This window comes from Carcharhinus amblyrhynchos, chromosome 29 (assembly GCF_965287045.1).
Source record: "Carcharhinus amblyrhynchos chromosome 29, sCarAmb.v2.hapA, whole genome shotgun sequence".
Taxonomy (NCBI): domain Eukaryota; kingdom Metazoa; phylum Chordata; class Chondrichthyes; order Carcharhiniformes; family Carcharhinidae; genus Carcharhinus; species Carcharhinus amblyrhynchos.
The window spans coordinates 1,358,619-1,481,257 of record NC_137352.1 but is presented as its reverse complement, the minus strand read 5'-3'; the positions used below and the strand labels follow the sequence as shown (position 1 = coordinate 1,481,257).

Sequence of the window (122,639 nt, the reverse complement as noted above, 5' to 3'; positions counted from 1 at the left end):
CCACTTGTTTCTCCCCCCTCACCAGAACCATTTCGTTCTGGCAAGGCTTCCAGTAGCTCCCCGCAGGCCGACCCCGCTAGAGTGAAGCCGACAATCGAGGTCCCTCCAGTGGGTCAGAAGCTAGGGGGTCGCCCCCCTCAGAGTTGCCATCTTGAGAGTGCCAGCCTGTGCCCCCTGGCACTGCCCAAGCGGCAAAGTGGCACTCTCCCTTTGGGCTGAGTGACAGCAGGAGGGAAGCCAGCAAACTGGGGCTGGCGATCAGGGTGGACGCGGGGGGGGAGGGGGGGGGGGCGGAAATCAGGGCTGTGGGGGATGGGGAGGGGTTGAGGCCGGGGTCGCAGATCCGGCCAACAACCGGCAGTGCAGGGCTACTGCGCATGCTCAAATCTCGGTGCTGACAGGGCAGCGCATGCGCAGTGGCCCGCTGCAGGCCTCTCCAGCGGGAGTAGGCCTCACACTGCTTTTTACACTCAGGCTGTATACAGTGTAGGGAGTACGGGAGATTCACTCTGAAAATCCCACTGAAAAAGTAGTGGGATTTACTCCAGTTTTTACGCAAATTGAAACTTAGAATTTTTGGGGGGAGAATTCCCCCCCCCCGCACTTATTTTACAAGGAAAACAAGCAACACACTGCAGATGCTGGAATCTGAAATAAGGTGATGATGCAGAAAAAGCCTGGATGCTGGCTGTCCTGCTCAACTTTTCAGACATCCTGTTTGCCTTTACAAGGAGGCTTCAGAAACCAAGTCCAAGATCACTGACTGACAATTTGGAAAGCAGACCTTATTATTTAGGGAAGGAAATCTGCTGTCCTTACCTAGTCTGGCCTATATGTGACTCCAGAGCCACAGCAATGTGAACTCACAGCTACCCTCCAAGGGCAACTAGGGATGGGCTGTAAACGCTGGCCAGCCAGTGATGCCCATGTCCCATGAATGAATAAAGACCTCTGGTGGGTATTTATAAAGAAACAGGGAATGTTTTAATAATTATAATGACTGAAGCAATCTTTTATGTTTTAAAGCTTATTTATTAGTGTCACAAGTAGACTTACATTAACACTCTAGTGAAATTACTGTGTATCTTAGCAAGGATTGCCTTAAACTGGGTCTCCCAACCTCAGGGGATTCCAAGTCCAGGGAGTGGTTAAGAAACATGGTACTGATCTTTGAACAATGTGCTTTTAAGCAACTCCCAAACATCCACCCCATTGTCCAGTTGCTGATTGGTTCAGGACAGTCTGTATTGGCTGGTTTTATGATCCTGATATAAGCCAGTGGAACTGAAGATCCAAATTCAGAGTTGTCACCTTCATAGGGAACCCAGCCCAGACCAAAATCCGAAGTCGGGAAAGAGCTGCGATAACCACTACAGATATCACATGGCAGGATAACATGATAGTACATAAATCCCCAGACTAGAAGTGTATTCCAGGACATGGGAGGCTAAGGAGAGACTTGCGGGTCCCCTAGCAGAGACATTTGTATCATCAACAGTCACAGGGTGAAGTGCCTGAAGATTGGAAGGTAGCAAATATTGCGCCTTTAAGAAGGGAACCACAGGCCTGTGGGCCTAATGTCTGGAATGGGTAAGTTGTTAGAAGGCATTCTGAGAGACAGGATTTATAGGCATTTAGAGATGCAAGGACTGATTAGGGACAGTCAGCATAACTTTGTGAGTGGAAAATCATGTTTCATAATTTGATTCAGTTTTTTGAATGGGTAATCAAGAAGGTAGATGAGGGCAGTCGACATTGTCCACATGGATTTTAGCAAGGCCTTTGACAAGGTACCACATGGTAGGTTGTTGCATAAGGTTAAATCTCATGGGATCCAGGTTGAGATAGTCAATTGGATACAAAATTGGCTTGATGACAGAAGATGGTTGTAGAGGTTTGTTTACTAGACTGGAGGTCCGTGACCAGCAGTATGCTTTAGGGATTGGTGCTGGGTCCACTGTTATTTGTCATGAACATTAATGATTTGAATGAGAATTTAGGAGGCATGGTTAGTAAGTTTGCAGATGACACCAAGATTGGTGGCATAGTAGACAGTGAAGAAGTTTATCGAGGAATGCAATGGGATCTTGATCAATTCAGCCAGTGTGCTGATGAATGGCAGATGGAGCTTAATTTTGATAAATGTGAGGAGATGCATTTTGATAATGGAACTAGGGCAGGACTTACACAGTTAATGGTAGGGCATTGGAGAGAATTATAGATAGAAACATAGAATATAAGAGCAGGAGGAGGGCAATTTTGTCTTTTAAAAAGCATTTAGACAGTTACATGGGTAAGATGGGTATAGAGGGATATGGGCCAAATATGGACAACTGGGACTAGCTTAGTGGTTAAAAAAAAACTGAGCATCATGGACAAGAGATCTAGCGATACAGGTTCACAGCCCCTTGAAAGTGGAGTCACAGGTGGACAGGTGGTGAAGAAGGCATTCGGCATGCTTGGTTTCATAGGTCAGGATATTGAATACAGGAGTTAGGATGACTTGTTGAAGTTGTACAAGACATTAGTAAGGCCACACATGGAATACTGTGAACAGTTCTGGTCACCCTATAATAGAAAGGATATTATTAAACTAGAAAGAGTGCAGAAAATATTTGCTAGGATGCTACTGGGTCTTGAAGGTTTGAGTTAAAAGGAGAGGCTGGATAGACTGGGACTTTTTTCCCTGGTGCGTAGGAGGCTTAGGGGTGATCTTATAGAACTGTAAAATAATGAGGGGCATAGATGAGGTAGAAAATCAACATCTTTTTCCAGAGTTTGGGGAGTCTAAAACTAGAGGACAAAGGTTTAAGTGAGACAGGAGAGTTACAAAAGTGTCCAGAGGGACAATTTTTTCACACAGAGGCCGCTGAGTGTGTAGAACAAGCTGCCAGAGGTAGTAGTTGTCTTTTAAAAAGCATTTAGATAGTTACATGGGTAAGATGGTTGTAGAGGAATATGGGCCAAATGCAGGCAATTGGGATTAGCTTAGGGGTTTTGAAAAAAAGAGCAGCATGGACAAGTTGGGCCGAAGGGCCATGCTGTAAACCTCTATGACTATATGTGATTAAACCTCCAGAAATAACTCTATGAAGGTTAGCAATCAAATCTAAACTAAGGGAAAGGCAACAAACATTAGTTTAATATTCACAGTGCTTTTATTCTTTCAAAAGTAGTTTTAAAAAACAAGGTGCATGCGCACGCCCTTCAGTGAACCACAGGTGCTGCATTAAAACTCACCCGGCATCCCTGCAGCAATAACAAAGTGCAGATTCTTTTTCTTAATATTTTTCCAGACATTCCAGTTAATATGAAATAAAACAGTACAAGAAAGTAATACCAACGGTTAAGGAGTGTGGGCAGAGTGTGAGGAACCTCCTGATCCCAGCATTGTGTAACTAACTCATGCTCACAGCTGCCCAGCATCACTGCAGCTGCAAACTCCACTTCTGTGCTGCAAGGAACAGCTATTTTTCTTCCCCTTGTCCTTCTCCTCACTCTGCCATAGGCACAGGAACTTGTTGCTCTCTAATCAGACAGAGAGAGCATCAATGCTTACCCAATCACCTCCAAACAGGTTGTGGAATCTGCTGCACTATCTTGTCTCTGACTGTGCCAGGATTCTGAGCTAGTGTGAGGGGGAGAGCTAAGTGAAAGCTAAGAAATTGTCTGGGAGGAGAGGGGAGGTTTGACAGAGAACCTGAGCTGGTAAAAACATTTTCTTGAATAGAAACACAAGCTGTCACCTTTTTTTTTAACACAATCATTCCCACTTCCTATAAATGTTCCCTGGAGCTCCCTCCTTAACAGTGAGTGTATCTACAGTTCAGAGACTGCAGCAGTTCAAGAAGGCAGCTCACACCCACTTTCTTGAGGAAAATTAGGGATGGGCAATAAATGATAACCCAGCACTGACATCCTGTAAACAAAAATGCCCCTCCCGGTTTCTGTGATTGAATATTACCTCCTGTAATGTTCCAGCAGAATCAGGATTGCTCTGTCTGGTTTGTTCGCCAAACGGGGGTTAACCGGTCCTAAAAGCAAGTTGTTTGGATTCTCAAACCTGCACCATGATTGGAAGGCGACATTACCCACCTCCCCATCCTTTATCATTTCACACTTGAGAAAACAGCAGATAGGAGGACAGGCTGGGGAGTGGCTGCAATATCAGTACCGAAAAGGTCTGAAGCAAATATACAGTTTGCCCCCAAGACCGATCGACTTGGGAGAAGAAAGGGATCAGAGGGACATTTAAAAATAACATACAATGTAAAGAAAATCAAATTCACTGTACTATCCTCTCCCCTGGGAGCTTTGTGTTTAGAGTTTGAGCACAGCAGCCTAAGCCACAGCCTCCTCTACAATCAGACAGCAACATTCCTCACTTAAATTAAACAATAAACCAAACAGAATTTCATACTGTACTGAGATCAAAGAACATTGCTTAGTACCTGCTCACCAGGCTGTCATTCCAAGGCATAGGTTTATATATATTTATGCTGCACGTGTATACACACATCTGTTATTCTAAGTACTATAGATATATATTTAGTTAAAATTTCTTATGTACAATTCCTCAATGTACATAATATAAAATATATCTGGTGCTTGTTTACACAGTAAACAAGATACATCCATAAGCCCACGACATATCAAATTAGAACAGTCAGCATGTCTCCATACATTAGAATTTGAAATTAACACATTAAAACTAGTCTTTTGTTAATAAAATTACAAAGTACTGTTGGAAGATGAGTGTCAGGGGTGGTGATAGGAAGTAACAAATGGACTCAGTGTGATTATGCTACAGGTGCCAAGTTAGTGGCTCTTAAGTCCTCTAGCTACTGACTGCTTTTTGATTGTTGGGGAGGAGGTATCTGAACAAAGATTATGTCATCAATCAGAACTGGAGAATGCAGCATCACTGGTCAGGGAAATACAGAAAGATCAGAGGATTGGAGCAAGGCCAGATAAAAGAACACTTGTGCAAAGTCTTCACAACCTGCCAGGAAAGACAGTGCGCTGCCTCAGGTGGCCAGAGTTAGAGGGTTAATCAGATGTACAGAGAGACACAGCATTATGGAGTAGGGCAGTGAAGGGCTTTAGAGAAAAATAAAACAAGGAATGAGGTAAAAGGGATAAACTATCACCACTAACAGAAGATAGCATCTCCATTGTTCCTGTTATCTACATCAATAAAGGGGCAAAATTAAAGTCACTGGCTCTCACAGCACTATGAGCAGTATGTATGTTTCAGAACTTGCCCAGGGACAGCTCAGGCTGAGCTAGAGAGCTACAAATTAACCCAATCACAGGATGTGGGGACTGCTCCAGAATCTCATTCTCTGTAATCCTTTTGAGCTGAAACTAATCTCTCAGATTCTATGTGATTTCTCATCTTCCAGATCAGTCATATTTTCTGGCAGCAGAATTTACACAACACAAATACTAAAATCAAACATTGGAGTCCAGTAAAATACGACCTGATTGGTATTTTTTGCTGAGAAGTAGTTTAGTAATACAGGAATCATAGGCATACTCCACAGCCATGTAACTTTCACTGTTACAATTTGGAATGGCCGAGTGCTGAGTAGGAGTTGTGAGGTGAAACGACCGGCAACAACAGGTAACAGGATTTACTTTATGCAATCGATCTGTTTAGCTACAAAGATTTGGATGTTTTGAAGCTACAATTAACTCTTTATGTCTCTTTCTCTAAATTTCATTCCTTTCCCGTCCACATCCTTTTAAAAAAAGGGAAAGTGAGAAATGGTGTCTGGAAGATGAGCAAGTCCCTGGGAAACGAGGATAGAGGTAGAGGAGGAGGCAGGAAAAGACAGGAGGCAAACCAAACAAAGGAAAAATAAAGTTGGAAGGAATTGTGACAGGATGATTGAACACTGCTGGTCACTCCCTGGAATACCAGATACACGTTTGAGATAGACCGAGGAAACAGACTGCCTGACTCAATAGGTTCTGTGGATATTCTGGTCACGAGTGGTTCTCAGGGATGAAAAAACAAAACACAGGCTGTGGATTCAATGAAGTTACACTGATTACAGAAAGCAGACAGATTTCCCTTCTCCTTCTGTGACATGGAGAACAGTCTGTACCATCAAGAGGCTAAGCTGTCAGCTGCACGGTATTTTTAACCCTGTATAACAACAAAAGGTTCACAGAGACATCTCTCTTGGGACTTAGACATAAAGCTGATTAATTTGGGCAAGTAAATGTTACTCCTGTCAGTCTTCAAGAAGAGTGTACCAATCCTGGTCACTTTAACTTAAGTTCAGAGCTGGTTAGCTTCCTTCAATCTTAAACTGCAACTTACTAAATGTGAGTTTTGTTTTAATTTTAAATATAAGTTAACATTTTTAAATATTGCAGACTTTGCGGAGACAATGACCCTAGTTTAGGCGAGCAGTTAGGGGAGCTAGGAGCGTTTGCCTGTTGGATGGTGATGGTTCTAACCAGATGTGTCGCAGGAATTCAGGCAAGTCACTGCAACAAGACCAAAAAAAATAAATAAACATTTAAATAATCTGCTAAGCCCGATTCCCTTGTTTGTAATTCTGAGGATCTGAAACAGCAACAGACCGTTTCCATCCCTCTCTGTAACAATTTGTGGTTTTAATGTTTGAAAAGACTTGCAAGAAAAATTCTGCAACTGAAAATAAACATACTCCAAGACAGTGCCGAGAGAGAGGTGCTGGTGCAGAATCTGCAGCTCCTACAGCTCACTGCTGCAGACAGTATTTCAGTAGTAGGATGTTAATGTGAGCTGCATTCACTCTGCATCAGATGCTGGTGTACTTTGGAAACTGTCAATGGCTGCAGAGCTGGTGACCCTGGAGTTTCTGAAAGAGCCCTTTGTGTCTGCCCTCCCTCCTCTGCCCCTCTCGATCCTGCTGCAGTCAGTCAATCTGGCCATTGATTGGCTCAACTCTTAGTCAAGGAAGTTGTGTTGCATCACGAGGACACAAGAGATGTCACTTATGAAAGTTGCCATTGCTGTAAGACAGTTTTAGCTGCTTTGTTCTCGCACGTGCGGAGACAGTTATATCCGAGAGGGAGGGCAGGAGAGTTCATAAAATAAAACATAGGCATCACTTGTCCGTATCTGGCTCGATGACATTGGAGTCACTCTGCAAAAAAAGACAGCTTATCATTTCCAACTCTCGTTTTCCTCCCCCCTCCTCTCTGCAACAGTGCACCAGCTGAGCATGCTGGTTACATGTTGGAAGTCTTCATTAATGGCGTTCTCAGACATGCAGCTCTTTAACTGCAGAGGTTGCAGCAGGATTAAACTCTCATCCAATATGGATGGCTCATTCAATGAGAAATCCTGGCACATTTTTCCCAAACTCCAGATAGGCAGAGTTATTATGAACAAAAAAGCAAAATTGCTCCCTTTGTCTGCTCCCATTTTCAGCATCATAACAGGATAGCACGAGGGGGTAGGGCGTGGGCAGTGTGGCATGGGCAGTGTGAGGGGTGGCAAGGATGTAGGCAGCGTGGCGGGGCAGGATGCAGGCAGCGCGGCGCGGGCAGGACGTAGGCAGCACGGCAGGGTGTTGGGCGTGGGTAGTGCTGCATTGTTGGAACTTACCTGGAGTCATTATAGTTGTACCACTCTGCAGACTGGGGGTTCTTGCAGTATGCAGTGTAATGGCCCCCCATGGTGGTGCCCGAGTGATTCGACACAGCGTAGAGATTGTAAACTGCATGAACTGCCAAGAAAAAGAATGAAAAATATATTTTTCCTGTATTGCAATCAACTACTCCATAGCAGCTATAACAATGGAAGAAGCTTTACTTATTTCTAGGTTTTGTATCGGAATAACCCATGACGCAGCTCTGATAGACTCTCAGTACACTTAAATCCTTTCCAGAATATTCCATGACGCAGCATTGATGGACTCTCAGTTAAATCCTTTCCTTTGATGTTCAATTAAACTTTTATCCTTTTTTCCATCAACATACAGGATGGATTTGGAAACTTCTGGATTTAACCCCTCTCTCCATTCCTTTTGATATTTGCTCTCAATGTCTTTTTTGCCCTCCCACAAATAGAAGGAACACGTTTAAAAATCGACAATGTGAAGTTTTCTAACTCTGGCTGTTCAAGGACGGAGCTGATATACAGCTTGGAGCAGAGAGAGAGAATGTTAGCTTTACCCCAGGCACAGAACTCTCAATCCTTGATCCCATCAAAGTGCAGTCTCTGAATAACTGGGAACAACTCTAACCAAACAGAGAGACTTGGATTTATATTGCACTCTTCATTAACATTGGACATCTCAAAAGTGATTTACAGCTAGTGTAGTTATTTTTGTCATGTGGGAATTGGGCAGCCAATTTGCACACAGCAAGTTCCCACGAATAGCACAGATGAGAATGACCAGATAATTGAGTTATCTTTGTATTGTAGATTAAGATTTAAATATTGGCCAGGATACATGGGAAAACTCCCTTGAACTTCTTCAAAATAGTGCCATGGGGCATTTTAGATGGTGCCACAGTGTAACTTCTCATTGTAAAATGATGCCACTGACAGTGCAGTACTCCCTCAGTGCTGTACTGGAGTGCTAGCCTTGATTTTTTTGCTCTCAAGTCCTGAAGTAGGACTTGAGCACAGAATCCTGTGATTGATGAGAAAGTGCAAATCCAGAGACACACTGAAGGACTGACACAGTAACATGTCAGGATCATGAAGCAACAATGTCAATGTGCTATATAAGTTCTGTACATATAATCATCCCAAACACTCCTACATTTCTCACCATTGTTCTCAGATGAGAATTCTCGAAGGTCAAGATCCTTCAGTGGAAAATTTACAAAAGTAGAGAGTTTACTGGTGCGAATCCGAGCTTCGGAGAATCGCTTCAAATCTGAATAAAGTGCTGAGTCAAGGGTCATAGATTGTAAAAAGTCAGACAAGTTCCAGTTTCCTGCTGGGATATCAAAGAAAGGAGCAAAGACAAAGAATTAAAGGAGTCAGGGAACGGTTTTAAGTCACACTGACCAATCGCTGTTTGGAAACGTGGGCGGGCTCTCTCATGTAGCGGAATTTAACGCAGACAAATGTGAGGTATTGCACTTTGGAAGGACAAACCAAAGTAGAACATACAGGGTAAATGTAGGACTCTGAAGAGTGCAGTTGAACAGAGGGATCTGGGAATACAGGTACAGAATTCCCTAAAAGTGACATCACAGGTGGATAGGGTCATAAAGAGTGCTTTTGGTACAATGGCCTTTATAAATCGGAGTATCGAGTATAAAAGTTGGAGTGTTATGGTAAGGTTGTATAAGGCATTGGTGAGGCCGAATTTAGAGTATTGTGCACAGTTTTGGTCACCTAGTTACAGGAAGGATGTAAATAAGGTTGAAAGAATGCAGAGAAGGTTCATGAGGATGTTGCCGGGACTTGAGAAACTGAGTTACAGAGAGATATTGAATAGGTGAGGACTTTATTCCCTGGAGCGTAGAAGAATGAGGGGAGATTTGATAGAGGTGTATAAAATTATGATGGGTATAGATAGTGAATGCAAGCAGGCTTTTTCCACTGAGGCTAGGGGAGAAAAAAAAGAGGGCGTGGGTTAAGGGTGAAAGAAAAGTTTAAAGGGAATATTAGGGGGGGCTTCTTCACGCAGAGAATGGTGGGAGTGTGGAATGAGCTGCCAGATAAAGTGCTAAATTTGGGGGTCACTTTTAACATTTAAGAAAAACTTGGATGGGTTCATGGCTGAGAGGGGTGTGGAGGGATATGGTCCAAATGCAGGTCAGTGGGACTAGGCAAAAAATGGTTTGGCACAGGCAAGAAGGGCCAGAAGGCCTGTTTCTGAGTTGTAATTTTTTATAGTTCTATGGTAATTCTTCCCCAGGGATCAAAGCTCTCTGGGAGTCAGAGCATTGCTCTCAGCTATAGGGTTTCTAGGTTAGAGACTCAAAACCCAACAGAGACACTTTTCCCACTTCATCCCCAACCAAACAGGGACAATGTGGGAAATGACCAGGTTAGTGGGGTTGCGATTCATCCCAACACATTCAATAACTTGGCCAACATCACTCACGTTTGAAAATACCAGCCAGCTGGGTGAGAATTTTGATTTACCATTGCCTGTGTAATGGTACCCCAGAGAGGATCAGTGCCTATGGAACCCATTTCTGTGTGACAGTTAGTACCTGCTGCATAGGAGGTGAGAAACCAACAACAATATTAGAGGGCACATAGTTAACTGGAGATAGAAATAAACAGTGTGTGTGTGAGAAAATGTGCAAGAGATATAAAACTAAACAGAGATAAAATAAATGAAACAGATATTGTGCAGAAATGAGTTCTCTGCATTGCTGGCTAGCAATGATAGGGATTATACAACCTTCTTGAGTTGGATTATCAGCCATGATTGTAATGAATGGCAGAGCAGGCTCAAAGGGCCAAATAGCTTCCTCCTGCTCCTGTCTTCTATGTTTCTTCCACTTGGGCTGGCACCTGAATTCAGAGAAAGATCAGGCCTAATTCAGCTTAGATTGAAACCAAGAGATGAAACATGGATTGTCCCACCTCATTGTCACTCAGCTCCCATTTCTCTAAAATTCTAGCAGATATCAGTATCGCACCATGCTAAATAAACCAACTAAGCAATAGTGCAATAGTAAGGATCAGCTGGCAGAAAATATGCACAATCTTGCAGGAGCGATTTATCAGAAGGATACGAAGCACGAGAATCTTTGGGAATTTCTGGATTGTGAATTTCTTGGTACATTTCCTTCGGACTTTGCATCTGTAGCAGGTCTGAAAAACAGAGTGTGCAAAGTTAGAGGTAAGAAAATTAGGAGTTTGTACCCCATCCCCCACCAATCTCAATCATGATTTTGTTAAAGCAATGTAGGAGAGCTTGGACCCAATACCTGGTCTGTGCTGATTTATGAACAGCAGTTAAAGAACAAGGCCATTCAGCCCATTGAGCTGTTCTGTCATTGAATTAGATGATGGCTGATCTGTGCTTTCACCCCATTTGCCCTCAATGTACCCAACAAACATCTAATGATCGGAGTCTTGAAAGCCTCAACTGACCCATAGCACCACAATATTTTGGGGACAGATCAATCCAGAGTTCCGCTACTGAGTGAAGGCCTACTTCATGACATATCCCTGACTCTAATTTTAATCACCCTTGTTTCTCACACCAGAGGAAATGTTTCCCCTCAAACTGTGTTAACCTTTCTCTTCTGTACCCAATGAATACAAGCCTGGACTATAGAATATGTCTTTATGATTTAACCTTCAGTAAATTATGAGTTAACTAAATTGCAAGAGGAGGGGCCTTTGGGAAACTGGACAAGTCCGAGATAAATCAGTGAAAGTTAGTTGTTGCTCCATGACAGTGGAGGGCGGGGAAAGGCACTGGATGAGAAGAGGATTAAACTTGGCTGTGACATCCTAGGATAAATAGTAACACATTTCAAATCAGCAGGCAGTGAGACTTATTTTCAGCATAAGTCAATCTCCTAGTAAAAGGGAGTAAAGTAGCATCCATGGATACATTGAACACAAAACGTTCAGGAATAGAAAGTTTCTCAAGCAGGCAGTGCCGATGACTCATTCACAGACATTTTAAAAGTTTAAAACATTACTGGCTAGGCCAGCATTTTACTGGTCCCCCAAATTGCCCTTGGGAAGGTGATGGTGAGTGGTTGCAGTGGGTGTGGTTCAGTACACCCACCGTGCCGGCAGGGGAGGAATTCCAGGACTTTGATCCAAAAATTGCAGGTGAGATTGCTGGGTGACATCAATTATCTTTTGCTCAAACTGCTGGATTGTCCAGAGGGAATTTGAAAACTAATCAGTTAGTCAGCGACATGCCAAGTCCCTTAACAATCAAACAAAAGATTATTGGTTGCTCTTCAGTTAATTGTGTTAACCCCACCATTCATTTAATCTCTATTTTCAGTGCAGTTTGAGTAATTGAAACAAAATAGGTTTTAAATTTAATCCATTCAGTAATTGAAAGTTCTGGAGGGTTTCAGGATTGGCTGCACTAGCACACATTTTGGGCATTAAATCATCCTGATTGGAGACTAAGTCCACTCAGATAAGGAACAGGAGGAGGCCATTCAGCCTCTCGAGCCTGCCCTGCCATTCAATCAGATCATAGCTGATCAGATTGTAAACTCAATTCACAATCCTGCCTGCCCCCAGATAACCCTTCTCCCCTTGCTTCTCAAGAATCTATTTGCCTCTTCCTTAAAAAATACTCAAAAACTCAGGCTGGGATTCTCTGCCCTCACCCTGCAGCCGCAAGTGGAGTTTTCGCTGAGAGGCAAATTCTTGTTTCTCACTGACAGCAGCAGTTGGATGTGAATGGCCAGAGAATTCTGGCCTGGGAAATCATTTTCCTATTCTGTGTTACTCAAGTTTGTCTTTCAGGTTAATCTCCCGTTTCTAAATTTTTCCTCCTTTTTAGTCAGAGTTGAAATCGAGTTTGAGCTGGATCTGAATTGTTAATCCCTCAGGAATAATGGTCCCCCACTGCCCAAAAATATTAATCTAGACCGCTTAACCTTTACCTGTGAACTCTCACCCTATCAATACTACAGGAGCACCTCTGCATCACAGAATGCAATGGTTAAAGAAGGCCACCCACCACTCTTCTCAGGCAAACTTAGAACAGGCAACAAATGCCAGCCTTATCAAGGTGACTATATATCGAGAATTAATTTTTAGAACTGCTACTGTCTCAATCACTAATAATAAAACAAGGTTACACAGTGACAAAACAGAATGACCATCACAAGAGGAAAAGGTCAACTCACCGGCTTTTCATCTCCATCCAGAACATCCTCTTTGGTGAATAGTCTGATACAATCCATCAGTGAAGCTTCACTATAACCTTTCTGCAAAAGAAACAACAGCTTGGGTAAGTATGAAACTCAGAACATTTTCTGAAAACTGGTGATAACGATAAGACAGATCTTGTGTGATGAAACTGTCAACTGAGGGGGCCAGGTCAGCATGACCTTTGCACCTGGAGCTCTTCCCTAATTGACACACACGGAACTTGTTCAAAGTGCACTCGGATCTGGCAATGCAGCACCGCAAAATGCTATCAAAAAAAAAGTTGTGATAGTGATGGAAAAAAACTTAATTATTCACAATATTATCGCTCACTTTATTGCTAAAGATTTGGGATTTCTGCCACATTAAAAGGCAGAAGACTTTCCACTATGTGTCAGCTCCAAACAAGGCTATTAATCTGTCAACAAAAGCAAACTTGTGGATGCTGCAAATACTCAGCAGATCTGGCAGCACCTGTGAGCAGAAAGTTCCTTGATATGAAACATTTGGCCTGTTTCTCGCTAGAGATGTTGCCAGGCGTACTTCTGGTAATCTGTCACCCTGGTTCTCTATTGTCTGGCTGCTGCAAATGAGGAATAATTTGCTGGGATTCGGAAGCAAGGATTGCTCACATTTCTTCCAGCACCTGTCGACTGTGACATAAATCCAAGATAAATCTCCCAGTCATTGCCCTTTGTAGATATTCTTACCACATATCAAAGTTACAAAGCAAAGATTTTACCTAGGAGGGCCAATAAACGTCACACAATAAAGGGTCTGCTGGAATTGTGATTATATTATTGAAATACAAATCCAGAGGCAATAACTAATAATCCAGAGCAAACCAGTTCACACCCATCAGGCTAGCTTGAGAACTTCCAACTCAGTATTAAAAAATTAATCTGGGATGGGTAATAAATGAACAAGTTGGTCTCAAAATGAATCTGCAGGATTTTAGTGAAAACCTGCTATCCCTACCCAGTTTAGTCTGTACGTAACACTGAGAGGCCAATAGGCCATTATATCTAATGGGCAATAAATGTCACATTGTGAGAATAAATAGAAAAACAGAAGCTGAGGCTTCTATCCTCTTCTGTTCAGTTCAATAGTCATGGATACATACTGTTCGCATCATTAATCCCCAACATTTCACTTTTCTTCACAGAAGTGTGTGTCCAATGGCTGTGTCCTGGAGAATAGTTGTAGCTAAAGGAGGTTCTTATGATCAGACAGTATCTGAATATTAGCAGCTTCATGAACAGTGAACTTCTGAACTGCTTATCAAGGGAACCTCATATTTGGTCCCTACGCAGATGTGAACCTGATGTAACTGCATTCTATCAAAGCTTTTTAAAGTTTAAAGTTTTAGTTTAAAGTTTATTTATTATTAGTCACAACTAAGGCTTACATTAACACTGCAATGAAGTTACTGTGAAATTTATGGCAGCACATTGATTAGCACTGCTGCTTCACAGCGCCAGGGACCCGCGTTCAATTCCCGGCTCGGGTCACTGTCTGTGTGGAGTTTGCACATTCTCCCCATGTCTGCGTGGGTTTCCTCCAGTTTCCTCCCAAATTCTGAAATGGTTAGGTGCATTGACGCGACCAGGCGCTGGACTGTAGTGAGTAGGGGAATTTCACAGTAACTTCATTGCAGTGTTAATGTAAGTCTTATATGTGACTAATAATAAATAAACTAAACTTTAAAACTTTGATCTCTCACCTTGGAGATTGGTAGTGACAGGTCCCAAAAAGGGTCAAACACTGTGGAGCAGTAGCCACACTCACCGCAGGTGAGGGAACTTTTCAACTGGCCCACAAAAAGATCTGAAAAACAGAAAGCAGTCAAGTTGTTACTGATGTGAAAAAGAAATCAGGTATTTCCTCTCAGGCGAATGCTCCTGAAATCCACAATTCTGCACAGTTACTCTCAGATCTGTTATGATGCAGAAGGAGATCATGTCTGCACCAACTCTCCAAATGAGCATTATGGCTTAGTGCCATTTCCTGCCTTTTCCCTGTACCCTGCACATTGTTTCTATTCAAATAATTATCTAATGACTCTCAAATTCTTCGATTGAACCTGTCTCCATCACAGTCCCACCCAGTGCATTTCCAGATCCCAACCAAAAGTTTTGTGAAAAAGATTTTCTACATCATGTTTGCTTCTTTTGCAAATCACTTTAAATCTGTGCCCTCCCACTCTCAATCCTTTTACAATTGGGAACCGTTTCTTCCTATTTACTCTATTAAGCCCTCTCATGATTTTGAGCATCGCTATCAAATCTTCTCTTAGCATTCTTCTTTCCAAGGAGAACAGTCCAAACCTTTCCAATCTATCCTCATCACTGAAGTTTCTCATCCCTGGAACCATTCATGTAAACCTCTTCTGCACTCTCTCCAATACGTTCACATTCTTCCTATAGAGTGGCACCCAGAATTTACACAATATTCCAGCTCAGGTCTGTTTTGTACAAGTTCAGCATAACCTCCTTGTTCTTATACTCTGCGCCCCTATTAATAAACCCCAGGATACTATATGCTTTATTAACTGCTCCCTCCACCTGTCCTGCTAATTCTGCACTTATACACCCAGTTCCCTCTGCTCCTGCACCTATTATACTCCTTATTTAACATATTCTTCCGACCACACATACCTGGTTATGTTCATGTGGAAACCTGAATATGCTGCACTTACCGACAATCCGACTGTCCTCTCTCTCCAGGTATTTCTTCCACATTCTTCTCCCCTTTTCATCATCACTAGAGGTAAAGAGGAAAATTTAAAGTGCATGCCCACATCAGACACCAAATTCTTTCAAATTATACCACCTTCCTTACATTCTCCTAAAGTCTTTAATTAATTAGAAACACTGAATTTAATAACAGCTGTGTCACATTCACAAGAATCTGCCAAAGTGAGTTGGGAGCAGTGTCTGGCTGTGCGTTACATTAGGGCAATACTCCTGTTCCACATTTTTATAACACTCACACCGATAGACCTTAGCTACAATATCAGGGAAAGAAGGAACAGAGGACACTGAGAGGACATCTCAATCAGCAGTGCAATCACCCCAAAAGCTGACTCTGTTGCTGGGTAATGACTGGACCTGCAGAACTCGGGAGGTACATAAAACCAAAGGAGAGTTACTTGGAAGTTATATTTGCAAGAGAATAGAAATGACAATTTATCGGAGCTGACTAACACTAGGAACAGTGGAGGCAGATTCAGGGAGAAGTTAGATAATCTCTTGGAGGGAGGAAGAATGGGTAGTAGGATATGTTGTGCTGTTTAGATGAAAGAGGTTTGAGTGGCCGAATGATCTGTTTCTGTGCTGTAAATTATAAGAAATTCGAGCTTTTAGGGACCACAACAATCTATCCCCAAAATGATATTGAAATAGTAAAATTGTGAACTGGATTCTGCACTGAATAAAGCACTCAGCACAAAGCAAACCACTGGCAGTTATCTTCACGCAGGCAGCCCTGAGCAGCTAACTGACAGGTACAGGTCACACCGGTAGCTTGTGGACACTTACAGGAGGTGGTCCAGGTCCTCCACTGTAGCCTTGGAACGTACCAACACCCTGTTCACTTCATTGTGAAGCCCGTCAAGCAGAAAGCGGAGAAACTCCTGAGCATCCTGTTGACTGAGTAAACAAAAAGATTTCAAGCAAGGTGTGGCAAAAAAGAATAAACAAATCTGCATTTACGTGACAACCTTCATCACCACCCAGGTGTCAGAGCAGCTTCAACATGAGGGGAATGAGCCATGGCAACGAGTTTCAGCCCTGACTGCTATTTATATTTTGGATGTCACTTACTTGTATCCCACGAATCGCGGGGCATATTTCTGGATTTGTGTTTTGAACTCAGAAGGACTGATGGGGTCATTGGTGGAGGACGTCCACAGAGCCTGGAGAAGCTTTGCAAATTCTACAGGAGAGAACAAAAACTGATGAGCTTTGAGTGAAATTGGTCAGTGCAGGTTGAGGAATACTCACAAATTATTTTAAGTAAATTATTACAAAAACTCACAAATTATTTTTTAAACTTGGCACTGAAGGAGGTCATTCTGCATCTTATCAATTGCATTGCCTTTGTAATGAGGCCTAGGGGGATTGATTGGTGATAATGGGATTACAGACAATGCAAGCACGGCAATGTATTGGGAGAACCCAGAGGCCAGGCTCAGACTGCAAAATATTTTGCTCCATTTTGAAGCAATTGGGGTGGGGATGGTATTATCGGTTTAGGTGGAGGAGATTTACTGACCTCTCCATAGCCCTTGGCCAACACACAGAAACACATACCCTCCATGAGTGCAGTGTTGGTACGGCTCCGATTGTTGAGATCTCGCCGGTAGGTGTTCTGAATACAGTAATCCCGTAGTTCTCGGGTGTTGCTCAAACATTGCAGGATTGAGTTCATGAAACACTGCACCAAAAAAAAGGCACATAAAAAGGAACATTAGTAACTATCCCAACAAAACAGAGGCAGATGAAATTCATACAGAGACTATGAGTATGGAATGAGTGAGACCAATGCTTAGCATTCAGAATAGACTGTGCTCTCTGGGCAAGCTTTCATGGTTTTGGAAGAGACTGGCAATTGTGAAAACAATCTCAGTCTGGTTCCTTCAGGCAGCCTGTCTTCAGTTACTGAGTGCTGCAACTGCAGGAAAACCGACAGGGCCATAAGAATTCCAAGATATGGGAACTCAATTATCTCTCGCACTCTGTCCCACCAAATGTCCTCTAGGTGGCTTCCCAACACCCATTTTTGAGTTAGTTGGTGACTTGGGTAGAATTCTGATCTCGAGTCAGGAGGTTTGAACAGTGGATGGAAGTCCAGCTTAGAATTCCGGATTGATGTCCAACAGGTTTTTTTGCTCGAGTTACTCAAACCTGAAACAGGTTAGTTGCTACAGACTTGTTCCCAGAGACAGTGCTAACTGTCTTGTGACCTACTTCCTTCATCACCTCCAATATTTCCAACCTGCAACTCAACTGCCTCTGAGGATTTGCTTTTACCAGTCAAGTTGAAAAATAATTTGAGTTAACAGAGTTCACACCTCAGTTTATTTATAAAACAGATGTAAAGACAGGTGTCTCAAATACAAGTGTATGTTTGCAAATCCCAGGCCACCATTCTCACAACACAGCAGGTGTTTAACCAACATGCACTGTTTTGGGTTTGAGTATTGTCATTGCCTCCTCTTGTTGCACTGATATCACTGGTACGTAAATACTCAAACCCAGCCATCACCTCTGACACATCTGAGCTTTACTCTCCCCCATTTAACCAGATTCACAACCCGAAATGTACCAACTGATAAGTATGTTCCCTGGTGTTACTTTATTGTTCTCATGGGAGGGATCATTCAGCTCCTGTTTCTCATTCCGTTACTAATCCTGGCTGGAAAACAGCTGTTGATTTTGGTTCAGAAGAAGACTAGAATGTGATGCCCCCACAGTTGAATAGTCCTCCAACACATACGTCTGTTCTCGCATTGCAGGTAAAGGCAGTTAGTCATTAGTTTGCCTGACATTGCCTTACTCTGCCCTACCATCCAACTACATTGGACATCAAACCCCTTTAAATCAATCAAATCAACTGCAAAACACATCCTTAAATAAATGCCAAGTTCTGGAGATTATCCATAATGAAAGCACAGTAAAGTGCTTCTACTGAAAAATGAAACTCACTGTGTTGCCCAGATTCCGAAGCCCCACCAGGCCCTGGCTGCTTTTAGAATTCTGAAAAAAAAGGAACAAAGATTAAATTGGAGTTTTAAATTTTCAGATATAACAGTTTCCAGTCAGAGTGGGTTTAGGCTTTAAATCAAATAGAAATGTGGTACAAAGAATTTAAATCCTAGCCAGAGAAAACATAAGCAAAGCTACTAATCCCAGCACTCAACATTCTCAACTCCACTCATATAACAAAGGAAACTCCAATCAAACATGCCTGGACACGGAGTCTCATTAACCCCACAGTGCTGAATGTTTGAGCCCCCCCATCGAGTTTTACTTTCAATATAAATGTACCAGTGTATGGCTTCCCACAGGCTGTAGTAACCTCATCTATCCAAGCTTAGATTATGGATAATCTATACCGGATATCACTATCTGGTAATCCCACTATAAAAGAGAGAGTTGCATTATAACAACTAAGCACATTACTGAACAATAGCCCAAAGTGCATCATACAGGTTACATCTACATATTTTGTTTGTACACAATGAAAGCCATCTAATAAAAATTAGATAAATGTTCAGTTATCTGTGGCATTGTGGGAAGACTGATGAAGAACTCTCGCATTAGTTCAGTCTGCTGTGGGATCTTTGACTCCCACTTGAGAGAGAGTAAATAGAGGCTTAGTTTATTGTATCATCTGAGAAAATGTACCTCTGACAGTGCAGTGCTTCCTCAGTACTGCATGGAGTGTACCAGTTTAGATTGTGTGCTCGAGTCTCTGAGTGGGAATCAATCCCACAATCTAATGAATTGCAGGCAAGAGTGAGCTAGAGTGAGACTATTTTTCCTAACACCAAGGGAGGGGAGAAGGCGACATCACTGGTAACATCACTGGACTAGTAATGCAAAGTCCCAGGGTAATGCTCTGAGGACACAAGTTCAAATCCCACCATGGCAGCTGGTAGAATTTTAAATTCAATGAATGAAAATCTGGAATTAAAGCTAGTCCCAAAACTCAATAATGACATGAGTCATCAATTGTTGTAAAATAAACCAATATCCCATCAAATTATTTTAAAAATCCCAACAGAAACCTTCCACTGTAAGTGCCAACATTCACAACATAAATTGGGAAGTCCTGTATTCACTTGAATCAAACCAATAAGTGGGACTTCAAACCAAACCTCCCAGTTCATTACAGTTGAGTTATAATTTTTGAAAATGCAGAGGGAGGTACACCCGGTAATTTAGGGAATTAGGGTCAGTGACCAGGAACCAAAGACTGAGCAGCTACTGAAGTTCCTCGGGAAATTTTCCCAGTGAGTCGGCTGATTATTCCCTTCTCTGTTCCCGTTCATTCCATTTACAGTTTTCAGCACGTGTATTTTATTGAAGCGTCAGCTCCTTCAACACTCCCTTACTCTGCAGACACTAATCCTTCTCTACAACTAGCCAAGGAAAATTCCCCCACCCCACTCTCGGTAAAATCATTTCCAGATAATGCCAGATAATGTCTATGGGAGATATTTCCAGTCTGTAGCTCCGTGTTCTCCATCCCTACTTCTCTCTCAGGGGTACCCTGCATCCTGCTGGGGTTCCTGCACTTTAACCTCAGCCATTCTTCACATAGCAGTCTCTGACATGATGCAAACGAGAGAGTATCAGGGCCCAGTCTAACCCTCTTCTAAAGAGACATCCACACCCATCATGCAGTGGTTCCTGCTGCAGAGAGAAAGAGCAAAGATCCCGGCTATTATTTTCTCTTGCTACTCTTGTTAAGACTACCTGTAATTTTTACTTTATCATAGAGTCATACAATCCCTACAATGCAGAAGGAGACCATTCAGCCCATTGAGTCTGCACCGACAACAATCCTACTCAGGCCCCATCCCCATAATGCCAAACATTTACCCTAGCTAGCCCCCGACACTAAGGGGCAACTCAGCATGGCTGATCTACCTAACCTGCATATCTTTGGAGTATGGGAGGAAGCCCACACAGACACAGAGAGAATGCAATGCTATAGAGTTCACTGTTTCTGTGCAAACTGACTCAAGCGCAACATCAAACACTTCTTAAAACCACTGGGTTAATCCTCCAGCCTGGTATTTGAGGCTTCATGGAGAAATGCTAATGTTAACATATAATTCAAACCAGAACTCAAGAGATAACATTCTCACCTCTGACTCAGAGGATAATGAGAAATCACACAGAAGATAATCCCAATGCAGTCAACCAGTAAATAAGGAATAACAGCAGAGGCCCTATGGCAGCAGGAATGGAACCAGCATACTACCATTAAAAAAAACTTGCTCATCAACACCCCACAGCCTGCCCATCCGGCTTCTACCTGCCAACATTGGGTACCTGCTCCCCCCCCCGAACCGTTTCTGCACCAGCCAAGGCCTTCGTGCAGCAAATCAGTACAAGTGGTTGTAGCAATGTGGTTGACTCTTAACTGCCCTTGGACAAGTAGGGATGGGGCAGTAAATGCTGGCCTGCCAGAGATGCCCATGTCCCACAAATGAATAAAAAAAGTGGGACCTTGCCGGGAACCCAGGCTGCAACTGTGGTACCCCACAATCAATGACTCACAGCATTGAGAACTGCTCCTGACACAATTTGGCAAAGAGCGCGGAGAACTCCGTTTAGCTGCTGCGGAAGCTGTTGTCTGGATTGGTGATCACTGCACACTCTTAAAAAAAAATCAACCACTCAGTCAACTAATCGCACTGCAAATCTGTCTCAACAATTCCCAATCTCCTCCTTTGAAGATTCTGTCTTGGAATTTTCTCTAAGTTTCTCCCTGGGTTTCAGGGTACACGAAGCATAGAGTCAGCAATGGCTCCTGGGTTTCCTTCTGAGTTCCTAACCAAGCTCCTCAGAACATAAGAACATAAGAAATAGGAGCAGGAGTAGGCCATCCAGTCCTTCGAGCCTGCCCCGCCATTCAATAAGATCATGGCTGATCTGTCATGTCTCAGCTCCACATTCCCGCCCTCTCCCCATAACCCTTAATCCCCTCGCTTATCAAAAACCCATCAACCCGCGTCTTAAAAATATTTAGCGAGGCAGCCTCCACCGCCTCAACGGGCAGAGAATTCCAGAGATTCACCACCCTTTGAGTGAAGAAGTTCCTCCTCAACTCCGTTCTAAACCGCCCCCCCCCTTTATCTTGAGGCTGTGTCCCCTAGTCCTACTGTCCTTTCTGAGCGGGAAGAGTCTCTCCACCTCTATCCTATCCATCCCATTCATCATCTTATACGTCTCAATGAGATCTCCCCTCATTCTTCTAAACTCTAACGAGTACAAGCCTAGTTTATTCAGCCTCTCCTCATAGCTCAACCCCCTCAACTCCGGTATCAGCCTAGTGAACCTCCTCTGCACTCCCTCCAAGGCCAAAATATCCTTGCGTAAGAACTGATGGCAGCACTTTGGGGTCCTGTCTGAGATACTTTCAGACTGGTTGCTCCAAGCTGACCATCTCAAACTGACTGAGGAAAAGTTGTTCACTGATCCCTGAACTGATCAACAGACTCGGAGTGGGTCCCACTCTTGTTATGAGGCAGGATCCAATGTAACAGCATTTGGACATCTTGTAGCCTAACAGTTACAATGTCTGGTAACTGAATTTAGATTTGAACAATTTTAATAACAAGCTTCATATCGATATCTATCAGAAATCAAAACTCAAAGCACACAGTTAATTCAAGAAGCTTAATTTTTATTATTCCCAATGTAGAGATAAATGCACAATGGCCCAACCAATCCAGGCTGATGTTAATGCTCCAAACATGTCTCCTCCTGTTCTTCTCTCTCTCTCTCCATCAGTATACCCTTCAGTCCCTCATGATACTCGTTATAATAAATTCCACTTTCTAAAGGACAAGTTTATAGAAAAGATGTTCTGATAAACTTGTCAATCTGAAACTCTCCAAAGATGCTGCCTAACCTGCTGTGTAGTTGCAGAATTTTCTGTTTTTATTTCTGATTTTCAGCTTCTTTTACTTTAGTTTCATATTTAAGGGGCTGGGGAGGAGAAAGACAGCCCGTGGAACCAAGACAGTTTAGGAACAACCTGGGGCAAACGTGGGATCGGTGAGATAGATTCTGTCCAAGTCACGAGTCCCTCGGACTGATGAATGGTGTTTCCACACAGACATAGGGGATTAGCAAAGTGTCACGTGTGAACAGAAACATCACACTGCTTGTGCAGAAATCACAAGCTCACTTGTGACCTTGATAACTCACATCTTCTGGGCTGAGCTTAGGGTAGAGTCATTGTGAATGGGATGGTACGGTCAGATGCTCGAGGAACCACTACCGGCTGTTTTAACAACAGCTATTTCTCTCTGCAGCAAGGGACAGATCATTAACCAGGCCAAGGAGAACAGAAATAGTTGCTGAGATAATCTAACAAGTGCAGCCTGCTGAGAATAGCAACATAGCTTCGATCCTTTTGCTGAGATGATAGGCAGCTGCAATGACGTCTCTGAGCCACTGACGTTGTAGCATTTTCATTAACTGCCTGCTGATTCTGTCTCCAGTTGCAATCAGCTACAACTGGCATCATACCAGCCAGCGTCATACACATTTGTTTTTCACTGCAGATTCACCAAAACTGGCAATGTGAGGCGGGGGAGGCAGGATTTTAAAATAGAACACAGAGTGTAAACTGGCTAGGAGAGAGATTCAGCAACGTCATGTACAACACCCAACAGTTTACACTGCCCACACTTACAACGCCATCAATTTCTGGATGAAATATTAAAGAAAGGCTCTCTCTGCGCAAGATCCCACAAGACTGCTCAAAGAGCAAGCAACATCGTTAAAAAACCATTATCTGCTCATGATCCCATTGCTGTTTCTGGGTTCTTATTGTCTGAAATTGGCTGCTGCGTTACAGTAGATGAATACACCTTAAAACGTATTTCACCAGGACATCCAGAGGTCACGAAAGGTCCTTTGTAAATACAAGTCTTCCTTGCTTGTTTATTTGGGATGGAATGGAGCAGGTCGCCAGTGATCCTGCCTTCCCGTGATTCAGTTTGTGTAAGAGGATGGGATGAGGTTCAGCAGTGAGTCCAGGGTTCAAATATTTTCCTTCACTCTCTGGGACCACCTGTAAATGGCCAAAGGATTAGGACCCAGACACAAGATGTGTCCAGTTTGTCAACCTTTATCCCAGTGAGAGTCAGCACCTTCAGGAGAGGAGGGAGACCCTGTACCCCGGTGAGAGTCAGCATCTTCAGGAGAGGAGGGGGACCCTGTACCCCAGTGAGAGTCAGCACCTTCAGGAGAGGAGGGGGACCCTGTACCCCAGTGAGAGTCAGCACCTTCAGGAGAGGAGGGGGACCCTGTACCCCAGTGAAAGTCAGCACTGAGGAGAGGAGGGAGACCCTGTACCCCAGTGAGAGTCAGCACTGAGGAGAGGAGGGGGACCCTGTACCCCGGTGAGAGTCAGCACCTTCAGGAGAGGAGGGGGACCCTGTACCCCAGTGAGAGTCAGCACCTTCAGGAGAGGAGGGAGACCCTGTACCCCGGTGAGAGTCAGCACCTTCAGGAGAGGAGGGGGACCCTGTACCCCGGTGAGAGTCAGCACCTTCAGGAGAGGAGGGGGACCCTGTACCCCAGTGAGAGTCAGCACCTTCAGGAGAGGAGGGAGCAAACAGAACATTTCAGGATTAAGGTCTGTGCATCAGCTTGCGGAGAATGGGTAAAAAGGATGACTGCCCTGATCCACAAGCTGAAAACACCCACTTGCACTTTTTGCAGACAGTCTGCTGAAATCGTTAGCTCAAGTCACAGGGGTATTTCAGAAATGTGAATACCAACCTTGCCAAAGAATCCAACTGTGCGATTGTCCCGGAACTGACAGCTTCTGCTGATGAAGCGGCTCAGGTCATTGGGAGCATTTCAGTGAGAAAGGAGGACGGGGAATATCTGTCCCAAAATGGGTTAAAACCATCCCAGGTTGATACCAACCTCTGTGAAAGTACAGTTATTGTGTTAATTCTGTATTTTATGGCACAGTATCGAAGTGGAATCTCGGATCAGGAGCAGACACCTGGGATGAAGGTTCCTTGTTTAAACAGGAGGCTGGTATTAGAGAGACTGGGGCTTTGAAACTCCCACATTCCCAAAACAATACTGACACCCTTGAAATTCTGAACTTCACACAAAAAGATGCAGAGAGAGAGAAGACAAAGATCAGGGACTATACTGAGAACATGTGACAGAGAGGAGATGAAACTATTGTTTACAGAATAGGAGAGAAAGAGAGGAAAATAGGTGACCAAAGATGGAGCAGAGGATAAGGGAAAGGGGAGAGTAGTTAAAAAAAAGGCCACTTTAAATCTAGATAGAAATACCAATATAACAGTCTTCCTGCACTAGACTATTAATGGTGTAATCTTAGGTTAATCATTTATCTAAGTCACTACTAATTTGGTTTTCCAATAGCCATGGTTGTATCGGCAAAGTCCACTATTGGGCTGGTGTTAGCCTACAGATCTCCTGCTGGTAAGTACAGTCCAGCTCTGTCAAAGTGTCATCTAGACTCAAAACGTTGGTTCTATTTTCTCCCCACAGATGCTGTCAGACCTGCTGAGATTTTCCATCATTTTCTGTTTAGGTGCAGCCCAGATTCACTGAGACCAATGAGTGAGACAACCAAAACAAATAATACTGGAAAATCTCAGCAGTATTAGTGTTTTTACACAGATCTCCCTGTCCACAGAGTTCAATGATTCCCAGCAGATTTGACCAGTTGCTACTATCAGTGTGAACACATGATGGTAAAGGCAGTGGATCCATCCCAGTGAAGTCCACTGCTCTGGGACAACAAGCTTATGGGCAAATGGAACAATTTCACTCCCACCTCGCTGCACCTTTTAGGAACCGTTTCTCTCTCTCCTGTGGGTGGAGGAGTGATGTTGGAGAATTAGTTTCACGGGCACCAAATTTCCACAGCCTTTATGGATGAACTGACAGTGAGTGGGCAGCTTGGTTCCTTTTGGGAAATGAAGATGATTGCATGAAATTTAGATCAGGTCTCCTTTACCAGACTAGACTAGGGAGAGGGCACAAACAGGTAAGTAACCAATAAAGGAATCAGATAAATAATTAATTAAATAGAAATTTGTGGGGCTGTGTGAAAAGAGGAGGGATTTATGAATAGCTCTGTCAAAGAGCTTGCACAGGTACAGTAGGCTGAACGGCCTCCTGTGCTTTAGGATTAGATTAAATTCATCCCATTTGATCTACTGCCTCAAGATTGAGTTCAGGATGTGATTTTTAAAAAATCTGTATATTACTCAACATTTCAAATCCAAAAAAAAGCTTTGCAGAAAGCCCTCGCCTGCTCCCCCTCTCCCAGCCTCCACAGTGAGTGAGAGCTGGGTTATTCGGGACTAAAACACACAGACAGACAGACACACACACATATACATATACATCCCTCCTGAGTCTGCTGGATGTTCCAGCCGGGCTCAGCTACACTCACCATCCTTACCTTAGCCTGGTTAATGAGCAATCCCACGAAGGTGGAGACCAGCATGGAGCCAGAAACATTGGCACTCTTCCTGCGGAGCTCCTTGTTAAAGAGGCTGAGGACCGGCTCCTCGGTCACAGTCACTGTGTAAGACTGCCTCATACTGGGCATGGCCAAGCAGACAGAGTAAAAAGTCTGACAACACCAGGTTTAGCCAGAGGAGAAGCGAGAGCGGCTGTGAGAAGGCAGCTCTGTGGGGCAGCTTTATATAAACTCCGCAGGAACAGCCAGTGTGACAGGAGAGGTGGAGTTATAGCTTCTCTTTAACTCTCTCTGCTCCAGAACAAACTCACCCAGGACCTCAACCAAGCACTGGCCAGCACTGAACCAGCATTAACATTCAAACAATCAAATAGAAATTAAACTGCTTCTTCAGCAAATAAAACCGTGAGGCGTCAATAAAATAAATTGAAGTTTAAATACCAACTCCAACTACTAATTCTAACCTTAACCACCAACTTTAATCTTAACCATCAACTCTAACCTTAACCACCAACTGTAAACTTAACCAACCACTGATAAGTTGTAATCACTGGAACCATAGGAAAGTTACTGTGCAGAAAAAGGCCATTCAGCCCATTGTTTCTGCAATGGCCAAAAAAGCAGAAACTAGCCCCTCATTTTCATCCCATTTTCCAACACCTGCTCTGTAGTTTAGCAGATTCCAGCGCTTCAAATACAGATCCAGGAACCCTTCAAATGAATTGAGCATTTGACCCTCAACCATCCTTTCAGGCAGTGAATTCCAGACACCCACCACCCTCCGTGTGATAAGAACTTTTCTTCTTGTCTCCTCTAATCCTTCTATCAATCACTTTCAATCTATGTTCCCTGGAATTTGACCTCTCAGCTAGAGGAACCAAATCTTTCAGTCCACCCTGTTTACACCGTGATTAGGTCACCCCCTGGTCTCCTCTGTTCTAAGGAAAACAACCCCAGTCCTCATGGGTTTCCTCCCACAGTCAAAGATGTGCAGGTTAGATATATTGGCCATGCTAAATTGCCCCTTAGTGTCAGAGAGACAACTATGGTAAATGCTGCCAATGACTTGCCAATTTTTAAACTCAATGTCCTGGCCTATGAAGGCAAGCATGCCGTATGCCTTCTGAACTACCTTCTCCTCTGCATTACCACTTTCAGTGACCTGTGTACCTGTACATCCAGATCCCTATGCCTATTAATACTCTTAAGGGTTCTGCCATTTACTATATATTTGCTATCTGTATCAGACCTTCCAAAATGCATTACCTCACATTTGTCCAGATTAAACTCCATCTGCCATCTCTCTGCCCAAGTCTCCAACTGATCTATATCCTGCTGTATCCTCTGATGATCCTCATCGCTATCCGCAAATCCACCAACCTTTGTATAGTCCAGAAACTTACTAATCAAACCAGTTACATTTTCCTTCAAATCAGGATCTGATGAAATGTATCCCAGGATGTTATGGGAGGCTAAGGAAGAAATTGCGGGTCCATTAGCAGAGATATTTGAATCACAGACAGCCAAAGGTGAGGTGTCTGAAGATTGGAGGGTGGCAAACGTTGCGCCTTTGTTTAAAAAGGGCCGCAGGGAAAAGCCTGGGAACTACAGGCCAGTGAGCCTCACATCTGTGGTGGGTAAATTGTTTGAAGGTTTTGTGAAAGACAGGATCTAAAGGCATTTAGAGGCGCAAGGACTGATTAGGGACAGTCAGCATGGCTTTGTGGAAAATCATGTCACACAAATTTGATTGAGTTTTTTGAAGGGGTAAAAAAGGTAGATGAGGGCAGTGCAGTTGATGTTGTCTACATGGACTTTAGCAAGGCCTTTGACAAGGTACCGCATGGTAGGTTGTTGCATAAGGTTAAATCTCACAGGATCCAGGGTGAGGTAGCCAGTTCGATACAAAATTGGCTTGACGACAGAAGACAGAGGGTGGTTATAGAGGGTTGTTTTTTAAACTGGAGACCTGTGACCAGCGGTGTGTCTCAGGGATCAGTGCTGGGCCCACTATTATCTGTTGTTAACATTCATGATTTGGATGAGAATTTAGGAGGTATGGTTAGTAAGTCTGCAGATGACACCAAGATTGGTGGCATGGTGGACAGTGAAGGAGGATTGCAATGGGATCTTGATCAATTGGGCCACTGGGCTGATGAATAGCAGATGGAGTTTAATTTAGATAAATCTGAGGTGAAGTATTTTGGTAGATTGAATTGGGACAGGACTTACTCAGTTAATGGTAGGGCACTGGGGAGAGTTACAGAACAAAGAGATGTCGGAGTACAAGTTCATAGCTCCTTGAAAGTGAAGTCACAGGTGGACAGAATGGTGAAGGAGGCATTCAGCATGCTTGGTTTCATTGGTCAAAACATTGAATACAGGAGCTGGGACGTCTTGTTGAAGTTGTACAAGACATTAGTAAGCCGTTCATGGAATACTGTGAACAATTCCGGTAAGCCTATTATAGAAAGGATATTATTAAACTAGAAGCAGTGCAGAAAAGTTTTCTTATTAGAATGCTACCAGGACTTGATGCTTTGAGTTACAAGGAGAGGCTGGATGGACAGGGACTTTTTTCCTAGAGTGTAGGAGGCTTAGGGTTGATCTTATGGAGGTCTATAAAATAATGAGAGGCATAGATAGGATAGTCAAAATCTTTTCCAAAGGTAGGGGAGTCTAAAATTAGAGGGCATAGGATTAAGGAGAAGGGGGACAGATACAAAAGGATCCAGAGGGCCAATGTTTTCAATCAGAGAGGTGGTGAGTGTCTGGAACGAGCTGCCAGAGGCAGTAGTAGAAGCGAGTGCAATTCTGTCCTTTAAAAGACAATTAGACAATTACATGGGTAAGAAATTGGCCAAATATGGACAACTGGGACTAGCTTAGTGGCAAAAGCTGGGCGGCATGAACAAGTTGGGCCAAAGGGCCTGTTTTTATGCTGTAAATCTCTATGAAAAGTTCAGGCAGAGATCAAGAATGATCACCAGTAATCAGTTTTGACAAAGGATCATCTGGACTCAAAACATTAGCCCTTTTCTCTCCTTACAGATGCTGCCAGACCTGCTGAGATTTTCTCGCATTTTCTCTTTTGGTCACCAGGAACATCCTCTATTTTACCTGGCTGAGACTCAGGGTGGAGTCTGGAATGTCCTTTGCCCTTTGCTTGTGCTGTTTAGGTTAGTTGCCATGCGAACCCACATAAATGAACAAACATGTGATTTGCAATTTGAAGTACAGATTCTAAATTTGAGGATGAAACAAAATTGGGGGTTTAGAGGTAAATTGTGAAAAAATACAGGAAAACATGGATAAACTTGCAGAATGTATATTTACTTGGGAAATTAATTTCAATATAGATAAGTGTGAGGTCATACAGTATTCTTCGGGTATTAAAAGTCTAAATGATTAAGAGAAACAGAGGGATCAGGAGGGTAAAGATACCAAAATCAATAGCAGTGCAGGCTAATAAGGCCATAAATATGTTCTGGGTTCACTTCCAGATGGATAGAATTGAAAAGCTGAGAGTTTATGTTAAATTCTTGGTTAGGCTGCAATGTGCACAACGCTGGTATTCGCATCAGAGGCTCTTGAGAAGTACAATAAAGATTTGTTGGATAATATCAGTGTCATAACAACACAGAAGGAGGCCATTTACCCCAGAGTCTACACTAGCTCTCTGTGGAGGAATCTAGTCAGTCCCATTACTCCACAATGTCACAGTAGCTCTGTAAGTTTATTTCCTTCAAGTGTCTATTTGATTTCCTTGTGAAACCATTCATCATCTCCACATGTACCCTTGCAGACAAGTTCCGGAACATTACCACTCGCCTCATAATCCCCTCACATCCCCCTGCATATCTCGTCCAAAACAAAATCTATGTTCCCCTGGTCCTTGTAACATTAGCCAGTGGAAAAGACTTTTCCTTGTCCACCTGATCTAAACCTGTCACGGTGTACTGGCATCAAAATCCTCTTATCGCTTTAACTTTATCTTCAAGTTATATTTGGTTTTATGAACTCTCATAATTTAAAAAAAAATCAGGATGACACAATGGTGGGGGTGGTGAGGAATTATTTTCCAATGCTGAGCTGTTTTTAGGAAATTTTGATTATTTCCTTTCAAACTGCTAAGGGCCCTCAATATGGTGTTGATTTTTTAATATTTTGACGGTGACATTCTGAAAGAATCTAATGCTGAGTGCAGCAAGATAATGGAATCATTAATCACATAGTGTGATCCTTTAGACTGTTCTGTTTAGTACAAGCCAGTTGTTCTGATTCACAGATTCATACATACTCGTTATGGATTTCTACTTTACATCTTGTTTGAAAGGAATCAAATTCATTTACCTCTGCCCTGTCTACCAGCAATCCACAAAAGCTGTGGCCAAGATGGGTGGCACAGTGACACAGTGGTTAGCACTGCTGTCTCACAGCACCAGGGACCTGGGTTCGATTCCCGGCTTGGGTCACTATCTGAGTGAAGTCTGCACGTTCTCCCCGTGTCTGTGCGAGTTTCCACGGGGTTCTCCAGTTTCCTCCCACAGTCCAAAGATGCGCAGATTAGGTGGATTGACCATGCTAAGTTCTCCCTTAGTATTGGGGGACTAGCTAGGGTTATGGAGAGAGGGCCTGGGTGGGATTGTGGTTGATGCAGACTCGATGGGCCAAATGGCTTCCTTCTGCACTGTAGGGTTTCTATGATTCTATGAAGATTATTGACCTCTGCCAATAATGCTCTGAGCTGACTTCTTTGTAGCCCTTTAGACCTCACCCTATTGGGATGCACGTTGTTTTCTGGTCAGCCTGTACCCACATAGCAACGCATCGATGATGGCAGGGGGAGGGATGTGAACAGAAATCAAACTCCATCACCCAATTACCTCGATAAATCCACATTTCTAAAAGGGGGAGATTACCTTTTAATATCAAGCATTCAAATCTCAGCCATGTCAGAGCAGCAGAACTGAGCAGTTATACCCATCAGGAAAGACTCAACTGGCTCAAGAAAAGAGTGAGAAGCTCTGTTATGGATTTATACAAAAACACAGGCTTTTACTGTGTGCAAATTGGTCTTTCAAATGAATCAAGACTTTGATACATCAAGAGAATGTTTCCATTTGTGAGAGAGATGAAAACTCGTGATTATGCATATAAAAGTGTCACTGATAAATCCAAGAGGAAATTCAGGAAAAACTTCTTTCCCCAAAGAGTAGTGAGAATGTGGAACTTGCTATTTGGGGTGAATTGAACGGATGTGTTTAAAACTAAATAAGCACAAGAGGGAGAAAGGAATAGAATGATATACTGTAGGTCAGATGAAGGAAAGTGGGGAGAGGCTTATCGCAGAATAGTAACAGTGCAGAAGGAGGCCATTTGGCCCATCATGTCTGCACCAGCTGTCCAAATGAGCATCATGGCTTCATGCCATTCTCCTGTCTTTCCCCCTTTACTCCTGCACATTGTTTCAATTCATTTAATGCTCTCTTGAATGCTTTGATTGAATGCATTCCTAATGTGGAGTATGAATTTGGAGGCCAGTTGAGTCAAATGGCCTGTTTCTGTGCTGTAGATTGACGTATCTCGATTTGTTTCACGAAAATCCTCAGTGAGTTAACAAACTTGCTAACCAATTTCCCTTCTCCAAGCACCCAGGATGAGTACAGAAACAGAAAATGTTGGAAAATCTCAACAGGTCTAACAGCATCAATGGAAAGAGAACAGTGCCAATGTTTCAAGTCTGGGCGACTCTCCATCAGAACAAAATGATGATCTCTGCTCTGTAATCAAAGTCCTTTCTTTGTCTAACTGCCAAATAAGTGGTAAAGAAAGAACTTGTGTTTATATAGTGCCTTTCACAACCAGCAGTAACCTGCTGTATGGAAGAAAAGTGGCAGCCAATTAGTGCACAGCAAGATCCCGAATACAGCAATGAGATAGCAAGGTAATCTGTATTAATGATATTGTTTGAGGCACAAAAATTGGCTAGGACACTGGGGAGAATTGCTTAAAGAAGATCTAGTGTTCAAGGATCTGTTACGTTCACCTCAATGGCAAATCGGGCCTTAGTTTAATTTCGTATCTAAAAAATAGCACTTTGGACACTGTAGCACTCCCTCGGTATTGCACTGGGAGTATTTGCATGGATTATGGGCTCAAGTCTCTGGAGTCTCCTGACTCAGGGATTCCTGTGCTTTTGTGGCTATTGCACAAGTGAGGCAGGATTTAAATGTAAGGCTTTTTAGTTCGTTCAAAGGTCCTCTCCCACATTGCAACATAAACCACTGACACACTGATGATTACCAAACTGGCAAACTATTATCAAATAAATAAAAATTTTATAATTAAACCTATCAAGAAAGTGTTATAATTAAACCCATAAAGAAATAAAATGCCAAAGCAATTTGCTGAGAGAGATTTAGCCGCTGAACTCTGGAGGAGCCACTCCCCTGAAAAGTGATTGCCTCTAAGTTTACTGCCCTTCAACTAAAAGGTTAGGAACAAAGTTAAGCTTCCCATGCTGGCTCAGTTGGCATGTTCTTCAACCCCACCTCTGCCCTGTCCCACCGTTCCCCCTCCACTTTTCCACCCACCCCTCCCCTGAGCCTCCTTCCCCAGTAGCTGGGAGAAAGATGGTCCCAACTCCTTGGACGGAGTGTTTGTGGCAACCTTTCAGATCATTAATCAGTTGGCAAATGCTCCCGCTGCCGTACACTGCTCTCCCATGACAGAATTAGCAATGTCAAGTGAATCCTGATCGAAACAGTCACACAAACATCAACTGTAGGCTGGTTAGGATCAGACACATCTCTGGATGAAAAGCCTATTGCTCAGTGAGATTCAACAGAGAGAACAACCAGCTGCCATTTGGGATTGTAGAGGAGTGACTGACAAATACTCATGCCAGATATTGGGACCACACACTGCCTGACTGCCACACTGACCCTCCCCACCCTGCAATGCCTGCCACACTGACCACCACGCTGCCCATCACACTGTCCGCCACACTACCTGCTGCACTGAACCCCCACAGCATCACTCCCATATGTCCCTCACCTGTCCATTTTGGAATTCTAAACTCACAGGTTGCTGGTACCTCAATAGTTAACAAGAGCTCACCTCTAATCTCTTCAAGAAGTTAAGTGATGAAAGGTTTCTGATGCTGCATTGCAATGAGCTCCAGCTGATGTCAGCAAAGCCAATATCTGATTAGTGTGAGTTGGGTAACTGGCAGAATGCATTCTCCACATTGCGATAATATTCCTGCTGGAATGCTGCACTCAGAAAGCCACAAAGCACACGGCCAGTGAGGGATGGGAAGGTTAACGGCTGGGCTGGAGGGATAGGAATGTCAGGAGGTTAACAGACACAGTCAGTGTTAGAAACAGGTCTGACATCAGCAAATTTCCTCTAAGATCAACTACAAATAATGATTGGAGCTGGATTTGAAATGCTGGTTCTCGTCTGTGTCTAAAGTGATGAGCTGCGAGGAGAAATTGCGCCTTGTGACCTTGTTACCAAACAAAGCAGAATCTGCTTTCTCGATATTTACGGTTTGTGTCCTCTAAGAGCTTCAAGGACAGCCCTGGCACAATAAACCTGCACCCAGGGGACCCCTAAGTCCCTGAGTCCAAACGACAAGAGTTTGACACCATAAACCAGGCAGAGAGTCATCAGAGGGTCAGTGCTGAGGGAGTGCCGCACTGTCAGAGGGTCAGTGCTGAGGGAGTGCCGCACTGTCAGAGGGTCAGTGCTGAGGGAGTGCCGCACTGTCAGAGGGTCAGTACTGAGGGAGTGCAGCACTGTCAGAGGGTCAGTACTGAGGGAGTGCCGCACTGTCAGAGGGTCAGTAGTGAGGGAGTGCCACACTGTCAGAGGGTCAGTACTGAGGGAGTGCCGCACTGTCAGAGGGTCAGTAGTGAGGGAGTGCCGCACTGTCAGAGGGTCAGTGCTGAGGGAGGGTCGCACTGTCAGAGGGTCAGTAGTGAGGGAGTGCCACACTGTCAGAGGGTCAGTACTGAGGGAGTGCCGCACTGTCAGAGGGTCAGTAGTGAGGGAGTGCCGCACTGTCAGAGGGTCAGTGCTGAGGGAGTGCCGCACTGTCAGAGGGCCAGCACTGAGGGAATTTTGCACTGTCAGAGGGTCAGTACTGAGGGAGTGCCGCACTGTCAGAGCGTCAGTGCTGAGGGAGTGCCGCACTGTCAGAGGGTCAGTACTGAGGGAGTGCCGCACTGTCAGAGGGTCAGTACTGAGGAAGTGTTGCACTGTCAGAGGGACAGTGCCGAGGGAGTGCCGCACTGTCAGAGGGACAGTGCCGAGGGAGTGCCGCACTGTCAGAGGGACAGTGCCGAGGGAGTGCCGCACTGTCAGAGGGTCAGTGCCGAGGGAGTGCCGCACTGTCAGAGGGTCAGTGCCGAGGGAGTGCCGCACTGTCAGAGGGTCAGTGCCGAGGGAGTGCCGCACTGTCAGAGGGTCAGTGCCGAGGGAGTGCCGCACTGTCAGAGGGTCAGTGCCGAGGGAGTGCCGCACTGTCAGAGGGTCAGTGCCGAGGGAGTGCCGCACTGTCAGAGGGTCAGTGCCGAGGGAGTGCCGCACTGTCAGAGGGTCAGTGCCGAGGGAGTGCCGCACTGTCAGAGGGTCAGTGCCGAGGGAGTGCCGCACTGTCAGAGGGACAGTGCCGAGGGAGTGCCGCACTGTCAGAGGGTCAGTACCGCACTGTCAGAGGTGCCATCTTTTGGATGAGATATTTAATGGATGCTTGGGTGAATGTAAACGTTCTGATGACACTATTTCTAACCCGAGCAGGGGAATTATCATGTATGGCTTGGCCAATAATTATCCCGCAATCAATTTCACGAAATACAGATTATCTGCTCATTGACACTTTGCTATCTGTTAGACTTTGTTGAATGCAAATTAACCACAGAATTTCCTTTATTACAATAGTGAATACACTTGAAAAAAAGACTTCATTGGTTGTAAAGTGTGGCTTCCAGCAGTCATGAAAAGTGCTACCTAAACACAAGCTTTTCAAGTCTTTCTTCTTACGACAGAAAGAACACTTCAGAAGTACTTCATTGGCTGTAAAGCACTTTGGGAGTAGCTGGTGGTAAAACATGATAGGAAGATGAGCAGTTTCTCTCGTTGCTGCATTCTCTAACTTTTGGGCCAGTGCAGAGTCGGATGATGCACTTGTGGGCCTTTTATATTTTAAAAAATTTTTGCCATTTATATAATAAGAGAAAATGCTGGATAAACTCAGCATGTCTGGCAATATCTGTGAGAGAAACAGGCTTAACACTCTGAATCCACATGACTCTTCTACAGAACAGTGGGGATAGAAATGTGATGGATTTTATATCTGGAGAAGGAGGAGGAAGAGGTGAAGCAGAACAGGAGGTCAGGGATAGGTCAGGGAGAGGTTGACAGAGATGCCATGGACACAAGACAAAGGGAGTGTTGATGGTGGCATTAAGGACTAAAGAAGGTGCTGACAGCGGCAGAATGGGAAGAGAGCAGAATGTGTGAATAGGAGAAGAAAGGTCAGTGCTTAGTGAAAGCAAAACTAAAGACCAAGTAACAGGGGGCCAGTGGAGTGGGGTAGAGTGGGCTTTGTGCTGGGACAAGTTGGAGGAGAAAGCTTGCTATCTATAGCTGTTGAACTCACTGTTGGATCCAGAAGGCTAAAGTGTGCCCATTCGGAAGATGATGTATTGCTGCTCTTCAGTTTGCAATAGGTTTTACTGAAGCATTGCAGCAGGCCGAGGATGGACATGTGGGCAGCTCGGTGGCACAGTGAGTTAGCACTGCTGCCTCACAACGCCAGGCACCCAGGTTTGAATCCAGGCTTGGGTCAGTGTGGAGTCTGTACATTCTCTCCGTGTCTGCCTGGGGTTCCTCTGGGTGCTCCAGTTTCTTCCCACAGTTTGAAAGATGTGCAGGCTCTTAGTGTGAGGGGGATTAACAGGGTAGATACATGAGGTTATGGGGACAGGGCCTGGGTGGGATTGTTGTCAGTGCAGGCTCGATGGGCCAAATGACCTCCTTCTGCATTGTAGGCACTCTCTGATTCAGTAAGGCAGAGTTGGTATTTTAAGCTCTGACTTTGTTCCATTGCCAGATGAACAGTAAGACAAAGGAAATTAAAAAAAGCCTCTACATCCAGTCAGATCATTTTGAGAGAGAAAAATACTGACAATCTTTGCTCTCAATAACACAATCAGAAACACATTAATTCAGCTCAGAAGTGTTTGCAGCTGAAGCAGTAAACTAACTCTATAAATTCTGAACATTGGAAAGCTACACTCCTGCTCTCTAGTTGTTCCCAGAATCACAAGGGTCAACGTTGGCTTGCTTTTGACCGGATGGCGTGTTGAATAAATGGTTTACGTCACTAGCATGGAGCTGAGATAATGAGTGCAGGAACACAGGGGCAGGTGACTGATTACAGCAATGAATCACAGAAGCACAGGATCAAGTGCTTTGCATAAGGAACAAGCGCACAAGGGCAGCCTGCAGGGAACAAATCTGCTAAAGGAGGCATGTGGACAAGGGGGACAGAAAGGGAGTGAGGGCTAAACAGGAGCAGAGAGAGATAGGGGCAGAGGAAAGATACAGGAGGTGTGAGAGAGTGAAAGGAGAGAGGGATGAGGAGAGGGTGAGAGAGGTAGAAGCGGTGGGAGGGAGACAAGAGAAAGGTGAACAGAAAAAAAAAGAAAAAAAATGTGCATTTATATAGCACCTTCCATGATCTTGGGACTTCTTTGTACATAGTCACTAATGTAATGTAGGAAATACAGCAGGCAATAGGTACACAGCAAACTCCACAAACTAAAATGTGATAATGCCCAGATTTTTATAAAGTTTATTTATTAGATATCAGTAGGCTTACATTAACATAGCAATGAAGTTACTGTGAAAATCCCCTAGTCGCCATAGTCCGGTGCCTGTTCAGGTACAGAGAGAGAGAATTTAGCCAATGGACCTAACCTGCATGTCTTTTGGACTGTGGGAGGAAACTGGAGCACCTGGAGGAAACCCATGCAGACACTGGGAGAATGTGCAAACTCCAAGCAGACAGTGACCCAAGCCAAGAATTGGACCCAGGTCCCTGGCACTGTGAGGCAATACTGCTAAGCACCGTGCCACCAAATGTGATGCTGGTTGAGAGACAAGGATAATGTGAACCAGAGAGGGATGAAAGAGAAAAAGAGAAGAGCTAGTGACAGGTAGGAGTGGTGAGATACACAGAGGATGAAGAGAAAGGGGAACAAGAGAGACAAAGGGGAAAAAAAATAGGGAGAGAGGGAAAGTGAGAGTAATAGCACAAAATAAAGTTTCTACATTGCAGCTTCCTTGTCCTCAGACTTTGAAATGCACTCACCACCATCGGGTTACTTTACAAAGGTGGTCACTATTGGTTGTAGGCAAACAAAGGACAATACATACTGAGATTTTAAAATATTCATTCATGGGTTGTAGGCATTGGTCGCTAGGCCAGTATTTATTGGCCATCCCTAGCTGCCCTCAAGGAGGTGGTGGTGAGCTGCCTTCTTGAATTGCTGCAATCCCGTGTGGTGTAGGTACACCCACAGTGCTGTTAGGGACAGAGATCCCGGATTTTGACCCAGTGACAGTGAAGAAACAGTGATATATTTCCAAGTCAGGATGGTGAGTGACTTGGAAGGATGACATGGTGGTGACCCAGGTATTGTTGGGTTTGGAAGGTGCTGCCCAAAGGAGCCTTGGTGAGTTATTGCACACATGGCTGTCGCTGTGCACCAGCAGTGGAGGGAATGAATGAGGTGCATGTGGATGAGATGCCAATCAAGCAGCTTGCTCTGTTCTGATGGGTGTTGAGCTTCTGGAATGTTGTTGGAGCTGCGCTCATCCAGGCAAGTGGGGACTATTCCATCATACTCCTGACTTGTGCCTTATAGATAGTGGACAGGCTTTGGGAGTCAGGAGGTGACTTCAAAGAACAAAGAAAATTACATCACAGGAACAGGCCTTTCGGCCCTTGAAGCCTGCACCAACCATGCTGCTTGATTGAACTAAAGACCCCTACCCTTCTGGGGACCATATCCCTCTATTTCCATCCTATTCATGTATTTGTCAAGATGCCCCTTAAAAGTCACTATTGTATCTGCTTCCACTACCTCCCTGACAGTGAGTTCCAGGCACCCACCACCCTCTGTGTAAAAAACTTGCCTTCTACATCTCTTTTAAACATTGCCCCTTGCATCTTCTTAAACTTATGCCCTCCAGTAATTGACTCTTCCACCCTGTGAAAAAGCCTCTGATTATCCACTCTGTTCATGCTCTCATTCCCCAAAAGCTGTAAATCTCCATCCCACACACTCTCCCTCTGCTGTATCTAATATTCACCTTCTCAATTCCCTGAAGAGGCTGATTGACAGATCCATACTCACTGCTTCCTGGACAGAGAGAGCTGAAAATCTCCATGCAGGCTACCAGACAGATACACGTCTATACGACTGGACTAAAAATGTGTGGATTATACAGATTGGACTCACTTTCTTTCCCTTAAGTGGCTAAGGGTGACAAGTCACCAAGACCAAATGAACTCCACACAATGCTTTTAATAGAGGTAGTGGATACTTTGGTTGAAATTTTTCGTAACTCACTAAATTCCGGAAGGGTAGCAGAAGGTTGGAAAACTGCCAATGTCACTCCCTTGTTCAAATAGGGAGAAAGGCAGAAGGCAGGGAACTATCGGCCAGTTAATTTAACATTTATTATTGGCAAGATGCTGGAGTCAATAATTAAAGAAGAAATAGTTAATCATTTAGGAAAGCTGAATATAATCAAACCTTGTCAACATGGTTTTATGAAAGATAAATCACGTTTGACAAGTTTGCTCGAATTCTTTGAGGATGTAAGAAGGAGAGTAGAGCGAGAGCAATCTGTGGATGTAGTGTATTTAGATAGGGTGGCATGGTGACACAGTGGTTTGCACTACTGCCTCACAGTGTCAGGGACCTGGCTTCAATTCTGGCCTCGGGTGACAGTCTGAGTGGAATTTGCATGTTCTCCCCATGTCTGCGTAGGTTTTCTCCAGGTGCTCCACTTTCCTCCCACTGTCCAAAGATGTGCGGGTTAGGTCAAGTGGCCATGCTAAATTGCCCCTTTGTGTCCAAATAGCTGGAGATTAGGGGATTAGTGGGGTAACAATGTGGCCTTGTGGGGATAGGGCCTGGGAAAGATGAGTCGAGAGTCAGGGAAGGTGTAATGCACCAAATGGCCTCCTTCTCCACTGTAGGGATTCTATGATTCAATGACTTCCAAAAGGCATTTGACAATGTGTCACATAAGAGGCTGATGCATAAAGTAAAAGCCCATGGAATAAGTGCAAGCGTGTTAGCATGGATTGAAAACTGGCCATCACATAGAAAACAGAGAGTTTGAATAAACGGGTCCTCTTCAGAGTGGAAAGATGTAACTAGTGGAGCAGCACAGGGATCAGATCTTGGCCCGCAATTGTTGATTATTCAATTGATGACCTGGGGAATTCAACAGAATGTAAGGTTTCCAAATTATATGAAGATAGGTGGAAGAACATGTTGTGATGAGGATATTTTAATTCTGTAATGGGATATAATAGATTGGGAGATGAAAACCTGGCAAATGGAGTTCAATGTGGGGAAGTGTGCATCCAAGGGTTCTGAAGGAAATGGCGGAGGTGATAGTGGATGCCTTAGTGATTATTTTCCAAACTTCGCTGGATTCCAGGGAAGTGCCGGAAGATTGAAAAACGGCTAATGTTACGCCGCTGTTTAAAAAGGCTAGCAGGCAAAAGGCAGGGAATTATAGGCCGGTTAGTTTAACGTCTGTTGTAGGAAAAATGCTTGAATCCATCATCAAAGAAGAAATAGCGAGGCATCTTGAGAGGAATTGTTTGATAGAGCAGACGCAGCACGGTTTCGTTAAGGGGAAGTCGTGTCTGACGAATTTATTGGAATTCTATGAAGATGTGTCTAGTGCGGTGGTTAGAGGGGAATCGGTGGATGCGGTGTTTCTCGATTTTCAGAAGGCGTTTGATAAGGTGCTTCACAAAAGGTTGTTACAGAAGGTTAGGGGGCATGGAGTTGGGGGTAAGATGTTAGCGTGGATAGAGGATTGGCTGTCAAATAGGAGGCAGAGAGTGGGGGTCAATGGGTGCTATTTGGATTGGCGGATGGTGACTAGTGGAGTGCCGCAGGGATCGGTGCTGGGGCCTCAGCTATTTACCATTTATATAGATGATCTGGAGGAGGGAGCCGAGTGTATGGTGTCAAAATTTGCTGATGACACAAAGATAAGTGGAACAGCAAATTGTGCGGACGGTGTAGAAGGTCTGCAGAGGGATCTAGATAGGCTGAGCGAGGACCTGGCAGATGGAACACAATGTTGGCAAGTGTGAGGTTATCCACTTTGGTAGGAATAATAGTAGGAAGGACTACTACTTACAGGGCAAAAAGCTGCAGCATGCTACGGTGCAGAGGGACCTGGGGGGTCCTTGTGCATGAGTCGCAAAAACCCAGCCTGCAGGTGCAGCAGGTGGTCAGGAAGGCGAATGGGATGCTGGCCATCATAGTGAGGGGGATTGAATATAAAAGTAGGGAGGTCTTGCTGCAACTGTACAGGGCACTGGTGAGGCCGCAGCTGGAATACTGTGTGCAGTTTTGGTCTCCGCACTTGCGCAAGGATATTTTGGCCTTGGAGGGAGTGCAGAGGAGGTTCACTAGGCTGATACTGGAGTTGAGGGGTTGAGCTATGAAGAGAGGCTGAATAGACTGGGCTTGTACTCGTTAGAGTTTAGAAGGGTGAGAGGGGATCTTATTGAGACGTATAAGATGATGAAAGGGATGGATAGGATAGAGGTAGAGAGGTTCTTCCCGCTCAGAAAGGACAGCAGGACTAGAGGGCACAGCCTCAAGATAAGTGGGGGGCAGTTTAGAACAGAGTTGAGGAGGAACTTCTTCACTCAAAGGGTGGCGAATCTCTAGAATTCTCTGCCCGTTGAAGTGGTGGAGGCTACCTCGCTAAATATATTTAAGTCACGGGTAGATAGGTTTTTGGTAGGCAAGGGAATTAAGGGTTATTGGGAGAAAGCAGGAAAGTGGAACTGATCCATGTCAGATCAGCCGTGATCTTATTGAATGGCGGGGCAGGCTCGAAGGGCTAGATGGCCTACTCCTGCTCCTATTTCTTATGCTCTTATTTAAGTGTGAGTTCATATATTTCAGTAGGAGGAATTAAAACAGTGATTATCTACATGGAGAGGCGCTGCAGATGAGTGAAGTACAGAGGGATCTAGGTGTTCTTGTACGTGAATCACAAAAAGCTAGCAGGCAGGTCCCACAACAGGTAAAAAGGAAAATGGAATTTTGACCTTTATTGCAAACAGGTAGGTTTTGTGGCAACCGTTTAAAGTGCTGGTGAAGCCTCACCTGGAATACACAGGATTCCCAGACTCTGACCTGGTGTTATAGCCACAGTATTTATATGGTTAGTCCAGTTCTGTTTCTGATCAATGGTAACCCCCAAGATGGTAGTGGGGGATTCAGCAATGGTAAGGCCATCTTGTTGGAAATGGTTATTGCCTGGCAGTTGCGCAACATGAATGTTACTTGCCATTTGTCAGCCCAAGCCTGGATATTGCTGCATTTGGACATCTCAGTGCAGAAGAGGCTGTTTGGCCCTTTGAGTCTACACTAATACGTGGGAAACACCTAACTCACTTAGCTAATCCCACTTGCCAGCTCTTGGCCCATAGCCTTGAATGCTGTGGCATGCCAAATACTCATCCAGATAGTTATTAAAGGATGTGAGGCATCCCGCCTCCACCACCCTTCCAGGCAGAGCATTCCAGACTTTCAGCACACTTTGAGTAAAAAGGTTTTTCCTCACATCCTTCTAAACCTTCTATCTCTTACCTTGAACTTGTGTTCCCATGTCACTGAACCTTCAACCAATGGCTACAGCTGCTCCCTATCCAACCTGTCCATGCCCCTCATAATCTTGTACATGGGATGCTTCACTAGCTGAGGAGTTGCGAATGGTGCTGTGCATTGTGCAATCATCAATGAACATCCCCATTTCTGTCCTTATGTTGGAAGGAAGGTTATTGATGAAGTAGCTGAAGATTATTGGGCCTAGGACACGACACTGAGGGACTCCTGTAGTGATGTCCTGAAGCTGAGACAACTGACCTCCAACCATCTCAACCATCTTCCTTTGTGCCAGGTATGACTCCAACCAGCATCGAGTTTTCCCCTAAAACCCAAGATACCGCCGGATATACAGAAATACAAATAGAAAGATTGGAAAAATTGCACTGGGTAGGATTTTCCGCATCCCTGGGGGAGTACTTTGTGGTGGTGAAGGTGGCCCACCATTGGCAAGATCCTGCCTCTGTTAACGGGGTTTTGGTGTCGCCAGGACCAGAAGATTCTGCTGCGGGAACGGTGAGAAAATTCTGGCTGTTATAGCATATTCTGCTCTGTACAAATAAAAACAATGTAAAAGAAGTATTTCCAATGAGATGAGGGGGCTGGGAGGAGATTGTTTTCACTAGTTGAAGGATCTAGAACAGGACTTGTAGATTTGATTGAATAGAGTTTGAATAGGGGAGACATATCTTCATGGAGAGTGTTGTGATGCTGCGGATTCACTCCCAGAATTAGTGGCTGAGGCAGAAACTGTATCAACATCAGAGATGAGATTAGAGGGAAGGAGATGAATGGATGTGAGAACAGGGTGGGGAAAGCACAATTACAACTGCTAGCTTGTAAATGCCAACATGCATTGGATAATTGAATAGTCTCTTTCCATGTAACTTTGATGTATAACTGTACCCCAGCAAGAATCAGTTCCTTCAAAGAGGCGAGGAAAAGCTGAGAAGAATAAGTAAGCTCCAATCAGTGATCTATACTTTACTGGACTAGTAGTGGCAGCACTTCCTGTGGCAAGCAACTTGCTGGAGTCCTACATCAGTGCATTTACTATTCCGATTGGCAGAAAGCAGAATCCAGCAAGGCAGGGAACCATGAAATCACTCAGCACCAGAGAAAAACGTTCTTTTTTTCATTCATTCAAGGAATGTGGGTGGTGCTGGACAGGCCAGCATTTATTGCCCACCCCCAGTTGCCCTTGGGAAAGTAATTGTGAGCTGCCTACTTGAACCACTGCCAGGGTGGTGACCTTTCCAGGTATCTGCTGTCCTGTCCTTCTAGATGGTAGTGGTCATGGGGTTTGGTGAGTGACTGCAGTTCATCTTGTAGATGATGCACATGGCTGTCACTGTATGTCAGTGCTGGAAGGAGCGATGGTTTGTGAACAGGTTGTTGATCAGTAGGCTGCTTTGTCCTGGATGGTTTTGAGTTTCTTGAGTATTATTGGAGCTGCACCCATCCAGACCGGTAATGAGTATTTGACCAGTTAGGCCTGTACAAGCTCTGAAGCAGCTATCCAATATTTCCCACCCCGTCTGCCCTTCCCTTACAGTAAAACAAACTTTTCCTTTTCAAATAGTGATTCGATTTCCCTTTTGAAAGATATCATTGAATCTCTGTCACCGTCTTTCAGGCAGTGTTTATCAGATCACAACTGAGTAATAACAACTCTTTTCCAGCTTCTTCTGATTCCTTTGTTAATCACCTTAATTCTGTGTCCATTTGGTTCCTGACCCTCCTACGGCACAGTCTCTCTTTATTTACTCTGGTTAGTTTGAATGCCTCAATCAAATCCCATCCTAACCATCTGCATCAGCAGGAAACAATCCCATCTTATCCCATTCCTCTATGGCTGTGATAACTTTGAAATATGTTTACTTTAAGGAAACCTGCCAGAATTCTCGAACTTCTCCTTGCAATACGTTCAGGGAATTTGATCACAAGGAATGCGAGGGATTAGAAATGAACCCTTGGCAAAGCAGGGTTCATCATTTGTCCTCTCGCCCGCAGCTTAGATCGCAGTTTTTAGCACCTTTGCCCCCGGTCTCTTGCCAGTTCAGTTTAGTTTCATGTTTAATGAATGAGAATGACAATAGAATTAACGACAAAAATATATCTGAAACCAGAGATCACATAAATACAAATAATTAAAACGTGCCTGATTTGCTGCCACAGTTTGTACCTCACCCGAAGATTTAAACAGGAAGCCTGGATAGGCTATTGCACCATGTGAGGATCACAGTTGCACCTAGTTCTGACCTCAGCTGGAGGAAGGGTAATTAGATGGATTCTGAAGTGTAGTAATTGTAGGAATAACCTTTGGGAATACATGACCTTGGGATCTTGCACAAAATCTGAGATAAACACAGGCACCCAAGCAGAAGGGAGTTCTGCTCAATGGAACTTGTTCAGTACTTTGCAAAGAGATCATATGTTCAGTTCCTTCACAGCCCTGCCATTCCAGCAGCCCCACTGTATAGACATAAAGCATTGACCTGATTACAGGCCAAATTCTAAATTAACAATGTCACACAAAAATATAAACAGTGCCATGGGCTGCAGATTAGAGAATGTTGGCAGATTCTCCCAGAAAACAGAAATAAGGAGTTTCTCTCCTTTCTGATCTGAAACTTGGTCAAACCTCAGCATTTCATCCAGTATCCCACATGAGAGACGAGATGGAGTGTTGGCACGCCCACTCACAAAGCACCTCAGACACAAATCTCCAGAATGATGCAACCTATGCAGAGGGAATGCCGCACTGTCAGAGGGTCAGTGCTGAGGGAGTGCCGCACTGTCAGAGGGTCAGTGCTGAGGGAGTGCCGCACTGTCAGAGGGTCAGTGCTGAGGGAGTGCTGCACTGTCAGAGGGTCAGTGCTGAGGGAGCGCCGCACTGTCAGAGGGTCAGTGCTGAGGGAGCGCCGCACAGTCATAGGGTCAGTGCTGAGGGAGTGCCGCACTGTCAGAGGGTCAGTGCTGAGGGAGTGCCGCACTGTCAGAGCGTCAGTGCTGAGGGAGTGCCACACTGTCAGAGGGTCAGTGCTGAGGGAGCGCCGCACTGTCAGAGGGTCAGTGCTGAGGGAGCGCCGCACAGTCATAGGGTCAGTGCTGAGGGAGTGCCGCACTGTCAGAGGGTCAGTGCTGAGGGAGCGCCGCACAGTCATAGGGTCAGTGCTGAGGGAGTGCCGCACTGTCAGAGGGTCAGTGCTGAGGGAGTGCCGCACTGTCAGAGCGTCAGTGCTGAGGGAGTGCCGCACTGTCAGAGGGTCAGTGCTGAGGGAGCGCCACACTGTCAGAGGGTCAGTGCTGAGGGAGCGCCGCACAGTCATAGGGTCAGTGCTGAGGGAGCGCCGCACAGTCATAGGGTCAGTGCTGAGGGAGTGCCGCACTGTCAGAGGGTCAGTGCTGAGGGAGTGCCGCACTGTCAGAGGGTCAGTGCTGAGGGAGGGCCGCACTGTCAGAGGGTCAGTGCTGAGGGAGTGCCGCACTGTCAGAGGGTCAGTGCTGAGGGAGTGCCGCACTGTCAGAGGGTCAGTGCTGAGGGAGTGCCGCACTGTCAGAGGGTCAGTGCTGAGGGAGTGCCGCACTGTCAGAGGGTCAGTGCTGAGGGAGTGCCGCACTGTCAGAGCGTCAGTGCTGAGGGAGTGCCGCACTGTCAGAGGGTCAGTGCTGAGTGAGTGCCGCACTGTCAGAGGGTCAGTGCTGAGGGAGCGCCGCACTGTCAGAGGGTCAGCGCTGAGGGAGTGCCGCACTGTCAGAGGGTCAGTGCTGAGGGAGTGCCGCACTGTCAGAGGGTCAGTGCAGAGGGAGTGCCGCACTGTCAGAGGGTCAGTACTGAGGGAGTGCCGCACTGTCAGAGCGTCAGTGCTGAGGGAGTGCCGCACTGTCAGAGGGTCAGTGCTGAGGGAGTGCCGCACTGTCAGAGGGTCAGTGCTGAGGGAGTGCCGCACTGTCAGAGGGTCAGTGCTGAGGGAGTGCCGCACTGTCAGAGGGTCAGTGCCGAGGGAGTGCCGCACTGTCAGAGGGTCAGTGCTGAGGGAGTGCCGCACTGTCAGAGGGTCAGTACTGAGGGAGTGCCGCACTGTCAGAGGGTCAGCGCTGAGAGAGTGCCGCACTGTCAGAGCGCCAGCGCTGAGAGAGTGCCGCACTGTCAGAGAACATAAGAACATAAGAAATAGGAGCAGGAGTAGGCCATCTAGCCCCTCGAGCCTGCCCCGCCATTCAATAAGATCATGGCTGATCTGTCGTGGCTCAGTTCCACATTCCCGCCCTCTCCCCATAACCCTTAATCCCCTCGCTTATCAAAAACCCATCAACCTGCATCTTAAAAATATTTAGAGAGGCAGCCTCCACCACTTCAATGGGCAGAGAATTCCAGAGATTCACCACCCTTTGAGTGAAGAAGTTCCTCCTCAACTCCGTTCTAAACCGCCCCCCCTTTATCTTGAGGCTATGCCCCCTAGTCCTACTATCCTTTCTGAGCGGGAAGAGTCTCTCCACCTCTATCCTATCCATCCCATTCATCATCTTATACGTCTCAATGAGATCTCCCCTCATTCTTCTAAACTCTAACGAGTACAAGCCTAATCTATTCAGCCTCTCCTCATAGCTCAACCCCCTCAACTCCGGCATCAGCCTAGTAAACCTCCTCTGCACTCCCTCCAAGGCTAAAATATCCTTGCGTAAGTACGGCGCCCAAAACTGCACACAGTACTCCAGCTGCGACCTCACCAATGCCCTATACAGCCGCAGCAAGACCTCCCTACTTTTATATTCAATCCCCCTCGCTATGAAGGCCAGCGTCCCATTCGCCTTCCTGACCACATGCTGCACCTGCAAGCTGGGTTTTTGCGACTCATGCACAAGGACCCCGAGGTCCCTCTGCACCGTCGCCTGCTGCAGTTTTTCTCCATGTAAGTAATAATCCTTCCTACCATTATTCCTACCAAAGTGGACCACCTCGCACTTGCCAACATTAAATTCCATTTGTCATTTCCTGGCCCATTCGCCCAGCCTATCTAGATCCTTCTGTAGACTCTCCCCACCCTCCGCACAATTTGCCTTTCCACCAATTTTGGTGTCATCAGCAAATTTCGACACCCTACACTCGGTTCCCTCCTCCACATCATCTATATAAATAGTAAATAGCTGAGGCCCCAGCACCGACCCCTGGGGCACTCCACTAGTCACCATCCGCCAATCCGAATAGCACCCATTGACCCCCACTCTCTGCCTCCTATTTGACAACCAGTCCTCTATCCACGCTAACACCCTACCCCCAACTCCATGCCCCCTGACCTTCTGTAATAACCTCTTGTGAGGTACCTTGTCAAACGCCTTCTGAAAATCCAGAAAGACCACATCCACCGGCTGTCCTCTATCCACCGCCCTAGACACATCCTCATAGAACTCCAGTAAATTTGTCAGACACGACTTCCCTTTAAGGAAACCGTGCTGCGTCTGCTCTATCAAGCAGTTCCCCTCAAGATGCCTCGCTATTTCCTCCTTGATGACGGATTCTAACATTTTACCTACAACAGACGTTAAACTAACAGGCCTATAATTCCCCGCCTTTTGCCTGGCACCCTTCTTAAACAACGGCGTAACATTAGCCGTTTTCCAATCTTCCGGCACTTCCCCGGAATCCAGCGACGTCTGGAAAATAACCACCAAGGCATCCACTATCACCTCCGCCATTTCTTTCAGGACCCTCGGATGCATTCCATCCGGTCCTGGGGACTTGTCCACAATCAGCCCCTCCAGTCTGTCGAGCACCACCTTTCTAGTAACAGTAATGTCATCGAGACCCTCCAGTCCTACCACCTTTCCATCTCTAACATCCGGCAAATTATTCACGTCCTCCTCCGTGAAGACCGAAACAAAAAAGTTATTCAAGACCTCCGCCATATCCCCATCCCCTACCACTAAGTCCCCCTTCTCATCCTCTAAGGGACCAACGTTCACCCTAGCCAGCCTCTTCCTTTTTATATATTTATAAAAACTCTTGCTATCCTTTTTTATATTAAGCGCTAGCCCAGCTTCATAGTTTCTCCTACCCTTCTTTATCAACTTCTTTGTCAATCTTTGTTGACATTTAAACCTCTCCCAATCCTCTTCTCGCCCACTACTCTTAGCTACTCTAAACGCCTCCGCTTTTAATTTAACACTTTCCTTCACCTCCTTCGTTATCCACGGCTTATTACCTCTCCTCCTACGGTCCTTTTTGACCATCGGAATAAATTTCCGCTGAGCACCAAGAAAGATCTCCTTAAAGATCTTCCACTGCTCCTCAGCAGACCTACCTTCCAACGCACTCCCCCAGTCCACATTCGCCAATTCTTCTCTCATCCTACCGTACTCCCCTCTGTTCAAACAAAGGACGCGTGTCCGGGAACCCGCTTTGTCCTCCTCCATCTGCACCAGAAACTCCACCATACAATGATCACTCTCCCCAAGAGGATCCTTCACCGCAAGTTCCTTAATTCTACCCGCCTCATTACATAACACCAGATCCAAGATAGATTGCTCCCTCGTCGGCTCCAACACGCACTGTTCCAGGAAACTATCCCGGCAGCATTCCAAGAACTCCTCCTCGAGCCCACCGCGTCCAACATGGGTCGACCAATCAATATGCAGATTGAAATCCCCCATAACTACGGCCGTCCCATTCCTGCACGCCGCACTTATTTGCGCATTAACAGCCCACCCCACCTCCAGATCATTATTCGGGGGCCTATAGACGACACCCACCAGCGTCTTCCTCCCTTTGCTGTTCCTAATCTCTACCCACAACGATTCCACCTTCTGCTCCTTGGCTCCAATGTCATCCCTCGCTACCACCCTGATGCTATCCTTAATCAGCAGAGCTACGCCCCCCCTTTTCCCTCCTGCCTATCCTTCCTAAACACTTGATACCCCTGGACATTCAGCTCCCAGTCCCTGTCACCTTGCAGCCATGTCTCTGTAATGGCCACCAGATCGTATCCATTTGTGTCGATCTGCGCCACCAGCTCATCCACTTTATTCCTAATGCTTCGCGCATTCAGATAAAGCACCTTCATCCCAGCCTTCACCTGGACCTTATTTGCTGGAACGCCACCAACCATACTCACGCCCCCTACTCCCTCTATTATTGGGACATCCTCGGCCTCTATCCTTACCTGTACCGTCTCCTTAACTTTAGTCCCCGTAATGTCACCTACCCTCACACCCTCCCCCCCCCCCAATTAGTTTAAAGCCCTGTCTACAGTCCTCTTTACACGATTAGCCAGCACTTTGATCCCAGCACGGTTCAGACCCACCCCATCCCACCTGAACAGGTCCCACCTACCCCAATACTGGTGCCAATGCCCCATAAATTCAAACCCATTCCTCCCACACCAATCCCTGAGCCACCCATTCACTTCCTTAATCCTATCAACCCTACGCCCGTCTGCACTCGGTTCAGGCAGTAGCCCAGAGATGACCACCTTGTCAGTTCTACTTTTTAATTCCATTCCCAGCTTTTCATACTCCCTCCCCAGATCCTCAGTTTGCATTTTGCCTACGTCGCCGGCACCCACATGAACAACTACGACCGGATTCTCACCCTCCCACTCCAGGTCAGTGCTGAGGGAGTGCCGCACTGTCAGAGGGTCAGTGCTGAGGGAGTGCTGCACTGTCAGAGGGTCAGTGCTGAGGGAGTGCCGCACTGTCAGAGGGTCAGTACTGAGGGAGTGCCGCACTGTCAGAGGGTCAGTACTGAGGGAGTGCCGCACTGTCAGTGCGCCAGCGCTGAGGGAGTGATGAATTGGAAGAGGTGCTCTCTTTTGGATGAGGTGGAGAGAAGCAGAGAGACACATACCTTCCTCATATCTATGTTGTCTCACCATCCAACTCCACTTTGTATCCGAGTCTAATGCTCTGGGGGTACAGGTTCAAATCCCATCATGGCAGCTGGTGGAATTTAAATTCATATAAAGCTAGCCTCAGTAATGATGACTATCAAACCAGTCGATTGTTGTAAAAACCCACCTGCCTCAGTAATGTTCTTTAGGGGAGGAAATCTGCCATCCTTACCCGGTCTGGCCTACATGTAACTTCAGACCCGCAGCAACGTGGTTGACTCTCAGTGTTGTCTGAAATGACCGAGTGAGCCACTCAGTTCAAGGGCAGTGAAGGAAAGAAAATAAATGTCAGCCCAGCGATGCCCATATCTCATAAAAGAATAAAGAAAGAAAATGGTCAAGGAAGGACAAGTGCTTCAGTACCTGGGTGTTCCTGAGCTAAGATTTCAGTGAGATACTGAAGCCACACAGCAATTCCATTGCAGCACAGGGAACTGATCCAATTGTCAAGTGACAGTAACATTCCATTCCACATGGCGCTGATAAGAGAACGATTCCTGGAATCTCGTTGTTCTTTCAGGGCATTAATATGGGCTTCCTCCCCACACACTGCACCAATAATTCAGGCTTGTGTCAAGCACCTTCCCATAGTGGTTAGCACTGCTGCCTTACAACACCAGGGACCCGGGTTCAATTCCCAGCTTGGATCAGTGTGTGGAGTTTGCACGTTCTCCCCGTGTCTGCATGGGTTTTCTCCAGGTGCTTCAGTTTCCTCCCACAATCCAAAAAATGCACTGGTTAGGAGCATTGGCTGTACTAAATTCTCCCTCAGTGTACCTGAACAGGCGCCAGAGTGTGGCACCTAGGGGATTTTCACAGTAACTTCATTGCAGTGTTAATGTAAACCTGCTTGTGACACTAATAAATAAATAAACTAAAACTAAAAATCCTTGCTGAGGCTTTGGTAGATCAATAAACGTTCATTAGCAGATCTTGGGACACAGGGACCGGAGATGTTCAGTACGACAGCTGCCTGTGATACTGAGATTATTGATCTGATTGATGGACGGAGCAGGAATTTCAATGTCTCCACACCCACACCCATCTCCTTCAGGATTCATTTCCACTCTTGCTTTATGGGATTACCTCTCTTGGCTCCGAGTCAGGAGTTTGAAAGTTTAAATCTCACTGCAGACCTGAGTGCATCATTTCTGTTGACACTCCAAGTGTGGTTCGTAAGGAAGGGGGTGTCCAGTGTGTGGGGTCTGTCTGGCTCATTCAGTTTGCACCTGCTATCCTCTCCCCTTCCCATTCCCCCCACACAGAGTCTTACAGCACAGAAAAGACCCTTTGGCCCCTCATAATCACCAACGCTCCAAAACTTGTTGTAAAATTAAAATGAGCAGTGTACAAGGATTGATTTCCATCCAAGTATGAAGCTGGGATGGGGCCTGTGAGCAGCCACTGCGTTCAACTGCAGCTCTAACCTCATCAGCTGCTGTGTTTGAAAGTACTCTGTCTTATGTGTGGCAGGAGCAAGGCATTCTGTACCTTATACTGTACTCACAATCTGTGACTAATTGGCTACAAACTCCAGTGTATTTTGCCTGGGATGTTGAAATGTAGATAGGCAGCTGAGATCTTGCATAAGATGAGGCAGATACTAAGTGTTTGTGATGGTAAAGGAGGGGCTTGTCTCTGTTATACCTGGTGCAGTCTGTTATGTTGTTTCTTCCAGTACAGAACGGCATGTACCATTAGGCACCAAGTCTGAGCATTGACTCATTACACTGAGTGCAACCCATGTAACTAGGAGACCACTGCAATGCCTTCATTATCTCAAAGTGTGGGGAGGAAAATAACTCAGCCAATAAACAAGATGGAAATATACAGAGCAGCATATATTACAGCAGAAATACTTCACAATTACAAATAACAATGGAGCCTTTCAGAACAGCTTTAAGTGGATCAGCTCTCACGGAAATGAAACAGACCAAAGGCTTTTCAGATGGCAGACTTTTCCTTTCACAGTTTCTCCCTCTACCCCTGATGCTGCTCACTCTCACTGGGGTACGGCTCCCACACACACTGACTCTCACTGGGGTACGGCTCCCACACACACTGACTCTCACTGGGGTACGGCTCCCACACACACTGACTCTCACTGGGGTACGGCTCCCACACACACTGACTCTCACTGGGGTACGGCTCCCACACACACTGACTCTCACTGGGGTACGGCTCCCACACACACTGACTCTCACTGGGGTACGGCTCCCACACACACTGACTCTCACTGGGGTACGGCTCCCACACACACTGACTCTCACTGGGGTACGGGACCCACACACACTGACTCTCACTGGGGTTTGGTTCCCTGGGCGCTGCCTCTCACTGGACGTTGTTTTCACTGTTAATGCTTTAAATAATTATTCTTTCTAAGTGACAACACAGAGTGATTGTTCAAGACTAGGTGGAACCACAGGACTGTTCTGGTGCTGTCAAACCCAATCCTGCCATGGTGAGTGGGAGTAATCATAATACTCAGCTGATTAGCAAACTGGAGAGTAAGTTTACAACTCAGGACCTGCTGACACAGGGAATGCCTTCACCTCTTTCCAATTTTTCCACTAGAATCAAAGCCAGTCTCCAAGCCACTGCATATTTCCCTCTTCAATTCCATTAACCTCAGAGTCCCCAAGGTTCTATCTTTATCTCCTCTCCATCTTCTACATGCTTCCCAAAGACATGCATTCTGAAAATATGTAGCCATTCCTCTCCATTCCCTGCTGTCTACTCAATCCATTGCCTTCCTTTCTGTACTGACGGCCTGATGTCCAGCCTTGGATCGGCTGCATTTATTACAAGAATGAAGCCATCTTCTTTGGCATCCCCACCATGTTCATGCTCGTTCCCAATTCCATCTGTGTCATTGTGTCAGGTTCAACCTGAGAGTCATATTAAACCTTGAACTTATCACAACTGGCAACAAAGTCCTGCTGACCCTCTGACAGAGCAGCACTCCCTCAAATATTTTCTTTATTAATTCATGAGACATGGACATTGCGGCTGGCCAGCATTTATTGCCCATCCCTAGTTGCCCCTGGAGGGTAGTTGAGAGTCAACCACATTGCTGTGGCTCTGGAGTCATGTATAGGCCACACTGGGTGAGGGAGGCAGATGGCCTTTAGGGAAGGAAACTAGATGAGTTTTTCAGACAATTGGCAACGGTTTCATGGTCATCGGTAGATTCTTAATTCCATATTTTTAAATCGAATTCAAATTCCACCACCTACTGTGGTGGGATTCGAACCCTGGTTTCCAAAACATTAGCTGAGTTTCTAGATTAATAGTCTAACGATAATACCATTAGGCCATCACCTCCCTCTTTAGAATGCAGCGCTCTCTCAGTATTGCCGTTTGACAGTGCAGCATTTCTTCAGCAGTGCACTTAAATATCAACCTACAGTGCGTTTTGATCCCACCTCTCCCTGACTCAGATTTGACAGCATTGGAAACTGAGCCAAGGTGATATGTGAATTCATCAACCTTGATCTCAGTATTTTTCCCAAGATTAAACATTGTACATTAACCTCCAGAGCCCCACTCACACCTCCCCAGAATCAGACGTGGAGTGAAGCAAAGATGGAACCAGAGTTGGTCTTGGTTAGGTTTTAACCCCATTCAATTGAATAAAGTTACAGACACCCTCCAGGCAATGAGTCTCTAACCAGCTCTGTACTAGGATAAGAGTTAATAAATAACAAGGAACCTTGAACTCTGAACAGCCTTAGAGAAATTGAAGTACATCAAAGAACATCTCAACCATTAGAGCTCAGTACAATGGTACTTCAATAAACATTTACACTGCCACTGATATCCTGTCACTTTTCACTCACACATGCCAAACTCTGTGAATTGACACTGGCTTTGAACTGTGCTCTGCCAGGGTGTGAATGACTCCGATACAAGCTATTGAACCTGAACAGCAATCTCAGCTAACCTTGACATCATGGAGTCAATGCTCCCGGGATACACCAAAAACCAATTTGAGCCCTGGGAGGAATAAACACGTTGGAAGCTAAGTGCAGGTGAGATTTTGTTAAAAAGCAGAAAGTCAAACATTCTTATGTGCTGAAGAGCTGCTCTCTGAGACTGACTCACCGACAGACTTAGAAAATAGAAAAACTACAGCACAAACAGGCCCTTCGGCCCACAAGTTGTGCTGATCATATCCCTATCTACTAGGCTTACCTATAACCCTCAATCCTATTAAGTCCCATGTACTCATCCAGAAGTCTCTTAAAAGACCCCAACGAGTTTGCCTCCACCACCACTGATGGCAGCCGATTCCACTCACTCACCACCCTCTGAGTGAAAAACTTACCCCTGACATCTCCTCTGTACCTACTCCCCAGCACCTTAAATCTGTGTCCTCTTTTAGCGACCATTTCAGCCCTGGGAAAAAGCCTCTGAGAATCCACCCAATCTATACCTCTCAACATCTTATACACCTCTATCAGGTCACCTCTCATATTTCATCTTGGAGAAAAGACTGAGCTTCCTCAACCTATCCTCATAAGGCATGCCACCCAATCCAGGCCTTGTAAATCTCCTCTGCACCCTCTCAATAGCTTCCACATCTTTCCTGTAATGAGGCGACCAGAACTGAGCACAGTACTCCAAGTGGGGACTGACTAGGGCCTTAACTGGGAATTAGGCTGCAATCGCTTTCCCAGCTAGATCCAAATCTTGAGCAAACACAAAGACAAATTCAGTTCAACTTTCTATCCAGCTAGTTTGAAAGATAGGACCAACTTTCATTTCTATGATGCCTTTCATAATGTGGGTATGCTGGCGTTGGACTGGCGTAAACACAGTAAAAAGTCTGACAACACCAGGTTTTAGTCCAACCTATTTATTTGATAACATACTCACAAGCTTTGAGTATATTATCAAATATAATATCAAAGCTGTTGGACTAAAACCTGGTGTTGTCAGCCTTTCATAATCTCAGAGCAATATCTCACATAAATTAGTCTTTCTCTACACCCTAGCTATGATTGTAACACTACGTTCTGCGCCTTCTCCCTTTCCTCTCTATGAATGGCATGCTTCATCCATGTAGCGCGCAAGAAACAATACTTTTCACTGTACACTATTGTCATTATATTAATGATTTGGATGAGAATATAGGAGGCATGGTTAGTAAGTTTGCAGGTGACACCAGATTGGTGGCATAGTGGACAGTGAAGAAGATTATCTTGGATGGCAACAGGATCTTGATCAATTGGGCTGATGAATGGCAGATGGAGTTTAATTCAGATAAATGCAAGGTGATGCATTTTGGTAGATCCAACCAGGGCAGGACTTACTCAGTTAATGGTAGGTTGTTGGAGACAGTTACAGAACAAAGAAATCTCAGGGTACAGGTTCATAGCTCCTTGAAAGTGGAGTCACAGGTGGACAGAGTGGTGAAGAAGGCATTCAGCATGCTTGGTTTCATCGGTCAGAACATTGAATACAGGAGTTGGGATGTCTTGTTGAAGTTGTACAAGACATTGGTAAGGCCACACTTGGAATACTGTGTACAGTTCTGGTCACCCTATTATAGAAAGGATATTATTAATCCAGAAAGAGTGCAGAAGAGGTTTACTAGGATGCTACTGGGATTTGGTGGTTTGAGTAATAAGGAGAAGCTGGATAGACTGGGACATTTTGTCTGAAGTGTAGGATGTTGAAGGATGATCTTATAGAGGTCTACAAAATAATGAAGGGCATAGATGAGGTCAATAGTCAACATCTTTTCCCAAAGGTAGGGGAATCTAAAACTAGAGGGCATAGGTTTAAGATGAGAGGGGAGAGATACAAAAGGTCCAGAAGGGCAAATTTTTAATACTGAGGGTGGTGAGTGTCTGGAACAAGCTGCAGAGGTAGTAGTAGAGACAGGTACAATTTTGTCTTTTACAAAACATTTAGATAGTTACATGGGTAAGATGGGTATAGAGGGACATGGGCCAAATGCAGGCAATTGAGACTAGCTTAGTGGTTAAAAAAAAAGGGCAGCATGGACAAGTTGGGCCAAAGGGCCTGTTTCCATGCTGTAAACCTCTCTGACTCTGTGATTCTGTGACTTATACATAACTCAATAATTTATGTGACAATAATAAATCAAATCAAATCAGCATGTCCCAAAGAATTTTTTTTATAGCCAATGAAGTACTTTTGAAATATAATCACTGTTATAACGTAGGAAGGTGTACTGCCTTTTATGCACAGCAAGATCCCACTATAACTAACATAACATCTGGAGAACCTGCTTGAAAGATGCTGGTTGCAGAAGAACTATTGGGCAGGATGCCGAGAGAACTCACTGTTCTTCTTCAAAATCATGCATTGGATCTTTTATGTGCAACTGAAAGAACAGACAAGGCCTTAAATTAGCATCGCATTTGCAAGGCAACAAAGCACAGCACTGGAGTGTTAATCCCGATTTTGTGCTTAAGTCTTTGGAGTGGGGCTTGAACCCGTCACTACGAAGCCACTGTGGACATTATTGCCAGAGCCACTGGGGGGGAGCTGTGATACAGAGGCTCTAAATGCACATCATTCTACAGCATCCACAGGACAGTCATGCCAACAGTCAGAGTATCAAGCAGATCTCTAGATTCCAGCTCCTTTTAAAGCTTACATTAACCCTGCAATGAACGTACTGTGAAAATCCCCAAATGGCCACACTCCTGCACCTGTTCGAATACACTGAGGGAGAACTTAACACGGCCAATGCATCTAACCTGAATATCTTTGGACTCTGGAAGGAAACCGGAGCACCTGGAGGAAACCCACACAGACACAGGGAGAATGTGCATACTCCACACAGACAGCGACCCAAGGCAGGAATCGAATCTGGGTTCCTGGCACTGAGAGGCAGCAGAGGGAACTGAATGCATTATCTCCAAGTTTGCAGATGATGCAAAGTTGGGAGGGAGGGTGAGCTGTGAGGAAGATGTAGAAGTCCTTCAGTGTGATTTGGACAGGCTGTACATGTGGAAATCTGCATGACATACGCAGTATGCAGATGAATGTGAGGTTATCCACTTTGGTAGCAATAATGGAAAGGCAGATTATTATTTTAATGGGTGTAAATTGAGAGAGGCGGATACCCAGCAAGACCTTGGTGTCCTCGTGCAACAGTCACTGAAAGCAAGCACGCAGGAAAAGCAGGCAGTAAAGAAGGCAAACGGTATGTTGGCCTTCATAGTGAGAGGATTTGGGTACAGGGATAGAGATGTTTTGCTGCAATTGTTTAGGGTGTTGGTGAGGCCACATCTGGAATATTGTGTGGTTTTGGTGTCTTTATCTGAGGAAGGATGTCCTTGCAATAGAGGGAGTGCAGTGAAGGTTTACCAGGCTGATTCCTGGGATGGTCGGTCTGTCATATGAGGAGAGATCGGTTAGAAATATAATCATTGGAGTTTAAAAGAATGAAGAGGGGATCTCACAAAAACTTATAACATTCTAACAGGGTTAGATTCAGAAAGAATGCTCCCAATGGTGGGGGAGTCCAGAACTAGGGGTCATAGTTTGAGGATAAGAACTGAGGTGCGGAGAAATGTCTTCACCCAGAGAGTAGCGAATGTGTGGAATTCACTCCCACAGAATGTAATTGAGGCCAAAACATTGTGTGATTTCAAGAAGAAATTAGATATAGTTCTTGGGGCTAAAGGGATCAAGAGATATGTGGGGAAGGGGAGGATCAGGATATTAAATTTGTTGATCAGCCGTGATCAAAATGAATGGCAGAGCAGGCTCAAAGGGCAGAACAGCTTACTCCTGCTTCTAGTTTCTATGAATCAACCCACCCAAGCCAGGCATATCTGCTATGGACCCATAGGAGGACCTATGGCAAACACCAACAACAAGGCCCAGAATCAGCTCCTGGTTGTTGATTCCACATTAGAAATCCCAGGCATTAACCTCCTGCACAGTGAATGAATCAAACTGAACAGGCTTCACACTGGAGTCAGATTCATGTTGAATGTTGTCATGTTGAATGTTCATGTCAGATGAATGTTGGACCCTTAGAGGATGAGAGGGGGGATTTAATGGTGGGAGATGAGGAAATGGCTGAGGCCTTAAGTAAGTTTTTTGCCTTCGTCTTCACGGAGGAGGTCGCGAATAGTTTGCCAGATATTAAAGATAGAAGGATGGTAGGAGTTGAGGGCCTGAATGCGATTACTGTCACTAGAGAGGTAGTGCTTGATGGACTAGCGGGACTGATAGTGGACAAGTCCCCAGGACCAGATGGAATGTATCCCAGGGTTCTGAAGGAAATGGCAGAGGTGATAGTGGATGCCTTAGTGATTATTTACCAAACTTCGCTGGATTCAGGGGAAGTGCCGGAAGATTGGAAAACGGCTAATGTTACGCTGCTGTTTAAAAAAAGTAGCAGGCAAAAGGCAGGGAATTATAGGCCAGTTAGTTTTACATCTGTAGTTGGAAAAATGCTTGAATCCGTCATCAAAGAAGAAATAGCGAGGCACCTAGAAAAGAATGGTTTGATTGAGCAGACGCAGCACGGATTCGTTAAGGGGAAGTTGTGTTTGACGAATTTATTGGATTTCTATGAGGATGTGACTAGTGTGGTAGACAGAGGGGAACCGGTGGATGTGGTGTTTCTCGATCTTCAAAAGGCGTTTGATAAGGTGCCGCACAAAAGGTTGCTTCAGAAGGTTAGGGGGCATGGAGTTGGGGGTAAGGTGTTAGCGTGGATAGAGGATTGGTTGTCTAATAGGAGGCAGAGAGTTGGTATCAATGGGTGCTATTCGGATTGGCGGTTGGTGACTAGTGGAGTGCCGCAGGGATCGGTGCTGGGGCCTCAGCTATTTACCATTTATATAGATGATCTGGAGGAGGGGGCTGAGTGTAGGGTGACGAAATTTGCTGATGACACAAAGATGAGTGGAAAAGCAAATTGTGCGGAGGGTGTGGAAAGTCTGCAGAGGGATCTGGACAGGCTGAGCGAGTGGGTGAGGACCTGGCAGATGGAGTATAATGTTAGCAAGTGTGAGGTTATCCACTTTGGTAGAAATAATAGTAGGAGGGATTATTATTTAAAGGGCGAAAAGCTGGGGGTCCTTGTGCATGAGTCGCAAAAACCCAGTCTGCAGGTGCAGCAGGTGATCAAGAAGGCGAATGGGATGTTGGCCTTTATAGCGAGGGGGATAGAATATAAAAGCAGGGAGGTCTTGCTGCAACTGTACAGGGCACTGGTGAGGACGCAGCTGGAGTACTGTGTGCAGTTTTGATCGCCGCACTTGCGCAAGGATATTTTGGCCTTGGAGGGAGTGCAGAGGAGGTTCACTAGGCTGATACCGGAGATGAGGGGGTTAGACTATGAAGAGAGACTAAATAGACTGGGTCTGTACTCGTTAGAGTTTAGAAGGCTGAGGGGGGATCTTATAGAGACGTATAAGATAATGAAGGGGATGGATAGGGTAGAGGTAGAGAGATTCTTCCCGCTCAGAAAGGATAGCAGGACTAGAGGGCACAGCCTCAAGATAAGGGGGGTGCAGTTTAGATCAGAGTTGAGGAGGAACTTCTTCACTCAAAGGGTGGTGACTCTGGAATTCTCTGCCCATTGAAGTGGGGGAGGCTACCTCGCTAAATATATTTAAGACATGGGTAGATAGGTTTTTGGTAGGCAAGGGAATTAAGAGTTATGGGGAGAAAGCGGGAAAGTGGAACTGATCCACTTCAGATCAGCCATGATCTTATTGAATGGTGGGGCAGGCTTGAAGGGCTAGATGGCCTACTCCTGCTCTTATTTCTTATGTTCTTATGATTCTGATGCAACAACCTCTTCCTTTGGGGATAGTGTGATTCACCCCTGTGCAACTGTGGCGAAGTGCAAACCATGGTGCATATAATCAACAAGTGCCCTAGCCTGTGCTTCAGTGGTGGTCTCACTACCCTACACCAGCTTGATAAAGTGGCTGCCAGCTGGGTACAATAGTAGAACCAAATGCTCAATGTCAGCTACTAGCACAGGAGGGCACTGCAATTCCTGCAGCCAAGTTCCACAAAACATCAGCAGACAATCCCCAATAACAGGAAGCCTGGATATTCCCTGCAATCTTCATCTCTATGCCATATGGACCTGCCTTAAAACAAATTTCAAACTGATCCATTTTCCTCCCAGATAATTTACAGAGTGAATTCTGTTGATAAAATGATTACAGATACCTGGGAGAGAGTTACAGGCTGCAATCCAATCTGGGGTTGAGGTGTTTTATATATAGAATAACAGATACCTGGGAGTGAGTTACAGATTGAAATCTAATCGAGGAATTTTAAATGGATGTTATGAGTCACACTGTACTTGTGCATTCACAAAAGACAAGAATTCTCAGAAAACCTGTAAATATCGAACCAGTGAGAGTGAGGACACAAACGTGTGTGTGTGTGTGTGTGTGTGTGTGTGCGTGTGCGTGCGTGTGAGAGAGAGAGAGAGAGAGAGGGAGAATGTAAAAGTGAATACCTGCACTTGTGTGGGGAGGTTTCTGTGTGCTAGGAGTGGCTATGTGGGTGTGTGCAAAAAGTGGGAGAGATGGGGATGTGTGTGGGGGAAGAGTGTGTTTGTGAATGTTTGTCTGTGGGAAAGAGGCTCGGGGAACTGTCTCGCTTTTTTACTCTGTCTGTCATGTTCTAAAAGTGGGGAGGAAGCAGCTGGTAAAATTCCACTCAACCTATCACTGACTTAGGGAAAGTTCCCAGACGCACATTTCTCAACAGCTCAGAAGCAGAGAAAATTTCCACTGCTTTGTGTTTAGACCCTCCACCAGTCTAACATGGCCAAACATTTTCACAGAAAACACATTGGAAATTCTATTGTTTTGTGAAGATACTTGAAATGATTGCGTTGCTGACACAATGCATATCGGTGACCCAATGATGTATTCCTAAATTCCTCACTGAATGTTCAGTGTTTGTAATCAAACAAGCTTGCTGTTCTCTTTCTGAAGGTTCAAATGGCTCCTTAAAACAGGTCTTATCCTCCCCTTCAGGAATTATGTTGGATAAAAAGCATAAATATATCCTTGGCCATTAGTCAGCATGTCACAGCAAGAGGCCATTCAGCCAATCAAGTCTGTGCCAGCTCTCTGCTGATCAATCCAATCAGTTCCACTCACCCACCTTCACGCCATCGTCCTGCGAGTGTATTTCTCTCTCGAGTGCCTATCCAACTTCCTTCCGAAATTATTCATTGTCTCTGCTTCCAGCACCCTCTTGGACTGTAGATTCTTGGTCTTTACCACTTGCCGCTTAGGAACATTCTTTCACATATCTCCAAAACCTTCAACCTATCATAAGCTGGACCAAATCTCCCCTCAATCTGTCTGCTCCAAGAGAACAACTCCAGCTTCTCCAAAGCAGCTTTGTAACTAAAACCCCTCATCTCTGGATCCATTCTGGTAACAGTGACCAGAACTAAATGCAATACTACAGTCACAGAGGTTTACAGCATCGTAACAAGCCCTTCAGCTCAACTTGTCCACTTTTACCACTAACTAGTCCCATGTTTGGCCCATATTCCTGTATATCCACCTTACCCATGTAACTGTCTAAATGTTTTGTAAAAGACAAAATTGTACCCACCTCTACTACCACCTCTGGCAGCTCGTTCCAGACATTCACCACCTTCTGTGTGAAAAAATTGCACCTCCGGACTCTTTTGTATCTCTCCCCTCTCACCTTACACCTATGTCCTCTAGTTTTAGACTCCCCTACCTTTGGAAGAAGATGTTGACTATTGACCTCATCTATGCCCTTCATTATTTTATAGTTCTACAGGATCATCCCTAAGCCTTCTACACTCCAGGGGAAAAAGTGTTAGTCTACCCAGCTCTCCTTATAACTCAAACTATCAAGTTCCAGTAGCATCTTAGTAAATCTTTTCTGCACTCTGTCTAGTTTAATAATATCCTTTCTATAATAGGGTGACCAGAACTGTATGCAGTATTCCAATTGTGGCCTCACCAATGTCTTGCACAACTTCAACAAGACATCCCAACTCCTGTATTCAATGTTCTGACCAATGAAACCAAGCATGCTGAATGCCTTCTTCACCACTCTGTCCACCTGTGACTCCACTTTCAAGGAGCTATGAACCTGTACCCCTACATCTCTTTGTTCTATAACTCTGACCAACACCCTACCATTAACTGAGTAAGTCACGGGCGGCACAGTAGTTAGCACTGCTGCTTCACAGCTCCAGGGTCCTGGGTTCGATTCTCGGCTCGGGTCACTGTGTGTGGAGTTTTCACATTCTCCTTGTGTCTGCATGGGTTTCTTCTGGGTGCTTCGGTTTCCTCCCACAGTCCAAACATGTGCGGGTTAGGTTGATTGGCCATGCTAAGAAATTGTCCCTTAGTGTCCAGGGTAGTGGAGGTTAGAGGGATTAGTGGGTATAATATGTACGGATATGGGGATAGGGCCTGGGTGGGATTGTGTTCGGTGCAGACTTGATGGGCCGAAGGATCTCTTTCTGCACTGTAGGGTTCTGATTCTATGAAGTCCTGTCCTGGTTCAATCTACCAAAATGCATCAGCTCATATTTATCCAAATTAAACTCCAACTGCCATTCATCAGCCCACTGGCCCAATTGATCAAGATCCCATTGCAAAGCTAGATAACTTTCTTCACTGTTCACTATGCCACGAATCTTGGTGTCGTCTGCAAACTTACTAACCACGCCTCTTAAATTCTCATCAGAATCATTAATATAAATGATAAATAACAGTGGATCCAGCACCAATCCCTGAGGCACACAACTGGTCAGTCCTCCAGTTTGAAAAACAAGCCTCTACAACCACCCAGTCTTCTGTCATCAAGCCAATTTTGTATCCAATTGGCTATCTCATCCTGGATCCTGTGGGATTTAACCTTATGCAACAACCTACCATGACAAAAGGCCTTGCTAAATTTCATGTAGATAACATCAGCTGCAGTACCCTCATCGGCCTTCTTGGTTACCCCTTCAAAAAACTCAATCAAATTTGTGAGACATGATTTTCCTCTCACAAAGACATGCTGGTTGTCCCTAATCAGTCCTTGCATCTGTAGTTATGGTCTAACTAGAGTTTTGTACAGATTCAGTAGAATTATAGTCAGTGACAGGGCACTGGAGAAGAGAAAGTCTGAGTGGCAGCAAAACTAATATTTAATTTTTCTGACATTCCTAATCTCTGGTGCCCCCCTCCCCCCCATTCTCCCTCCTCCTCCCCCCACAGCTCAAGCGCAGTTTACAACTTCAACTGTTTTCTTCCAATTTAATTTTTCAACAATTTATCCAGGAAGATACAGCATAAGAGGACGTCTTTCATCCCCAGTGCTTACCAATACTTTGAAAGAGTCATTCACTCAATTATGTTCTCTGTGCTTTTCCCAAAGCCTGTAAGTATCTCTCCCTGCAAGTAGTTATTCCATTCTCTGAAGTTTCCACCACCCATTTTCAGGCAGTGCATTCCAGATCATAACTTGCTGTGTAAAAAGAATTCTCCTCATCTCTCCCTCTAGTTTTCTTTAATCAGAGAGTGATTGGGGTGTGGAATGCACAGCCTGTTGTGATAATGGAGTCGGACATTTTAGGAATTTTCATGCGATTATGCATAGGCACATGGAGCACTCCAGAATGATAGGGTGTGGGATAGCTTGATATTGGGTTCACACATAGCTCGGCACAACGGCGAGGACCGAAGAGCCTGTACTCTTCTATGTTCTAAGTTCCAGTTTTTTCTGCCCATTATGAGAAATCTGTGTCCTCTTGTTACTGCCCCTTCTGACACAATGAAAAATTTCTCCTTATTTACTAAATCATAATTTTTACCACCTTTATATTTAATCTTCTTTGCTTTGAGGATAACAATCCCCATTTTACTAACCTCTCTCTTATACCTGGTGGATCCCAGGGGTAAATCTCCACTGCACCCTCTCCATGGCCCTAAAATCCATTGCCCAAAATTGGAGAGAGGTTTTTTTTCACATTCCTCCACTAGCTGGCTGGTGAGGCCAATGTTCACTGCTCAAAGTGATGAGCCACCTCCCTGAATGCAACTGAAGCCATTTCAAGGGAAAGTTAAGAGCCAGCCACAATACCTTATGAAGTTAGGTTGAGGGAACTGGGTCTCTTTTCCCTGGAGAGACGAAGGTTGAGAGGCGACCTGATAGAGGTTTATAAAGTGTTGAGAGGAATAGATAGGGTGGATTCTCAGAGGCTATTTCCCCGGGTTGAAATGGTTGCTGCGAGAGGACACAGATTTAAGGTGCGGGGAGGAAAGTACAGAAGTGATGTTAGGGGTAAGTTTTTCACTCAGAGGGTGGTGAGTGAATGGAATCGGCTGCCGTCAGTGGTGGTGGAGGCGAACTCGCTGGGGTCTTTTAAAAGACTTCTGGATGAGTATATGGGGTTTTATGGGATTGGGGGTTATAGATAGGTGTTGATGTGATCGGCGCAACTTGTGGGCCGAAGGGCCTGTTTGTGCTGTAGTGTTCTATGTTCTATTACGGTGGCTCTGGAGTCACAAGTAGGCCAGACTGAGTAAGGATGGCAGATTTCCTTCCCTGAAGAGCATCGGTGAACCAGATGGTTTTTATAGCAGTCTGGAACTTCCAATGGTCCCCATTACAGTGATGTGGTTTAAATTTGGCATTTTTTAAATTCCCACTGAAAGTCAATGGACATTTTGCTGGCTCCCCAAAACTTTCCAGCTCACCTGTGACAGAGAACATCCTGGCCCAGATTTATTCAATAACTTGCATTTAAATTCACCAGTTGTTAAGAGAGAGGAAGAGAGGTTAATGTAGAGAGAGGGGCAGAGAGAGAGTTCAGAGTCAGCCTTTATTTGGATTCATGGCAGGAATGACAGTATTGTTCCCTTTCCTGCCTTTGTTCAGTGCGTTCTGTGGTAAACTGAGTTCTATGTCTGACAGTGAATGAAGAGAGAAGTGGAGTCTGCCCACTGGACAGTCTCCAGCTGAAAGCAGTCCAGACTGACAAGTCCTGGAAATCACAAGCTCACACAGCCAGGATCGACTGTGAAAACTGCAAAAGCAATACACCAAACCATCACTGGCAATATAAAGCAAATTTCAACTTTAGACCAGTCAGTTTCACTTTAGTGGTGGGGAAGCTTCTAGAAACAGTCATTCAGGATAGAATTAATAGTTAGCTCATATCAGCCAGCATGGATTTCTTGAGGAAAATTGTGTTTAGCTCGAGTTTAGCTGGAGTTTTGTGAAATAGTTACAGAGAAGGTCGATGAGGGTAATACTGTTGATGTGGTGTACCCAGACTTCCAAAAGGCACTTGATGCAGTGCCACATGGAATATTTGTGAGGAGAATTAAAGCTCATGGAGTAAAAGTGACAGTAGCAACATGGATACAAAATTGACTGAATCGTAGGAAGCAGAGTGGTGTTCCTCAGGAATCAGTGCTGGGACCTCTGCTGTTTGTAATATATATAAGTAATTTGGAGGAAAACGTAACTAGATTGATTAGTAAGTTTGTGGATGACACAAATGTTGGTGGAAATGTAGATAGCAATGACAACCGTCAGAGGATACAGCAGGATATAGATTGGTTGGAAATGATTGGTTTGACGGAGAGATAGCAAATGGAGTTTAATCTGGCCAAATGTGAGGTAATGCATTTTGGAAGATCTAATGTAGATAGGAAATATACAGTAAATGGCAGAACACTTAGAGTATTGACAGGCAGAGGGATCTAGGTGTACAGATACATAGAAAGTGGCAATACAGGTGGAGAAGGTACTTGAGAAGGCATACAGCATGCTTGCTTTCATTGGCTGGGGCAATGAGTTTAAAAACTGACAAGTCATTTTGCAGCTTTATAGAATCTTAGTTAGGCTGAACTTGGAATATAGTGTTCAATTCTGGTCGCCGCACTACCAGAAGGATGTGGAGGCTTTGGAGAGGGTACAGAAAAGATTTACCAGGATGTTGCCAGGTATGGAGGGCATTAGCTATGAAGAGAGGTTGGAGAAACTTGGAACGATGGAGGTTGAGGGGAGACCTGATAGAAGTCTACAAGATTATGAGGGACATGGACAGAGTGGATAGTCAGAAGCTTTTCCCCAGGGTGGAAGAGTCAATTACTGGGGGCACAGGTTTAAGGTGCAAGGGGCAAGATTTAAAGAAGATGTACGAGGCAAGTTTTTTTTTACTCAGAGAGGGGTGGGTGCCTGGAACCCGCTGCTGGTGGAAGCAGATATGATAGTGACTTTTAAGGGGCATCTTGACAAATACATGAATAGGATGGGAATGGAAGGATACGGTCCATGGAAGGTTTTAGTTCAGTTGGGCAGCATGGTCAGTGCAGGCTTGGAGGGCTGAAGGGCCTGTTCGTGTGCTGTAATTTGCTTTGTTCTTTGTTTACAGAGTAATGGTCAGTGGATATTTTGTAGACAGGAGGAAGGTTTGCAGTGAGGTCAATATTGGTACTCTTGCTTTTTCTGATATATCAGTGATCTAGACATTGGTGTGCAGGGGACTATTTCAAACTGTTGGGCCCTGCTATAACCTTGTAATGTCCCAGAAGTCAAACACACAACCCTTTCCACTCCCCTAATGAGAAACTGTGACTGCTTTAGATTGTTGGAGGCATGGCTGAGTGTTTAATTCATGCATGACTGTTACTGACAGGTGAGTGAGTGCCTGGAATGCAGAACAGTACAGACAGAAGCAAGTTAGATGAATGGCTGCTGGTCCCAGTGTCCAACGCAGCCAGACACTGTTTGTAAGTTTATTTATTTATTAGGCACAAATCAGGCTTACATTAACATTGCAATGAAGTTACTGTGAAATAACCCTGGTTACTCCTTACTTGGACTATCTGTGAATCGGTGTACAGTCTCTGTTTGTTAGTAGTAAGTCTTTATTACCTACTGTGACTATATTTTTTAAATTCATTTAATGGGATGTGGGTGTCGCTGACTAGGCCAGCATTTATTGCCCATCACTAATTACCTTCGAGAAGGTTGTGGTGAACTGCTTTCTTGAACCTCTGCAGTCCCTGAGATGTAGGGTGTTAGAGAGAGAGAGAGAGAGAGTTCTAGGATTTTGACTCAGTGACAGTGAAAGAATGGTGATTTATTTCCAAGTCAGGATGGTGAGTGACTTGGAGGGAAGCACTAGGTGGTGGTATTTCCAGGAATCTGCTGCTGTTGTCCTTTTAGAAGGTGGCCTTGGACTTGGAAGGCGCTGCCTAAGGAATCTTCTTCACAGCTGATTACCCCTGACCTGCCCTACTCCAATCGCTGAGGCACGGTGCTGTATAATTCTGACCTGCTGGGGCAATGGTACACTATCGTTAACTAATGGTGTGTCTGCTTCTCACACTGAATGGCTGCGGCAAGAAATTCTGAATCATTTGTTTGCTGGGCGTCCCAGCGAATAGCATCATGTTGTAGTCCAGGATGTTGCCACATCAAAAATGTGATTCTCGAGGTTGTTGTTGGTCTCAGAAAGATTTGTGGGTTAGGTTGATTGGCCATGCTAAATTGCCCCTTAGTGTCAGGGGGACTAGCTAGGATAAAAGCATGGGATTATGGGGATAGGGCCTGAGTGGGATTGTGGTCAGTACAGAGTCAATGGGCTGAATAGCCTCCTTCTACACTGTCGGATTCTATACCAAGCCTCAACAATCATCAATGATCTATCACTCAGTCAGAGAATCGTTAAGTACTGAGTTCACACGTCTGAAGCGGTTGTGTCTGATCGTGTAAGAGAGTGTTGAAACAGCAGGAGCCTGATTAGAAAGCACCAAACAGCAAACTTACCAATCACATATCCACAGCATACTCCTCTACAATGTTAACACTTGGACAGAAAATACCAAACAGTTTCCACCTTCATTGACTCAGACTTATCCTCAACATCTCTTGGCAGGACAAGGTCACCAACCCTGAGGTTCTGGAGCGTGCTAATTCCAGCGGCACGCACTCTCTACACAGCCAACAATGTCTGTTTTGGCTCAGCCACATTCGGCACGTGAGTGACGGCTGCATGGTGAACTGGCCACTGGGTCACAGCTTCCTGGACATTCATACACCTGAAAATCAGATGTGAAGATAGTGGACATTGACAGTGATAACTGGGACAGAGTCGCTGACAACTGTGAACCCGCGAATCGTGTAATTTGCCAGCCTACTGTCACCGTCAGCGTGGGGTGAGTCACACCAGATGATGCTTAACACAGAGTTACCATCATGGCAAAAACCAGTTTCACAGCAGATGGAAAACTATTGCTGTGAATGGCACCTTTGTAATTGACAATTGCATTCTGGAAATAGTTAGTGCAATTTACCTGAATGAGAGGTGGTTAGGAACAGTTAGGGACAGTTGGGGATGTTTAGGGGCAGTTAGGGATTATTAGGGGTGGTTAGGGGTGTTTAGGGATGGGTAGGGAAGTGAAGGGAAGGGTTGGGCGGTGAAAGATGGTTAGAGACGGTTAGGCCTTGCCAGCAACACTGGGGATGATTTCAGAAATAATAAGCAGCTGTGTTTTTTAAGTAGGCGGAACTGAAGCATCACAGCATTGGTCAGCAAGAAAACAGCACTGGGGTGAAGTTTATGGATGGGATCAGGAGATAGCTGTTTAGCCCAATAGAGATATGGTACAAAAAGGCTAATTTTTGAACTTGGATCTCCTTGTTAGTCAAATGGTCTGTTCCATCTTCCTTGTATTCCTCTGTGCTTAACTCCAACAAGATGCAAAGTGTCTCACTTGTCCCTCATATTTAGTAATCTGTCCAATTTTGTACCTCTTTGCATTTTATTTTTATAAAAATAAGCAGAGTTCCATAGATTGAACAAAGTTGTGATGAAGGTAGGAGGTTACAGCTTTGACCTGTTTCTGAGCTCTGTTTAAGTTTTTCGTTTATTTATTAGTGTAACAAGTAGGTTTGACAATGAAATTACTGTGAAAAATCCACTGCAGTCCTTTGATCAAATTGGTCGCCGCACCTGAGCAAAGATATTTTGGCCTTGGAGGGAGTGCAGAGGAGGTTTACTAGGCTGATACCGGAGTTGAGGGGGTTGAGCTATGAGGAGAGGCTGAATAAACTAGGCTTGTACTCGTTAGAGTTTAGAAGAATGAGGGGAGATCTCATTGAGACATATAAGATGATGAATGGGATGGATAGGATAGAGGTGGAGAGACTCTTCCCGCTCAGAAAGGACAGTAGGACTAGGGGGCACAGCCTCAAGATAAAGGGGGGGCGGTTTAGAACGGAGTTGAGGAGGAACTTCTTCACTCAAATGGTGGTGAATCTCTGGAATTCTCTGCCCGTTGAAGTGGTGGAGGCTGCCTCGCTAAATATTTTTAAGAAGCGGGTTGATGGGTTTTTGATAAGAGAGGGGATTAAGGGTTATGGGGAGAGGGCGGGAATGTGGAACTGAGCCACGACAGATCAGCCATGATCTTATTGAATGGCGGGGCAGGCTCGAAGGGCTAGATGGCCTACTCCTGCTCCTATTTCTTATGTTCTTATGATACAGAGTGTGTAAACAAAACTATATTGTACATATTGCACATTAAACATTTAACTCCATTCAGATCCACATTATCCAGTGGCATAGTGGTATTATCACTGGATTAGTAATTGGTCAAGTTGGGCTGAAGGGCCTGTTTCCATGCTGTAGACCTCCATTATTCAGAGACCCTTTGCAAACTGTAGGGAGCTGGTTACCAATCCCACCAAGGTGAAATCTGAATTTCATTAAAATTAGGAATTAAATGATGATCATAAAATCCAGATCCACTGCATGGATAGGTTGATAGTCAGAATCTTTCTATCAGGGCTGAAATGTTTAATGCTAGGGGGCACAAACTTAAGGCAAGAGGGGAAAGTTTAAAGGAGATGCAAGGGGCAAGTGTTTTTTTACAGAGTATTAGGTGTCTGGAACGCGCTGCCGGGGGTGGTGGTGGAGGCAGATACCATAGGGGTGTTTAAGGGGCTCTTAGATAAGCGCATGAATATGCAAGGAATAGTGGGATATGGACCAAGGGCAGGCAGAAGGAATTAGTTTAATTTGGCGTCATGTTCAGCACAACATTTTGGGCCGAAGGGCCTGTTCCTGTGCTCGACTGTTCTATGTTCCATGTGGTTGACTCCTAATTGCCCTCTGGAAAGGAAGGCAGTTCGAGACAATAAATTAATAATCTTTCCAATCCAATATTCATCAGATAGTGACATCAGGAATGGTTGAAAGCTCTAAAATATTTTAAGCATCAAACAGCACTTAGTACAGAGCTGAGTGCATTTTCATGCAGGCACTCACCTCGGAGTCAGAAAATCGTGGATCACGTTTCAGCACAAAGTTACAGACTCACATTCCAAAGCAGTACAGAGGGAGTGCCGCACTGTCAGAGGGTCAGTGCTGAGGGAGCGCCGCACTGTCAGGGCGTCAGTGCTGAGGGAGTGCCGCACTGTCAGAGGGTCAGTGCTGAGGGAGTGCCGCACTGTCAGAGGGTCAGTGCTGAGGGAGTGCCGCACTGTCAGAGGGTCAGTGCTGAGGGAGTGCCGCACTGTCAGAGGGTCAGTGCTGAGGGAGTGCCGCACTGTCAGAGGGTCAGTGCTGAGGGAGTGCCGCACTGTCAGAGGGTCAGTGCTGAGGGAGTGCCGCACTGTCAGAGGGTCAGTGCTGAGGGAGTGCCGCACTGTCAGAGGGTCAGTGCTGAGGGAGTGCCGCACTGTCAGAGGGTCAGTGCTGAGGGAGTGCCGCACTGTCAGAGGGTCAGTGCTGAGGGAGTGCCGCACTGTCAGAGGGTCAGTGCTGAGGGAGTGCCGCACTGTCAGAGGGTCAGTGCTGAGGGAGTGCCGCACTGTCAGAGGGTCAGTGCTGAGGGAGTGCCGCACTGTCAGAGGGTCAGTGCTGAGGGAGTGCCGCACTGTCAGAGGGTCAGTGCTGAGGGAGTGCCGCACTGTCAGAGGGTCAGTGCTGAGGGAGTGCCGCACTGTCAGAGGGTCAGTGCTGAGTTGTGAATCTGTGGAATTCCCTGCCCAGAGAAGCAGCTGAGGCTGCCTCGTTGAATGTTTTTAGGGCAAAGATAGATTTTTGAACAGTAAAGGAATTAAAGGTTATGGTAAGTGAGTGGGTAAGTGGAGCTGAGTCCACAAAAAGATCAGCCATGATCTTATTGAATGGCACAGCAGTCGTGAGGAGCCAGATGGCCAACTCCTGCTGCGAATGTGTGTTTTTACGTGCAATAGCAAAGCTGTCACCAGGACTGGAATCTGTGATCCCAAAACTGTCCTGTCATATCAGGAAAGGGAATCCCACTTCACACTGAACTGTTTAACGGTACCCCGGCACATCCATAGTGTGCACGAGTCACACCCCTCATGTCACCAGTTTATCTCCTAATCCCTGCTCATTTGGCACAGTGATTTACAGAATTTTATCTCTTCCCCTCCTGACAATGCTAACACCTTTTATTGATTCCTTGTAGTTGCACAGTGTGTAGTGATCTGGAAGGTGGTGGAAATAGCTTCAATAATAACTTCCAAAAAAGGATTGGATAATGATGGGGGAAATCTTGCAGGAAATAGAGAAAGAGTTGGGCAGTGGGATAGCTCTTCCACACCTTGAGTATTGTGTGCAGTTTTGCTTTCCTAGACTAAAGAAGGACATTCTTGCTATTGAGGGATTCCAGCGAACATTCATCAGACTAATTCCCGGAATAACAGGATTGATACATAAAGATAGACTGGATGAACTGGGCTTGTACTCACTGGAATATAGAAGAATGAGAAGGAATCTCATTGAAACATATAAAATCCTGATGGGACTGCACAGGCTAGATGTGGGAAGAACGTTCCCAATGTTGGGGAAGTCCAGAGCTAGGGGTCACAGTTTGAGAACAAGGGGTAAGCCATTCAGGACTGAGATGAGGAAGAACTTCTTCACTCAGTTGTGAACCTGTGGAATTCTCTACCGCAGAAAGCTGTTGGGATCAGTTCATTACATATGTTCAAGAGGGAGCTGGATGTGGCCCTTGTGGCTAAAGGGTACGGAGAGGAAGCGGAGTGGGATGCTGAAGGTGCACGATCAGCCATGATCATACTGAATGATGCTGTAGGCTCAAAGGGCCAATGGTCTCCTCCTGCACCTATTCTCAATGTTTCCAAAGAACAAAGAAAAGTACAGCACAGGAACAGGCCCTTTGGCCCTCCAAGCCTATGCTGATCATCATGCCCTGACTAAAGAAAAAAGCCTTCTGTCCTTACTTGGTCTGTATCCCTCCAGGAGGTAGTATACGTAAGCTGGGCTGATTGGCCTCCTTCTGTGTTGGAAGGCTTTGGCTGGACACCTGTGTCACGGTACCCATGGAAGGATATACTCGATGTGGATAGTAAATAGTAAAAGTCCATTTGATTGATACAGGAAATGAGAGGAATGTTCTCTTGCTGAGAGATTGGGTTGAACATGCTGGAGCTTCAGAGTGTCATCAGTGAAAAGTAAAATAATTCCTACAGTTAGAGGCTGATTCCCCCGGCTGGACTGTCCAAATCTAGGAGGCATAGTCTCAGGATAAAGTTTGGATCATTTAGGACTGAGGTGAGGAGAAATTTATTCACCCAAAACCTTCTCTATCCCCATGAGTTATGGACATTCCATTGTTGTCTGTATTAAATTGGATACAGAAGGATTGAAAGGACATGAGGAATAGTGTCGCAAGGTAAAATTGAGGTGCCTGAAATCTTACAGAATGGAAAATGGACTTGAGGGGCTGAATGGCTTTCTTCTGCTTCTATTGCATATGTCTTACATAATGTTTCATGATCACTTCAATCAGAAGCTTATCCTCATTATGACCTTCTCACTGAGTCCACACTTACCACCATGTCTCGAACAGGTGATCCACAGCTTCCACTACTGCTGCTCCTCTCCCAGGCTGGACTGTAACGGTCGGTGTTTTTAAACGAAGCTGTTATGGTCTCCTGTGTCATGCTGCGTGGTACACTGTAAGCACCAGAACCCTTGGCGCAATAACCATCAATGTTGTCACTCCTGCTGCTGCTTCTATAGGAGCCAGACTGCGGGTCAGTATCATGTCGGCTCAGTGAGGGGCTTTTCACTGAGTTTAACTGATATGTGTCCACCATGTGGAGGCTGAGCATGTCTCGGTTCAAGTCGGTCTGACTGATGGACTTCCTGCGGGTCAGTGATGAGCCAGATGTGTATGCTGAGTGCCCGCTACCCGTGCTGTAACCGTAGGTACCACAGTATCCACCACTTAGTCCGCTGGGAAAAGCCTTTAATGGAACACGGCTCAAGCTCTCACTGCGTCTGCTCAGCACCTCAGGACGAGGGAGTTGCCGACCACGGTCAAGATCCAGAGTGTATTTGTTCACCGGCCGGCCAGAGCTGGCATGGGGGATGTAGCTGCTGGCGTATCCCGTCTTGTAAAGCAGTTTGTCCTTGTCTGTGTAAGTGGAACCCAGGCTGTGGGTGTAGCTGTGGTACGAGTGGCCATAGTGTGGACTGGAGAGGGTGCTCGAATAGTTCCCAATTCGCTTAGCGCTGGATGAGGAAACCCGGGACATGTCAACCTCAGCCTCACACAGTCGGCTGCGCCTGGCATTTACTGAGGACAAAAGAAATACACGTTAGATTTCTAGTTTACAGTTACGCCCCACTCCACCCCTTCCACTTCACTCGCTCCTTTCCCATGGGCAGTGACCCCCAGGCTTGGGTACCGTTCTCCAGACAAATCCCATCTGCCCAGATCCAGACTGGAATCAGCACTGGACCTTTCCTGCTGGGCAGGGGTTTAACATTTGCTAACTAGCTCTTTACCATTCAGCACACTGTCAGGATCATGTGAGTGGTGGAGGATTCTACACTCCCTGTGACGGTTCACTGGTCTCTATTTCTATGTTCACCATCTGATGCCACATTCGAAATGTTGCAACTGTTTGAGAACGAATGTGCACGCTCCAAACCAACCTCACTACTCTCCCATGACACGAAACCACAGAACACTAGTATCAGCTTCTGTCCAGCTATTTCACCTTCTTATCCAATTAATGTGACTGCAATTTATAAACAAAGCATTCAAAACCTGTGCAACGAGACTTATATCCCACCTATAGGCAAACACTTTGCAGGATAATATGTAAACTTGCCCAATTTACCATGTCTTACTCGGTCAGGCCAGTCAGTGAGCCGAGTGTGTGCTTCTGGTGAGAGGTCACATGGATAATATCAGCTCATTTCACTTTAGCTGTCGTGGAAAACCTCATTTTTGCTTTTAGAACATAGAACATAGAACACTACAGCGCAGAACAGGCCCTTCAGCCCACGATGTTGCGCCGACCAGTTAAAAAACAATGACCCACTAACCTAAACCAATCCCTTTTCGTCCATAAACCTATCCACGGATCTCTTAAACACCCCCAAACTAGGCGCATTTACAACTGCAGCAGGCAGGGCATTCCAGTCCCTCACCACCCTTTTGTTTAACCTCCAAGCAGCACTGCATTCCCATAGCACCTTTCCCAGGACTCGCAAAGAGATTTACAGCCAGTGAAGTGTTCTGATAAATGCCACTTCCCAAGTAGGAAACATGGCAGAAATCTGTGCACAGCAAGATCCCAAAAAGATAAATGAGACAATCGTCATACAATCTGATTCAACTGGGATATTAGCCAGAGGACAGGGAGAACATTCACACAATCCTGGGATCTTACACTCATCTGAAAGACAAGTGCAAGCATGATTACAGATTTGATCTGAAAAACAACATCACCAACACTGCAGCACTCCCTCAGCACTGACCCTCTGACGGTGCGGCGCTCCCTCAGCACTGACCCTCTGACGGTGCGGCGCTCCCTCAGCACTGACCCTCTGACAGTGCGGCACTCCCTCAGCACTGACCCTCTGACAGTGCGGCACTCCCTCAGCACTGACCCTCTGACAGTGCGGCACTCCCTCAGCACTGACCCTCTGACAGTGCGGCACTCCCTCAGCACTGACCCTCTGACAGTGCGGCACTCCCTCAGCACTGACCCTCTGACAGTGCGGCACTCCCTCAGCACTGACCCTCTGACAGTGCGGCACTCCCTCAGCACTGACCCTCTGACAGTGCGGCACTCCCTCAGCACTGACCCTCTGACAGTGCGGCACTCCCTCAGCACTGACCCTCTGACAGTGCGGCCCCACCCCCCCAGCACTGCAGTTAAATTAAGAGCTTGGATTATATGTTCTTGTTTCTGGAATGGAATCGGTTTTCAATGACTGACAGTCCTATTTTGAGAGGAAAGTCGGCAGAGAGGGAATAAAGGATTTCTGACTTGGGCAGTGTTTCTGCTTCACGGACGCACAATAGAATAGACAGGTCTGGGAATTGCGTTTCAAACTGAACGCACAGAATGGGTATGTGGAAAACCTGAGCTCGAGTTTCAATACTGACAGATTCCTTGGCACCAACTAGCGGCTGAATTTCAGACAGAAGGTGCCACCCTGTGTTAGATTATTGCACTGACTCTGTTTTCACAATCATCATGTTTCTGCTCCATGCCCTCATACTGGAACTTCCAAACCCTCTGCGCTACTATCAGCCCTATCTCAGTGACATTGGAGGAGAGAGGGCGAGAGAGCCGAGTGAGGTGATAATACTTGCTTTGGGACTTCAAGCAGGAAGGTTTGATGCAACACAATGGATTTGTCAATGTTATTTCCTCCAGCGAATCCCTGTGCACCAGCCCAATCCCACAGAGGAACATTTCTCCTGTGTTGCCAATAGACTAAAACATGAAAGGTAAACAGGCACAAATCCGCCCTCTTCAGCAGCAAATACTCTGGGGCACGATAGAAAATCATACTGGCACAGTGAGGTGATATGAATGCAAGTTATCACAGTGTCAAGGGAGACTTACTCTGTATCTAACCCCGTGCTGTACCTGTCCTGGAGGGTTTGATGGGAACAGTGTAGAGGGAGCTTTACTCTGTATTTCACCCTGTGCTGTACCTGTCCTGGGAGTGTTTGATGGGGGGACAGTGTAGACAGGGAGCTTTACTCTGTATCTCACCCTGTGCTGTACCTGTCCTGGGAGTGTTTAATGATGTGGAGATGCCAGTGTTGGACTGGGGTAAACACACTAAGAAGTCTTCCAACACCAGGTTAAAGTCCAACAGGTTTATTTGGTAGCAAACACCACTAGCTTTCGGGGCTCTGCCCCTTCGTCAGGTGTACCTCACTCCCCACTCACCTGACGAAAGGGCAGAGCCCTGAAAGCTAGTGGTGTTTGCTACCAAATAAACCTGTTGGACTTTAACCTGGTGTTGTGAGACTTCTTGGAGTGTTTGATGGGGGACAGCGCAGAGGGAGCTTTACTCTGTATCTAACCCCGTGCTGTACCTGTCCTGGGAGTGTTTGATGGGGGGACAGTGTAGAGGGAGCTTTACTCTGTATCTAACGCCGTGCTGTACCTGTCCTGGGGGTGTTTGATGGGGGACAGTGTAGAGGGAGCTTTACTCTGTATCTAACCCCGTGCTGTACCTGTCCTGGGGGTGTTTGATGGGGGACAGTGTAGAGGGAGCTTTACTCTGTATCTAACCCTGTGCTGTACCTGTCCTGGGAGTGTTTGATGGGGGGACAGTGTAGAGGGAGCTTTACTCTGTATCTAACCCCGTGCTGTACCTGTCCTGGGAGTGTTTGATGGGGGACAACGCAGAGGGAGCTTTACTCTGTAACTAACCCCGTGCTGTACCTGTCCTGGGGGTGTTTGATGGGGGACAGTGTAGAGGGAGCTTTACTCTGTATCTAACCCCGTGCTGTACCTGTCCTGGGAGTGTTTGATGGGGGGTACAGTGTAGAGGGAGCTTTACTCTGTATCTAACCCCGTGCTGTACCTGTCCTGGGAGTGTTTGATGGGGGACAGTGTAGAGGGAGCTTTACTCTGTATCTAACCCCGTGCTGTATCTGTCCTGGGAGTGTTTGATGGGGACAGTGTAGAGAGAGCTTTACTCTGTATCTAACCCCGTGCTGTACCTGTCCTGGGAGTGTTTGATGGGGGGTACAGTGTAGAGGGAGCTTTACTCTGTATCTAACCCCGTGCTGTACCTGTCCTGTGTGTGAATTTGTTCCATTCCCGAACACTGACATCTTAGTGATGAATACAAATATAGAACATAAATAGAATCATAGAAAAACTACAGTACAAACAGGCCCTTCGGCCCACAAGTTGCGCCGATCATATCCCTACCACTAGGCTTACCTATAACCCTCAATTCTATTAAGTCCCATGTTCTCATCCAGAAGTCTCTTAAAGGACCCTATCGAATTTGCCTCTACCACCAGCGACAGCAGCCGATTCCACGCACCCACTATCCTTTGAGTGAAAAACTTACCCCTGATATCTCCTCTGTACCTACTCCCCGCACCTTAAACCTGCGTCCTCTCATAGCAACCATTCCAGCCCTGGGAAAAAGCCTCTGAGAATCCACCTGATCTACACCTCTCAACATCTTATACACTCCTATCAGGTCACCTCTTATTCTTCGTCTCTCCAAGGAGAAAAGACCGAGCTCCCTCAACCTATCCTCATAAGGCATGCCACCCAATCCAGGCAACATCCTTGTAAATCTCCTCTGCACCCTTTCAATAGCTTCCACATCTCTCCTGCGATGAGGCGACCAGAACTGAGCACAGTACTCCAAGAGAGGTCTGACCAGGGTCTTATAAAGCTGCAATATTATCTGCTGACTCCTAACCTCAATTCCTCGATTAATGAAGGCCAGTACACCATATGCCTTCTTAACCACATCCTCCACCTGCAAGGCCGATTTAAGAGTCCTATGGACCTGGACCCCAAGGTCCTTCTGATCGTCTACACTGCTAAGAATCTTACCCTTGATATTATAGTCTTTCATCCTGTTGGTCCTGCCAAAATGGACCACTACACATTTATCCACATTGAAGTCCATCTGCCACTTCTCCGCCCAGTCTTGCATCCTATCAACGTCATGCTGCAACTTCTGACATCCTTCCAAACGATCCACAACACCTCCAACCTTTGTGTCATCGGCAAACTTACCGACCCATCCCTCCACTTCCTCATCTAGGTCATTTATGAAAATTATAAACAGCAAGGGTCCTAGAACAGATCCCTGGGGCACTCCACTGGTGACCGACCTCCATGCAGAAAAAGACCCATCCACAACCACTCTCTGCCTTCTGCGGGCAAGATGTGGATGTGCCGGCGTTGGACTGGGGTAAACACAGTAAAAAGTCTGACAACGCCAGGTTTACTATCAAATACATCGGTTGGACTAAAACCTGGTGTTGTCAGACTTTTTACTGTGTTCTGCAGGCAAGCCAGTCCTGGATCCACAAGGCAACAGCCCCTTGGGTCCCATGTCCTCTCATTTTGTCCAGAAGTCTTGCATGGGAGACCTTATCGAACGCCTTGCAGAAATCCATATAAGTCACATCTACCACTCTTCCTTCGTCAATGTATTTAGTCACATTTTCAAAGAACTCAACCAGGCTCGTAAGGCACGATCTGCCTTTGACAAAGCTGTGCTGACTACTATTGATCATACTAAACTTCTCTAAATGTTCATAAATCCTGTCCCTCAGAATCTTCTCCATCAACTTACCAACCACTGAGGTTAGACTCACCGGTTGGTAATTCCCTGGGCTATCCCTGTTCCCTTATAATAAATATCATTCACAATGTGGTGCAGGAAGCAGATTTTCTGACACTAACACCAAACTCTTGAAAAGTGGGACTGAGCAGTGAAACACAGAAAGGGAGCTGAGAGTAGAGGAAGGAAAACAATCCAAACAAAAGGCAAACAAAACCATAACCTACTTCCATTCCTCACTATTCTGGTCTTGATTTCAGGCAACTTGCTTGTTATTCCCCACATTACTGAGCAGTGTCCTCTCTTCACTATGGAAACTGCTTTGATTACTCTTTACCCAGACTACACTGCGAATCAACCCAACACGGAAATCAGACAGAGAGAGAGAGAGAGAAGTTCAGGCAGGTCCGGGCTTGTTCCCAACTGAACTTCCACACACACACACACACACACACGCAGAGAGAGACCACAGGGACACACACACACACACACACACACACACACAAAGACACACACGCAGAGAGAGACCACAGGGACACACACACACACACACACACACAAAGACACACACGCAGAGAGAGACCACAGGGAGACACACACACACACACACAAAGACACACACGCAGAGAGAGACCACAGGGACACACACACACACACACACACACACACAGAGACACACACGCAGAGAGAGACCACAGGGAGACACACACACACACACACACACACACACACAGAGACACACACGCAGAGAGAGACCACAGGGACACACACACACACACACACACACACACAAAGACACACACGCAGAGAGAGACCACAGGGACACACACACACACACTCACACACACACAAAGACACACACGCAGAGAGAGACCACAGGGACACACACACACACACACACACACACAGAGACACACACGCAGAGAGAGACCACAGGGAGACACACACACACACACACAAAGACACACACGCAGAGAGAGACCACAGGGACACACACACACACACACACACACACAGAGACCACAGGGACACACGCACACATGCACAAAACACAGACACACACACGGAGTGAGAGTATGAGTAAATCTGGAGGGGGTGTGAGCGGGAGCGAGCTGGCGGGGCGAGCAGGGGTGAGCGGGGGCGAGCGGAGTGGGGGCGAGCCGGCGGGGCGAGCAGGGGTGAGCGGGGGCGAGCGGAGTGGGGGCGAGCCGGCGGGGCGAGCTGAGCGGGGGCGAGCCAGCGGGGCGAGCGGAGTGGGGGGCGAGCCGGCGGGGCGAGCTGAGTGGGGGCGAGCCGGCGGGGCGAGCAGAGTGGGGGCGAGCCGGCGGGGCGAGCTGAGTGGGGGCGAGCCGGCGGGGCGAGCGGAGTGGGGGGCGAGCCGGCGGGGCGAGCGGAGTGGGGGCGAGCCGGCGGGGTGAGCTGAGTGGGGGGCGAGCCGGTGGGGTGAGCGGAGTGGGGGCGAGCTGAGCGGGGGCGAGCTGAGCTGGGGCGAGCTGGCGGGGGCGAGCCGAGTGGGGGCGAGCTGGCGGGGCGAGCTGAGCTGGGGCGAGCTGAGCTGGGGCGAGCCGGCGGGGCGAGCCGAGCTGGGGCGAGCCGAGCTGGGGCGAGCGGAGTGGGGGCGAGCCGAGCTGGGGCGAGCCGAGCGGGGGGCGAGCTGAATGGGGGCGAGCCGAGCGGGGGCGAGCTGAATGGGGGCGAGCCGAGCTGGGGCGAGCTGGCGGGGGGCGAGCCGAGCGGGGGCGAGCCGAGCGGGGGCGAGCTGGCGGGGGGCGAGCTGAGCGGGGGCGAGCTGAGCGGGGGCGAGCTGGCGGGGGGGGCGAGCTGAATGGGGGCGAACCGAGCGGGGGCGAGCCGAGCGGGGGCGAGCCGAGCGGGAGCTGGCGGGGTGAGTGGGGGCGAGCCGAGCGTCCAAAGATGTGTAGGTTAGGCGGATTGACTTTGCTAATTTGCCCCTTAATGTCTCGAAACGTGTAGATTAAATGAATTAGGCAGGGTAAAATATGCAGTGTTACAGGGGGAAGAGAGTCAGTGCAGATCCAATGGGCCGAATGGGCTTCTTCTGCCCTGTGGGGATTCCATGATGATATCTGAAATAAATAAGGGCCCAGCGAGCGAAAAGCCAAAGGTGGAACAATTAAAAATGATTGGTGTGAATGAGGCTGCAGCCTGAGGGTTCTGAAGTTTTTCCTGACTGTGGGAAAGACTGGGAAGAGTGAGGTCATGGAAAGGTTGGAAAGCAGAGTTTTTAAATTGATGGGAATTAACTTGTGTTTCAGGAGCTGTGCAGCAGCTTTAGCAATCCCATGACAACCTAAAGTAGGTCAGTAATGGCACGTGCCATCTCACTATCGCTAGCGAAACTCAATCCTCTCTCTGCTGCCCTGTATTCACCAGCAGCAAGAAAACAGCTGGCTGTAAGCAGAGCCCAGGCCAAGGGGAATGTTAAACTGCTGCTTACTCCTTTCAAAATAAACAAAAGATTTTTCCTCTTTATAAGCAACACTGCCCAACAGATTATTAAATCCAAATATGTTCTTTTTCTCCAACATCCCTCAATACTTTTCCCTGAGGCACTATGTACAGAACATCTCCTCCTCAGGAGAGGGGATGCTGCTCTGTTGGAGATAAAGCACTGAGGGAATCTAACACTAATCTGGAGCAATACTGGGAGATTTCTGCACTGCTCACAGTGCAGTACTGAGGGAGTGCTTTCAGGTTTGTTGTTGTGTCCTGGCTAATATTTTATATCTCAACACCTTGTAAACAGACGGTCAAATCACCAAAGTAACGGCCCACATTGCTGTTACTTTGTGCAAATTGTCTACCGCCTTTCCTACTGCAACAGGGCCTTCACTGACTGAAAACACCTCGAGATGTTCTGAGATGGTTAAAGGCAGTTATAAATACAAGTCTTTCTTTTTTATCCTTTGTATTTGACAGCAATAGTGCAAGAAATCACCACAGCAAATCAATAGTGAGAGAGAGAAAATATTCAAGTGAATGTGTGAAATGAGCTGAAGAATTAGGATTTATCAATCTGATTGCAAACCAGTCCAAGCTGGATGCATTTTAAGTATTGCTCTGCCTTTCCGGGGAATATTTTGGTGCTTTTCTTCCCAGCTGCACAAGAACCCCTAAGAGTCAGGAACAGGAGTGGGCCATTCAGCCCATCGAGTCTGCTACACCATGCTAATACGATCATGCCTGATCCGATTGTGGTCTCAATTCCATTTTCCTATCTGACCCCCATAACCCTTGGTCTAACTCAGCCTTAAATGTTCAATGATTCAATTCTCCGCTGCTCTCTGGTCTCAGGCAATTTCAAACACTAACCCATTCTCAGAGAAAAAAATCCTCTCACCTCAATCTTAAATAGGAGACCCTTATTTTTTAAAACTGTGATCCCTCTCAACAAGGGAAAACATCCTCTCAGCATCCGCCCCCCCCCCCACTCCATATCTCCTCAGGATCTGTGTTTCAATAAGACCTAATTCTTCTAAACGCCAGTGGGTACAGGTCCAGCCTATCCAACCTTTCCTCGTAGGATAGCAAATTCAATCATAGGAATCAGTAAACCTTCTTCTCTGAACTGCTTCAAATGCAATCATATCTTTTCTAAAGTAAGGAGATCAAAACTGTATTCTCTCAGGATTACCTGAGTGCTGGAGGTCAGGCACTCAAAGTTGCTTTGCCCAGACAGGCCAGCCTGTTGCCTGCCTATATTTCGGTTCCAAAGCACCAGTATGTGCAGCATAACTTTGTGCCCACTTACATTCAGCCTTTCCCTGTGGGGCCATACCTAAGACTGGGAATCATAGAATCCCTACAGTACAGAAGGGGGCCATTCGGCCCATCAAGTCTGTACCGACCACAATCCCACCCAGGCCCTATTCCCGTAACACCACACATTTACCCTGCTAATCCCCTGACACTAGAGTCAATTTTAGCATGGCCAATTAATCCACCTAACCTGCACATCTTTGCATTTGGGAGGAATCCAGAGCGCCTGAGGAAACTCTCGCAGATTCCACGCAGACACGGGGAGAACACACAGACTCCAGGCAGACATAGGAGAACACGCAGGCATAGAAGAGCACACAGACAGCACGCAGACACGGGGAGAGCACACAGACACGGGGAGAGCACGCAGACTCCACGCAGACACGGGGAGAGCACGCAGACACGGGGAGAGCACGCAGACTCCACGCAGACACGGGGAGAGCACGCAGACACGGGGAGAGCACGCAGACTCCACACAGACACGGGGAGAGCACGCAGACTCCACGCAGACACGGGGAGAGCACGCAGACTCCACGCAGACACGGGGAGAACACGCAGACTCCACGCAGACACGGGGAGAGCACGCAGACTCCACGCAGACACGGGGAGAGCACGCAGACTCCACACAGACACGGGGAGAGCACGCAGACTCCACACAGACACGGGGAGAGCACGCAGACTCCACACAGACACGGGGAGAGCACGCAGACTCCACACAGACACGGGGAGAGCACGCAGACACGGGGAGAACACGCAGACTCCACACAGACACGGGGAGAGCACGCAGACTCCACACAGACACGGGGAGAGCACGCAGACACGGGGAGAACACGCAGACTCCACACAGACACGGGGAGAACACGCAGACTCCACGCAGGCAGTGACCCGAGGCTGGGATCGAACCCGGGTCCCTGGCACAGAGAGACGGCAGAGCGAACCCCTGAGTCGCCCCAATGGTAATGGTGCCCCACAGTCTTGGCTTGCCCACGGCTAAAGCAGGCGGCTGTGTGCCCGCTCCATTTCTAACCTTGCCTTCCCGGTGTGTCGGTGCCTCCAGGAGACGGCCCTTTCCCAGCTTTAAGCTGCAGAGTTTTGCTTCCAGCCTGAGCAGGCCCTGTAACCGTGGAAACCAGGCTGCTGCAGGAGGCAGAAAGCTGGAATCCCGGCCAAAAACCTGCCGCTCTCCCAGGAGAAAACTCTCTCAGCCGGGAATTCCTGAGGGACACAACCCAGCCGGGAATTCCCTGGGTCACCGAGGGGTCAGCAGGCCTCAAACTCTTCACAACTGAAAATACAACAAAAGCCAAAGGTAGAAAATAAATCGCCATCGCCACAGGCAAGGAGCGGGGGGAGAAAATCCCCGATATAAACGTCAAGCCCAGAGATAGAACAGAAACGGGGGGTAGGGGATGTGTAGACGGATAGATAGAGGGAGGAGGATAGAGAGTGGGATTGAAAGGGGAATAGACGGGGAGGACAAAGAGGGCAAAGGAGAATGGGAGACTGAGAGAGAGGGAAAATGGCAGAGGGAGAAAAGGAGGGTAAAGATAGACGGATGGAGATATGCAGAGGTGGAGAGGGGCCGATAGAGAGGAAGAGACACGGACTGGGGGGAAAGGGAGCTGATTTATCATTTTCAGCTTCCAGAAATCCAAAACCCTCCAGAAAAAACGGGGAAAAAATACACAATGTGATTTATTTTATCTAGTATTTTTATGGAGAAGTTTTGGCATACTGGTATTGTACTGAGCTAATAACCCAGAGAGCCAGAGTAATGCTCTGGGATTCATGTTTAAATCCCACCATGGCAGATGGTGAAATTTGAGTTCAATAAAAGTCTGGAAGGCGAATGATGACAATGAAACAAATATCGACTGTCTCCAAAATGCATCTGGTTCAGTAATATCCTTTAGGGAAGAAAATCAGTCTTCCTTACCCGGTCTGGCCTACATGTGACTGCAGACCCACAGTGACACATTGCCCTCTCAAAGACAGTGACAGACCCGTCCCCACCAGTACTCTACCCCAGTGTTATACAGCGACAGACCCGTCCCCACCAGTACTGTACCCCAGTGTTACACAGTGACAGACCCGTCCCCACCAGTACTGTACCCCAGTGTTATACAGTGACAGACCCATCCCCATCAGTACTGTACCCCAGTGTTATACAGTGACAGACCCATCCCCATCAGTACTGTACCCCAGTGTTATACAGTGACAGACCCATCCCATCAGTACTGTACCCCAGTGTTACAGAGTGACAGACCCATCCCATCAGTACTGTACCCCAGTGTTACACAGTGACAGACCCATCCCATCAGTACTGTACCCCAGTGTTACACAGTGACAGACCCGTCCCCACCAGTACTGTACCCCAGTGTTATACAGTGACAGACCCGTCCCCACCAGTACTGTACCCCAGTGTTATACAGCGACAGACCCATCCCCATCAGTACTGTACCCCAGTGTTACACAGTGACAGACCCATCCCCACCAGTACTGTGCCCCAGTGTTACACAGTGACAGACCCATCCCCATCAGTACTGTACCCCAGTGTTATACAGTGACAGACCCATCCCCACCAGTACTGTACCCCAGTGTTATACAGTGACAGACCCGTCCCCACCAGTACTGTGCCCCAGCGTTACACAGTGACAGACCCATCCCCATCAGTACTGTACCCCAGTGTTATACAGTGACAGACCCATCCCCACCAGTACTGTACCCCAGTGTTACACAGTGACAGACCCATCCCCACCAGTACTGTGCCCCAGTGTTACACAGTGACAGACCCATCCCCATCAGTACTGTACCCCAGTGTTATACAGTGACAGACCCATCCCCACCAGTACTGTACCCCAGTGTTATACAGTGACAGACCCGTCCCCACCAGTACTGTACCCCAGTGTTATACAGCGACAGACCCATCCCCATCAGTACTGTACCCCAGTGTTACACAGTGACAGACCCATCCCCACCAGTACTGTGCCCCAGTGTTACACAGTGACAGACCCATCCCCATCAGTACTGTACCCCAGTGTTATACAGTGACAGACCCATCCCCACCAGTACTGTACCCCAGTGTTATACAGCGACAGACCCATCCCCATCAGTACTGTACCCCAGTGTTACACAGTGACAGACCCATCCCCACCAGTACTGTACCCCAGTGTTACACAGTGACAGACCAGTCCCCACCAGTACTGTACCCCAGTGTTATACAGTGACAGACCTGTCCCCACCAGTACTGTACCCCAGTGTTACACAGTGACAGACCAGTCCCCACCAGTACTGTACCCCAGTGTTACACAGTGACAGACCCATCCCCACCAGTACTGTACCCCAGTGTTATACAGTGACAGACCCATCCCATCAGTACTGTACCCCAGTGTTATACAGCGACAGACCCATCCCCACCAGTACTGTACCCCAGTGTTATACAGCGACAGACCCATCCCCACCAGTACTGTACCCCAGTGTTATACAGCGACAGACCCATCCCCATCAGTACTGTACCCCACTGTTACACAGTGACAGACCCATCCCATCAGTACTGTACCCCAGTGTTACACAGTACAGACCCGTCCCCATCAGTACTGTACCCCAGTGTTACACAGTGACAGACCCGTCCCCACCAGTACTGTACCCCAGTGTTATACAGTGACAGACCCATCCCCACCAGTACTGTACCCCAGTGTTACACAGTACAGACCCGTCCCCATCAGTACTGTACCCCAGTGTTATACAGTGACAGACCCATCCCCACCAGTACTGTACCCCAGTGTTACACAGTGACAGACCCATCCCCATCAGTACTGTACCCCAGTGTTACACAGTGACAGACCCATCCCCACCAGTACTGTACCCCAGTGTTACACAGTGACAGACCCATCCCCACCAGTACTGTACCCCAGTGTTACACAGTGACAGACCAGTCCCCACCAGTACTGTACCCCAGTGTTACACAGTGACAGACCTGTCCCCACCAGTACTGTACCCCAGTGTTACACAGTGACAGACCAGTCCCCACCAGTACTGTACCCCAGTGTTACACAGTGACAGACCCATCCCCACCAGTACTGTACCCCAGTGTTATACAGTGACAGACCCATCCCATCAGTACTGTACCCCAGTGTTATACAGCGACAGACCCATCCCCACCAGCACTGTACCCCAGTGTTATACAGCGACAGACCCATCCCCACCAGTACTGTACCCCAGTGTTATACAGCGACAGACCCATCCCCATCAGTACTGTACCCCACTGTTACACAGTGACAGACCCATCCCATCAGTACTGTACCCCAGTGTTACACAGTACAGACCCGTCCCCACCAGTACTGTACCCCAGTGTTATACAGTGACAGACCCATCCCCACCAGTACTGTACCCCAGTGTTACACAGTACAGACCCGTCCCCATCAGTACTGTACCCCAGTGTTATACAGTGACAGACCCATCCCCACCAGTACTGTACCCCAGTGTTACACAGTGACAGACCCATCCCCATCAGTACTGTACCCCAGTGTTACACAGTGACAGACCCGTCCCCACCAGTACTGTACCCCAGTGTTATACAGTGACAGACCCATCCCCACCAGTACTGTACCCCAGTGTTACACAGTGACAGACCCATCCCCATCAGTACTGTACCCCAGTGTTACACAGTGACAGACCCATCCCCACCAGTACTGTACCCCAGTGTTATACAGTGACAGACCCATCCCCACCAGTACTGTACCCCAGTGTTACACAGTGACAGACCCATCCCCATCAGTACTGTACCCCAGTGTTACACAGCGACAGACCCGTCCCCACCAGTACTGTGCCCCAGTGTTACACAGTGACAGACCCGTCCCCACCAGTACTGTACCCCAGTGTTACACAGTGACAGTCCCATCCCCACCAGTACTGTACCCGAGTGTTACACAGTGACAGACCCATCCCCACCAGTACTGTACCCCAGTGTTACACAGTGACAGACCCGTCCCCACCAGTACTGTACCCCAGTGTTACACAGCGACAGACCCGTCCCCACCAGTACTGTACCCCAGTGTTACACAGCGGCAGACCCGTCCCCTCCAGTACTGTGCCCCAGTGTTACACAGCGACAGACCCGTCCCCACCAGTACTGTACCCCAGTGTTACACAGCGACAGACCCGTCCCCACCAGTACTGTGCCCCAGTGTTACACAGCGACAGACCCGTCCCCACCAGTACTGTACCCCAGTGTTACACAGCGACAGACCCGTCCCCACCAGTACTGTACCCCAGTGTTACACAGCGACAGACCCGTCCCCTCCAGTACTGTACCCCAGTGTTACACAGCGACAGACCCGTCCCCACCAGTACTGTACCCCAGTGTTACACAGCGACAGACCCGTCCCCACCAGTACTGTGCCCCAGTGTTACACAGCGACAGACCCGTCCCCACCAGTACTGTACCCCAGTGTTATACAGCGACAGACCCGTCCCCACCAGTACTGTACCCCAGTGTTATACAGCGACAGACCCATCCCCATCAGTACTGTACCCCAGTGTTACACAGTGACAGACCCATCCCCATCAGTACTGTACCCCAGTGTTATACAGGGACAGACCCGTCCCCACCAGTACTGTACCCCAGTGTTACACAGTGACAGACCAGTCCCCACCAGTACTGTACCCCAGTGTTACACAGTGACAGACCCATCCCCACCAGTACTGTACCCCAGTGTTATACAGTGACAGACCCATCCCATCAGTACTGTACCCCAGTGTTATACAGCGACAGACCCATCCCCACCAGTACTGTACCCCAGTGTTATACAGCGACAGACCCATCCCCACCAGTACTGTACCCCAGTGTTATACAGCGACAGACCCATCCCCATCAGTACTGTACCCCACTGTTACACAGTGACAGCCCCATCCCATCAGTACTGTACCCCAGTGTTACACAGTACAGACCCGTCCCCATCAGTACTGTACCCCAGTGTTACACAGTACAGACCCGTCCCCACCAGTACTGTACCCCAGTGTTATACAGTGACAGACCCATCCCCACCAGTACTGTACCCCAGTGTTACACAGTACAGACCTGTCCCCATCAGTACTGTACCCCAGTGTTATACAGTGACAGACCCATCCCCACCAGTACTGTACCCCAGTGTTACACAGTGACAGACCCATCCCCATCAGTACTGTACCCCAGTGTTACACAGTGACAGACCCATCCCCACCAGTACTGTACCCCAGTGTTATACAGTGACAGACCCATCCCCACCAGTACTGTACCCCAGTGTTACACAGTGACAGACCAGTCCCCACCAGTACTGTACCCCAGTGTTACACAGTGACAGACCTGTCCCCACCAGTACTGTACCCCAGTGTTACACAGTGACAGACCAGTCCCCACCAGTACTGTACCCCAGTGTTACACAGTGACAGATCCATCCCCACCAGTACTGTACCCCAGTGTTATACAGTGACAGACCCATCCCCATCAGTACTGTACCCCAGTGTTATACAGCGACAGACCCATCCCCACCAGTACTGTACCCCAGTGTTATACAGCGACAGACCCATCCCCACCAGTACTGTACCCCAGTGTTATACAGCGACAGACCCATCCCCATCATTACTGTACCCCACTGTTACACAGTACAGACCCGTCCCCACCACTACTGTACCCCAGTGTTATACAGTGACAGACCCATCCCCACCAGTACTGTACCCCAGTGTTACACAGTACAGACCCGTCCCCATCAGTACTGTACCCCAGTGTTATACAGTGACAGACCCATCCCCACCAGTACTGTACCCCAGTGTTACACAGTGACAGACCCATCCCCATCAGTACTGTACCCCAGTGTTACACAGTGACAGACCCATCCCCACCAGTACTGTACCCCAGTGTTACACAGTGACAGACCCATCCCCATCAGTACTGTACCCCAGTGTTACACAGTGACAGACCCATCCCCATCAGTACTGTACCCCAGTGTTATACAGTGACAGACCCATCCCCACCAGTACTGTACCCCAGTGTTACACAGTGACAGACCCATCCCCATCAGTACTGTACCCCAGTGTTACACAGTGACAGACCCATCCCCATCAGTACTGCACCCCAGTGTTACACAGTGACAGACCCATCCCCACCAGTACTGTACCCCAGTGTTACACAGTGACAGACCCATCCCCATCAGTACTGTACCCCAGTGTTATACAGTGACAGACCCATCCCCACCAGTACTGTACCCCAGTGTTACACAGTGACAGACCCATCCCCATCAGCACTGTACCCCAGTGTTACACAGTGACAGACCCATCCCCACCAGTACTGTACCCCAGTGTTATACAGTGACAGACCCATCCCCACCAGTACTGTACCCCAGTGTTACACAGTGACAGACCCATCCCCATCAGTACTGTACCCCAGTGTTACACAGCGACAGACCCGTCCCCACCAGTACTGTGCCCCAGTGTTACACAGTGACAGACCCGTCCCCACCAGTACTGTACCCCAATGTTACACAGTGACAGTCCCATCCCCACCAGTACTGTACCCCAGTGTTACACAGTGACAGACCCATCCCCACCAGTACTGTACCCCAGTGTTACACAGTGACAGACCCATCCCCACCAGTACTGTACCCCAGTGTTACACAGTGACAGACCCATCCCCACCAGTACTGTACCCCAGTGTTACACAGTGACAGACCCATCCCCACCAGTACTGTACCCCAGTGTTACACAGTGACAGACCCGTCCCCACCAGTACTGTACCCCAGTGTTACACAGCGACAGACCCGTCCCCACCAGTACTGTACCCCAGTGTTACACAGCGACAGACCCGTCCCCTCCAGTACTGTACCCCAGTGTTACACAGCGACAGACCAGTCCCCACCAGTACTGTACCCCAGTGTTACACAGCGACAGACCCGTCCCCACCAGTACTGTGCCCCAGTGTTACACAGTGACAGACCCGTCCCCACCAGTACTGTACCCCAGTGTTACACAGTGACAGACCCGTCCCCATCAGTACTGTACCCCAGTGTTACACAGTGACAGACCCATCCCCATCAGTACTGTACCCCAGTGTTACACAGTACAGACCCGTCCCCATTAGTACTGTACCCCAGTGTTACACAGTGACAGACCCATCCCCACCAGTACTGTACCCCAGTGTTACACAGTGACAGACCCATTCCCATCAGTACTGTACCCCAGTGTTACACAGTGTCAGACCCGTCCCCATCAGTACTGTACCCCAGTGTTACACAGTGACAGACCCATCCCCATCAGTACTGTACCCCAGTGTTACACAGTACAGACCCGTCCCCATCAGTACTGTACCCCAGTGTTACACAGTGGCAGACCCATCCCCACCAGTACTGTACCCCAGTGTTACACAGTGACAGACCCATCCCATCAGTACTGTACCCCAGTGTTACACAGTGACAGACCCATCCCCATCAGTACTGTACCCCAGTGTTACACAGTGACAGACCCATCCCCACCAGTACTGTACCCCAGTGTTACACAGTGACAGACCCATCCCCATCAGTACTGTACCCCAGTGTTACACAGTGACAGACCCATCCCCATCAGTACTTTACCCCAGTGTTATACAGTGACAGACCCATCCCCACCAGTACTGTACCCCAGTGTTACACAGTGACAGACCCATCCCCATCAGTACTGTACCCCAGTGTTACACAGCGACAGACCCACCCCACCAGTACTGAATCCCAGTGTTATACAGCGACAGACCCATCCCCACCAGTACTGTACCCCAGTGTTATACAGTGACAGACCCATCCCATCAGTACTGTACCCCAGTGTTACACAGTGACAGACCCATCCCATCAGTACTGTACCCCAGTGTTACACAGTACAGACCCGTCCCCATCAGTACTGTACCCCAGTGTTACACAGTGACAGACCCATCCCCATCAGTACTGTACCCCAGTGTTACACAGTGACAGACCCATCCCATCAGTACTGTACCCCAGTGTTACACAGTGACAGACCCATCCCCATCAGTACTGTACCCCAGTGTTACACAGTGACAGACCCATCTCCACCAGTACTGTACCCCAGTGTTACACAGTGACAGACCCATCCCATCAGAACTGTACCCCAGTGTTACACAGTGACAGACCCATCCCCATCAGTACTGTACCCCAGTGTTACACAGTGACAGACCCATCCCCATCAGTACTGTACCCCAGTGTTATACGCGACAGACCCATCCCCACCAGTACTGTACCCCAGTGTTACACAGTGACAGACCCATCCCCATCAGTACTGTACCCCAGTGTTACACAGTGACAGACCCATCCCCATCAGTACTGTACCCCAGTGTTACACAGTGAGAGACCCATCCCCATCAGTACTGTACCCGTGTCATACAGCGACAGACCCGTCTCCACCAATACTGTAGTCTCATGTAACAACACCAGTGCAGGTACACCACGGGTTAGATACAGATTAAAACTTCCTTTTAATTGTTAATAAACAAAGAAAAGTACAGCACAGAAACAGAGGCCATTTAGTCCTCCAAGCTTATGCTGATCACGATGCCCTAACTAAACTAAAGAAAATATATTATGCCCTTATTGGTCTGTATCCTTCTATTCCCTCCCTATTCATGTACCCAGCCAGATGCCTCTTAAATGTTGCTAATGTGCCTGCTTCCACCGCCTCCTCTGGCAGCGTGTTCCTGGTACCCATCACTCTCTGCATGAAAAACTTTCCCCGTATATCTCCCTTTAACTTTGATGTGTTGGAACTTTTAAATTCTATCAAGATAGATAAGTCGCCGGGACCGGATGGGATGTACCCCAGGTTTCTGTGGGAGGTGAGGGAAGTGATTGCAGAGCCCTTGGCGACGATCTTTGCATCGTCAATGGAGACGGGAGAGGTTCCGGAGGATTGGAGGATTGCGGATGTGGTTCCTATTTTCAAGAAAGGGAACAGGGATAGCCCGGGAAATTACCGACCGGTGAGTCTGACCTCAGTGGTTGGTAAGTTGATGGACAGGATTCTGAGGGACAAGATTTATGAGCATTTAGAGAAGTTTAGAATGAACAGGAATAGTCAGCATGGCTTTGTCAAAGGCAGGCTGTGCCTTACGAGCCTAGTTGAGTTCTTTGAAAATGTGACTGAACACATTGACGAAGGAAGAGCAGTGGACATGGTTTACATGGACTTCAGCAAGGCGTTTGATAAGGTCCCCCATGCAAGACTTCTTGAGAAAGTGAGAGGGCATGGGATCCAAGGGGCTTTGGCCTTGTGGATCCAGAACTGGCTTGCCTGCAGAAGGCAGAGAGTGGTTGTGGATGGGTCTTTTTCTGCATGGAGGTCGGTCACCAGTGGAGTGCCCCAGGGATCTGTTCTAGGACCCTTGCTGTTTGTCATTTTCATAAATGACCTAGATGAGGAAATGGAGGGATGGGTTGGTAGGTTCACCGACGATACAAAGGTTGGTGGTGTTGTGAATGGTCTGGAGGGATGTCAGAAGTCGCAGCGTGACATAGATAGGATGCAAGACTGGGTGGAGAAGTGGCAGATGGACTTCAATGTGGATAAACGTGTAGTGGTCCATTTTGGCAGGACCAACAGGATGCAGGAGTACAATATCAAGGGTAGGAGTCTTAGCAGTGTTGAAGAGCAGAAGGACCTTGGGGTCCGGGTCCATAGGACTCTTAAATCGGCCTCGCAGGTGGAGGATGTGGTCAAGAAGGCGTATGGTGTACTGGCCTTCATTAATCGAGGGATTGAGTTTAGGAATCGGGAGGTAATGCTGCAACTTTATAAGACCCTTGTCAGACCCCACTTGGAGTACTGTGTGCAGTTCTGGTCGCCTCATTACAGGAAGGATGTGGAAGCTGTTGAGATGGTGCAGAGGAGATTTACAAGGATGTTGCCTGGATTGGGAGGCATGCCTTATGAAGATAGGTTGAGGGAGCTAGGTCTCTTCTCCCTGGAGAGACGAAGGTTGAGAGGCGACCTGATAGAGGTTTATAAAATGTTGAGAGGAATAGATAGGGTGGATTCTCAGAGGCTATTTCCCAGGGCTGAAATGGTCGCTACGAGAGGACACAGGTTTAAGGTGCTGGGAAGCAAGTACAGAGGAGATGTTAGGGAAAGTTTTTCACTCAGAGGGTGGTGAGTGAGTGGAATCGGCTGCCGTCAGTGGTGGTAGAGGCGAACTCACTGGGGTCTTTTAAAAGACTTCTGGATGAGTATATGGGATCTAATGGCATTGGAAGTTTCAGATAGTTCTATGGCTTGGTAGGTATGGATGTGATCAGCGCAACTTGTGGGCTGAAGGGCCTGTTTGTGCTGTAGTGTTCTATGTTAACTTTCTCCCTCTCATCTTGAACCTATGTCCCTTGTAGTTGACACTCCCACCCAGGGAAAAAGCTCCTGACTACCTGCCCTGTTTATGCCTCTCATAATATTATAGACCTCTATCAGGTCTCCCTTCAGCCTCTGTCTTTCTAGTGAAAACAATCCTAGTTTATTCAATGCCTCCTCAAAGCCAACACCCTCAAGACCAGGCAACATCCTGCTGAACTTTCTTTGCACTCGCTCCAAAGCTTCCAAATCCTTCTGGGAGTGTGGTGACTAGAACAGCACGCATTACTATGAAATTAAGAAATCTTGAAGAATTGTTAGAAGTGGAGGAGATTTTGTTTGTGAGTCAAAGTATTTACAGCTGCCTGACAGACAAAATCTTTCAAACTGCAATACTATAACAAGTCCCTGTCTACATCAAGGGGGTGAAGTAGAAAGGATCGAGAGCTTCAAGTTTTTAGGTTTCCAGATCACCAACAATCTGTCCTGGTCCCCCTATGCCGACATTATAGTTAAGAAAGCCCCACCAAAGCCTCTACTTTCTCAGAACACTAAGGAAATTTGGCGTGTCAGCTATGACTGCCACCAACTTTTACAGATGCATCATAGAAAGCATTCTTTCTGGTTGTATCACAGTTTGATATGGCTCCTGCTCTGCCCAAGACTGCAAGGAACTGCAAAAGATTGTGAGTGTAGCCCAAACCATCACGCAAACCATCCATTGACTCTGTCTACACTTTCCACTGCCTCGGCAAAGCAGCAGCATAATCAAGGACCTCCATGCACCCCGGACATTCCTTCTTCCACCTTCTTCCATCGGGAAAATGATACAAAAGTCTGAGGTCATGTACCTACTGACTCAAGAACAGCTTTTTTCCTGCTGCTGTCAAACTTTTGAATGGACCCACCTCACATTAAGTTGATTTTTTTTCTACATCCTAGCTATGACTGTAACACTACATTCTGCACTCTCTCCTTTCATTCTCTATGAATGGTATGCTTTGTCTGTACAGCACGCAAGAAACAATATTTTTAACTGTATGTTAATACATGTGACAATAATACATCAAATCAAATCAAAGTAAGCATGTAAAAGGCCAAAAATCAGTCTGGACCAGGATTGTGGAATACAAGTATTTTTTCGATGTGGGTGACACTGGCTGGGCTAGTATTTAACGCTCATCATTCGTCGTCCTTGAGCTGCTTTCCTGCAGTCCCAGAGGTGTAGGTACATCCACAGTGCTGTTAGAAAGGAAGTTCCAGGATTTTGACCCAGCCACAGTGAAGGAACGCTGATTTTTTTTCCAAGTCGAGATGGTGTGTGTCTTTGGAGGAGAACCTCCAGGTGATAGTACTCCAAGGTGTCTGCTGCTCTTGTCCTTCTAGACGATAGCAGTGGTGGATTTGGAAGGTGGTTAAATATCAGATGGAATGTGACAATTCTAGAGGGATCAAGATCTCCAAAAGATCCATGTGAAATATAGCATGGGTGTAACTTGGTGCAATTTTTACTATTGACAGGGTCTCCTTCAGAGCAGATCCCATGTGGAGAAATTCACAACACCAGGATTATGTCGATATGCGCAATCTTCTTGGAGATCCTCTCCATTTGAAGCCGGCAGTTTGCAGTGTCAATGGTAGCCATGATGTGGAGATGCTGGCATTGGACTGGGGTAAGCACAGTAAGAAGTCTCACAACACCAAGTTAACCTGGTGCTGTGAGATCTCTGACTGTGCTTACCCCAGTCTAAAGCTGGCATCTCCACATCACAGAAATTCACCCACCGCTTGTCGTGCGTATTGTGAGATTCATCCTAGGAAGCACAGAAGGTTAAAAACTAACGGAGCTTTAATTGGAGGGTGGTGTTCACCACCTGGCTGTTTCTTCACTGGTCGCTGGGTCAAAATCCTAGAACTCCTTCCCTAACAGCACTGTGGATGTACCTACACCACAAGGATTGCAGGGGTTCATGAAGGCAATTAGGAAGAAATGCTGGTCCAGCCAGCAACACCCATAATTAAAAAAGTGAAAAGGAACAAAATCCTGAGGTGTTGCATCAGGAGCACAAAGAGTTGTTGAATAATTCTGATTTCAGATCCGTTCTGCACCCTCACACAGCACAATCACCCTCCTGCCCCAATCTCACACTCACACCCAGCTCGGCAGAGCAGCCCACCCTCGTCTCAATCTCAATATCTCACAGCAACTTGTTGGAATCCAGAAATCTGTGGATAACTAACTGATTTAGATCGTGAATCCATTCAGTTGGACTACAAAAAGCATCACTGTTACCTTCTCATGGTACTTACAGATGGACAATTGTAGTACAGAAGGTCAGATGGTCTGATCATTATCACATTGTTGCTTGGGGAGCTTGCAGTAGACAAATTTGCTGCCACATTTCCACTCATGATGTGGATATGCCGGTGTTGGACTGGGGTAAACACAGTAAACTACATAAACACAGTTTACTACATTTCCACTCTACAGCAGTGAACACACTTTTAAAAAGTGTTTTGTTGGCACTTTGGGATACCTGGGGTGCTGTAAGACACGGAAGAAATACCAGCTTTTTGTTCTCTGGCAATGCTGCTGGAGATTGTCGTTTACCCAGAGTCCCAGTGAAAGGCACATTCACCAGTCACTCTCAAACAGCTACATAATAAACGCTCCCAATAAAATATTGATAAAGTCAGATTACTGACTGTGCTTCGATTCTCAGTCCCAGTGCTGACAGCAGGATCTCACCATCACTGCTCACTCTGTGGACTTCGGGTTTCTGGGCTCTCTTGGAGAAATTATAACACAGTCTGTGATGCAGAACGACACAAACATAACATTTCTGAAGGACTCACTGTATCCACAAGACACTCAGAGCACAATATCACCCTGAAACGCTTATACTCTTGATTATTTCATGTCAGGATATACAGAGTTTGAATGTCTCAGATTACTCAGCACATCCCTTAGTCCTGTCACCAGAGCACATTCTCAGAAAAGGGGGCCAATCATTTAGGAGTGAGATGAGGAGAAATTATTTCACTCAAAGGGTTGTGAATCTTAAGAATTTCTTGCCTAGAGAGTAATGAATGCTCCACAATATTTAAGGTTGAGAGAGACACATCTTTGGTCTTTCAGGGAATCAAGGTGGGGGAGGGGTGACTAGTGGTCAACAGGCTCGATGGGCTGAATGGTCTACTCCTGCTCCTATTTCCTTTGTCCCGCTTCAGAAACACAGCTGAAAAGCAGCTCACATCAACAAGGCAACTTTAACACAATGGAATTAAAACAGTGCTGAGTTGTGATAGAGGAGATAGGGGTGCTGACAGAGGGGGATGTGTGAAGTGGGAGCAAGGTGAAGGGTTGGGGAAGAGAGGGGGAGAGTATAGGGCAGAGTGGGGTAGGATAGGTGGGGAAGGGGAAACTAAAGAGGGTTGATGCAGTACAGATCCAACTTGAACTGACCCAGGCGTGTGACTCAGATCCCAGTGAGGAAGAACATCACCCTGAAATGTTCTGACATCTGGATTACACAAAAGGCTTCAGTGATCAAAGCACCAAACTAATAAAGGATTCTAAAACAGATGACAGGTTCCAGGTGCATTGATGGGAGCGGGAATCTGGTTAGGAGCAGTGTATGGAATCTGGGCAGGGACGGGAATCCGGGCAGGGACGATCATAGAATCATAGAACCCTATAGTGCAGAAAGAGGCCCTTCGGCCCATCGAGTCTGCATCGGACACAGTCCCACCCAGGCCCTACCCCCATATCCCTACATATTACACCCACTAATCTCTCTAACCTACGCATCCCTGGACACTAAGGGACAATTTCTTAGCATGGCCAATCAATCTAACCCACACATCTTTGGACATCTAATGTTCAGAAAGCTATTCTGCTGATGAAAATCAAAAACGTAAATAACTGATAACCCTGTGAGAGACACAAGGCAGATGAACAGACTTTTATTCTCAGGTTCCTGACAAAAGACTGGATCCCTGACAACCTGGACCCAATTCTCCCAAAGATTGAAGTGACTGTGAAGAATTGGTGATCCCTCAGTCACAACTACTCAACCTTTTCTGGCAGTGGCAGTCTAACCTCGGAACCATGTCCCCACTCTGTTTTGTACCAATTACCAACTCTGCTTCCAGCACCACCACCACAGACCTGTGACAAAACTAATGTAACCGCAAGGATGGGTTGTTACTCAGACTGTAAAGCCATGTGTACAGTGGGAACTTCTCCACTTTGTCAAGGATGAAGAGGATTACCACAAATCAAAGTGAGTGACAGCCTGGAGATACAAAACTGAAACTTGTGAAGATTTGTTTTTAAAAATGACCTTTCTGGCACTGATGAAAAAATGATATTTGCATCTGATATTTTAATTGGAGCGCCTGGATTTTAAATAAATTGTATATGCTGTACAGTAGATCCACTTGCATGATCAAAATCTCTCAATTTCCTTTAAACCAGATTCAGATGTCAGCATTTAGAAGGATCATCATAACTAACTGACACCCAGATGCAAAGAGACAACTAGTGCCAGAGAAACTATCGAGAGGAAGTCACTTCATTCAGTCAGAGGGGAGTGGGTTAGAGGAAGAGGAAACAGATCTGAAGCAATCCTGAGGTAGGAGAATGGACATTAGACACCAAACCTGCATTCATATAGTGCCTTTCCTGTTCTCAGGATGCTGCAATGTGCTTCTCAGACAATCACATTTTACTCAGTTTGATCTATTTACAATTTTCCAGAGATATGTGTCACTCTCAGGTTAAGAATCATGCCGGTTGGTGTGAGACGAGACTCATGTCAGCCTACACTGGGTGAAGATGACAGATTTCCTTCTCTGAAGAACATTAATGAACCAAATGGTTTGAACAAAATCCATCACTTTCATGGTCACTTTTACCGAGATCTGCTTTTTATTTCCTGATTTCTTTTTTAAACTCAGTTCAAATTCTCCATCACACTCTGTAAATGATGGATGCAGTAACATAAGCAGTAATATCAGCATGATATCACATACAGGAATGAGCAGTTCATGTACTTTGGTGGTTTCAATTACAGTAGGAATGTTGGCTGGGGCATTTGAGAAAGCAACACTTTGGCATCTTTTAGATCCACCTGAGAGGACATATTAGCCTCCATTTTGCATCTCACCAAGAAGACATACTTTTGACAGCGCGGCACTCCCTCAGCGCTGACCCTCTGACAGCGCGGCACTCCCTCAGCGCTGGCCCTCTGACAGTGCGGCACTCCCTCAGCGCTGACCCTCTGACAGCGCGGCACTCCCTCAGCGCTGACCCTCTGACAGCGCGGCACTCCCTCAGCGCTGACCCTCTGACAGCGCGGCACTCCCTCAGCGCTGACCCTCTGACAGCGCGGCACTCCCTCAGCGCTGACCCTCTGACAGCGCGGCACTCCCTCAGCGCTGACCCTCTGACAGCGCGGCACTCCCTCAGCGCTGACCCTCTGACAGCGCGGCACTCCCTCAGCGCTGACCCTCTGACAGCGCGGCACTCCCTCAGCGCTGACCCTCTGACAGCGCGGCACTCCCTCAGCGCTGACCCTCTGACAGCGCGGCACTCCCTCAGCGCTGACCCTCTGACAGCGCGGCACTCGCTCAGCGCTGACCCTCTGACAGCGCGGCACTCCCTCAGCGCTGACCCTCTGACAGCGCGGCACTCCCTCAGCGCTGACCTTCTGACTCTGCAGTATGTTCTCAGGATTAATTTTTTTCAATATTATATCTGGTGTGTCAACCTAGCTGATGTACTCAAGTCCCTGAGTGCAGATTGTCTATATGCCCTCTGGCTCTGAGTTGAGAGTACTGCTCACTGAACCACTCCCACTGCCTAAAGATGAAACTATGGGAACGCGTTCAAACGAGTACATCAGTCCCAAACCTGTGATTTTACCCACAGATCCAGAGTGACACGTTCTACCAAAGGAATGAACTGTAACATCAATCTCTCAGATCTCCCATCCCAGGAGACAGTGTGAGCAATGTAGTTACAGCATAATCAGCAGCCTAAGGCACTGGGTGGCACAGAAGCTTAAACATCCAGCCATATACCCTGCAGTCAAATGCAACCAATCCTGAGAGCCTCACCATATTATCAGCCTGATGTGTTGTCCTGGATGGGGTGAGCAGAAACTCACCAACTTCAGTGACTACACTAATCACAGAAATTTACAGAACATTGCTAACCTCTCGCTAACTTGTGAAGCATTACTGGTGTGGAAAGTGTTACTGAAGTTAAAAGTGAAGCAGATAGTTGAAGCGCAGTTAGAGAGAGCTTTGATCCGTGCTCTGTCAGACCTGGAAATATTTGACAGCAAATGAGAAGCTATTTATTTTCCAGCACCAACATCTTGCTCTCAAACGATTGACTTTGAGAGTTTGGAATATTGCTTGAACTGAAAGCATCATCAGATATTACCTGAGCTCAGTGCCTCAGTGAAAGATATAAATTGCAGCCTGGTGTCCCAGAACAACACCAAAAGTAATAAATTAGTCATATTTTTAAAAGATTACAAGCTAAAATTTAAATGGTATCAATTTTACTTTCAATTATTAGCACTTGCAAAATTAAATACCTAACTTTAGTAATGTGATCAATCACAGCCTAACAGCGCAACAAGTGAGATCAGACATCTCATTACTGTATTAATCCCAGTCACATCACAATCTAATTTGTAGGGAGGAGTTAAAATCCAAAATTTAAATTTATATTTAAATTGTTGAGCCTACTGATGTTCTTCTGCAGAGATTATGTATAATTTAAATGCATAAATCCCTTCTCTATAAATATTTTACAATTCCATAATACTTTTACTTTTTATAAACTTATCAACTGCAAACTATTCTAAATTCACAGCCATTGAGAGCCTTTGTGAGAGGAAACAGAAAGCTTTTGCCAGCTTCAAATCCATCTCCAGTAACTGTTTTCAGCAGAAATGAGATCACCCAAGTGAAAATTCCCTGTCCTTACCCAGAATAAACTCTCCTCAGGTTTGGAGACATTAATCCGATTCTCAGATGACAAACAGATAGTGACATTACCAGAATCAGACCCTCTTCCAACCTCCATTCCCCATGTTTTCAGCTCCGAACAGATTCTGGTGTTTGAGAATTCCGGGTTGCATGGACCCAGCTGACAGGCTGTTAACACAGGCTTAGCTATCTTAAAGCAGAACGGAATGTGAGCTAAAATTATCCTCTTCCTTCATTTCCTGATAAGGAATGCAATGACAGACAAGGCCAGTTGGTGTAGCGGTAAACCCTAAGACATTCCAGGGGCAACAGCTGAACCCTCTGAGCTGGACTTTCAATCCCCGATTGGGGACCTGACACCCAGATGATTTCAGGGTCCCAATGCGACCACAATCACATGATTTTTAAATGCAGAGGTCCAAACTGGACTGGAAGTAAATTTGGACCCAATTTAAATTGTTTGGTGCTGCCTGGAGGGAGGCACTGGCTCTAGAAGCCAACTTTCAAAGGCAAAGGCAGCCATAACAGGGTTTGGGGTTGTCGGGGGAGAGGGGATGGAGCTGGCAGGAAAGGAGAAAGCCTGGAGCCCAGTGGCCCGGAAAATAACCAAACATTCACTTAACAGGTACTTCACTCACTCTGTTCAAACAACGACAATTTTGTGCCACAGCACATACAATGTTTTTTTTAAAGATTTTAAATCAGCAGCAATGATAAATAATAAATTCCTGCTGTGCTTTCAGCAGTTATGTGCTAATATACTGCAGACCAATCACTCTTTCTGTTCTTACCTTTGAAAATTTGATTCTGTCCCTCTCCAGCCCGTTAACAAGTTCTTCAAGTGTAACAGCTAGTTAATTAGAGGCAGGCGTGTAGTTGGCCCGCCCCACCTCTGCAGCCCTGCCTTTTAAAATTCCATTGCGACAGTGAGGTTTGGAAGACTGACACATTATCTGGGAGAGCTATTTTCTTTCTAAGTGTGCCTGCACCTGATTCGGTCCCAGCGGAGCACTGAAAATCCAGTTCTCGATCTTCAGTCACTGTCTACACTTAGTTGGATAGATGACAAACAAGGCCAAGTGTAGCAAAGTGGCCACTGCTCAATAAAATCCCAAACACCTCCCTCCAACTTTGTGACTTGCACAGAATAATGAACCTGCATTTTTCAAGACACTACATCAAAGTTTACAACTTCAATATAGAGACAGAAGCTTAAAATATTCAGTCAACACTTGTTTAGGTTTAGACCAGATAGGCCTTTGACGAGGTACCAAATGGTATGTTGTTACAGAAGGTTAAATCTCACAGGATCCAGTGAGAGGTAGCTAAATGGATACAAAAATTGGCTAAATGACATAAGCCAGAGGGTGGTTGTAGAGGGTTGTTTTTCAAGCTAGAGGTCTGTGTGACCAAGGTGTGACTCAGGGACTAGTGCTGGGTCCACTGACTTTTGTCATTTATATTAATGATCTGGATGAGAATATAGGAGGCATGGTTAGTAAGTTTGCAGATGACAATAGGATTGGTGGCACAGTGGACAGTGAAAAGGGTTATCTCGGATTGCAATGGGATCTTGATCAATTGGGCCAGTGGGCTGACAAATGGCAGATGGAGTTTAATTTAGATAAATGTGAGGTGATGCATTTTGGTAGACTGAACCAGGACAGGACTTATTCAGTTAATAGAACATAGAACATAGAACACTACAGCACAAACAGGCCCTTCAGCCCACAGGTTGCGCCGATCACATCTATACCTACCAGGCCGTAGAACTATCTATAACTCCCAATCCCATTAAACCCCATATACTCATCCAGAAGTCTTTTAAAAGACCCCAGCGAGTTCGCCTCCACCACCACCGACGGCAGCCGATTCCACTCACTCACCACCCTCTGAGTGAAAAACTTACCCCTAACATCTCCTCTGTACTTGCTTCCCAGCACCTTAAACCTGTGTCCTCTCGTAGCGACCATTTCAGCCCTGGGAAATAGCCTCCAAGAATCCACCCCATCTATTCCTCTCAACATTTTATAAACCTCTATCAGGTCGCCTCTCAACCTTCGTCTCTCCAGGGAGAAGAGTCCTAGCTCCCTCAACCTATCTTCATAAGGCATGCCTCCCAATCCAGGCAACATCCTTGTAAATCTCCTCTGCACCCTCTCAATAACTTCCACATCCTTCCTGTAGTGAGGCAACCAGAACTGCGCACAGTACTCCAAGTGGGGTCTGACAAGGGTCTTATAAAGTTGCAGCAATACCTCCCGACTCCTAAACTCAATCCCTCGATTAATGAAGGCCAGTACACCATACGCCTTCTTGACCACATCCTCCATCTGCAAGGCCGATTTAAGAGTCCTGTGGACCCAGACCCCAAGATCCTTCTGCTCTTCAACACTGCTAAGACTCCTACCCTTGATATTGTACTCCTGCATCCCATTGGTCCTGCCAAAATGGACCACTACACATTTATTCGCGTTGAACTCCATCTGCCACTTCTCTGCCCAGTCTTGCATCCTACCTATGTCACGCTGCAACTTCTGACGTCCCTCCAGACTATCCACAACACCACCAACCTTCGTATCGTCGGTGAACTTACTAACCCATCCCTCCACTTCCTCATCCAGGTCATTTATGAAAATGACAAACAGCAAGGGTCCTAGAACAGATCCCTGGGGCACTCCACTGGCGACCGACCTCCATGCAGAAAAAGACCCGTCCACAACCACTCTCTGCCTTCTGCAGGCAAGCCAGTTCTGGATCCATAAGGCCAAAGCCCCTTGGATCCCATGTCCTCTCACCTTCTCAAGAAGTCTTGCATGGGGGACCTTATCAAACGCCTTGCTGAAGTCCATGTAAACTACATCCACCGCTCTTCCTTCGTCAATGTGTTCAGTCACATTTTCAAAGAACTCAACTAGGCTCATAAGGCACGACCTGCCCTTGACAAAGCCGTGCTGACTATTTCTGATCATTCTAAACTTCTCTAAATGCTCATAAATCCTATCCCTCCGAATCCTCTTTGACTGCTTTGACTGCTACACACTGTCTCCTGTGGCCAAGCCAGTTCCTTAATGGTAGGGAGTGGGGGAGAGTTACAGAACAAAGAGATCTAGGGGTACAGGTTCATAGCTTCTTGAAAGTGGAGTCACAGGTGGACAGAGTGGTGAAGAAGGCATTCAGCATGCTTGGTTTCATTGGTCAGAACATTGAATACAGGAGTTGGGATGTCTTGTTGAAGTTGTACAAGACAATAGTAAGGCCACACTTGGCATATTGTGTACAGTTTTGGTCACCCTATTATAGAAGGAATATTATTAAGATAGAAAGAGTGCAGGAGAGATTTGCTAGGATGCTACCGGAACTTGATGGACTGAGTTATAAGGAGAGGCTGGATAGACTGGGACTTTTTTCTCTGGAGCGTAGAAGACTGAGGGGTGATCTTTTGTAATTTATAAAATAATGAGGGGCATGGATCAGTTAGATAGTCAATATCTTCTTCCCAAAGGTAGGGGAGTCTAAAACTAGAGGGCTTAGGTTTAAGGTGAGAGGGGAGAGATACAAAAGTGTCCAGAGAGGCAACTTTTTCACATAGAGGGTGCTGAGTGTGTGGAACAAACTGCCAGAGATAGTAGTAAAGGCAGGTACAATTTTGTTTCTTAAAAAGCATTTAGACAGTTACTTGGGTACGATGGGTATAGAAGGATATGGGCCAAATATGGACAACTGGGACTAGCTTAGGGGTTTAAAAAAAGGATGGCATGGACAAGTTAGACTGAAGGTGTAAACCTCTATGACTCTAAGTAAGTTTTCAAATGGGTCACCTGGATATATTTAAATAGTAAACCAGATAGACACACAAAGTCATTTTTTAAGAGTTAATTTTTTTCTGGATGTGGATTGTTGAAGATGAATTGAAATAATTTTCATCAACAATGAAGCAATCCTTAGAACTGAATTCATGATTCATTTCCCAGCACATACTTGCTTAAAGGTCACAACTCTGGTAAGATTCCCTGCCTCCACTCGCTCCATTAAGACGACAGCATCTTGCAATTTATACGAATCAAGGAAATGGAGGAGACCATTCAGCCCCTTGACCTGTCCCACCATTCAGTTAGATTATGACTCAGCTTGTTGTGAAAACTCTCAGCTCTCTCAATTTTGAAATTTTCAATTAAATCCCAGCCACAACTGGAGGGAGACAGTTCCAAATACCATGAGAACATAAGAATGAGAAGCAGAAAGGAAAGGAAATCAGCCCCTCGAGCTTGCATAGCCATTTGATACCATCATAGAACATAGAACATTACAGCGCGGAACAGGCCCTTCGGCCCACAATGTTGCGCCGACCAGTCTTATTTTTAAAAAAAAACATTGACCCACTAATCTAAACCAATCCCTTTTCGTCCATAAACCTATCCACCAATCTCTTAAACGCCCCCAAACTAGGCGCATTTACAACTGCAGCAGGCAGGGCATTCCGGTCCCTCACCACCCTCTGGGTAAAGAACCTGCCCCTGACATCCATCCTATAACTACCCCCCCTTAATTTAAAGCCATGCCCCCTCGTGCTAGCTTTCTCCATCCGAGGAAACAGGCTATCACCATCCACCCTATCTAAACCTCTAATCATCTTATATGTTTCTATAAGATCCCCTCTTAGCCGCCTTCTTTCCAGTGAAAACAACCCCAAATCCCTCAGTCTCTCCTCATATGACCTCCCCTGCATACCAGGCAACATCCTGGTAAACCTCCTCTGCACCCTCTCCAAAGCCTCCACATCCTTCCTGTAATGTGGGGACCAGAACTGCACACAGTACTCCAAGTGCGGCCGCACCAGAGTTGTGTACAGTTGCAACATGACGCTGCGACTCCTAAATTCAATCCCCCTACCAATAAACGCCAAGACACCGTACGCCTTCTTAACAACCTTATCTACTTGATTCCCAACTTTCAGGGATCTATGTACACATACACCTAGATCCCTCTGCTCCTCCACTCTATTCAAAGTCCTCCCGTTAGCCCTATACTCAACACATCTGTTATTCCTACCGAAATGGATTACCTCACACTTCTCCGCATTAAACTCCATCCGCCACCTCGCGGCCCAGCTCTGCAACCTGTCCAAGTCACCCTGCAAACTTCGACACCCTTCCTCACAATCTACCACACCTCCGACTTTGGTGTCATCAGCAAATTTACTAATCCACCCAACTATACCCTCATCCAGATCATTAATAAAGATTACAAACAGCAGTGGCCCCAAAACAGATCCCTGAGGCACACCACTCGTAACCGAACTCCATGATGAATAATTACCATCAACCACCACCCTCTGTCTCCTATCTGCTAACCAATTCCTGATCCAAGTACCTAAATTACCACCAATCCCATACATCTGCATTTTCTGCAGAAGCATACTATGGTGAACCTTATCAAACGCCTTACTAAAATCCATATATACCACGTCTACTGCCTTACCCCATCCACCTCTTTGGTCACCTTCTCAAAGAACTCAATAAGGTTAGTAAGGCACGACCTTCCCGCTACAAAACCATGCTGACTATCTCTAATCAATTCATTACTCTCCAAATAACTATAAATCCTATCCCTAATAATTCTTTCTAAAACCTTGCCCACTACAGAAGTAAGACTCACTATTCTATAATTCCCAGGGAAGTCTCTGTTCCCCTTCTTAAACAATGGGACAACATTCGCTGTCCTCCAATCTTCCGGTACTATACCAGAGACCAACGACGACCTGAAGATCAGAGCCAGTGGCTCTGCAATCACCTCTCTTGCCTCCCATAGAATCCTAGGGTAAATCCCGTCTGGACCAGGGGACTTATCTATTTTCAACCCTTCTAGAATATCCAACACATCCTCTGTATCAACTGCAATACTTTCTATTTTACACCCCTTCACCCCAGTGACCTCCTCAGCTACATTCATATCGTCCTGCGTGAACACCGAAGAGAAATAATGGTTCAATGCCTCTCCAATCTCTTCCGGTTCCACACACAACTTCCCCCTACTGTCTGTAACTGGCCCTAATCTTGCCCTAACCAACCTTCTGTTCTTGACATACCTATAGAACGCCTTAGGATTCTCCTTAATCCTATCAGCCAAAGTCATCTCATGCCCTCTTCTAGCCCTTCTTAACTCCCTCTTCAACTCCCTCCTAGCCAATCTAAAGCTTTCTACTGCACTACCCGAGCCCTCAAGCCTCATCCGAACATAAGCCTCCTTCTTCTTCCTAACCAACAAATCAACTTTTTTTGTGCACCACGGTTCCCTGGGCCTACCAATTCCTCCTTGCCTGACAGGGACATACCTATCACAGACCCGCAGTAGCTGCTCCTTGAAAAAACTCCACATTTCAGACGTTCCTAGTCCCTGTAATCTCCTAGTCCAACCAATGCTTCCTAATTCTCTCCTAATGGCCTCATAATTACCCTTCCCCCAGCTAAAACTACTGACCCGAGGTTCATGCCTATCATGGCTGGTCTCATCTTGACTTCAACTCCACTCTCTTGCTAGTTCACCACAGCCCTTCAATCCATTACCAATTCAAAGTCTGCCCACCTATTCCTTAAATTTACTCAAAATCCCGGCATCCACCACTCTCTAGGGTGATGAATTCCACACAGTCACGCCTTTTGAGAGAGGTCATTTCTCCTCATCTCTGTTTTAAATGTTCCACCCCTTTCTTTGAAGAAGTGCTTCCTGACATCACCAGAGAAATATTTTCTAATGACCCTATCAGAACCTTTAATTATCTTAAACAATTAGGTTACTTCTTAATCTTCCATATTAAAGACAGTCCAAGCCCTGTATAAAAATGACTTTCTAACACTTCAATTATAATAAAATGTCTCCAAGAGCTCAAAACTCCTGTAACTAGCAGTGAGCAACTGAACAGTACTTCACCTAGTGTGTCTCCCCACCCACAAAGACTAAAGCAGCTCACCATTATACAGTGCAGGGTGCTCAGCTGGGCTAACTGCTACCCAACTCAAGCCAATGGGATCCACAGGATGGAAAATTCTTCCGCAAGGATTTACCATCATTGTCTGCTTATTCTGCTCACTGTAAAGGTCTGAGCTTCTTCTGAGATGTGGAAACAAGTTGCACTCAGTCTTGCTGCAAACATGTCAGGGCGGCGAATTACAGACACACCCTCTGAATCAGTCAGCCAAACATCCGAAATAGCGAGAGCAGGTTAAATGCAAGAGAATCTCAGAAGCAAGATTATCAGAGCGACTCCCTAATACATTGTATTGTTCCACCAGAAAAGTGGCAGCCCATTCTCAGGGAAATATACACAGCCTCAGAATCAATGCACAAAGAGCAGCAACTGGAATCTACTTTTCACAAAGGAACCGTCAAAGCGACCGTCACAGATTTTGAGAAAAGGTGGGAGGAGCTAGGAAGGTGTTACAGTGATTTCAAACTAGCATTGTGTTCCGGTTCTGGGGGTAGGGGAAGAGAGGTGGGTTGGGGGTGTGGGAGGGGGCTCCCTGTCGTTAGTCTTTTTCCCTCTTTTATTGCCAACACAACAATTAAACCTTCCGATCTCTGGATGGTCATACCCCAAAGATAGTTCCACAAAATACCTCAGAATGGGGACGGCACAGTGGTAGAGTGGTTAGCACTGCTGCCTCACAGTGCCCAGGGACCTGGGTTTGATTCCCGGATCGGGTCACTGGACTGGAGTCTGTGTGGAGTTTGCATGTTCTCCCCATGTTTGCATAGGTTTCCTCCGGGTGCTCCGGTTTCCTCCGGGTGCTCTAGTTTCCCTCACAGTCTGAAAGATGTGCTTGTTAGGTGCATTGACCCAAACTGGTGCTGGAATGTGGCGACTAGGGAAATTTCACAGTAACTTCATTGCAATGTTAATGTAAGCATTACTTGTGACTAATAAATAAATTTCAAACTTCAAATTCCTGCACGTGATGTCTTCGCATCAACAATCTGCTGCTTAATGCCTTATTTTTGCACACCAATGACAATTGCAAGATTGTGTTTGATTTTGACATCTTATGAATTCTTGTGCTTGAACTCAGCTGTTGAACTTCTTTTACTACCACTTCCATTGATACAGCAACTTCCAAAGCTTTTTTTAAGAGTTAGGTTGCTTTCTGTTAACAACCATTTTTGAATCAACTCATTCTAAATTGATCTCTAATGGTGTCATTCAAGACATCCCCAAATTCACAGTGTTCAGCTAGTCTCTTCAAGATTAGTAGATACCTTGTGATCAATTCACCTTCTTGTTGGCTACATTAATGCAACCTAAGGCTTTCTACAATGACTAAAGGTTTCTGTGAATTGTGGTCCTGTAATATTTCCACTATTTTATCATAGGTTATTGTGCCTGGATTTTCTGGCTGTACCAGACTTCTCAGAAGGTTAAATGCTTCCATCTCCACTACGCTCAGGGAAGTTGGAACTACTATATCTGCCACTATCTTATTCACTTGGACATAATAGTTGAATCTCTCAGTAAATGAGTCCATTGCTCTGCACTCTCATCGAATGCTCCCACGACACTAAAACCTCTCACTATTTTCACTATGGGAAGGGGCTGAGTGAGCACAACGTGCCACATGTTTCCAGCATGACCTTGCTTCCATATCTCCAAAACAAGGGAAGCCTGAGTGTAGCCTGTTTCCTTTCATGTTTTACAACACTCCAAGCTCTAAATTTGCTGTTGCAGGGTGCTTGCTAGTCCAGTACTCCTGATACTGTTCCAGATCTTTCTGAGCAGAGCGAGCGGTGAGCTTCTTTCCAAAGTTGCTTTCTCCAGAATCTTTTATTATTTTCTGATATCTCCAGGAGCTGTGACCATTGTTTGGGCTTCCCTCCATCACCAGCTTTCATGTAGAGATAATTCCAATTATTTATTCTGTCAGGTGTCTACGATGCTGTTGGATTTTCTCCATTCTTTTCTTTTTGAAGTGGCTGTTAAGTGTGGTCTGACCAGCTCGTCACCAGTTTTCTATGTGGTGGTTTCAAAAGATAGGCTACAGGAGCGGAATTTCAAACAAAAAGCTTTATTGAAAGCAAGTGAACAGTATGGGTGGCAAAGATAGACAGCCCATTTTCCTGTGCAAATGGCTGATGACATAATCAGTGACATCTTTTGATCAGTCTCTTAAAGGGACCTTGTTCTACTGCAAAGCTGCTGGTGAGGAAACACTAGAAATAGCATGAATACACAGGTAATCAGGTGCTTTTCTGAACCACCATGGTCTCTGAGATGTAGGTACATCTATAGTGCAGTTAAGGAGGGAGTTCTAGGATTTTGACCCAGTGACAGTGAAGAAACAGGAATATATTTCCAAATCAGGATGGTGTATGGCTTGGAGGGGAACCTCCAGATGATGGTGTTCCCATGTGTTTGCTGCCTTGTCCTTCTAGATTGTAGAGGTTGAAGATTTGGAAGATACTGTGAAAGGAGCCTTGGTGAAGTTTTGTAGAGATGGTATGCATTGCAGTCTCTGTAAGCTGGATGGTGTTATGTTTCTTGAGTATTGTTGGAACTGCACTCATCCAAGCAAGTGGAGAGTATTCCATTACACTTCTGACTTGTGCCTTGTAGGTAGTGATAGGCTTTGGAGAATCAAGAGATTAATTATTTGCTGCAGGATTCTCAGCCTCTGACCTACTCCGTTAGCCACAGTTTTCATATGGCTCATCTAGTCCATCAACTCCTGCAGTGGTAACCTGGGATTGAGATGATTGACCTCCAACCACCACAAACATCTTTCTTTGTGCTGGGTATGACTCCAACTAGTGAAAAGTTTTCCCCTTGATTGGAGTTTTACTAGGGCTCCTTGATGCCACATTTAGTCAAATACTGCCTTGAAAGCAAAGACAGTGACTCTTGCTTCACCTTTGGAGTTCAGCTCTTTTATACGTGTTTCGACCAAGACTGTCACAGACCAAGGTCTGTAGCATGGTCCTGATGGAACCCAAACTGGGCGTCACTGAGCAGGTGCTGCTTGATAGCGCTGTCGATGACCTTCCATCACTGATTGGGTGATAACTGGCCACGTTGGATTTGCCCTGTTTCTTCTGTTTGGACATACCTGGTAATTTTCCACATTGCTGGATAGATGCCATTGTTGTAGCTGTACTGGAACAACTTGGCTACGGAACACAGCTAGTTCTGATGTAAGTAAGAAGGACTTTGCAGGATTGGCTGTGCAGTGGTCATTTCTGTGGCTTAGGCCGACAATAGGAGTCCTTCTGGTTTCATTTCTTTTTGGCTTTAGAACAGTTTCAAACAACTGAGTAGCTTGCTGCTACTGGCCACCACATTGCTGTGGCTCTGGACACAGACATAGGCCACACCAAGTAAGGATGGCAGATTTCCTTCCCTAAAGGGACATCAGTGAAACAGATGTATTTTTATGACAATCGACAATGATTGTGTGGTGCTCATCATCTAGCTTTTTTTTAATTCCAAACTTATTAATTGAATTTAAATTCCACTAACTGCCATGTGAATCTGTGTGCCCAGTACATTAGGCTGGGTCTCTGGATTACTAGTTCAGTAACAGTACCCTCACGCTTCCAACTCCCTCTGAATGAGAGTATGAGATATGACTTTAATGAAACATAAAAACTCTTCCACGGTTTGTGAGGACAAATGCTGGGACAGGGACTTCTCCTGGCTGGAGAATTTAATCTGGGCATTATCTGGGCAAGGATTAGCCACAATCCTATTGAATGACACAGCAGGCTTAAGGGCCCGAATGGTCTAGTCTTGTTCCTATTTTCTATCCTTCAGGGTCCTCACACAAGAACATCTGGATCAGAAGCGTGATGTTGAGGTATAGATTGGCTACCATCAAACTGAATGGCTTCCTTTTGTTTGATTGTTACTCTCCCATTGTACTTTTTTTAAAATTAAGGTATGGGTGTCACTGGCTGGTCAGCATCTATTGCTCATCCCTTGTTAACCTTGGAGGGCAGTTGAGAGTCAGCGACATTGCTGTGGCTCTGGAATCACATTTAGACCAGACCAGGTAAGGACGGCAGATTTCCTTCCCTAAAAGACATTATTGAACCAGATGGGTTTTTCCAACAACCAACAATGGTTTCATGGTCATCAGTAGATTCTATATTCCAGATTTTTTTTTATTGAATTCAAATTCCAACATCTGTCGTGGCAGGATTTGAACCCGCGTTTCCAGAACATTTACTGAGTTTCTGGATTAATAGTCTAGTAGTAATACCACATGGCCATCAGTTCTCCAACCTGCAACAGAAAAAATTAACTGTGTGCGTGGGATCATCAGGCAGGAAAACCTGGCTGACTGAGGTGGTTAGTACTGGTCAGCCTTGCAAAGCCAACTGAAGCCGTGGTTGACTGCAGTAGAAATTATTGGCTGGTTTTAAACTCTCTGGAGTGAATATAGACAATCCTATGACTCTTTCTGAAGAACAGGGAAATTCTCCCTGGTGTTTTTGCAATATTACCCCTTAACCAACTTCACTAAATCTGATTACCTAATCATTATCAAACTAGCTTCGGTGACTACACTTCAGAAATACTTCATTGGCTACAAAGTGTTCCGGTGTGAACAATGCAAATGCAGTTCATTACTAAGTGATTCAGCAAGTCACTATGCCCAGTTTACCTGCTCAGGTTGTTTCCAGCAGTCACAGGATTGGAAACTCTCTTCTGGTGATTGCTTGTTCTGTTTACTCCATTCCTGGTTCCAGGCGAAGAAACTAAAGTCCCAGGAATCTAAAAAATAGAACAGTTCAGTCAATGAGAAGTCCTGAACATAGATTGGTGGTGTTGTGATAGTCTGGAGGGATGTCAGAAGTTGCAGCGTGACATAGATAGGATACAAGACTGGGCGGAGAAGTGGCAGATAGACTTCAACGTGGATAAATGCGTAGTGGTCCATTTTGGCAGATCCAATGGGATGAAGGAGTACAATATCAAGGGTAGGAGTCTTAGCAGTGTTGAGGAGCAGAAGGACCTTGGGGTCCGGGTCCATAGGACTCTTAAATCGGCCTCGCAGGTGGAGGATGTGGTCAAGAAGGCGTATGGTGTGCTGGCCTTCATTAAGCGAAGGATTGAGTTTAGGAGTCAGGAGGTAATGCTGCAACTTTATAAGACCCTTGTCAGACCCCACTTGGAGTACTGTGCGCAGTTCTGGTTGCCTCACTACAGGAAGGATGTGGAAGCTATTGAGAGGGTGCAGAGGAGATTTACAAGGATGTTGCCTGGATTGGGAGGCATGCCTTATGAGGATAGGTTGAGGGAGCTGGGTCTCTTCTCCCTGGAGAGACGAAGGTTGAGAGGTGACCTGATAGAGGTTTATAAAATGTTGAGAGGAATAGATAGGGTGGATTCTCGGAGGCTATTTCCCAGGGCTGAAATGGTCACTACGAGAGGACACAGGTTTAAGGTGCTGGGAAGCAAGCACAGAGGAGATGTTAGGGGTAAGTTTTTCACTCAGAGGATGGTGAGTGAGTGGAATCGGCTGCCGTCGGTGGTGGTAGAGGCGAACTCACTGGGGTCTTTTAAAAGACTTCTGGATGAGTATAAGGGATCTAATGGGATTGGGAGTTACAGTTAGTTCTATGGCCTGGTAGGTATGGATGTGATCAGCGCAACTTGTGGGCCGAAGGGCCTGTTTGTGCTGTAGTGTTCTATGTTCTATAGCATCCAATCCTTAGACACAGCAAACAGCCCCTGAATATACCCAATTGTGAAAACCCTAATCCCCCATTCCACACGCACACTCACCCACCAGATGTGGGTCCACTGAAATCATTCAATTGTGTTCAAAGTATGAGAGTAGCTTTTCAAATACTTACATATTTCACTTAAAAAGAAAAAGGAGCAAGAGGGAAAATCATGGGAATATTTAAAACCAAAATATAAAACACAAGAGTACCAAACTTAGCATTTAGTGTAATTGATCCCCCCCGCCCGCCACCCCCCCACCCCCCCGCCCGCCACCCCCCCACCCCCCCGCCCGCCGCCCCCCCCCACCCCCCGCCCCCCGCCCCCGCCCCCCACCCCCCCGCCATAGTCACAATATTTCCAATAGACTACGGGTCAGAAATCTAGCTTTAGATTAAACATGGGAGTGAATTAGAAACAAAATCCATGTTACAGGAGCAAATCAGACTGCGAGACACCCAGTCTATTAGATACAGAACTGTTCCCAGGTACTAGCTATAAGAAACAAATAAAATAATGGGGCAAATTTTCCCACTCTGCCCACCATGGGAGTCGGAGCGGGTGAGGAGCAGACCATGGAAAAGTCTGGTTTTGGGGACGGGCGTGGTTGGAAAATCCCACCCAATTTCTCAATCTGTAAATTAAACCCACAGACCTTGTGGAAACTGTTTGAAATATTATTTTTAGGATCTGGTGGTTCTATTTGGAGGTTTCAGGCTTTAGCCCTGAGTTTAAATAGGCCTGGTACAAAGGGTCCAGTTACACAAACTAATTCTTATACTTACTACACAAATTTGAGAGATTAACCGTTTACATGCTGTATGCTACAGTGAGATGCCTCTATGACCAGTGCTGTGCCTGGAGGTTGCCCCACCCAGCAAGTTCCATAACCAAAACCTTGAATATTTTATCACCCATACATTCTTGGGATGAGATGTTAAACCAAGGTCCCATACGCCCTCTTAGGTTGATATAAACGATCAAAGGAAAGCAGAGAAGTCCTTCCTGGTTTCTTGGGTAATATTTATCCCTCAAGTGGCATCATTAAAACAGATGATCGCATTGCTGTTTGTAGGATCTTACTGTGTGTGAATTGGCAGATGTGTTTTCTCCATTATAACAGTAGCTATATTTCCACATACTTCATTGGGGGTAGTAAGGAGTGTACTTTGCATCATTTGGGGGCAGCAAGACTGTAAAATGCTTTAGAACACTCTGAGATAGTCTTTGTTTTGTGTGGGATCGAGAACACTGAGATTTAAAAACAGCACACTATGTATTTCACAAGGAGTTCAATTATAATAATTCCTGTGGTGTCTAATCAGTTCCTACACTGGTTACAAATATTCTGCAAAGATAATGCAGCGACAATGTATCGACCCTGCATTATACCAAGTGGCTGTATTCACACATAAAATAAAACACTGACTGCATTGCCGAAAGCAGTGCTGATTGTGCGGAGTATCAGTTCAGAAAGGAGAGTTACCAGCTGGTAATAGAATCAACACAGGAATGGCAGCAAGAGCCAGTGGTGCCTCAACATGAGAATTAGCAGCAGGAGAAGGCCACTCAGCCCCTCGAGGCTGCCCCGCCATTCAATGAGATCCTGGCTTATCCGTTTATAGTTCTAACTCCACTTTCCAATCTGCCCCCGTAACCCTCATCTCTCAAAAATCTGCCTAACTCAGCCTTGAATATATTCAATGATCATTCCTCCACTGCTCTCTGGGGAAGAGAATTCCATAAACTAACAACCCACTGAGAAAATAAATTCTCCGTCTTAAATGGGAGATCCCTTATTTTTAAATTTTGCACCTTAGTTCCAGACTGCCCCTGTGAGGAAATGTCCTTTCAGCTTCTGAAAATTGTGGAATAATTTAAAATGGGATGTTTGACTACCTCTACAATGGTTCAATAGCAATGTACTGTCTGCAGGATCCCATGTCTGTGCCCTTCCTGTTGTTGAATAACTTATGAAAACGCACTCTGGTAAAACATAACCATTTCAGTGAAATTAATGGCAGCCATAGAATCATCGAATCCCTACACTCTCCCTGCCCAGATTTCAAACACTCTCCCTGTCAAGGTTCCATGGAATCATAGAGCCCTCACAGTGTAGAGGGAGGTCATTTGTCCCATCGGGTCTGCTCTAACTCTCCGAAAGAGCATCCCACCCAACCCTCCCCTCCACCCATAACACCATGCATTTACCATCGCTAATCCACCTAACCTACACATCTTTGGACTATGGGAGGAAATCAGAAGAAATTGACACAGGCACAGGGAGAACATGCAAACTCCACACAGACAGTGACCCAAGCTAGGAATCAAACCCGGGTTCCTAATGCTGTGAGGCAGCAGTGCTGACCACCGTGTAAACCACTATCCCACTAATGCCCATGGGAACCCAGACTTCAATGAGAGCCACACACTGAAAACAGGACAGAGGTTTTTGTTAATCCCCAGTTTCCTGGGCCAGTGTGGGGAGGCTCACTCACTCCAGAATTAATAGGCTTTGGTTCAAACAGACGTGACATTGAGGAGCCCTGACAGAAATTGAGGCCAATTTGAATGCGCTAATTGAAATTACACCCAGTTCAAAGGAAGACAGTGGCGATTGTTGCAAACCAATCATCTCAACCCGAGGATATCACTGCAGGAGTTCCTCAGGGCAATGTCTGCTTCAGCAATAACCTTTCCTGCAGCATAAGGTTAGAAGTGTGGGTATTTACAGCGTATTCATTTCCATTTGTTACTCCTTGGATAATGAAACAGTCTGTGCCAACTGGCTTGGATTAAACTAGAACAACATTTCAGCTCAAAAAGCCAAGCACTGTTCACCTCCAATAGAAAGAATTTCTACTGCAAAAATACCCCCCCACCATTGATCAGAAACTGAACTGGACCTAGCCACACAAATACTGTGGCTACCAGAGCAGGTCAGAGGCTGGGAATCCTGCAGAGAGTAACTCACCTCCTGACTCCCCAAAGCCTGTCCACCATCTACAAGGCACAAATCAGGAGTGTGATGGAATACTCCCCACTCGCCTGTTGGGCGCAGTTCCAACAGCATTCAGGAAGCTCAACATTATCCAGGAACAAGCAGTCCCAATAGATTGACACACATCACCTTCAACATTCACTCTCTCCACCACCAGCTCACAGGGGCAGCAGCGTGCACTGCCTACAAGGTGCACTGCTGGAACTTGTCAAATCTCCAGCAACAGAGCTTTCAAATCTATGACCTCTGTTAACTAGAAGGAGATCGGCAGTAGATACCCAGGAACATCAGCAACTGCAACTCACCTCCAAGTCACTCAACATTCTGACTGAAATGGTAACAACAGCAGAGGCCTGACAATTGGTCTGAGCTTCCTTGGGCTAGAGATGAGAACCAGTCAGAGACCTTTCCCTTTATTACCAGCCCATGACTCCATCTAGAAAGTGTCCATATCTGGCTATTGAGTCATTCTGAATTGTAAACATATCGCCTGCTGTTCCTTCACTGTCACTGGGTCAAAATCCTGGAACTCCCTCCCTAACAGCACTGTGGGTATACCTACACCACATAAACTGCAGCAGCCCACCACCTTCTTCAAGGGCAACTAGCAATGGGCAATGAATGCTGGCCAGCTAGCAATGCCCACATTCTGTAAATTAATAAAATACTCACCCCTCCCCACACACAAACCCACCCATTGAACCCCCACTTCCCCACACACATCCACTAATCCCCACTTTGACACCCACCCACTTACCTTCCCACATGCACTCACATCCCCTCCCATCTCACCCCCCACACACACACACCCACCCACTTCCCCCACACACACACACCCACCCACTTCCCCCACACACACACACCCACCCACTTCCCCCACACACACACACCCACCCACTTCCCCCACACACACACACCCACCCACTTCCCCCACACACACACCCACCCACCCACTTCCCCCACACACACACACCCACCCACTTCCCCCACACACACACACCCACCCACTTCCCCCACACACACACCCACCCACCCACTTCCCCCACACACACCCACCCACCCACTTCCCCCACACACACACACCCACCCACTTCCCCCACACACACACACACCCACCCACTTCCCCCACACACACACACACCCACCCACTTCCCCCACACACACACCCACCCACCCACTTCCCCCACACACACCCACCCACCCACTTCCCCCACACACACACACCCACCCACTTCCCCCACACACACACACACCCACCCACTTCCCCCACACACACACACCCACCCACTTCCCCCACACACACACCCACCCACCCACTTCCCCCACACACACACCCACCCACCCACTTCCCCCACACACACACCCACCCACCCACTTCCCCCACACACACACACCCACCCACTTCCCCCACACACACACCCACCCACCCACTTCCCCCACACACACACACACACCCACCCACCCACTTCCCCCACACACACACACCCACCCACTTCCCCCACACACACACACACCCACCCACTTCACCCACACACACACACCCACCCACCCACTTCCCCTCCCACCTCCCCCCCACCCACTTCCCCTCCCACCTCCCCCCCACTCACTTCCCCTCCCATCTCCCCCCCCACACACACACACACACACACACCCACCCACTTCCCCTCCCATCTCCCCCCCCACACACACACACACACACCCACCCACTTCCCCCAACACACACACACACCCACCCACTTCCCCTCCCACCTCCCCCCCACCCACTTACCCTCCCATCTCCCCCCCCCAACACCCACCCACCCACTTCCCCTCCTATCTCCCCACACACAACCCACATATCCTTTTCCGCTCCCCACACATTTTCTGGGGAAGAATTAAATGTTATCAGTGAATCTGGTCGAATTTTTTCGAGGCGAAATGGCAGGAGGATTGGAATAGAAAGATAAGCGGAGGGTTGTCACTTACAGAGTGTGTGTCCGGGCTGGGGGTGTGCAGGAGGCAGGGGGATGTTCTCCATGGAGCCACGGTATGTGAGTGTGAGCTCAGTCTGCCTCTCACTCACACACTCCCTCTCTCTCTCTCTGAAACCTGAGCCACAGCAAACGCTGCTCAAACTGCGGCTCTGCGATGGCAAATAGTCACCAGATCCCAGTGTCAAGTGACCCATTAAAGAAATGAGAGCTCCGGAGCGGAATGTGCATCCCGCAGGGAGCGGATATCAGCCAGAAATCAGCAACACATCATCACAAATCCACACAGGCAGCAAAACCAGGTGAAAGCTGAGAGCGACACCCCTACTCCCTCCATCACAATCCCCACAACTCCCCTCCCACCTCCCCTCCCTCCCTCCCCTCCCATCCCCCCTCCCCTTCCCCTCCCCTCCCCTCCCTCCCCCCTCCCCATCCACTCCCCCTCCCCTCCCACTCCCCTCCATCCCCCCTCCCTTCCCCTCTCCTCCCTCCCCCTCCCCTCCCTCCCTCCCTCCCCTCCCCTCCCTCCCCCCTCCCCATCCACTCCCCACTCTACTTGGGAATCAAGTAGATAAGGTTGTTAAGAAGGCATACGGTGTCTTGGCGTTTATTGGTAGGGGGATTGAATTTAGGAGTCGCAGCGTCATGTTGCAACTGTACACAACTCTGGTGCGGCCGCACTTGGAGTATTGTGTGCAGTTCTGGCCCCCACATTACAGGAAGGATGTGGAGGCTTTGGAGAGGGTGCAGAGGAGGTTTACCAGGATGTTGCCTGGTATGGAGGGGAGGTCCTATGAGGAGAGACTGAGGGATTTGGGGTTGTTTTCGCTGGAAAGAAGGCGGCTAAGAGGGGACCTTATTGAAACATATAAGATGATTAGAGGTTTAGATAGGGTGGATAGTGATAGCCTTTTTCCTCGGATGGAGAAAGCTAGCACGAGGGGGCATGGCTTTAAATTAAGGGGGGGTAGTTATAGGACAGATGTCAGGGGTAGGTTCTTTACCCAGAGGGTGGTGAGGGATTGGAATGCCCTGCCTGCTGCGGTTGTAAATGCGCCTAGTTTGGGGGCGTTTAAGAGATCCGTGGATAGGTTTATGGACGAAAAGGGATTGGTTTTAGGTTAGTGGGTCATTGTTTTCTAACTGGTCGGCGCAACATCGTGGGCCGAAGGGCCTGTCCTGCGCTGTAATGTTCTATGTTCTATAGTTCCCCTCCCCCTCCCCGCTCCCCTCCATCCCCCCCTACCCTCCCCTCCCTCCCCCCATCCCCTCCCCTCCCTCCCTCCCCTCTGTCCCCCCTCCCTCCCCTCCTCCCCTCCCCTCCCCCTCCTCCCTCCCCCCCCCCTCCCCTCCCCCCTCCCCCTCCCCTCCCCTCCCTCCCCCCTCCTCCCTCCCCTCCCTCCCCCTCCCCCTCCCTCCCTCCCTCCCTACCCTCCCCTCCCTCCCCCCTCCCTGCCCCCCTTCCCTCCCCTCCCTCCCCCTTCCCCTCTCCTCCCTTCCCCCTCCCCCTCCCCTCCCTCCCTCCCCTCCCCCCTCCCCTCCCCTCCCTCCCCTCCCCTCCCCCCTCCTCCCCCCACCCCTCCCCCCCCTCTCCCCTCCCCCTCCCTCCCCCTCCCCCTCCTGCTCCCCTCCATCCCCTCTCCCCTCCCCTCTCCCCCCTCCCCCTCCCCTCCTTCCCTCCCCTCCCTACCCCCCTCACCACTCCCTCCCTCTCCTCCTCTCCCTCCCTCCCCCTCCCCCTCCCGCTCCCCTCCATCCCCCCTCCCCTCCCCTCCCTCCCTCCCCTCCGTCCCTTCCTCCCCTCCGTCCCTTCCTCCCCTTCCCTCCCCCATCCCCCTCCCCTCCCTCCCCTCTCCTCCCTCCCCCCTCCCCCTACCCTCCCTCCCCCTCCCCCTCCCCTCCCCCTCCCTCCCCCCTCCCTGCCCCCCTCCCCTCCCTCCCCTCCCTCCCTTCCTCCCCCTCCCTCCCTCCCCTCCCCTCCATCCCCCCCTTCCCTCCCTCCCTCCCCTCCCCCCTCCTCCCCCCACCCCTCCCCCCTCTTCCCCCTCCTCTCCCCTCCCCCCTCCCTCCCCTCCCTTCCCCTTCCCTCCCTCCCCCCCTCCCTCCCCGCTTCTCCTCCCCTCCCCTCCCTCCCCTCTGTCCCTCCCTCCCCTCCCCTCCCTTCCTCCCTTCCCTCCCCTCCCCCTCCCCTCCCCTCTCCTCCCCCTCTCCTCCCCCCTCCCCTCCCCTCCCTCCCCTCCCTTCTCCCCCAATTCCCCCCCATTCCCCCCGTCTGCCCTCCCGTTCCTTCCCCTCCCCTCCCCCCCAATCCCCCCCCCACAATTTTCCCCCTCCCCCCAATTCCCCCCTCCCCCCAATTCCCTCCCCCCCCGACCCCCTCTCCCCCAACCACGATGGGCGCACCTTGTGGGTTGAAGGGCTTGTTTGTGCTGAGTGTTCTATGTTCTCTGTTCTCTAATATACGTCACAGGAATTTGAAGATTATCTCTTAGGCACCAGATTGGAAACTCCATGGTATGCCATGGAGTTCACCCAGACCCCAATATTTTATGATTTTGGCATTAGGATGAGCATCAGGTGTGATTTCATTGAGCCTCTGGGCAGCTTTTATCAAAACAAACTTTATTTTTAACAACCCAGTTAGAATATACCTAAAAAGATTCGCATAACTTTTACCAGTTGGAAATCTTAAACATGACAAGGTGTCATTCTTAACAGCTAGCTATCTCTATAGTTCCAAAGGAAGTATTGGACAAGGAGTCATGGCTGAGAAACATCTGGCTATGAGTAACAGCTAAACCAATCTAGAGGCCTGGAGGAATCTGACTTCTGGTCATAGGCATCAGTCTGGAACTCCTAAAGTTTGGCAACAACGGGAAATTCAATGTCAATCTTTTTCTCCTATAAGCAGAGATTTCTGTGTTGCCCTTAACCTTATCTCATTGAAACTTAGAAAATCCTGACAGGGTGTGACAGGGTAGATGTGGATAAGATTATTTCCCTGACTGATGAGTCTAGATGTGGGTATGCCGGCGTTGGACTGGGGTAAACACAGTAAAAAGTCTGACAACACCTGGTTTTAGTCCAACCGATTTATTTGATAGTAAACGCACAAGCTTTCGGGTTAGTCCCTTCGTCAGGTGAATGGAGAGTTCTGGCCTCAGACAGAGCATATAAAGCACAGACAGTTTACAGATTACTGATTAGAATGTGAATCTTTACACCTAACCTGCTGTACAAGTCCTGAAGTGGCTGACAATGTCAGACATGGACATTGTCCATTCACCTGACAAAGGGACTAACCCGAAAGCTTGTGTGTTTACTATCAAATAAATCTGATGAGTCTAGAACCAGGAGACTCAGGCTCAGAATAAGGAGCAAGTTGCTTAAGGCTGAGATAAGGAGGAATTTCTTCACTCAGAGGATGGTGAATATTTGGAATTCTCTCAGCTAGAGGCTGCAGGGACTCAGTCATTGCTCTATCTTCAAAATAGATTTCTGGATACTAATGACATCAAGTGATATGGAAATAGTTCAGGAAAATGGCATTGAGATCATCACTAAACGATTAGTGATGATGTCAGCGGAACATGCTCAATGGGCTGAATGGCCTAAATCTGATTCTATGTTCTTATGCCTAACTTGCCCTGATAATGCCAAAATAGTCTCATGTATTTGTGGACATGCTAAATTGAATCAGGCCACTCTTTGCTGATGTTTTCCACAGTTCTGTAATGTGGAAACTTTCACTGTTTCTTCTTGTAGGTGTTGGCATTAACGTTCCACAACATGTACCAGATCTGTTGGTGGACTTGCATTCTCCTGCAAGTGTAATGTTTCAGCTCCCTTGAAACTGTCAAATTTCTCAAAGCATTCTGGATATTTCAATGTTAGCCCATGAGCTGAGATAATAGGATCAGTTTCTGAGATCTGCCACATGAGGTCTGACTGATTCAATGGATAGTGAGAAGTCTCACAATACCAGGTTAGACCCCTGTGGCTAGTGCTACCAAATGAACCTGTTGGACTTTAACCTGGTGTTGTGAGACTTCTTACTGTGCTTACCCCAGTCCAACACCGGCATCTCCCACTGCATGATTCAATGGATTACAGTGCAAAAGGAGGCCATTCGGTCCATCAAATCTGCACCAACCACAATCCCACCCAGGTCCTATTCCCGTAACCCCATATATTTACCCTGCTAATCCCTGATACTAGGGTCAATTTAGCATGGCCAATCAATCTAACCTGCACATTTTTCAGACAGTGGGAGGAAACCCAT

General features: G+C 46.8%; 1 protein-coding gene across 5 annotated transcripts; it reads right to left on the bottom strand.

The window, feature by feature from the left end:
- Positions 1-3,139: 3,139 nt before the first annotated feature.
- On the bottom strand, positions 3,140-118,454 carry usp2a (ubiquitin specific peptidase 2a). Of its 5 annotated transcripts, XM_080214828.1 has the most exons (14): positions 118,353-118,454; positions 112,323-112,432; positions 72,780-73,528; positions 18,547-18,597; positions 17,152-17,275; positions 16,663-16,774; positions 16,378-16,488; positions 15,537-15,601; positions 14,562-14,665; positions 12,817-12,897; positions 10,717-10,795; positions 8,784-8,891; positions 7,610-7,730; positions 3,140-7,145 (listed from the first exon to the last, which is right to left on the bottom strand). In XM_080214828.1, exons 3-14 carry the CDS (start codon positions 73,485-73,487, stop codon positions 7,058-7,060), a joined length of 1,752 nt encoding a protein of 583 aa, XP_080070954.1. In that variant the 5' UTR covers positions 73,488-73,528; positions 112,323-112,432; positions 118,353-118,454; the 3' UTR covers positions 3,140-7,057. The 5 variants fall into 5 exon arrangements, with proteins under 5 accessions (XP_080070954.1, XP_080070952.1, XP_080070955.1 ...); XM_080214826.1 differs by lacking the exons at positions 112,323-112,432; positions 118,353-118,454 and adding an exon at positions 107,642-108,029; XM_080214829.1 differs by lacking the exons at positions 112,323-112,432; positions 118,353-118,454 and adding an exon at positions 101,463-101,553.
- Positions 118,455-122,639: the final 4,185 nt, after the last annotated feature.

Excerpts from the sequence above, each read along its gene's own strand:
- usp2a (XM_080214826.1), bottom strand. The coding sequence starts at position 107,741 with ATGATGGTAAATCCTTGCGGAAGAATTTTCCATCCTGTGGATCCCATT. Across the intron at positions 15,602-16,377 it reads GAGGACCTGGACCACCTCCT|TGATGATGAAAAGGGGAGAA; the intron begins GTAAGTGTCCAC and ends CTTTACCTCTAG. Across the intron at positions 7,731-8,783 it reads ATTCTCATCTGAGAACAATG|TTCATGCAGTTTACAATCTC; the intron begins GTGAGAAATGTA and ends TTTTCTTGGCAG.